This window comes from Phodopus roborovskii, unplaced genomic scaffold (genome assembly GCF_943737965.1).
Source record: "Phodopus roborovskii unplaced genomic scaffold, PHOROB, whole genome shotgun sequence".
Taxonomy (NCBI): Eukaryota; Metazoa; Chordata; class Mammalia; order Rodentia; family Cricetidae; genus Phodopus; species Phodopus roborovskii.
In genome coordinates this window covers 1,567,935-1,712,113 of record NW_026125680.1, presented here as the reverse complement: position 1 = coordinate 1,712,113, position 144,179 = coordinate 1,567,935, and the positions used below count along the sequence as shown (strand labels likewise).

The window sequence follows — 144,179 nt, the reverse complement described above, 5'->3', positions numbered from 1 at the left end:
ATACATTCTCCCTGGATGAACAACACATTACACGTATTTTGTGCAATTAGTGGTACATCGAGTGACAGAGGTTATGGTTCCCCAAGATATACTGAAGTATGAAGAGATTTGGAAAGAAATGACAATGAGACTGACTTTTCTCAGGAATATTCGGAGCTGTGCAAATGTTAAAATTTGGAGATTTGATATGTGTGTAGTGTTTCCTCCCAACACCAAAATCGTCAAGCTTTCATACAGGGTGCTTACGTATTTGTACATATTTAAGCAACTTGAAAGTGCCTGGAAAATTGCACCACTGTGCTTGGTTTGTACTTTTTTTTTTTTAGGTAAATCTATATGCTGAAAAGTTGAGCTCAAAACCATTCATTCAATTTGCTTAATTACTGCTTAATAATAACAAGACTATGTACAATTGTATAATGGAACCCAATAAAAGGTAAAACTTATTTGTAACTTGAAGTGAAGGAAGTAATGCTTTGAATTTAGCATTGTCCTTGATAAGAACTTGACATCATTATCATATGAATCAGTGGGCAAGAAAACATTTTTTTTTAAACACCTGGATCATGGAATTGGGGAGAGAATTTGATTCATTGCCTGTTAGTAATTAAGGCCAGGGTGAAAAAGAAGCAAAACCATGCTTTAACAGGAAAACTTGGGAAAGAAAGGGTATCCTGGAAACACAAGGCTTACTGCTTGTCATTGGATATGAAGGTGCTTAGCATCAGAGTAGGGTTCTCTCCCTCATTCAGAACAAGGAATTTCTAGGGATGTCAGTGAAGCTAAATAAAATATCCTTGGGACTCTGTTGTCTCTAGATCCTATGTAGTTTCAAAGCCTTTGAGGGATCCCTGGGGGTGGCTTTTCGGGTGACTATTTTCTCCAGTTTCAAGCTTAGCTTGTGCTGTGACATGAGCATGACTTGGGTCATGTAGAACACAGATTTAACCATGGCAAGTTTGGAACTACATTTCCATCTACAAAGGATTCTCAGATCCCTTCAGTAATTCCAAATAACTGGGGACATAAAGAATGTTTTTTAGCAATGGGAAAAACATAGATAAAATAGTTCATTTCATTTGAGATTTCGTAGTAGTACATCCCAAATGGCATCATGCCCATATATGGAATTGTTATTGTTACATTATTTATATGATTTGGCTCCCTCTACAAGTAGCATAAACATCTTTTTGAAAAAAAAAATAAGATAGAAAGCAGTGTTAGCAACAGCCTTTGAATCGTGACCAACACATCATAGAACTCAGGATGAGTCACTAGCTGATAAACTACACAAGTCATCATAGTAAGAACTCAGGTTTTTTAGTATAAATACTGGTTTACCTGAGATGAATGACCAGAGTGATCAATTTAATATCTCTCACTCGATCCCCTTCCCTGTCTCCTTCTCTATGTGTCTGTGTCTGTGTCTGTGTATGCCCTGAACCTTGAGCATGAGTTATCCAGACCATCTTGGTCTAACAGCCTAATACTTCAGCTATGGACAGACAAGGAAAGGGAAATGTGGGGAATAAGTTTGTGCATAGGCTATGCTCCTGCCCTGGGAGTTGATCAGTAAGAGTACACTTTGTTTATCTAGTTGGTTTTTCTAATCCCTAAACACATAAAGGTCACACTGAATAAGGGGCGTGTCTGTTTATCCAAATCCTAATGGAAATTGAAGCTAAATTCTGTGACTCTGTGGGTGTCATTTGAAAACTTCTTCAGCATGCTGTTTTTCCCCTGTCTGAGTCTTCCCACTTTATTAAGATATAAGTCACATAACATATACATTCATCCATTTAAAGTACACAGTTCAGTTGACGTTTGAGTACATTTCCAGGCTTGTACAAGCATCATCTCATAGAACCTTCTCTCACCACAAGAGACCCATATGCATTAGCAATCGCTCCCCAATCCCCACCATTCAGCCCTCAGTACCAAGCAACCTAATCTATATGTCTGCTTCTTGTAAACAGATAGTATGTATCTTTTTGTGCCTGATTTATTTCACATTGCACAACATGTCCATAACGTACGTGTGTGTGTGTGTGTGTGTGTGTGTGTGTGTGTGTGTGTGTGTGTGTGTGTGTGATTGATCCATTCCCTTCCATCCCTGGATAATTTTTTTTCATACAAATATACTGTCTTTTATCCATTCTTGGACATTTGAACTATATTACAGAATGAATGTAATAGCATTGTTAATCTGAACATGAGTTTACTGCTGCTTGTACAGGTGCATTTTCAGTCTTCTTGGGCATAGATGTGTGAATGGAATTATTATTACTGGATCACACACAGTAGCTCTAACCATTGAAGGACTGACTGTCCAAACTTCCCCTACAGCACTTTGCCTTCCCATCAGCAATACACACAAGTTCCAAGTTCTCTCAACTTCCCCAACACTATTATCTGCCTCTTTGATTATGGTCATCCCAGTAGGAGTGGAGTGGTATCTAATTGGGGCTTGCATTTGAATTCCCCTGATGGCTGACAAAGTTGAGGATTCTTTCATGTGCATATTAACCGCTTTTCTATCTTCTCTGAAAAGGTATCTATTTAGCTAAAAGGTATCTATTTAGCTCATCAGTAGGATAAAATCAGCATTGTTAAGTCACAAAGTTGTTTTTTTTTTATACATATTCTAGTAGAACATTCTGTCTCACATGTTATTTGAATATGTATCTCCTGTTGCTAGTCCACTTGGGCTGGCCCTAAATGCCTGAGTTTAAGCAATCTTCCTGTCTCAGCCTGTCAGTGGCAGTTGGGGAGACAGCTGAATAAGACAACTATAGAATGCTCCACTCAGGTGTGGCCCGTATCTTGATTTACCCTGCAAGACAGAATGAGTCAGTGTAAAGCTAAGTTGGTATTTTTTTTCTTTTTAAAGAAGATAGTGTTCTGGTTTTCTCTTCCTCTCTTCCCCTCCCCTCTCTCTGTGTGTCTCTCTCTCCCTTCTCATCTCTATCTCTCTGTGTGTGTATCTAAATTCCTTTCTCTTTGTTGTAAGTTTTGAAAATGGGAAATATGAGCTCTTTGCCTTTACTCATTTTCAAGATGTCAAAGACTATTCTGGTCCTGCTGTATGAACATTGAATATTAGTATAAGCTTATTGATTTCTGTAAAAAGAAAAACAGTAGCTGGAATTTGTGGAGCAATTGCTCTATATAACAATATTGTCACCTTAAAATATTAAGGGAACATGTACATTTCTTAAAGTTTTGATGTGTTTATTTTTTATGTATGAGTGTTTTGCCCATATGTATGTCTCTGTACCGTGTCCTGGTGGTGTCCTGAGGGTCAGAAGGTGGCATTAGATCTCCTGGATCTGGAGTTACACATAGTTATCTTCTACTGTGTGGGTAATAAGAGCTGAACCTAGGTCCTCTGCAAGAAGAATAATGTCCTGTTAATTCTTGGGTAGTTTTGAATTCAAAGTCTTATATTTATGTTTTTATTTCATTCCATAATTTTTTAAAAAATTTTTGATGCTGTGGAAAAGGAAATTCTTTTCTTAATTTCATTTTTAGATTGTTCATTACTAGTTTATAGAAACAATGACATTTTTGTATGTGTGGTATATGTGTGAAGGTAGATGGTATATATGTTCATTACTAGTTTATAGAAACAATTGAATTGTCGTATGTGTGGTATATATGTGAAAGTATATAGTATATGTTTTCATTACTAGTTTATAGAAACAATTCCATTTTTGTATACGTGGTATATGTGTGAAGGGCAGAGGTCAATGTTGGGGGAGGTCTTCCTCAATTGCTTCTCCACCCTATTTTTTAATTTTATTTATTTATACATTTTTTTAGGTACAAGTGCTCTGTCTGAACAGATACCTGTACACCAGAAGATGATGTCAGATCCTATTATAGATGCCTGTGAGCCAACATGTGGTTGCTGGGAATTGAACTCAGGACCCTAACCACTGAGCCATCTCTCCAGCTCTCTCCAGAGACAAGGTCTTTCCAAACCTAGAGCTGGTCAATTCAGCTAGACTGGCTGGGGCTGGCCAGCAAGTCCCAAGGAATTCTCCTGTCTCTGTCTCCCCAGTGCTAGGATTACAGGCATGTTCCACCATGCCTAACTTTTTAAAAATCCTGGAGATCCTAAAGTCCTTGTGCATTCACAATAGACACTTTACCAATTGAGTCATCTACTCATGCATGATTTCTTTATATTAAGCTTATATCTTACTGAGTTAAATCTTATATTCAGCTGAAACCTTGGTGGGTTCTTTTATGACCTTTAATGGGGTTCTGCGGATACTTTGGGGTTTTCTCCATTTAATATCCTATCAGATTTCCTTCCTCCTCTCTAATCCTGATGCCTTTTATTTTATATTCTTACCTACCGCCTCACTAGATCTTCTTGTATAATTTAAGTGACAACAGTTAGAGCAGGTATTTTATGCAGTGTGTTAGTCATTTACTTTTCAGTATGGTGTTAGCTGTGAGGTTTTCCTAGGTCTCTTAAAATGTAGTTCATGAAGTTTCCTCCAAAATGATTTACAACTATTTCCAAATCTGTTTTAATTATTCTTAGGATCACTATATATCACATAGAAATATCACACAAATGACCAGGAAATGCGCTCTGATTATACATAAAATCAGATATGACACCAGGGTATCTGCTTCCATGTTTTTAGATGTTCTGTATGCCTTCCTGTGATGTCCTGCTTCGACGTTCTGTAACTTTCCAGGAAAACTCAGAACAAGCCCATCTTCTCCTTTTTCACAAGTATGAAATTTATGCCTCAAGGTTCCATCTGTTTACCCAAAACCTGGCACAGAACAGGCACTTGAATAGTCTCAAGAGAAGGCTCGTTTATGGAAACTGATCTCTCTGGAGCCCTTTGTAATGAGCAAAATTATGTGGACAGACAACCTAGCCCTCAAAGAGGCTGGAGTTCAAGGAGATAGGGAATATTTGCATAAAACAGATAACATATTGCAGTCTGGTGAATCAGCAAGTCAGTGGCATGGTAAGTACTTGACAAGGCAGAGCCAGTCTAGATGGAAAACAAAGGCTTCACAGCGGACGGTACACTGCTCCATGCACTGGGGAAAAAACTAGCTTGTAGGTGCTGAATAAACCTTAGGCAGAACTTTACACGGGAAATGGAAAAGTTTTAGCTTCATTTTAATTGCTATGTGAAGTCTGGTCATTAAATCCAATCACACAGGATATGCCGACTCTCTCTCTCTCTCTCTCTCTCTCTCTCTCTCTCTCTCTGTGTGTGTGTGTGTGTGTGTGTGTGTGTGTGTGTGTAACATTCTCTATGGAGTTTTAACCCTGGAAACAAACAAAAAAAATGTTCCACCTCTCCCAGTAGGTTGAACCATCTTGTGATTCTTCTCATTCTTCTTCTTTTTTTTTTTTTTGGGGGGGGGAGCTCTTTTTCTTTAATTATTATTGTTTTTTATTATTATTTTATTTTTATTTTACATATCGATCCCAGTTCCCTCCCTCCCTCCCTTTCTCCTCACTCCCTCTTTCCCTCTCTCCACTCTCACATGCACCCTGACCACCCTCCCCTCCCATCCTCCCCCACTCCACATGTAGGGTGATGCCCTCCAGGAGGGGTCATCTAAATCTGTCAAGTCATTTGGAGTAGGGACTAGGCCCTCCCTCCTGTCTCTAGGTTAAGGGAGTATCCCTCCATGGGGAATGTGCTCCCAAAGTCCTTTGGTGCACCAGGAATATATTCTGGTTCCACTGTATGAGGTCCCGTAGACTGCTCAGGCCTTCTAACTGAGACACATGTTCTGGGGAGTAGGGGGGGGAAGTGAGTGGAGAGGGAACTAGGAGAAAGAAAAAGGGAGGAGAGGAAAGCACAAGGGACTAGGAAGATTGAGTCAGGGTAGGAATAGAAGACAGGGAGAGGAAGAGAGAGAGAGAGGAGAGAGAGAGAGAACATAAAAGAGGTTTGAAAAGAAAACTGAACCTAAAGAAAGGTCTAGAGACCTACAAGACTGACTCCAACTAACAATTTGAGCAACCGTGGAAAGGTTACCATAAATGCCCTTCCCTGATAATGAGATCAACAACTAACTTATCCACCATCATGGAGCCCTCATCTAGTACCTGTTGGAAACAGAAGCGAAAACCCACAACTAAACAATGAGCCGAACTAGAATCCAGATGCAGAGTGGGAGGACCAGACCTTGCTGCAGATTCTTCTCATTTCTAATTAGAGCTGCCACTCGCCACAGTAGCTTTTCGATGGGTTTCATTAAAACCCTGTGATTCTAGATGACACAGTTTGGCTGGTGTGCAGCACTTAAGGATCCCCCCTCCCCCCATCTCCACCATGCCCTTCAGTGGGGGCTACAGCTGGCTGCTTTCACTTGAGGGGTTTGGCCTTCTTCTGTGTAGCATAGCTAGTAAGAGCACTGACTGAAGCCAGGCTGTATCAGAATTCCCAACTCTCCAGTGGGTATTTATTTGCTCCGTCTATGTCTACACGTATTCACCTGTAAAATGAACATATTAATTTTACCTATACCCCTAAAAGTTCAATATATTAACATGTATCATACATAGAAAATAATGTCTAAAGGTGCTAGGCCAAAGGCTCAGTCACTAAAGCCCTTGCCTTGCAAGCATGACAATCTGAGTTTGGAACCCCAGGAGCCATATAAAAATACAGGCATGGTAGTATGTGCTTGAAATTCCAGGGATTCTGAGATAAAGTGGTAGAGCCCCATCCCTAGAGCTTACTGGTCACCCAAAATACCATTCTTGGAGAAGGGTATTTTGATCTTGTCCCCAAAGCTTAATAGAGTTTTGCTATCCATCACACCCTCTCTCCTCTGGTTCTAACCATTGCATTATAGGTGGAATGATCAATGATTAGGTCAAAGTTAAGCTGTTTTGACTTTTGATATTCCATAGATCACCTGTGGCTTCCCTCCCTCTCTCCAGATGAAGCAAGGTTTTGCCACCATTTTAAGCACGTAATTTCGTGTGTGTATGGGCCCCTGCAAATTCATACAAATGTGGGCTGTTACTAAGCAGCTCTGCCACAGAGCACATCCTAGCCGAATAGTAGTCCTGTGCCTCTGGCTTCTGAACAGAAGCCACGTGTCTTTCATTTGCTTGCACACGCTTCTACCTGCCGCACTGCTTCCTGGAACCTACTTTGGCTTCCTTCCACTGGGAGAAAGATATAGCAGCAGTTTGGGATAGAACACTCTCATGAGCAGCCTGAAGTTGAATGTATGCCTCCCATTTAGATTTCCCTGCCAATACCCACAGCTAGTGCACAGCTCCCTTGAATTGATTCCGAGGTTGGTCAGACTTCCCCTTTTCCCCTGCCTACCCATTCCTCTTTGTGTTCCTTTGTTTTGTTTTGTTGTTTTGAGGGTTTTTTGTTGTAGTTCTTTGTTTGTTTGATTTGAGAAAAAGTTTCACAGTGTAGCCAATGCTGGTCTCACATTCATAGCAATCCTCCTGCCTCAGGTTCCAAAGAACGCAGTCATGAGTTAACACCCTGTTAATTTTTTTTTTTTGTATAACAAGCGCTTCTGAAGCAACTCAGCCTAAACAATTTTGATGCTGATGTGTAGTAGCAACCTTAGGTATTGTGCATAGGGTTGGGGGATACCTTCCTCTTCCCTTTCTTGTGAAGCACTAGCTCCTGCCTCCCCCTGAACATTGCTGAGCAACATTTTCCCCATCACTTAGTTCTTTCTTCTCTCCAGGAGCACTCCCACAATTCCATGCTGTGTGTTCTTCTCAACTTCCACTGTCCAGCTGAACCCAGACCCGCAACTATGCTCCCTAACTCCAAGCCAAGTACACCTAATGGCATTTGAGCAAGTCCCCAAAGCTGCTGCAACTGGGACAAACAGACAGGATTTAGGTATAGGTCTTGAGGTGGTTTCAACAACAACAACAAAGATTTACAATTTCTCTAAGAGTAATCAATGCCTATAGACCCTAGATTCCCCCTACTCTGCAGGAAACATTTTTACTTGGCTGTGAGGAAATTAGGCGCCTAGTCTATTTCTTTCCCCTCCTGTTGTGATCATGACACAGCCCTGGGACATCAGTTATGTCACCACCCACTGGGCTACCAGGATGTGGCCTAGTGGGGGAGGATACCTTGCACTTCCTCTTTCCAGCAAGCCAACTGACTCTAAATTGCTTCATCCTTCCCACTGACATCCTACTAGCTGATCTGGAGTGCTCACTGTCATGTCCCACCACCCAGGAGTGATTGTTACTTTAGAACAGCTTTTCTCAACCACCCCTTTGAGGGTCAAGTGACCCTTTCACAGGGGTCACCTAAGACCATTGAAAAACATAGATATTTACATTACGATTCATAAAAGTAGCAAAATTACAGTTATGAAGTATCAATGAAAGTAATTTTATGGTTTGGGGGTCACCCTAACATGAGAAACTTTATTTAAGTCCACAGCATTAAGAAGGTTGAGAGCCCCTGCTTTAGATCTTTACTAGAGGTGATTTTACCAGTCACAGGACATATGTGAAAACAGGTAGTACCTCTCAACACACAAACACTGACTTAGGCTTGGAGAGATGACACAGTGGTTTAGAGCACTGGATGCTCTTCTGGGGGACATGAGTTCAATTCTCAGCATCCCCAACAGGCAGCTCACAGCTGTCTAACTCTAACTCTGCAAGCACCTGTATTCAACATGAACATAGCCTATGCAGATAAACACATCTACCCATAAAATAAATCTTAAAAATAATTGATGGTGTGAAGAGCACAGAAGAGGAGAAACCCTGGAGGAAGGGCTGCCTACCTCATGGACTTCCACATGCCTGGATTTTTCTTTAAGGACCCTTCTGCTCGACATTCACCAGTAACTCAATGCAAGACCCTACTTGCCTATTAATTCTACCTTTAATTCCAACTATCTATCCCATGTGTATCACAAGCAGTAATGGTCTGCCTGACCTTTGTTCCTAACTCATCACTTCACTTTTAAATTAGCCACACTTGGGGACCAGAGGCTGCTGGATTGGCATCATGATGTCTGTGGCTGTCCCTTGCACCCTCTAGACAAGTGAAGTCATTCTCACTACTACCAACCATCGTTGCACTAACTAGGCTAACCAACTCTAATTCTACTCCTTGTTGCTACCTGGTAGTTAAGTTCTTTAGTAATAATAAAACAGAACTGGGCCTCTAAGATTATTAATATTAAACTAGGCATGGTGGCACTCATCTTTAATCCCAGCACTCAGAAGGCAAAGGCAGGTGGATCTCTGTGAGGCCAGCTTAGTCTACAGAGTGAGTTCCAGGACAACCAGGGCTACAAATAGAAACCCTGTCCAAAAAAAGGAACAAAGAAACTCAAATAATTAATCCTCAACAAAAAGCAGTAGGTAGGGGCAGGGCTAAAAGGCTGTGTGTTGAAAGCTAAAACAAAACAAAAATACCCAATAATAATCATCATAAAGTCTAGCGGGGCATGGGTGGCACATGCCTATAGTTGCAGCACTTGGGAGACAGAGGCAGGCAGCTAATTGATTTTGAGGTCTGCCTGGTCCATAGCCACACAGAGAAACCCTGTCTAAAAAAAAAAAAAAACAGAAAGAAGAAAACAATAAAAAGCATAACATCTGGAATCAAGGGATATGTCTGTCGTTAAGATGAGACTTCACTCCCAAATGTCTCATCATTTCAAGATCATCCCAATAAAAAGTCCAGAGTAAAAATTTAAACTTGACAAAGTGATTTCAAGTTCATTAGAAAAAATAAAAATTTGAAATTGATGGCATGTATGGTGGTGCACAACTTTATTCCACTCAAAAGGCTGAGGAGGAAAGGGGGAGGAGCCAAGTTCTGGGCCAGTCTGTGCTTCATAGCAAGACCCCATTCAAAACAAGGTTTATGTTAATAAATTATTGCATATGTTGTGTAAATAACATTGGAGCCACTGACTACGCATTTGCAAAATATTTGAGGATTTAATTGACCACACATGTTAACATAAAAAAAAAAAACATAGAGGAACTATAACAACAAGAGTCTTTACAAATCATGAAGATGACCTTTCTCCATAAGAAAATAGGTAAAGCATATCTGGATATACAGGGGTAGGGTACTTGTCTAGCATATGTGAGACCCTGGTTTTAATCCACAGGAAAGAAAATAAGCTAGGACTAGGGATGTGGCCCAGTTGCTAGAGTGTTTACCTAGTGTCAGGGAGCCCTGACTTTGTCCCCAGTACCACACAAAGCTAGTTGCAGTGCTAAAGAGCTGTAATCTCAGCACTTGGAAATTAGAGTCAGTAGGATCCAAAATGCAAGGTCATCCTGAACTACAATGTGAGTTTGCGGCTACATAAGTCACTATCTCAAAAAAAAAAAAAAAAAAAAAAAAAAAAAAAAAAGAATATGACTAGGTAATTCACAGGAGGACTGTACAAATGGCCACTAAACTTATGAACAGATGTTCAGCTTTATTATTAAAGAAATACAGGGCTTGAGAGAGAGCTCAGCCATTAAAGGCTAAGACTCACAGGCGAACTTTCAGAAATGAGGAGATGTAAATATAATAGTGATCAGAGCATGAGACATCTTTATTACACTCTAAGCAAAACCAAAATGGGAATAAACATTGAACCACCTAGTCTTTTTGTTTTGTTTTTGTTTTTTGTTGTTTTGAGACAGGATTTCTCTGTGGCTTTGGAGGCCATCTTAGAACTCACTCTTGTAAACCAGGCTGGTCTTGAACTCACAGAGATCCACCTGCTTCTGCCTCCCTAGTACTGGAACTAAAGGCATGCACCACCAATGCTCAACGTGAGCCACCTAGTCTTTAAAAAGATGGGCACAACTTTCATCACCTCCCCCTTAATTTCTTGCTTTTTTTTTATTTGCTTATTACCACCTGCAAGTACTTTTCCCCACAGCAGGCCCCTCCTAGACTTCTTGCCATCTTGATAAAGATGGAGCAGGTCAGTCTCGATAGACATGCCAAGAAAGGTTGTCACTCCCATTACAAATCTGTTTAACTTGTTGTTATTGTCATTTCTTAGGTTGGTATTTTGCTGTTTTGGGGGTTGTTTATTGTTTTGCTTTGTTTTTGTTTTTGTTTTGTTTTGTTTTGGTTGGTTGGTTGGTTTCCTGTTCTGGTTTGAGAGACCTTTTACCAAGATGACTAAGATGACTAATGCCAAGAATGAACTGTCACAAAGGTTCCATATTTCTGTTGGGCCAAACAGAATAATATCTAAACAAAACACAAGTATGGTGATTGTAAGGCAGAATTCAAGCTGAAGCAGCAATACACACGGAGTGCCTCAGATGGGTAAGTAAGGAGGAGAGAAGAAAGGGGCATGGAAAGAAAGGGGGTCACTAGAAGCACACATAGTACCTGACCCTGTCCTGGGTTTGAACAAAGTACCTGACTTAATATTCAATACAACTTTGTAAGGTAATTTATTAATCATCCCTTTGTTATTAGTGGGGAACCTAAGACACAGTGGAACGAGCTAACTTGTTTGAGATTAATTAATAAGTGGCAGAGCTGGGATCTGAATCCAGACAAGCTGATGAGACAATTTCTACTCAGGTTCCATCTGAGAGGAATCAGAGAGAAAAGAGAGCTAGAACAAACAGAAGGAATGTGGAGGAAAGGCTTACATTCTGAAACACTGGGAAGCAGTTGTTGGCAGGTGCCTAGTCTCCTGGCAGTTGTGAGCCCTTGAAGTGCTGTACCTTGGTCTCTGCTACCAAAGCTTCCTGAAATGATCTGGGCACAGGGCTTCAGTCTAGGGAAATAGTTGTTTGATACAGAAATAAACACTGTCTTCATACCATGAAAGGCAATTGTTTTCCAAAGGAATCCACTTGAGTTCAGTAACATGAAAGTGCTGGCTTTGGGTCTTTTTGCCTCCCGTTTTCCTAAGCAGAACCTAGACAACAGTCAATCAAAAGGTCTCACATACCCCCCCCCATCCCCACCCTGATATTTAGCTGACATTTAAACAGGAAAGGATGAAATTGCAGCTTTGTTGTGCAATTGGCTCTTTGAGACAGAATCTCTTTGTAGCCCAGAATGGTCTAGAGTACTCTGTGTAATCCAGTCTGGTCTCTACCTTCTGAGTACTGGGATTACATGTGGCAACCCACATGGAAAAACTGCAGATTTTGAGCTGTAAGAAACTACTACATCTTAATAAACTGAAGATATGTTCAGTTTCCTCAGTCCATTCTGTTTGTTTATCCCCATGATGCTGACAAGGGAACTCGGTCTACACATGCTAGGTATATACTCTGCCGCTGAAGCTACATTCCTAGACCCATCCACAAAAATTTCCATAATAATAGAGTTATTACCTGTAATGCCTATTCTAATTTTCTTTCTGTTGCTGTGACAAAACACTCACCACAAACACTTTAGGAGAGGAAAGGGATATTTGACAACATTTACAGATCACAGTACATCATTGAGAGAAGTCAGGGCAAGAACTCAACAGGGCCTTGAAACAGAAACCATGGAGAAATGATGCTTGCTGGACCACACATAGGATAATGCTTCTCTAGGTTTTTATACAGTCCAGGATCAGCTGCCCAAGAATGGTGTGGCCCACAATGGGTTGGGTTTTCTTTATTAACAATCAAGTAAATCCCCCCCCACACCTACAGGTCAGTCTTATTTATACAGTTTTTTCTTTGCTCTCTGTTTCTGTTTTATTTTTGTTGTTTTTCAAGACAGGGTTTTCCTGTGTAGCCCTGGCTATCCTGGAACTCTCTTTGTAGACAAGGATTACCTAGAACTCACAGAGATCCACCTGCCTCTGCCTCCTGAGTGCTGGGATCAAAGGCATGTGCTACAACTACCTGGTTCATAGTTTTTCCGTTGAGATTTTTTTTTCTCTTTTCAAATAATCTGGAATATGTCAAGATGACATTTAAAAGCTAACTTGGACAATGGCTGATTTAATTCTTCTGAATGTATATGATTTTCTTTTTTTCATTTCCAACTGACTCAAGTTACTTATACTTTGTGGTACAATGTGATGTTTTGATATATATTGTAGCAGATTAAAAATCAAGTAAATTAGCATATCTACCATCCCACATTCTAACATTTCTTTGTGCTATGATAGTCTAATGCCCACTCCTTCAGTAATTTTGACCTATGTAATGAATTAATCTATGGTCACTGTCAGGAATATTAGCAGACTCCATTCTTCCTGTCTAGCTGCAACTTTGTACCATGTGATTAATACTCCCCTTTTCCCAACAGGACTTACATAACTTTTACACTCCCAGAGCTGACTCCTAGGTAATTCCATATTCAATTAAGATGACCACCAAGATTAATCATCATGGAATTCTGTAGATAGTAAACCTTTTATTACTAGACACTCCATGCAGTTAGTAGGAAGAAACTCTGGACATTTATAAACTTAGTTTTGGAGAAGGGGAAGAGTGTCAATATCCACTTCCTCAGTCTCCAGCTAGGGCCACTCTCATGAGCCACATACTCAACTATCCAGGTGGCCTACAGAAACTTGCTAATAACATGCCCTCACAATCTCCCTCCTCTTCCCTTTTTAAAATGATGTTTTATTTATTCTTTGAAATGTCCATATATTTGTAGAATGTATTTTGATCATAGCTATCATTACCTCCCTCCAACTCTCCTTCATGGCCCTCTCCCCATCTTCTACCCAACTTCATGTCCTCCATTTTTTGTTGTTATTCCTAACTCCCAAGTCAAATTACACTGCCCATATGTAAGGAGTATGTTTTCCCCTGCCACCGGTCCCACAGCCATGCCTGCTGTATTAAATATAATGCTGTTGTTTTTAAAACCCTTTTTAAAGCTTTTGTTAAATTTTAAGTGGAAGTTCTTATTAGCCATGTTGCAGGGCCATTGGGCGCCATATGTTAGAAGTAGTTTTCCCACCGCCGGTCCCACCGCCATTGGGCGGTATATTGTTACGAGTAAATTTTTCCTGTCGCAGGTCCCACCGCTGCGCCAGCCCCAAATAACACACAGAGACTCTGTATTAAATATAATGCTGTTGGCCAGGTACTAGTTTCTTATCGGCTAGCTCTGTCTTAATTATTAATCCATTTCTATTAACTAAGTATTTCCACATGGTCTCATCTTACCGGAGAGTGGGCCCGGACCTCTGTTCTCCAATATCTATATGCTGATCCCTCCCTACTACTTCCTCTTTCCTCCTTGTCTCCTAGTCCCACCTATCTTTCCCATTGGCCAACAGTGCTTTATTCATTAACCAGTATGAGAAACATATTTACAGAATGACATCTCCCATTACCCAAATGTGCATGAGGGAAGAGCCATCCATTGAGGTATGAACAACCTACTAGCAGCCATATCCCCAAAGGAGAGTGACTCAACAGCATCTCTACTGAAGGTTCGACATTGCCTCCCCACTCCTGTTGGAATCTTCACTGGCTTTATATTGTGCAGGTATTCTTAATAATTGCTGTGAGTTGAGGTATGTAATAGTCACGCCCAGTCTAGAAATCAGCATTTCACAGTACTCCCACTCATCTGCCAGCTCTTACATTCTTTCTGCCCACTCTTCCAAGATATTCCCTGAGCCTTGGATTGGGATAGTATAGATGATTGGTTGGCAGCTTAATACTCAAAATTCTTCACATTTTGCACTTTGATCAGTTATCAGTCTCTGCATTGTTACACATTTTAAAAAGAGGCTTCTCTCACTAAAATTAGGAGCAAAATACTTTACAGCTATAATCATAAATAATTAGAAAGTAGTTTGACAGAAATGACCATTTAGCAAAACAACAGTTGGAGAGTATTAGTTTATGATCCATTACATTTGTTTATTCTGTGAAACATTTGTTTAATGATGTAAAAAAAAAGTGTTGCATTTTTATGCTGCATTTGTTTAACTCTGTAAAGCTGTGTTATTCTGCTTGTCTAAAACACCTGATTGGTCTAAAAAGAGCTGAGCTGTTGATAGCTAGGCAGGAGATAGAAATAAATGGGGGCTGCCAGGCGGAGAAAATAAATAGGAGGAGAAATCTATGTTAAAAAGAAGAAGGGGGAGCAAGAAAAGAAGGAGATGAAGACGCCAGGGGCCAACCATACAGCCACACAGCCAGCCATGGAGTAAGAAGGAAAGAAGGATATATAGAATAGAGAAAGGTAAAAGGCCACAGGCAAAAGATAGGCCAGAATTTAAGAAAACCTGGCTGGGGAGCCTGCATGGGTCGGAATTAGGCCCTCTACATGTGGGCAACAGTTGTGTAGCTTGTTCTGTTTCAGGGGCACCTGGCTGTGGGACAATGATCTATCCCTGGTACATGAGCTGGCTTTTTGGAGCCCATTCCCTATGGTTGGATGTCTTGCTCAGCCTCGATACAGTGGGGATGGGCTTGGTCCTGCCTCAGCTGAATGAATGTACTAGGCTTTGTTGACTCCTCATAGGAGCCCTTACCATTTCTGAGGAGTGGATGGAGGGTGGGTTGTTGGAGAGGTGGGAGAGTGAGAAGAGAGGAGCATGGGGAACAGTAGTTGGATTGTAAAATGAATTAAAAATAATAAATATGGGATATGAACATATAAAAAAACAATTGTACCATGCATATTTTCTTGGTTTTCTGACATGCATGGTTTGTGGAGAAAAAGAAGAAACTATATAATATATAAATTAATACATAGATTATATAATAAAACATATAAAATTGAAAAAAAGAAAAACTGACTAGAAATGAGCCAAGCCAAGGCTGGGCGTTCATAAGTAATAACAAGTCTCCATTTATTTAGGAGCTGGGTGGTGGGCCCTCAAAGAGTAAAACAAAAACCAACTACAAACAACATTAGGCTCCTCCTAAGGCCTATAATCTCCCAAGCCATGAACTTTTGACCAGGTTTGCAATGCTAAGCATGAAATACCTCCTATGGAGCAGGTCTCATATTCAATCAGAAAACATTTGGCTGTCCCAGTAAGTGTAATACCACTATTGCACCAGTGGGTACATCTTACCAGGCAGGTCATTCAGGACAGTATCATTCAAAGTCTAGGACTGGTTGAAATCATTGCTGTCTCTTCTCCTTCAGCAACCTAAGTAACACCTTTTGGCACCATCTAAGCTAGCCAGCATGGAACTTCCTAGTAAAATGAGGTTGATTTCTGTTTCCTGTGTCCAAAATGACTTCAATAAAATTTTTATTTTAAATTAACTTCTTATGAATAACATTAATAACAACAATAATAATGTCTTTCTTAGCATGTCTAGTAAGACTCTGACCTACTCCATCTTTATCAAGCTGTCAAGAAGTCTAAGAGGGACCTGCTGTAGAAAGAATAGTTATGGATAGTAAGAAAAAAAGAAAGATGATGCAAGTTGTACCAATCTTTTATTAGACAAGGTGGATCAGTGTTTATCTGCCTTTTGCAATACACATGTATTTATTGAATAATGTTAGTCATTAATAATAAATTGTTAAAATACGTATTTATAATTTACATATTAGATATTGGGGCAGGGTACACCCAAGAGCAATGGCAATACCTTTTATTGTTTGGGTGCCTCTGCAGCCTCCCTGATGACTAACTTGTAAGAATGCATCCCATTCCTGGCACTGATGTTTTCATTTAATGACCAGTGACCTCAGGGAGCCTTGTTGACAACCCATACAGGTATTTCCATTCAAAATCATTTTTCATAGATAGGTATAGGTATAGTATAGTTATAGACGTGGATAGATAGAACACATGCACACACACACACACACACACACACACACACACACACACACATATATATATATATATATAAGCTTATAAGCTAATGGATTTCTATAAGGCTTGTTCATACATTCTTAGTTTTGGGTATCCCCCACTTCTCTATTCTCTCTTCCTATCCCCATCCTAACATATGGCTTTTAATCCTCTTCCTTAATGCTCTTTCTCCTGTGCTCTCCATCTCAGTGGTTCCACTGCTTCCCATCCAGCACTGCAGGCTATAAACTAGTACTTTCTTCCTACAGGGTCTGCTATGATTTGAACATTGTTTGTGTTCTTGCGTAAGCTTATGTATGGAAATTAGTCACCAAAGTGATTGATAGTATTGGTAATATGGGCTTACAAGAGATGGAGTCCAGAGGGAGGTCATTAGGTCATTGGGGGCATGAAGTAGCTCTCCTAGTATTTTTCAGAATAGGGACATTAGAAAATAAACAAGTCTAGTCCTCCTGTCTGATTGACTTTCTGACTAAAGGTAAATCTGGCTCTTTCCCAAATGGGCTTCCAACATTGCTATCTGTGCCATGAAGTGATCAGCTGAGGGATAGCCCTACTACAGATCTGGCTAGGTGCTGTTTAGACTTTGGACCTGTAGACTTGTGCACCAAGTAAACCTCTTCTTCATAAGTAGGCCATGTTAATTATTGCATTTATAGTAGCAAAAATCTAACACACAGGCAAGTATTTAAGTATAGCAGACCCTCGGGATCCACACAAAACGGGCTCCAGAACATCCTACAGATATCAGCGGAAGCTCATTGTCCTTGTATAAAATGATGTACTATTTGCAAACAACCTACATATGCCCTAATATTTTTCTTCATTTATTTATTTATTTATTTATTTCTGTTAGTAGTTTTTCTTCATATATGTCTGTGTACCATTTGTGTGCCTGGTGCCCACAAACATTTTAAGAGGGTATCAGATCTCCTAGAGCTGGAGTTACATATGGTTGTTAGCTACCATTTGAGTGCTAGAAATCAAACTCCAGGTGTTCTACAAGAATAACAAGTGCTTTTAGCTACCGAGCAATGTCATGAGCCCCATATATATTTGAAAATGTCTCTATTACTTATAATGAAAATCTATGTAAATAGTTGCTTTATTGAATTGTTTAGAGAATAATGAGAAAAATCTGTCACAACTATTCAGTTCTGCTATGGCAGGCTGAGAGTGTCATACATAGCAAACGGCTGGGCAGTGGTGGCACACACCTCCTCCTTCTCTCTTCATCTTCCTCATTCTCCTTTCCTCCTCCTTCTTGTGTTTTATTTCTGAGACAAAGTTTTACTAAGTTGCCCAGGATGGCCTTAAAGTCACTTTAGTCCACGGTACCCTGAGGATTTTGATGCCTTCCAAGTAGCTAGGATTGCAGGCCTGTGCAAACTTCAATTTCTGTCTCCCAAGCAGCTCCTTTCCAAGACCGTCAATGTTCATTAATGTTCATTAAGTGGTACCAATACTCCAACATGTCCTTCTCCCAGAAATGTCATTGCCCCATGTGTGACCTCCCCCTTTTTTAACCTTCTGAACCTTCAGCAAATATTTTAGGCTACACCTTTAAAATATATGCAACTAACCTGCCCACTGTCATACTGCTATCCTGGATGCAACCACTCTCATCTCATGCCTGCCAAACCACAATGACTTGAACTTCCCTCCCTGCTTCTACCCTTCACCACCTTGGGTCAACTCAGCAGTCAAATAATCTGTTGATTTTATTTTAAACTTGTGTGCATATGTATATGTGAATGTGAATTACTCATAAATGACTGTGTATGTACACGCATGTGGAGACCACAAGTAAGCCTCAGATATTGTTCCTGGGGAACTGTCCATTGTATTTTTTTTACCTTATTTGATTTTATATGTGTCTGAGTATTTTGCCTGCACACCCAGGGGAATCAGAAGAAGGTGTGAAATCCCTGGAACTGGAGTTGCAGGCAGTTGTTAGCTGCCATGTGGATTCACTGAGCCATGTAGCCATCTCTCCAGTCCCTTGCTCCCTTGCTGTTTAGCTTTCTTTCTTCCTTTTTTTTTTTTTTTTTTTTTTTTTTTTTTTTGGAGAAAGTGTTTCTCATTGAGACCTGGGGCTCATTGATTAGGCTAGGCTGGCTGCTCATTGAGCCCCAGGGTTCTGTCTATCTCCACCTCCCCAGTTCTGGGGTTACGGGTGTGCATTATTTTTATGTCTGCTTCTTATGTGAAGCTGCAGATCAAACTCAGGTCCTCATGCCTGTACAGCAAGCCCTTTACTCACTGAGTCATCTCTCTAGTACACCCAAATAATCCTTTAAAACTGAAGGCACTCAGTGGTAGAGCAATTGCCTCACATACACCGGCTTTGGTTTTGAACTGTAGCCACACACACACACACACACACACACACACACACACACACACACACACACACACACACACAAACCAATGATGTCAGTCATTCTATATTCTGTCTAAAGTCTCCAATGGGTTCTTTTTCTGTGAAATGTGGGCTTCTCTGGCACCTTGCTGTTGCTAGAGAACATTTGCTAACCCTATCCCAGATTTCCACACTTCTCCAGATCTCCTTGGTATGCCTTGCATACACCATACCAACTCACACCTAAGGGCACCTGCATTTACTCTTACCTCTGCCTACAATGCTCTTACCCAACAGATATCATTAGCTTTCTTCCTCATTTTAGGTTTTTACTGACTTTTGTTTGGTTGATTGAATTTTATTCTTCTTTCCTTGTTTTTGGTGTTTTGAGACAGGATTTCCCTGCATAGCTGGAACTCACTCTGTAGACCAGATTGACCTTGAACTCATAAAGATCCACCTGCCTCCACCTCCGGAGTGCTGGGATTAAAGGCATGGGCCACCACTGCTCAGAAGATTGAACTGTTTAAAATTTACTTTTGAAAAAGGGTCTTATGTAAGCCAGGATGTTTTCAAACATGTTAGATAGCTGAAGAGGATATTCTCAAACACTTATCTTCCTGCCTCCACATGCTGCATGTTAGGATTATAGCAATGTACCAACCCAGCCAGCTCACATATCATTTTGGTAAAGAAGTCTCCCCAGACTCACCATCCCTTTAATCCTCTTCATCTTTTTCTATAGCATGCCACACCCTCTAATATTATAGCATTGGATATTTTGATGTCTGTTCTGTCTCCCTCAAATCAACATAAAATGTGAGGGCAAGACCTTTTTCTTGTTCATTGCTGAATTTTCTCCCCTTAAAGCAATTTGTAGCACATACATAGTATATGCTCAATAAATATTTGCAGAATAAATAGATGCCTAAAAGGCACAGGTGAGACCAAAGAGAATTAAAGTATCAGAAATGAAGAGGAAACCTTTCAAACCTTGGGATATTATGTAAGTGGCTTACAGTTCAATGATGGGAGACTAAAATTCAATGCAAAAATTTGGTTATCTTTCAATAGCTATTCTCCTGTCTGCCCCAGTAATGGATTACCTCATTGCTGACTGGACATAAGACTACCTAGAGCAACAACTACCATGACTAATTTCCAACCAAAGGGCTATAAAAACCACTGACATATGAAAGCTTCTTGGGCTCTTCTTTAAGAGACAGCTGCCAGGTGGGCATGGTGGTTCATTCTTGCAATCCCAACACCCAGGGGGCCAAATTAGGAACACTACCATGAGATGGTGACCAGTAGCTGGACCTTGAAGATGAAACCTAGAGCTCCAGAAGTTGTCTTAGATCATGAGGTTACTTGACAAATACAAGCTACAAAAATAAAAGGAATAATAAAATGGAAGTACAAACGTTGGTGTCTGAGATCACTAGGGGCTTAAACACTTTATACTAGCCCCAGGCTGGTTTTGTCTGAACTGTTGTGGAAAGATGGGTTTTCTTGTTGTGTATGCCACTATTATTTTGGAGTACTGTTGCTCTCAGATGAACCTAATACTAACCAATACAATGCACATATGGAGAATGGACCATCAGCTTTGGAACCAAAAATGCTATAAAATGGCCTGCAATTGAAAAAAAAAACATACATTTATTATTTATTTATTTAGTGTGTGTGTGTTTATGTGTGTGCATACACTCACAAGTATGTGCATGAGGAGGTCAGAGGACAACCTGTAGGAGTCATTTTTTGCTTCCACTATGTGGGTCCTAAGCACCAAACTCAGATCATCAAGCTTGGTGGCAAGTCCCTTTACCCACTGAGAAAAATGTCCCTGCTCCTTTTGTTCAGATATGGTGTGTGTGTGTGTGTGTGTGTGTGTGTGTGTGTTTGTGTAGACTAAAAAGCCCTTTAGAGTGCACAAATAAGTTTTTAAAAGAAAATTCCATTTAGTCTGCCATGGTAGTGCATCCCAGTAATCCTAGCATTTGGGAGGTGCAGTCAGTATGAGAAATCCAAGGACATCTTCAACTAGAAGAGGGAGTATAATGTCAACTTGAGCTATATGAGACTGTCTTAAAAAATAAAAAAAGAACAATAGGAGGAGGAAAGCAAATGAAACATATACATTTTTTTTCTTTTTCATTTTTTTGACACAGTGTTTCTCTATGTAGTCTTGGCTGTCCTGGAACTCTGTGTAAACCAGACTGGGCTGAGAGTCAGAGATCCTCCTGTCTCTACATCCCAAGTGATGTGATTTAAGGGGAGCATCATCATGCCCATTTGAAAAATGTCATTTTCAATACCTTTAAAAATACTCCATGCACCAATAATACTGCAAAGATCCCGAATGACACCTTAACATATGTGCTACAGTCAAAAGTCCCACACTCTGTTACCTTTAAAATGTATGTTTAAGGTTTTACAATGGACTGGAAATCAATATTTGTCAAAGAGATTGCCCACCATATTCTGCAAAGAACGGTAGCTAAAACTTTTATTGGTGTTTGCTAGGTGCCGGGCCTTGTTCTGAAAACTTCACATGTTTGAACACATTTGATCCAGTAACATTTGAACTAAGGGCCATAGTCATCATAACATCCCAATTTTCTTCTCCTCCTCCTCCTTCTTCTTTTCTTTCTTTTTTTTGACACAGTTTCCTCTGTGTAACAGTTCTGGCTGTCCTGGAACTCACTCTGTAGACCAGACTGGCCTTGAACTCACAGAGATCCACCTGCCTCTATCTCCCAAGAGCTGGGATCAAAGGCTTGTGCCACCACTGCTGGGTTACCTTCCTCATTTTCTGAAGGAGAAAGCAGAAGCACTGCTAATTCCAGGAACTCGAACACAGCCACACTAAGAACAAGTGTTTTATAGCTGGGATTTCCACCAGACAGTCCAACTACAGAACCCTTGCTCATAACTATATGAAATTTTATTTTCAGTATCAGTAATTTTACAGCAATGGTATGTTGGGTTGTTGCTGTGCAGCAAATAGGATTGTTAGCATGAGTTAATAGCCAAAGCAGATAGACCCAACTTTTAGTAGATCATTAACATAACTTTAGTAGAGCTGTCTATCCATAGCTTTTCATTATTACTAATCTTCCACACAGAGGCATAAAAAAGTTACTTTCTGAGACAAATCAGAAAAGACAGTCTGTAATATGAGTTCTAATAGGTCTTAATAATAAAAGATATTGGGGGGGTGAAAGCTGAAAGATCAGAGAGGCAGAACAGCCAGCCACTAGAGCTCTTACCTCTTCAAAATCTTCAGACTGAAAAGAGACTGAGTTCCTGTATCCTCCTGCCTATATTTCTCTCTCTGCCCAGCCATCTTATCTCCTGTCTGTCTGTACAGACCTCCAGACCTGTATGGTTATAGTGGCTACCTCTGCCTTCTGATCTTCAGGTAAGCTGTCTTTGTTAGAGGACAAAAAAGATATCAACCAAATTTCCCCTATTTGTCTAAAAATAAAAAAAAATGTTATAACTAATATAAGAAAAACTATATACAATAAGTAAAATAACAATATATACAGGCAGTAAATACATCAACAATGCCTAGTCCAGTAACAATTGACAAATTCAGAGAAAATATTCCATAGCTATCCTATCTTGGTGAGTCCAAAAGGTTGTACCTAATTCACATTCTATTTTAAACTTGCTTTACCAAAGCTACCTTTTTCTATGTCTCTCAATTGTATACACTTTACATTTCTTTAGTGAATTTCTTTTCTGAATCTGGTAACAAGGAAACCTATAACTATAAAGTATTCAACTCCGTCAGAGACCCAAGAAGAAAATAATATTACTTGAATAAGCAGGAAGTACAAGCAAGCAACTTCCAAAACCTTGAGAAATGGCAGAAGCAGTTGGCTGCCTGGACAGTCACTCAGGGTTCCTCTGCAATGTTGGGGCATCCATCTTTGGCCTACAGGCCTAGAATATCTGACATACATTTCTGTGAAGCAGGATATGCTGAAGTGCTTACCTTGTCTTGGCAAAGTTTGGTATTCACTTTCTTTTGTGTTCTGTTTGTCCAATTTGGAGAGCATACTGTCAGCAGTCAAGTCAGGGGCAGTTTTTTACCCAGTGGCTAACTTTTGCCACAAAGAAAGTAAACTCTATGTTGAGTTTCTTCGATGCCCATCATCTTCTCTGAAGTAGATTGATGCTGCCAGGAGCAAACATGTCTCATTGTTGCAAAAAAAGGAATCTTTGTTATTAAAACATCTTAAAGGTCATTTTCTACAGATCTCTGAAGTGTTTGAAGATGACCTGTCTATCTAAAATATATCTCTGCTTGACCTTGAATGCATACCTAATATGACTACAAATTTAATTGTAGTAGGTGTCTAATTACTAACCTGTATTTCCTTATTATCCTAAATAATTGATACTAATAACTTTCAAGGGTTAAAAATTTGCATTACTTTGTTAAATGTGTTGCATGTACCATACCTTGAACAAGATTAGAAATGTATGTAAAGTATGTTCTAACAAAAATAATCTCAAATAATCTCAACTTTGTATAAGTATACAAAAATCCATCAATATAAAGTAGTTAAAAGTAGTAGTTGCTTTTTTGGTTTAAAAGCAAATTCAATAATTTACATTTTTATCCTATTTCTATATTTTTCCTTTTTTTCTTTTCAGAATAGATTCAATAATCTACCCTTATGTCTATCATATATATATATATATATATATATATATCCTTTTTTCCTTTTCAAAACAAGAACTTTGAAACTAATCTCCTTTGTTCAACTGTTTTCCTGACCATTACCAATAACAACTTGTAACCAACCACCTTAAAAAAATGACAAATATCCATAACCCATTGAATGACTAAAAACCACCCACCCTACCTCTTGGGAACATGGGTGTCATAGTCTTAAATTGACTTCCTGCTGTCTGGGGGTGATAACACCTTTAGGGGATCCTGAAAAGGAAAAAAAAATGTGTTTATTGTCAAGTCCCGGGAGAGGTAGATATATAATTTGTTGTCCAGTCTCTATATAATGGGAAAGTGCAGGGCTTGTCTCAAGTCCTGGCTAGAGTAGTCTGTGAGGCTGGATCATCTCAGCTAGCCTCCTCGAAATTGTTATGAAGGTTCACTTTCTGCCCATAATTTGTTAATTTCAACATTACTAAAAAGCTACTACAATTTCTGTGGGGTCTATTCCTGCTATTTGATGAAGTCTCAATTTCCTTTTAGACTCAACTCAGAAAACTTTTCTGATATCAGAGATCTTTTAAAAATTAAACAGTTTAACTTTTTTACTCTGCTTATGTGGTAGAAAGATCCATTCTAAGATATCATCTCTCTGCATTAAAATTCCTGTAGGAGAATACTTAGAGGGTAAAATAACTAAAATGCAAGCAGGCTTTGGATCCAAACAATCTACGTGTGCATCCTATAATTTCTTTTCCACCAAAGCCAATTCTTTCTCAGCTTCAGCTGATAATTATTTTGGACTATTTAAGTCCTTGTCACCACCTAAGTTTAAAAAAAATGACTTATTTCATTTTTTCTATTCCAATAGTGGGCCTTAGATATGAAATGTCTCCTAGCAATCTTTGACAGACAGTAAGAGCATTAAGAGTCAGCAATTGATCGTTCCTAATTTGCACTTTTTGGGGTCTAATTTTCTGTAGACCTATTTTATATCCTAAATAATTAATAGAATCTCTTCGTATTTTTTTTTTCAGGAGCAATTTGTAATCCACAACAGAGCAAAATTTTCTTTACTTCCTCAAACATTCTTTCTAAAGTATCTACATTTGAGTCAGCTAGTAAAATATCTTCCACAAAATGATAAACTATAGACTGAGGAAACTGCTTACATATTATTTCCAATGGATGAGTTACAAAATATTGGCACAGGGTGAAGCTATTTAACATTACCTGTGGGAGAACCTTCTGTTGATATCTGGTTTATAAGTAGGCACCGTGAAGGCAATTTTTTCTCTGTCATTTTCTTGTAAAGGTATAGTGGAAAAAAAGGTCTTTTAAATCAACCACTATAAGAGGCCATCCTTTAGGTAATAGATAAAGCAAAGAACTTCTAGACTCGTAGAGAGCCTATTGGTTGAATCACCTTATTAAAATGGATCTGTTACCATTTTCTATTTTCCAGATTTCTTTTTAATAACAAATACAGCAGAATTCCAAAGGTTGGTTGATTATTCAGTATGCTGAGCGTATAACTGTTCCTGTACTAGATGTTTTAAGGCCTGAAGTGTCTCTGCAGTTAAAGGCCATTTCTTAACCCATACAGGTTTGTCCATCACCCGTTTTTAAGGTCAGGCTGTTGGTGGCTCTAAAAGATCAGTAGCTGCTATGCTCTTGTACAACCTGAATGGCTCTTGACTGTTCTTTATAATACCTTTCAATATTTAAACCAGAAACAACAGTCCTCACGGAAGTCTTGTCTATTATCTTCATTTTCATTAACCTTTTTGTTAATAGCAGCTTTGGGGAGTGGGATAGGTGTAAAGGTTGAAGTTGGAATTCAAGTAGCACAGGCTGTCTTCAAGTTGACTGTGTAGCAGAGACTGGCTTTGAACTCCTGTTCTTCCTGACTGCATCTTCTGTGTGTTGACATTATAGGCATTGTACCATCATGCTCAGCAATAGCAGATTTATTTTACTATAATTTACTCATTCATAGTGAATTCAGAGCTGGAGATTTAGCTTAGTTTGGTATAACACTTGCTTAACATGGCTGATGCACTGGATTGTATTCTCAGACCAACCCTATGAAATATGGCTACAATAAATTCAAGTGGTTGTATGTTAGTATGCTCTTATTCTCACTGGTAGACACTTCCCACCATCCTCACACAACTTTAAGTCACTATTAAATTACTTTCTCCTTATTAGCTTTTCTAAATCTCTGTCCTTATTGAATAGCTTCTTTCACTTAACATGTTTTCATGATAAAACAATAAAAACAAATGATCAGTTAACCCTTTTTATGGTACTGGGGATGGAACCCGAGGCCTTAGGCATGTTGGGTAAGTAAGTGTTCAACTTGTGAGCTAAAACTAAAGTCATCATTAATATTTACTTATATGTCACACAAATTCAGACATATTGGACTGTAGAAATGTCTTAGCAGTTAAAAGCATTGGCTGGTCTTCCAGAGCACCTGGTTTCAATTCCTAGCATTCACACAGTGGTTCACAACCATCTAAAACTTCACTTTCAGGGTATATGATATACTTTTCTGCCCTCCATGGGCATCAGGCAAGCAAGTGGTATGCAGGCATGCATACAGGCAAACACCCATACACACAAGACATTTTTAAAAAATAGTTCTAATAGATATATTCTTTGAAGGTTTTTATTTTTAGTCTGGAACTCACTATGTAGACCGGGCTAGCCTTAAACCACAGAGATCCACCTGTCTCTGCCTTCTTCATAGTATTGAGATTATGAACCTGTACCACTAAGTCCAGATTTTTTTTATATTAATCAAGCATTGTTCTTGAAAGAACAATCACCCCAGTCCCTAAATATATTTTGTTATACTTTTTTTTTGAGACAGGGTCTCATGTAATCCAGGCTGACCTCCAACTATATACAGCTGAGGACAGTATAGAACTTCTGCTCCTCATGCCTCCTACTCCCAAGTGCTAAGTGCTAAGTACCATGCCCAGTTTATGCAATGCTGAGGGAATCAACCTAGAGGTTTGTACATGCTAGGCAAGGCATAGCCTGAGCTGTCTCTACCAACTGAGCTGTGTCTCCAATCTCTAGATCTTCATGGCAATAAAAACAAATAAGACAAATTTTACCAGGTTAACATTTTTTTTTTATTTTATTGTGAACAGGTCTTACTATGTATCACAATGGCTTCAACATCCCTCCATGGTGTAGCATGTGTTGGGATGCTCTTCCTCTGTATGCACAAGCCATGTTTGCTTTTTTTTTTTTCAGCCACTCAACCACTACTGAACATTTGGGTTGTTCCTACTATTGAATAGTGCCACTGAGAACATAGGTGCAAATACCTTTTTGATCAACTGCTTCTCAGTTTTCAGGTACATAACTGGGAGTATACTTGTTGGGTAACTGGACAGTAATATATCTAGTTTATTTCCAGTGCAGGGATTGAACTCAACACTTTACACATGTCAAACAGGTGCACTACAATTAAATCACATCCCTAGCATTGCACCTAATATTTCAAGTAATCTCCATACTGTTACACTGTTTACATCTCTGCCAGTAGTGAATGATAGGCTCCCATACCTTATTATCTTTTCCAACATGTTTTTTGAGGAAAGATTCATTTGGGGTCAGACATTTTAGGCAAGGTCTCACTATGTAACTAACCCTCAATGTCTTAGAACTCACTATGTAGAAAAGGCTGGCCTTTAACTTTCTGAGATCATCCTGGCTCTGCCTTCTAAGTCCTGGAATTATATGTGTGTACTCTTAAGTCCAGTTAACACTTATTATTTCTGGTTTGTTATTGTTGAGACAGAGCCTCATGCAGCCCAGACTTGCCTTCAATTCACTGTTCAAATAGAGTACTATCGTATTATAGTTTTTATTTTCACTGCCTAAGGTTTATTCCTTATAGTTTGTTTGCATTTTTGTTTGGTTGGTTTTTTGTTTTCAAGACAAGGTTTCTCTTTGTAACAGCTCTGACTGTCCTGGAACTCATTTTGTAGACCGGACTGGCCTCAAACTCAAAAAGATCTGCCTGTCTCTGCCTCCCAAGTGCCGGAATTAAAGGTGTGCACCAGTCCTGCCTGGCTTGTCTGTGTTTTCTTATTTTAAGTAATCTATAAATGCCTTACAAGAATGAAAGACTCTGTTTATGTAACAAATACTCTCCAAGTATCTACAAGTTTCTAAATTTGGCTTGTGCACCTGTGGCTGAAGAAACTAATTGCTTCAAAAATTAAACATTACCATGGCAGACACTGCCAAACACTTGTCCTGGGTTAGGTTAACCAGAAGTCAACTTCCTGGCAAGTTGTTAAGGAGTGACTAGAGGATGAAGTGCTATGAGAGGGGAAGAAGAGAAGGCAGTATTTGAGTGTGCAACATTGTGTGTGTGTGTGTGTGTGTGTGTTGTGACATATTTTATTCATGAGAGTATGTGGGTACACACCCCTGTGTTCTGCATATGCAGAGTCCAAAGGAGGACATTCAGTATCTTCCTCTATCATGTATCTCCCTATTTCCTTGAGGGCCCCTCATTGCACCAGAAGCTTCTCTCATCTGTCTGTTCCCACCTGCCCGTACTGGAGTTATAGGGACAAGCAGACATGGCCAGCAAAGTTTGTGTTGATTCTGGGGATTCAAACTCAGGTCCTTATGCTTATACAGCAAGTGCTTTTGCCCACTGAGCCATCTCCCCAGCTCTCAACATTCTTTTAGGCATTTAAAGAGTCCTGGGATCAGAACACTTAAGAACCACTAGTAGGGTATACTGGAAGTGGTAAAACTCCAAATCACTTTCAAATCAAATATTTATCTAGATATCAAAGCCAAAAAAAACCCTACTCTGTCATATCTCATCTCCTTCTTTCATATCCTTTCTCTCCCTTTTCTCCATTTATCTCCCCTACATTCTTTCTCTTACAAGATGTGTCTCTTTCTGTACCACTTCCAGGATTTGTATATTTTGAGTTATCCTTGTATGTTTTCTATGGATTGTTCCCAGAATTGCCATAAATATGGAGGCAATATGATGAAGACAGATAGGAGAGTTTAGATTGAGTTTGGTTTCTTGAACTCCTGAACATGGACAGGCTTTGTGTTGCTGATTGTGCTGACAATCATCCACATAATCCATAAGGTGAAATTGCACTTTGTAACCAGAAACAGCATCTATTTAAAACTTATCCTGAAGAATAAAATAATAGCCATCAGACGGTTAGACTGTCCAATCTGACTGAGAACCATTGGAAATATGGAAGTTCGGTGCCTCTGTTTATTTCAGTCTGGTTGTGGAAACCACCAGAGACCAGAAAAACACCCAAAACTTCACCACAGCACCAGTGTTCCTGCAGTGGCCAGTAGGCCTTAGAAGAATGTCATGCTACAAGGGACACAGAAAAAGCCAAGACCTGAAGCAACTAGTAAGGGATCTATCTCTACAACAATCAATGTCAAATAGATGAGAATGTTTTTCAGTTTGAAAACTGTATGCTTTTTAGCAAAGAAAATACAAAGTTTCTCTAATGACATGAACACACACACACATTCATATTTATACAGCTTGTTAAATTTAGTTGTAGCATTATTACAACAGTGATGATGAAATTTTCCTATGACCACAACATGTTTGAGTACAAATGGTTCCTCTTTCCAGGCCCAGGTTGGAGCATAAATAAATTGGTAGTGGGGTAACACCTACTCTCCCACAGCAGGACTCCTTGGCAATGGAGAGTAAGGACGGAGCTGCAAGTAGAGAACATACTAGGGAATTAAACTGCATCCTTGTGGGGAAGCTCTACTGCCTTTATAGTTCTTCACAGAAACGGATGATCCCTGCTAAGCCAGCTTTATCATGGCCAACATGGCCATCCTCTACAGCTGGATGTGTGCTGGCCAGTATCTTGGCCACCCTGTGGCATGAAATGTGGATTAGGGCCTGCCTACTCCTGTGCAGGAAGGACCACAGGAACCCCATTCTCCAGATGGCTTCATCACTGTGGCTTGAACACATAGCTGGCCTGGAGATAGAAGGGTAAGAAGAAACAGGAAACTGAGTGGCACAAAGGAGAAATGAAAGAAAAAGGACCGAGAACCAATAAGACAATGCCAGCAGAAAAGAGAACACCGGATGAGGAACCATAAGCAATGAGGGAACTATAAAGTGAAATATGAAAGAGTGCTAAGAATTCTAATAATAGTTCCCATTTTTAGTATGTTTGTGTACTAGGTAAACATTTGAGTTTTTTTTTTTTTCCTTCCAAACCTTATTTAATACAATAAACCGTTTGGAAGCTAAACTTGTACACTTATTTTAAAACAACGAAAGATATCTTGTAGTAAAAATTAACAAAATTCCCCACAACATTTAAAAGAAGTCAAAAGAGGAAAGGATGAAAATAAATAGAAAAATGAGTCAACTCGCATAAAATCAGATGACAGAAATAAAAATGTTAGAATAATTATAAATACACTAAATGCTACAGTTATATGTCAGTTGTGTTGGAAACAGAAAGGAAAGAGTAGTAGTAGTGTAAAGAAGTATACACGGCCCATACCAGCCAAAGTCAAAACCAACTTTAAGGTAAAAAACGCTACTTAACTAAATGATGTAGATGTTTCAGGAACAAGCAATAGCAATTCTAAAGATTTGCATGTATCTCATGACATAGTCCAAAAATACACATTTGAAAGAAAACAAACAGTAACTGTAATATCACAGCAGGATATTTGAACACTTGCCTCCCCATAATTAGTAAGTTCAGCAGACAAAATTAAACAAATTAAAAAACAATAAAAATCACAAGTAACCAGATGCACTGGCAGAACTCTGTAGTAGCAGCACTCAGGGGAAGCCAAGGCAGGAGGACTTGGGTTTAAGGGCAGTCTGGGCTACTTGATGTACTTGAGGTGACCTTTAGCTACATATATTAAGACTCTGTCATAAGGAAACAAAAACAGAGGCAGGTGGAACTGGAAGTTTGAAGCCAGCTTGGTCTACGTGTCCTGAGTTCCAGGACAGCCAGAGCTACTTAGAGAGTCCCTGTCTCAGAAGACTCCCACCCCCACACACACACTGAGAGAGAGAGAGAGAGAGAGAGAGAGAGAGAGAGAGAGAGAGAGAGAGAGAGAGAGAGAGAGAGAGAAGAAAACACAAGCAACAAAATCAGCAAGTAGATTGTGGCTATACAATCGAGGAACTTGGTGAAGAACACTGGGCTCAATGAGTGTAGAACAGATATTTCCCTCAAACACTCACAGAATTTATAGTAAAAAATTGCACATTGTGCCATGAAGCAGATTTCATTAAATCACAAGGACTGGTACCATCATGGATGTTGCAAATGCAACATCCTTTCTTCTGAGTGAGAACTGGCAAGTTCTTTTAGCTAAGTGGGTGCCGCCAAAGCACCACACAAAGGGCTCTGTTGAAGAACTCAATTTATGCTATTGCCCAGGATCCAAAAGGCTAGTGAAGGGGCATGGCAAAGATTGGATTGTAAGGTAAGGGCTACATTGGAATGTGCTCTCTCTCTCTCTCTCTCTCTCTCTCTCTCTCTCTCTCTCTTTCTCTCTCTCTCTTTATCCCTCTCTCCCTCTTCCTCTCCCTTGGTCTCCCCATGCCTGTTGTTTTCCAAGTGAAAAGTGAAGCCTCAATTCCATGTTTGCATAGGGATTCATCCAAAAGTCAGATATGCAAAGTGGCCCATAGGGATACAGTTAAGATGACATACAAATCAGAGCCCTGTGTCTTGGGGAAAATTTACTGGTATACAAAGAGCCTCCAACTCAGAGGACCTTTGTGGACTGAGGTCTGAAACTGGACTTTTATTTGATTAAATGTAAATACTACTATCCTTCCCTTTCAAAGCAAACAATAGACAGCTTTCAAGGTGCAAGGGCTGGACACAAATGTGCAAATGGTATATTTGAATATTTAAACATAGAACCCTGAGGCTGGAATAATAGTACAATGCTAAAGAGATCAAAGAGGATACACTTACTACCCTAACTTGGCTGTTAAAAGCTGCTCTTCAACTAAGTATGGTAGTTCAGGGCTGGAATTTACCACCACCTGAGAAGCCGAGGCAGGAGGATTGCCTGGAATTCAAGGCTAACCCCCGGCTCTAAATAAAAAGCTTTATGGACTAAAGAAAAACAAGTTTTATTGGTAGACATAAGATTGGGCCAGCCCTGCCTGGGCCAGGAAGCAGTGTGGGACCTGGAGAAAGTATTAGATGCATAGTGGAGGGGGAACTATGTAGGTCCCGGCTGAGATGCTTAACTCATGTCAGTGATGCTGGCACCTAATGAGGTTCTTTATATGCTAACACTCAGAGGTCCTTCCTCTTCCAGTGACTTAAGGACTGGGAAGTAGAATAGGGCCAGCTGTGGGGAAGAAGGGTTCACAACCCAAGAAATTGAGGCCAGGAAGCTGGGAATGTTGTTTTCTTGTGGGGCGAGGAATTCCTGGCCCTGGAGCATATTCTTCTATAAAATAGCACTGCTTGGTTCACTGGAGATCACTGTGTTGACTTTGACATTAGTCTTGCATCCCCTGGGCTGTCACTGGAGGGAGGGACACAACTTGCTAGGAGGCTACCCTTGTGCCTGTTTGCCAATACCTCAATTATTCCCAGACCCTCAGACCTCTAGACAGGAATCTTAGCAACTTGTCTTAGAAAGTTAGCTTTTCCAAACACCAATTTATTACATCACCACTTTGTTTGGGAAGCCTTGCTTATCAGATCAAGCCACACAAGCTGACCTCCTCCTCTCCTCTCCTCTCCTCTCCTCTCCTGTCCTCTCCTCTCCTCTCCGCCTCACCCATCCCCTCCCCTCTTCTTTTCCCCCCACTCACATCTCTCTTCCACTTTGAATTAAAAAAAGAAATAAAAATGGAAGGACATGGGCAGGGGTATGCATGCCTTTAATTCCAGCACTTGAGGACAGAAGCAGGGGGGGGGATCTCTGTGAACTTGAGGGCAACCTGGTCTACAAAGTGAGTTCTAGGACAGCAGGATAACTAGAGCTACACAGAGAAACCCTATCTAGAACCCTCCCCCAAAAAAGTGCTAGGTGGCAGTGGAGGAGAAAGTTCGTTGTACATAAAAGGGAGAGCATAGCCAGAGGTGCGGACATTTGGGGGAGTGCAGAGTGGATATGACTGTACTGAGCTGGGTCATGTGAGTAGATGGGTGAAAAGAGAGGGGAGAGGAGTTGCTGACCAAGACAGGTAGCCTGGGCCAAGAGACTGGCATAGCCAAAATGGTTGAATTATATAGGGGTCACAGGAACTGGAGGAGGGAAACCCAGTCCAATAATTTGGCTGGAGAGTTCAGGTTAGGGCATGGGGTATACCAACCAGGAGGGCCCTGTGACAGGCAGAGACTGAGGGCTGCTGGGAGAACCTAGAAACCAGTGTCTGCTTTGATTATGTTAATGGAAACTCAGCCATCTGTCCTAGGTTTGAGACCTAACAAACTCTTACCTAATTCATGAGGTCTTCAAATGCAGGCTGACTACATTTGTCAGTCCCACCTTATTCCTGAACTTGACCCACAGACAAACGACTTTCGCTACTTGCTTATTATTATTACTAATTACTTTAATACGATTTTATCTTATAATTCTGAATTTCCTCTAACCATTTTGTGTAACTTTCCGAAGCCTAGGCTAGAAGTACAGAAACTGTTGCCTTTCATTTGTTGGTTAGTGTTCTTCACAGCAAATAAAAGAAGTGTGATTTATTCATAAATTAAAATACGACCTCAAGTTGGAGGCTTGGGAGTCTCTGGGCTTCAGGACACTGACCCAGGAGCACCTGCTGTGGCATTCCTTCTATGCCTCAGGTTTCACTCAAAGGGTCCTGTCAGGCTTCATTCACAAAGAGCAACCCCTCCTGTGAACTTCACCAAACCTGTAGAAGAAAAAACACTTGCTAAAGAGCAAGGCTTTTCAATTCAATTAAACATGAGCGATGAGGGCATGGCATGTGCTACCAACCACATTACAGTCATCTGTGTATTTTCTGTGGTACCAGGGGATGTCTTCTGTAAGCCACCTCAGAGAAACTCCGAATCTAAGTAAGAACATGCCACTTGCTCTATATGCACAACTTAAGGACAAGCCCCCTGATGTTGTCCCTTCTCAGTCAAACTTCTAGGCTATCTAGAGTCACTTGGTCGACCTAAATGTTGTAGCAGAAATCATACTCCCTTCCTCTCCCTGTCCACATCCCTCTAATACTATGGGAGTAAAGTAGTTATGAAAAATATGACATCTGACAGAAAGGGAAAAGACTCTGAGCAAAGAGAAAAAAATCTTTGTATGGAGAAAATATTAGGGACTCCTACTAGGAGTCAGGCAAGTAGCAGAAGCTGGCTTGGCTCAGAGAGCAACAGTGTGTACATCTCTGTAGACAGACTGTAGTTCATGATCTGAGGCAAGATACAACTTATGCTTGGTATTCTGAGTCTTGCTATATTTGGCTGTAGGTCTAAGAAAATGACAGGCTTTTGCTTTCTTTAAAGAAGCTATCAGGCTGGGGGGCTGCTATTCAGTTGGTAGAGTGCTTGCCTAACATGAGAGAAACCCTGGGTTCACCAGGCATAGTGGCATATACTAGTACTCAGGAAGCAGAGGCAGGCATATCTCTGTGAGTTCAAGGCCAACCTGATTTACATAATGAATTCCAGGATAGCCAGGGCTATGTAGTGAGATGAAGGAGGATGCAGAAGATTCCCCAAGCAGAATAAATGGGGTATGATGACCTGCAATCCCAGCACTCAGGAGTGGCAGTAGAAGGATTAGAAGTTCAAGTTCATCCTTGTCTCCATAGCCTTTTGTGGGGCAGAGAGGCTTGGGCTTTTTGTTATTCATTCATTTATTTATTTATTTTTGGTGTTTTTGTTCTCTGTGTAGTCCTGGGTGTCCTGGAACTCACTCTTTATACTAGGCTGACATTAAACTCACAGAGATCTCCCTAGCCTCTTCGTCCTGAGTGCTGGAATAAAAGGTGTGTGCTACCATGCACAGCTTACATAGCCATTTTGAAGAGAACCTGGAATACATGAGCCAGCTTATTTTTTAAAGGGGGATCTACAGGGCTGTAGATCTGGAGCCTTAGGCAAAATAACACTTGAAAACTTATCTTTGTGTGTGTGTGTGTGTGTGTGTGTGTGTATGATGTGTGTCTTAGAGGGTGCGTTTGTGCGTGCACGTGGAGGCCGGTGGTCAAATTTGGATATTGTTCCACTGATACCATCTATTTCTTTTGTTTTTTCTCTTAGATTATTTTATTTAATTTTATATTATGAATGTTTTATATACATGTATGTATGTGTACTACACACACACATCTTGTGTCCCTGAAGGTCACAAGAGGATACTGAATCCCCCGGAACTGCTGTTAACCAAACCCAGGTCCTCTCCAAGACTACCCAGTACTCCTGATGACTGAGATCTCTCTCTAAAATCTATCCCCTTTTGTGAAATAAGATTTTATTACTTGACCTGGAACTCCCTGATTGGCCTGCAAACCCCAAGTATCACTTAAATCATAAGCCCCCCCCCCCACACACACAGAAGGGGAAAAGATTCTGAACAAAGAGGAAAATATTTATTTTTTATGCGGCTTTGGCTGGCTTGGTACTCATTATGTGCTTACCACCCACATGTCAGGAGTATTTCCTCCCATTTACCTGACAGTCAAGACAACCAGAAACATTCCCCAGGCATTGACAAATACCCTGTGGGAACACTTGGCTAGCAGAGATAAGGCAATGTGTCCATCCCCTGAACAGGAAAATAAAAGAGGCCAAGTTTCTTCAGGGGATATTCAGTTTAGGGAGCTAGCTAGCTGGCAGTGTTAGGAATCTCAGTGGGCTAGGAGGAGTAGGCCTGGTGATAAAGCTGGATGAAAGTCTGGAGCATCAACCTGTGCCAATGGGGCAAACCTATAGGCAAAGAAAGCGGGGGCTTGTGCGACACTTTGAATAAAGGGTGTCACTTAGGAAGCTTGTGTGGAAGAGTAAAGTGGTCAGATTTGCACATTGAGAAGTTCCGTGTTGGTTTTCAAGGCCAACTGATAAGGACGGGAAACAGGACCCTGGTGTGTCTGGGTGAGATTAGATCTGAGAAATGGTTTTCTAATGTAGTAAGTGACTGCATGGCTACACAGTATGATGGAGGAGTTGGGCATGATGTAGGAAAGGAGTCTTCCAGCTGATTCCAACTGTTTTAGCATTTGCCTCTGATACAGGATAATGGGCATGTGAAAGCCTAGTATAAAAGACAATGAAGAATGTCCTAGTCTGGGATTTATCAGTTTTGGCACAAATCTGTCATTCTGAACAAGCTAAATCTTAGTTGTGGGCCTGTCCTGTGCATTGGAGGATGAGCAGTAGCATCCCTGGCCTTATTTACTATATGTCAAGAATCTTCTCTCCTCAACCATCCCTGACAGGCAAAACAACTAGAAATATCCTGAAAAACAGTCACCTGGGAAGCTGAATGGTTTTGGTTAGGAGTCATTGCTCTAGAGTCATTAGAGGGAAATTCCCTGTGACTTCCCCTCTTTTCTTGTACTTCATGCTGTATCTGTTTGGATCTTCCTTAAATAAAATGTAGAAGACTTAAAAGCTACCAAGCTCTGCTGTCTGTGTCCTTTTTTGAATTTGAGGTTCTTTCTCACTGGCTAGAGGGAGACCTGATTTAGGGAAAGGAGGAACATCATCCTTCCTCTGAGGTGTCTTCTCTCTGCTCCTTCTAGCTCCAGAAAGAAGGACAGCATTGGCGAGAAAGTGAAAATGAAAAGAGCTAGGCATAGAGGCTCATGCCTGCCCTTCCAGAACGTTCCTCTGGAGGTTGAAGCAGAAGAACTGAAGTGAAGGTGGACCACATGGGTAATTTCTGTATTAGGGAGGCTGAGATGGGAGAATAGCTTTGTAGAGGTGAGTGCTGATTCTACAGTAAGACCATGTCCAAAAGTAGAAGGGGGAGGATGAAGAATAGAATGAAACAAACGACAGGACTCACCCCCATATCCACAGTAGACGAGGTTCATAGGTCAGCTCAGAACTTCAGCCACCCTGGGCCAAAGTGCAAAAGAGGTAGATGGCAGTCTCAGGCCCAAGTCACATGGGCTGGAAGGGTCAAAACGAAACTTGGTGTTGCCTCATCATGATTTGTATTATTCAAAGCCCAACTCTGAGTTTCTTGTTTACTGCAGTTCCTGGAAAGCTTTCCATCTGTCTCTATTCTCCTTGCCCACCAGAGGAGTGGTTTCATTCCATCTAACGTGCCCTTTGAATAAAAGCACATAGAACTTATAAATAAGACTTTGATTTTGAAGAATCCGCATCCCTAGACCTTCTCTTGCTCCACCCCTCGGGTTGAAAGAATGCTGATGGATGTTTAAGGTCAGAAAGAAACTGGTTTCATAGTCTCACTCATGGAGAATAAACCACCCTCTGTCTTTTCTCTCACGGTGTTCAAACTAGCAAAGCCATTTCTGGAGGTTAATGATAAGTCACTTTTTGTAATCATTTCTTGCCATAACTGTGCAAGTTGTAAAGCACTCATTCAATCTAGTCCAGGCAGTGCCTACAATGGCACGCAGCCAGTCCCCAAGGGCTCTTTTTCCAACTGCAGACTCCTTAAAAGGCAGACGGCATAATCATTTTGGAAATGTTATCATAAACTTACTGTATAATGTTTATGGAACATGTCAACAAGTGTGTATGTTTGAGCTGATGAGGGAAGGGGGTCCTTGGGCTAGAGAGTGCCAACCTACTTCCAGAGGGATTTTAAAAGGGCAGTGCTAGCTACCAGTTCCATGGGCATTGATGGCATTGTTTTCCTAGCCATTATTTTGCTTGATAATACATGTATTAAATATGGCTTTATACTGAACCTTCAACAGTAAGAATCAGTGTCTTAAGACTCATTGCAGGCAGCACCCCCTCCCAGAAACCTCTCTTGCCCCTTCTCTATCATAAAGCATGCTCCTTTCCATAGCTCCGTGTTCATGTTTCTGATGATGGCCCCAGAAACTGTTTGCAGGTCTTTGTTGGTAATTTCTACCTTTTCCGCTTAATTGGTTTTTTTTTTCTTTGCTTGATGATGAGGACAGAGCTCAGAGTGTTGTTCGTGCTAAACATGCATTTAACCACAGAGCCAGACACCTCCAGCCAAGGTCTGCCTTTAATGATTCTCTTCCACAGTTCTTGGACTTCACAAATATTTACTGAACTCAAGAGCCTTCATTCCAGAGTGGAGTCTTTGTTTAGCTAGACCAAACATTCTGATGGCCTCTGGGCGAGGTTGAGACTAGGTATAGTGTAACTAGGTATAGGTTACTGATAATTTTTTATACCAACTTTCAAGTATATATATGGACTTAATCTGACCAAAATGCATCTCAGTGGGTCTCACCATCCACTCAGACATGGCTCTTTATCAGGACAAAAATACAATGAATTTTTTCCACACATATGCTAATGCTTAACACTTGTGAGTATACTGCCTTACAAAGTATAAATGACTTTTCAGGCATGATTGTATCAGGGTTTAAACAATAGATTGGTGTGTGTGTGTGTGTGTGTGTGTGTGTGTGTGTGTGTGCGTGCGTGCGTGCGCGTGCGCACGTGCACACACGTGGAAGTCAGAAATCAATTATTATTGTCTTTCCAAATTGCTCTCCACCTTACTTTTGAGGCAGAGTATCTCACTAAACCTGGAGCTCACCTATTTAGCTAGACTGGCAGATTAGCCAGTGTGAAAATCCAAGGACTATTCCTGTCTCTGATTCCCCAGGGCTGGGATTACAGGTTCATTCTTCTGTACCTGGCTTTTTATGTGGCTGCTGAGGTTCAGAACTCAGGTCCTCATGCTTGTGTGGCAAGCACTTTATCCACTGAGCCATCTCCCTAGTCCCCAAGTCAAGTCCTTTGAAATGTGTGGATTATTGTGGACTGTTGCTCTAATCACAAGGGTCTTTATATGAAGAAAATGGAAATGGCTTGGCCAAAGTGAGAGAAAGATGTATTTTGACCACGGGAACAGAGGGTTGAGTGTTACAGCAACAAACTAAGTGACGTGGGCAGTGTCTCATAGCTGTCTCACAGCTGGAAAAGTCAAGGAAACAGTTCATGTGCTAGAATCTCCAAGAGAAAAGTAGCTCTGTTCCCACTTAGGTTCGCGGCTCAGTGAGACTTCTGATTTCCAGAACTGTACTAGAAGAAAATGTGTTAAGTCACCAAATCTGTGTGATCTTCACAGAAGCACCACAAACCTTAAAAAGCTAATTTCTCTCCCGTTTTAGTCTCAGGGACCCTCAATAGCAGCCACGATCACATATCCAAAGGGCAGCCTCTGAACTATGTGAGGTCTCCTTAAAGTGTATTCTTTACATTTTTAAACATTTGTGTAGGTGTGTGTGCACATGCCATGATGTCCATGTGGAAGTCAGAGGTTAACTTGCAGGAGTCAGTTTTCTTCTTCCATGTGGGTTTTGGGTATTGTTGGACTCAGGTTGTCTGGCTTGGGAGTAATCATCTTTACTCTCTGTCTCTGTCCTTTCCCCACTTCCTCTCTCTTTCTCCTGCTCTCTTTCCCTGTTCATTGTGTTCATCATTTGAGACATGGTGTTACACTGAAGCCAGAGCTGGTGTGGAATTGGTGACAGTACTACTTCAGTCCCAGAATTGTTAAGCACTTGTCCCATCTAGGCCGCTGTGCTCAGCTATGAAACACCATACCTGTCTACAATATGTATCTCGAAAACTAAAATCTATAGTAGATTGTTTTAACAATACAGGTACATAGGATGGCGGCACTGCACTGTCCATTGTTTGGGGGAATGTCCCTTTAACAATCCCATTCAGTGTATTATCAGCTTTCAAATATAGCGTCGTTGAAATAAATAAGGTATTGCTAATCTAGGAGTCAGAGCTTAGGAAACAACGGCTCAGAGACCTAAGGCTGGAAGCCAGGTTTCCAAACTCCCAGGCCAAGGTTCTTTCCCTACATGACCCTGCCCTAGTGTCTAGCAGGGCGCAGCCTTTGGCACCTGGGACAACCATGCATCCTAATAGAAGTGGGAGTGGGGAGAGGCCAGCAGCTGGATCCTTGCCACAAAGCTCCAGAGGAAGTCGCCTTGGGTCCTACTCAGGACTCCCCTGTACCTGTGACAGGTGGTGGCACAGAGGGAGGCCAGGTGTCCTTCGGTGGGATCCAGGAGCAGCGTGCCCCGCCCCGTCCACCGCCCGCGCCCTGGCGCCCCCGCGCGCTCGGGTTACCTGCGGCCGTGGGCGGGGCGGCCCTTCCCGTCTACGCCGGCTCTGGCCTCCAGCGCGCCACGGCCGGGAAGTGGGAGCGAGAAGCAAGGAGGCGGAGACTGTGGCGGCTCCAGCCCGGCCGCGCTCCGAGCCGAGGGGCTGCATGGCGCGGCCAGCGCGGCTGTGTGGGCTGTGGGCACTGCTGCTGTACGTCGCCTTCAGCCCAGGAGCTTTGGCCGCAGGTGAGTGTGGCCCCGGGTTGGTGACAGCCACCCGAGGGGACGTGGTTGGCAGGGACATGGACCGGCGGGCAGGGTGCCTAGGGATTGGGTGGGGGGGGGGCAGATCGTCGCAGCCCGGGTGAGCGCCGAGGTGGTTGCCACTTGGACGCCTCCCGTATTGGGTCTCCTGGATCCTGCTGAATTTGGGGACTTGGGTTCTGGGGATTTCCCAGGCGCGGTGGCTGGGGAGCTGGACTGGCCATCTCACTTCCCTTGTGCACTAGGGAAGAGCCAAGGAGGTTGATGTCTGAAGGAAGGGGACTGAGGGGGGACCTAATTTTGCTGAGAAATGATCTGTACAAGTGGCATTGCCCATGGGGATGAAAGACTGGTGCGGAGGGGGGGCGGGCAACCAAGTTCTGGTGAGCTGGGAACTTCCCAGGCAGGGCTCCTTGCCTGGAGCCTCACAGATGCTCTGTTTGGAAGTGTAGCTTTGGCGGTGGAAGTTAAAGGGAGCCTCTGAAGATAGATCTTATTCCTAGTAGCAAAAAGACAAAAGAGTCAAGACCTCCTCTTGTGTAAAGAAATCCATAGAGAAGGCATGACCGGCATCGGATGCCTCCCACCTTTAATAAACTGTACATGGTGGAGAAAATCTTAAATTTATGGAAAAGTTTTACGTTGTTGGGGAAGTTGCTCCATTGCCCTTGTGAGCAACTTTTAACTAATGAACTGTGCAGAGGTCCTGTGAAAAATTGAAGGTGAATGGTTTCCTCCAGGACCGGACCTGGCAACCATGGAGGTCTGGGCTTTTTAAAATAGGTTTTATTATCACAGCCACACACACAAAAACCAATTTGCTTAATGAATGTTTACCAAGTGTACTGTGCTCTGAAATGAACGCTGAAATGATAATTAGGAAACTCCCATGCTCCTTCGACAAAATATATGTAGTATCTGTGGCAGGCAGTATTGATAGGGGCTGTGGATGTCTCAGTGAGCAATACAGATCAAGTCCCCAGCCACGAAGCTAGTTACATCATTGGCAGAGAGTGTGTGTTTCTGTGTGTTAAGTAAAATGTGGTATATCAGATGCTAATAAAGTACTATGGAGAGAAATAAGACAGGGTAGGAAGTCATAGTTGTAAATGGTACAGAGCAGAAGGACTTTCCTGAAAAACTGGCATTTGAGTGATAGCTGAGGTACCCTTCAGTTTGTCAGACAATAATTGTCCTTTTCCCCCTGAGTTCCTGGAGAGGATACCTAGGGCTTCATGGAAGCTAGGTTAAGTGCTCTAGGTAAGGCTGAGTCACATCTCCAGCCTTTATAATTATTAAAGTGTTGGCCTTGTTTGTTTTATGCTGGACCAGGCCCTGAAGGTTGACTTAGAATCTTAGAGTATACAGAACAATCTTTGTCTGTGAAATCTCTCTACTTCAGTTGAGGACACCAGGTTTCTGTAGGTATATAGGAAAACTGAAGTTCACATGTTTACCTAAGGTCACCATCTCATTAGTGTCTTGATTTTCACAGTGTCATCCCAACACACTCCATCCTACAGGTTCCTTCCCACACACACCTGAAACAACAGCTGGCCCTCTAGACCAAACTATCAGCTCTTGACTTAGTGACTTATCTTTGTCCCAATAGTTTGCTGGTACCTTAGACCATAGAAACTTTTCTCCCTTTTAGAAATAGCAAAAGAATTGCATCTGTGGTCTGGTGTAAAAAGACTCCAAGGGTGAAGTTTTTATGACCCTAACATTGACTGGTTGGGAGATTCAGGGTTAGTCCTTACCCCATCCCCATGTGACAGTTTTCTCATGTATGAAATAAAGAGATTAGGCTGTATATGTTTTAAACAACTGTTTTAATTGTACTTTCTATGTTTAGATGTTGAGAACGCCATACATCTTAAGAGCTTCTCTCGTTTTGATCCTGCTGAATATTTTTTTTTTTTTTAAATTGGGTTACTAGTTTCGTTCAGTCTGTTTAGCACAGCAGCTAAACTATGGCTTTGGATAATAACAGCTAGCTTTTCCATGTCTTCTGTCTGCAGTTTCTAAGAGCTTTACTTCTTTTTTATTTAAGGTGGTATTTTTGAGAAGTCTCTAGTTTATACTATTGGCAGAAGGTGTGTGTTTCTTTGTGCTAAGTAAAACATAGTATGTCCAATACGACTAAAGTACTATGGAGAGAAACAAGGCAGGGTAGGGGCTGACAAGTTTAGTTAATACTTTAGTTCACTCTGTTTAGCTTGGCAACCCGCATTGCGACATGGCTTAATAACAACTATCCGCAGGGTGGTGGTGGCAAAGGCCTTTAATCCCAGCACTCAGGAGGCAGAGGCACTCCGATCTCTGTGAGTTAGAGACCAGCCTGGCCTACAATAGCTAGTTCTAGGACAGCCTCCATAATTACAGAGAAATTCTGTCTCTAAAAAGAAAAAAACAAAAACAAACAAACGAAAAACCCAAAACCTATCCCTGAACTCCAGGCATGCAGAAGAACTAGGTAGGTACTTTCCTCCTAGGGTACCTGTAAAGGACTAGTTGGGATCCATGAAGAATATACACACTAGTCATTATAGAGAGAATAGTAAATTGGAGACTGGCTTGTAGTTTGACACACAATTGGAGTTTTGCTCTGTAGCTCAGGCTAGCCTTGAGTGAACTCCTTAAAATCCTCCTATGTCAGCCTCCTCCTTGTTCATACTGTAGGTGTGTGCCCTCACCCCCAATTTTAAGTGTTTCACTTCTATTTCATTTAACCTTTACAAGCAGCCTAAACTTCAGATGTTATTATTGTGTCCTTTTTGTATACAAGGAAGCTGAGGCTCAATGAGGCTGAGATTCTAACCTAAGTAAAGCAGAGGAGTTAGGCTTCCAACACTAGCAACCCAATTCCAGACGCTATGCCATTAACCACTGTTACTGTGCTCAGTACCTCTTTCTAAAGAAGCAAGAGGGAGCCCTTGCCATGTAGAAGAGCTAGTTAGGTACATCCCAGGATACCCATATAGGAACTAGTTGGGATCAGTGAAAGTATATGTTGACTAGTCATATATTGGAGACCAACTTCATAATGGCTGGACCATGTGGTTCAAAAAATAGGCATTCAGAAGAGAGGAAACTGGAGGCTTCCAATTTCAGAGAATAGGAAAAACTTGAGCTAGACCTTTAGAAAGGGTAGACTTTGAATGGAGAAAGTGTGTAATGGAGGTTAAGCAGGAACAGCGATGAGGAAGTGGTCAGTTAAGAGCCTAGCTTGGTCAGAAGAGAAACTGGCAAAATCAATCTGTGAAAACAAAAACGCTTTATTTGCTCTTAAACATCCTGATTAGGGCACAGTCTTATGGAAAGCAAGCAAGGAGACTTGTCTGAGTAGAGGGAGCTATTGGAGTGCGAAGCTCAGTAGACTGAAAGGTGGCAGATGTGAGTCTCTATTAGAAAGATGCCCAGTATGTATATGCCTCCTATGTAGGAGCATGACATACTGGTGTCTTCTCCCCTTGTTTGGTTTGGGAGAACATCGTAGTGTGTCTGGGGATGATTATGAAATCTGTAGCAAAGAAAAAAATGGCAGGAGTTGATGACTGCATGTGAAGAACAAAGACAGATGACTCACGTATGACTCTTACGATTTCCTTCACTTTTCCCGAAATCTACATGCCTCTGCCAACTCCTGAGATAGAACAAGAGAAAGCAAAAGCAATCATTCAAATGAAACACCTTATAGTAAAATGATTACTGATGGTGACACCTCCCAGTTCACATAGACTGTGGGGATAGACGATAAACAGGCACACTAAAAGAGCTACTTGGGTCGTGTCCTCTTCTACACTCTCCCCATCTAAAGGCAGTGATCATCTCAAACTAAATGTGGAAAGAAGGCAGACACAGTGTGTATTACACATCAGAGCCCACAGGTACACATTTTCACAGAAAACTAATGCTCGTAAGAAACCAGCTAGTTAAGAGTTTTATTAACACTTGCTCTGTGCAGGAACTGTTGTAGCACTTTACGTGTTTTTTTGAGACAAAGTTTTATTACATAGCCCCCGTTGACTTCGTATTAGTTACTTGGTCCAACTTGGCCCTAAATTCTTGGCAGCCTTCTTTTCTCAGCCTTTTGAGTGCTGGGATTGCAGGTGTGACACATTACTTATCTTAACTTGTTTAATACTTATAATCACCCTTTGCAATAGGGGATGATTCTCATTCCTACGTTATAGATAAGCAAGCTGAGGAGGACCAAGGAAGTTAAGTCACTTGTCACATAGTAGTTGCAGAACTGGCATGTAAGTTAGGCTCTGCGACTGGTTTTCTTAATCACTGCACTGTAGTGAAATCAGTCACCCAGAGCCCCTGGAGACTATTCAAGTATAGTCACCGCTTATTTATGTATATGCCTTATAATGTAGATTACAAAATTCACATGTATTAGTATGTGCTTACAATCCAGAGATTATATTTTATCTTTTAGAGAGCATATGCACTTGGCTGTGTTTGGGGTTGAATCCAGGGCCTCTGGAACCCCGGGAATCCGGAAAACAGGCTTTGTGTTAGACTGTGTGCTAATGTCGGTTCTCTGAACATGCTTCAGCTTTGGTGTCCAGTCAGTTAGGTTATGAAATGCATCTTTCCCTGTCATAAAGAGCATGCTTTCTCAGCAGTGTCTTCTTTCAAAAGCTAGGGATTGTACCCAGAGCCTCATATGTGTGAGGTGAATCTTTTTTTTTGTGGGGGGGAGGTAAGGGTTGAGTTTTATTCTTTTTTGAATTTATTATTATGATTATTATTTCTTATTTTACATATCAATCCCAGTTCCCTCTCCCTCCCTCCCATGTCCCCAACTCGCCCCCCCACTTCCATCCCATACCCCTCCCCCCCAATCCACAGGGAGGGTGGTGCCTTCCAGGAGGGATCATCAAAGTCTGTCAGGTCATTTGGGATAGGGACTAGGCCCTCCCTCCTGCCTCTAGGCTAAGGCAGTATCCCTCCATGGGGAATGTGCTCCCAAAGTCCTTTCGTGCCCCAGGGATACATTCTGGTTCCACTGTCAGAGGACCCTTAGACTGCCCAGGCCTTCTAACTGAGACCCATGTTCAGGGGGTCTGAGTTGTTGTTCTAATGCTGGATTCCCAGCTATCAGTCTGGGGGGGCATGAGCTCCCCCTTATTCAGGTCAGCTGTTTCTGTGGGTTTTTCCAGTCTGGTCTTGACCCCTTTGCTCATCACTCCTCCCTCTCTGCATTTGGATTCCAGGAGATCGGCTCAAGGTCTAGCTGTGGGTGTCTGTTTCTGTTTCCATAAGCTACTGAAGGCTCTAGTATGGCATATAAGGTAGCCATCAATCTCATTATACAGGAAGAGCATTTAAAGTAGCCTCTCCACGGTTGCTCAGCTTGTTAGTTGGGGTCATCATTGTAGGTGTCCGGACATTTCTCTAGAGTCAGTTTTTTCTTCAAACCTATAATGGCTCCCTCTATTATCTTCTATCACTGTATTTCCAACCGATTTATTTATTTACTTTTTAAATTTGAGACAGCATCTTGCTTAGTTTCCCAGGCTAGCCGGAAATTTGCCATGTAACCCAGTCTGGCCTCTGACATTCAGTCCTCCTGCCTCAGTCTCCTGAGTAGGTAAGATTGGAGGCATGTGCCACCATGCCCAAATTTGAATGCCTTTATTATGAAAAGGCATTTATTTGGATGGCAGTGCCTGTTCATTATAGAATATAGAACCCAGTGTTTTGTACGTGCTAGACCCCTAGTTCTAGTTGCTGAGTTGGTCAGGTGTTTTGTTTTTTTTTTTTTTGTTTTTTGGTTTTTTTTTTTTTTTTTTTTTTTTGCATCACTTGAGAGAGATAATGTCACGGTTTCTTCCTCTTTTCATTGTGTTAATGTGGTATATTACATCCATGTTGAGTCATCCTTCCAGGAATAAATCCCACTCGGTCATGGTGCACAACCCTTTTGCTATGTTCCCAAAGTCACTGCGTCAGCATTTTATTGATTATTACTTGTCTGTTAGGATTTAGGAACAGGTATTGAAGGCCTCATAGAACAAATCAGGAAGTATTCTTTCTGCTTAAGGGCTTTGAAAATGTTTGGAAATGTACCGTATTGGCTTTTTAAATACTTGATACAATTTTCTCACAAAGCCATCAAAATTTTTTTTTGTTTGTTTGTTTGGTTAGTTTTGTTTTTTTGGTTTTTTCCTTTTTTTCTTTTTTTTGGTTTTTGTTTTCTTTTTTTTTTTTTTGGTCAGGAGATAAATTTGATTACTGATTCACTATCCTTATTGCTTATAGCTATATTCAGATTATATATTTCTTTATGGTTTAGCTTCAGTAATTTTGTGTTTCCAGGAATTTGTGCATTTCATCTAAAGCATCAAATTTGTTAGTATTAAGTTGTTCATACTTCTTATAATCTTTTTTATGTCTTGCAATCAGTAATAATATACCCATTTCATTTTTAATCTACATACAGATTTAGAAATTGTTACCCTTAAAAAGCCCTTTGTTTTTTATTGATACTTCTTTACTTTTCTGCTTCTTATTTCATTTGCTTCTATACTAATCTTCTTCATGGTCTTCTTGATTTTTCTAACTTTGGATCTGTCCTGTTCTTTTTATAGTCCTGCAAGTTGAAAAGTTTGGTTGTATTTGGATGTTTGTAATCCCATCTTTCATAAATTTGGGGTGTTTTCAGTTATGACTTCCTCGTTTGTTTGAGTTTGGTTTTCAGACAGGGTGTTGTGCAGCTCAGGTTGTTTTCAAGCTTGTTATGTAACGTGGCTGAGGAACTTGAACTGCGGAACATAGCTGAAGATCCTTGAACTCCTAATCTAACTGTTTCTACTTCCCAGGTGCTGGGATTACAGCCTGGTGCCCTCCTTGTCTCTCCTCTTTCCCTTCCCCTTCCCCCCCACATTTACTCAGCTTTAGAGAGTTGGTCCTCAAGTACTGCCCATTTGTTTTTGTGGGTCTCTAACTTGCCCATAGCTTACTAAATAGGCTAGATTGGCTGGCTAGTGAGCCCCAGGGATCTGCTTATCTCCACTTCGTTGGTGCCAGGATTACAATCGTGTTTGCCCTGCCATCTGAGCCATTTCCCTAGCCCTTCATCATTTCTTAAATTTCTTTTTCTTCTCTTTTCTGTCCTTCTTTAACCCCTCCCCCAGTGCAGCGACTAGTCCAGTGATGGCGTCTCACAGGTTCCTGATGGTCTGTTTATTCGTCTTTAGTCTTAAAAAAAATAAAATACCCTCTAAGTCTTATTAGTGTTGCCTGCAGGAATATGAGCAACCTACCAGAAGTCATACCACTAAAGAAAAATAGCTCTCCCTCCACTAGCAGCCACAAATGGCCAAGGGTGGAGCCCCAGGAGCCCCTCCACCACCTATGTTGCAAATATTGACTGGCTTGGTATTGTGCAGGTAACTTCTGTGTGCAGCCCCAGGGACAAACCTGACGGTGGTTTCTAGGAATCAGTGGTCTGGGCTCTCTAATGGAGAAGCCAAAGTATCCCTGAAGCTGTTTATTATAGAGAGTTGAATAGGAAGGTGGATTTATTGAATACAGTTGAAGAAGGAGGCAGAGATTAAACAAGAAGGTGAGGTTATTATATATAGATAACCAAGGAGGCAATACTTACATTGTACAACTGGAGGAAGGAGACAGGTTTAGCTGATCTCAGTTGGATCAGTCTCTGTAGGGGAGCAGTCTTCAGGCTGTAAATATCTGGCGGGAGAAAGCTATGGTGAACATTTCTGCACACTGTCACCATCTACACATGGACAAGAAAGGAAGGCTTTGCCATTTCTCTCTGGGTCTGAGATTAGGGTCCTTGACATAACTGTACCCATGCCAACAACACACATTCCACTCAGGATGTTACATACTCATGGCTTTCTCTGCTCCCTGCTGGTAACCATAGCTACAGTAAGTTCATGAGGGTAATGCCTGTGTTATGTCTAGACATGTTTCGCAGCTCTCCTCCCCATCCTCCATCTTTTACATTCTTTCCATCCCCTTGCTCCTTATTCCCTGAGACTTGACAGGGTTGATACAGATGTCTCATTTAGGGATTAACAGTCATTCTAAGCACTTAGACCAGTTATGAGTTTTGTGTGTTGACTGTGGAGTGCTGCAAAAAGAAGCATCTATGAAAAAGATTGAGAGTAGGACTAATATATAGGTATAAACATGAATATTTAGAAGGCAGTTCTATAAGCAAAACAACAGGAGTACATTATTCTGAGGGCATATGACTTCCTAGCTGTGAGCTTTTGACCAGTTTTATTGTATTGGATATAAATTCCATCCCATGGAGCAGGCCTCAAATCCCATGAGAGAAGAGTTGGTTTCCCCAATAATGGTAATGCTATTATTGCACCAGTGGGAGCATTTTATCTGACAGGGCGGTACTACAGCATGCATAGTTCAGTGCTGTGTTAAGTTAGTTAATGAATTTTCTCCCCAAGAAGCCTTCACAACACCTTTCAGCTCTTTGAAAGCTGGCCATCATCACAGAGGAAGTATCTAAATCAGTTGCTGATTTCTCTATGTGCTGTAACCGAAATATGTTGTGTCTTACAGTGGACAAGGAAAAGCAATGGTGATATCCTGAGTTATTTGGTGGTTGGGGTCTCCGAGGCTTCCTTGACCAATACCTCACAGGGAGGTACCCCATAAATGGCACTGAGATTTCATTTCATAATTCATGTCTTCTGGGGCTGAGCACCATCCAGGGTACCTCTGTTCAGACTCCTTTTATACTGTTATCATTACATTTATGTGGTGGCAAGCATGCCATCCAGCAAGTGTGGGAGGTCAAAGGAAAACTTGCAAGAGTCAGTTCTCTCCTTCCACAGCGTGGGTTCTGGAACTTAAACTTAAGTTGCCAGGCTTGACAGCAAGTACCTTAACCTGGTGAGCCATCATGCTATCCCTCTTCCTTTAAAACACACCACACACACACACACACACACACACACACACACACACACACACACACACACACACGAACATCCTGAGTTTTGTTCATTCTTCCCTCTCCACTCACATGCCTGCCTAAGCCTTTTACCCCCACTATTCCCCTGTCCAAGTTCCTTTCATATCCAAATATTTTCTGCAATCTCCTCCCACCTTAAGAACTCTTCTTTCCTTTCTGGATTCCTGTTCTCTGTAGACACTCCAAATCAAATACACAGATCTACAAGTTCTAAGCTAAGATCCATATTTCTTTAGCCTTATCTTTCTCTTAGTCAGACTCAGTAATTGTGATTGAGTTATATTCGAGTTTGCTGATTATTCCATTTGCTAGATCCAATCTATTTTTAAATACCTCATTTCAGTTGTTTACTTGTGCTTTGTGTTTTGGTTTTTGGACATGAGCTCTCACTCATGTAGCTCTGACTGCACTAGAATCCACTCTGTAACCCAGGCTTCCTCAAATTCCTCATGATTATATTGCCTCTGCCTTCTGCACAACAGGATTTAGGGTGAGAACCAGCATGTCTGGCTGCTGTTTCACTTTACATCACTAGAATTTGGTTTTAGTTTCTTTTTTAGGTTGTTGCTGTTTCTATTTTGTTTATCTGCTTTTATATATGTTTATAGTTCATTAAGCATCTTTAAGACATTTTATAATCTTTGCCTATCATACTTACCCTTTTCAGGAACAGTTTATCTTGATTGTTTTTTCTCTGACTGGCTCATAGTCGCTGGGATGTTGCTTAGTGATAGAGCACTTGCCTAGCATACAAGACTCTGGGTTCTGTCCTCAGCACTGCCAAGACCAAAAAAAAAAAAAAAAAAAAAAAAAGAAATACCAAAAGGAATACCCATACTTTACAGTTTCTTTTTATGAATTGTGGTTAGCTTTCATTTAAAAGATGAAGTATTTGAATAAAGTAATGTAGTAATTTCAGAAGGATTATTTCCTGGCTACGGGATTTTTCTGTCTGCCCACATTTTATTAGTTCTTTGAGAATTTCATATAATGAGTTTTGATCATATTCACTACTCCCCCCAACTCCTTCAGGATCCATACCTCCTTCCCTAACCATCTAACTTTGTGTCTTTTTTTTCACCCATCAAGTCCAATTTCTGCTGCCCATGTGTTCATGGATTTGTGGACTTCCACTGGGATGTGATCAACAAACATACCAAGGCAACACTCTTAAAGACAACTGACTATTCCCTGTGCCAGAAATTATCATCAACCGACAAAAGCTCCCCAGCTCGGGGTGGGACTTCATGTCCACCTACATTCTTCATGCTTTGTTTTGGTCTAGTTTGAGCTTGCATGGGGCTTGGGCATGTTGTCCAACCACTTCGACTTCATATGTGCAGCTGCCTTTTTTCTTGTGTCCTGTCCCGAGAACACTCTTTCCTTGTATTCGCTCAGGGATTTCTGTTTTGTTCATCTGTGTCTGTTTATTTTTATTTTTGAGACTGTCTCTAACTCGAGGTTTTCTTAGGTCTTTTTGGAAGCTTTCTCTTTAATAGTCCTCATGTATGCAAGTATTTTTAAATGTCCTGAGTCTTTCATGTGTAGCTTCCACAAAGGGGTAAAAAAGGGGGGAAGGAAAATGAGGAAGAAAAGAAGGGTGCCAGTAATTTAAATTTCCTGAAAGCCACTTCTGCAAGAAGAGGAAGGACTCACAATGAGAGAATCAATGCAACAACTTGGCCACAGCCTTTGTGTCTTTGCCTCTTTCATCCAAAGAAGCAGCCGGTGAACTGAATACAGGTCCTGGGTATTTGGAGGGCAGGGTTCTCTTTGCCTACTCTGACAAGCTTTATGTCAGCTGCCCCAGGAATACATTCACGCTTGCATGCCCAGGGGCAGCTTTCAGTAACCATTGTGTGAAAAGTAAAAAGTGATCAAAACTGAATTGAAATGAACTGTAGCTTTTCTGGTCCATTTCTTTATCTGGGAATTGCAAAAGCTTTCAGCTTCCTCTAGGTTCTCTTAAAGAGTCATACCAATCAGATTCTTTTCCTTTTCCTCTCCTTCCTTCCCTCCATACTCCCCCTTCCCACTCCTTTCTTCCTTTCAGAAAAAGATTCACTCCATAATGCCATACCTCAGCTTCTCAAGTGCTTATATTTGACATCATGGCTGGTTAGGCTATGTCTTCATGTTGCCTGGGATCTGCCATTCAGCATGTTGGGAACATGCCGTGTGCGTGTGTGTCTCTGTGTGTGTGTCTGTGTGTGTGTGTGTGTCTGTGTCTCTGTGTAACATATGTGTTAGACAGGATCTAGCTCTTAGTGCAGGCTGGCCTCATTATGTAACCCAGGCTGGCCTTAAAACCATGGCAGTTTTCTTTATTTTTTTATTTTTTACTTCCACAATTTATTGATTGATTGATTTATCTATCTTTTTATTTTGTTTCTTATTAATTTCATATACCAACACAGTTGCCTCTCCCTCTCTTCCTCCTGCTCCCCCCACTTTCCCCCAATCCTCTATCCACTCCTCAGAGAGGGTAAAGCCTCTCATGCAAAGTCTGGCACATTAAATTGAGGGAGAACCAAGGCCCTCCCCAGTGCATCAAGGCTGAGCAAGGCATCTTACTGTAGGGAATGGGCTCCACAAAGCCAGTTCATGCACCAGGGATAAATCCTGGTCCCACTTCCAGGGGTCTCATGAACAGACCAAGTGATACAACTGTCATTCACTTTCAGAGGGCTGAGTTAGATCCCATGCTGGCTCCCCAGCTGTCAGTCCAGAATCCATAAGCTCCCAGTAGCTCAGGTAACTGTCTCTGTGGCTTTCTCCATCATGCTCTTTACCCGTTGCTCATACAATCTCTCCATCTCTCCTCCCTCTCTTGGGCTGGACTCCCATAGCTTGGCCCTGTGCTTAACTGTGGTTCTCTGCATCTGCTTTCATCAGTTACTGGATGAAGATTCTATGATAGGTTAGTCACCAATCTGATTACAGGAGGCCAGTTCAGGCACCCTCTCCATTATTGTTGCTAGGAGTCTTAGCTGGGGTCATCCTTGTGGATTCCTGGGAATTTCTCTAGCCCCAGGTTTCTCCCTAACCCCACAATGGCTCCTTCTATCGAGATATATCTTTGATCATTTTCCCTCTTTGCCCTCCCCCAACTGGACCATCATGGCAATTTTCTTGCCTTAGCTGAGTGCTGGGATTATATAGTTCACCAAATTCAGTACAGTTTTTTTTCTATCTAGGTGGGATGTTTCCTATATTGCACCACCCCACCCAGCCAGCATCCAGGTATAGTTTTTAAAGTATAGGAAGTAGGAAAATTTTAACAGTTAGGAAGCAGCCACTAGGGAAAAAAGGAAAAAACAAAACAAAACAAAACAAATGCAAGAGGAAAAATGCTGAGCCCCACGCAGTTTACAATGCAAAGCGGTTAGATCTGGCTACATAGCATTTACAAACAGATGGGAAAATTGAATCTTATGTGGGAGTTCAGAACTAGGGAAGAATTTGATTGATTGAGTTGGAGAGGGCAAAGAGGGAACATGATGAAATATTTCAAGTATAAATAAGAGGCTAAGGTGGAAGGGTTGGTGTGAGTTTTAGGTCAGCCTGGGCTATATAATGAGTTCAGGCACCTGAGTTGGGGCGAGACACTATCTCAAAAAACAAACAGAAAACCCAGCAAGACAGGGTGGGATTTAAATGTCTTAAATTATCTTAAATGTAAGAATCCAACAGAAGGAACAATAATTAATAATTTTGTTGTTTTTATTATCAGAGCTCTAACTTTCCTGTGGGAGGTAACTGAATAGCTAGAGTGTCAGGAACTAAGTTAGGAACCCATGATTTCTGCTAATCTTTTTCCTAGAAACTTCAGAATAAGGGAGATAGTCCTAAAATAGATAGTCCTAAAATCCTAAGTGATGGAACTTAAAGTGCAGCTCGGACAGAGTTCAAATTCACCAGCAATCCTTGCGAGTGCTGTAATTCCATCTATAATCTGCCATAGCCAGCTACCAGCTTAGTTTAAGACATTGGGCTAGGAATTCCCCATTCCTAAAGGACTTGGCATTCTCAGGCTACACCCTTCCCAAACTGGGCCATGGGAAAAGCTTATCAGTAGCTGTGTCAGGAGACTGAGGGCATATTAATATTAAAGGGCTTTTATAGGCTGCTGCCCAATTAATGGCTATGTATTAAATAGACTGTTAGGAAACCCTCAACTACAGAATGCCCATGGCACAGATGTTTGGGACTGATGGAGTTTTGCGATAGCATGATAACACACTATATAGTGCTTAAACCATTTTAATAACATCAGTTATTATTATTTACAGTGCTAAATTAGAATCTAGAGCCTTGCAAGTTATATTCAAGTGTTCTACCACAGAGCTATACCCTTAGCTCCTAGAGGGTTATTTTTGCTTTTGTTTGTGATTTTTGTTGTTGTTGGCCTTAGTCCTGTTTTTGACATGGAGGTCTCTATATACGGTGCAAGCTAATGTCAAGTCAAGATCCTTCTGCCTCCACCTCCCCAGCACTAGGATTGCATCTAGGTCTACCATGCCTGCCTGGAATTTTATCTATCTATCTGCCAATTTGTCTGTCTATCTGTCTGTCTATCTATCTGTTGTTTTTTCAAGACAGGGTTTCTCTGTGTAACCCTCACTGTGCTGGAACTCGCTTTGTAGAGCAGGCAGGTCTCGAACTCCCTGAGATCCATTTGCCTCTTCCTCCCAAGTGCTGGGATTAAAGGCCTGTGCCACCACCACCCAGCTTCTGGCTGCATTTTTTTTTTATAAAAAATATGGCTTTAATAAATTTTGTTTTGAAATGTTTTCAGCATTATAAAGAAGGGCAAAAATTCCTCTATACTCCCACTCGACTTTTGGTGTTGGACTTTGATAATCCTGGGCTTCCCAGTTCTCAAGAAAGTTTGAGACACTGTTTCAGTTTATCTATGTTCCCTTCACTCCCCAGCTCCAGCTGCTTAGCTGCAGATCCCAGGGGGAATCAGGGGTGCTAAATCTCTCTCTCTCTCTCTCTGTACTTCTTTGGAAAAGCTATAAAAACAAACAAACAAAGTAACACCAAGGACTAGAACATGTTATGGAGCACAACTGAATAGAGAGCACAATTGCAAACTCATAAAACTGCTGAGTTGAGTACACTGTCTGTATTGGTTGTGTGGAACCCCAATATCTAGGAGCCAGAATCTTGGGCATACTAGTATTTAAGAGTCCATAGTTCTGACATGGTGATGCCTGCTTTTAACTTCAGCAATGGGAGCAGAGGCAAGTGGGTCTCTGTGAGTTCAAACCAGCCTGGTCCACATAGCCATAGCAAGTTCCAGACCAGCCAAGGGTACATAGTGAGTTTCTATCTCAAAAATAAAAGTTCACAGGTTTCTCATTCATGGGCTCTGTATTTGCAGGCCACTTTCCTGTAGATAAGGAAGGAAGGAAGGGAGGGAGGGAGGGAGGGAGGGAGGGAGGGAGGGAGGGAGGGAGGGAGGAAAAATCTAAAAACATTACATCTGTGCTGAGCATATTATAATTCAGTTTTTCTTGTCATTATTTTTTCAAACAAGGCAGTATAACATTGACCTATGTACCATTAAAGTATATGGAAGCATGTACATGGATTATATGCTAGTCCTACAAGGAGCCTTTGCAAATTTTGTTATTCATATGAGATTCTTAAATAGACTTCCCATAGATATTAAGAAAAGAATATGTTATAATAGTAATTATGCTTAATTAAGTATGAGACCTTTGAGCAGGAAATGTAGATCAGAGATAGATACTTCCTACAAGCCCCCATGTTCTATCCCTGGAAAGAAAAAAGAAAAAAGATACGGGTTCTACTGGTACATACCTGTAATTACCGGCTGAGAGGTGTGGGGAGAGATCAACATTGGAAGGGCCAGGTTAGGTCGTCAGTTTGTGGCCAATCTTAGCTGAAACAATCTCAGAAAAGAATATGACTTTGAAGCCACATTATCCACTTTGCAATCCCAGCTTTGTCACGGGTCATGGGGTATGAGGTAAAGTGACTGACTTCCTTGTGCCTCAGTTACTTGTGCTGTTGTTATTCTTTTTAATTTAAAAAAATTAGGTGTATGTGGTTGCTTGCACATGCATGCCAGTGCACATATGTGGGAGTCAGAAGACACCTTCAAGGATATGTTCTCTCCTTCCACCATGTAGACCCTGGGGATTGAACATAAGGTTACCAGGGTTGTGTGCAGGTGACTTTACCCACTGGGTTGCCTTGACAGCCTCCTTCCTTCCTTCCTTCCTTCCTTCCTTCCTTCCTTCCTTCCTTTATTTCCTTTTCTTTTCCTTTCTTCTCCTTCTTCTTCTTTTCTTCTTTATTGTCATGACTTCAGTCTGTAGCTCATGTTAGCCGTGAATTTACTATGCTGGCCTTAAACTCAGGGCAATCTTCTTGCCTCAGGCTCCCAATTTCTGGGGTTGCAAACATGAGCAACCACACCCAACTAGTCACTGCATCTTTAAAATGAAGCCAACAGTAGTCCCTATTTCAAAAGCATCTGTGAAGATTTTCATTACTATGTGTAAAGTGTAACCATGTCTGTCCCAGAAAATGTTGGATGTTGTTAATTGAGCTTGTTATTTGTCTTGGCCTTTAGAATGTAAGATAATGGATGAAATGAACCTTTAAAAATTTTGCCTGGCATTGATAAATCTTTATCATATGTTTGATTCGAACAGAAGTTCAGCCACCTGTGACGAATTTGAGTGTCTCCGTTGAAAACCTCTGCACAATAATATGGACATGGAGTCCTCCTGAGGGAGTCAACCCAAATTGTAGTCTCAGATATCTGAGTCATTTTGATGACAAACAGGATAAGGTAAGTTTGCTAGAACACGTGCCATTGCTGGGGTAAAGTGAACAAACGCTATGATCAAAGCAAAGTATGAGTCTAATTCTGATCTTCAAAGTGGGAATTTTATTTTAGACCATTCCCAGATTTCCACTGAGGAGAACTCTAGAAACAGCTATCAACAAAATTAAACATTTGAAAATATTTGATAATTATTGATGTTTGAATATAATTGATTGTTCTGGTAGAAATCGCTAGATATCTTTATGTATTTAGCACCCAATAAGTAATCAGTTCTGTTACTACTATTCTTATGTTCTTGTCTGTGGGTTTATCTTCTTGTATTTATGTGACTCCTGTTTCATAGCATCTCACCGCTCATGTATACAGATAGGTATGCAAGAACTTTGGGTCTAAAGGTAAATGCCATGGGGAAATAGAAAGCTGAGATGTTAGTAGTGGGTAGGTTTACATTTCCAGGTGCCTGAAGAAAATAATAGAGCAAAAATTTAAATCTTGCCTGTTAGAAGTAGTCAGTTGACTTAAACAATTTTTTTTGATGGCAGGATTGGATAATTAGGTTCTTCATGATACATCTATTCAAGTCTATAATTTCTTTCATTGTGTATGGTGAGTGAGGAGTTTGGGGTCTGAACTTGTCCAGAATATTGAGGAGGCAGTACTGGCTAGACCTTCTGGAATTTACCACTGTGATGCTGTAAATTGAGTGGCAAGAGCAGTGCTCCTCTTCCTGTCCTTTGGATGCAACCGCAGTATTATATATAGGGTTGGTTGTTCCTAGCTCTTACACCTGTTGAAAAGGGGGTAGCTTAGTGCTTCCAAGTTGCTAAATGAGATCAAGTCTTCAGATTGTTAACAGCCTCCACAGAGAGGCTTTTCAAGGTATAAGTGTTCTGTGGCATGGTTTTTTAACAAGAAAAGATTGCTATCACTGGTATCCCTCTACCATTGTTTTATCCACGTCCACTAATTCTCTAATCTGGCAAGTAGAAGGAGCTCTGGCAATGCATTATAGGTTATCTTTCATCACCAAGAGATAGGGAAGTCCCGCTGGGTGAATAAATCAAAGGCCCTTCAGCCCAGGAATGCACAGAGGCATAAGCTGAGGTTGGCTCCCTTTCCTGTTGGGAAAGAACATTTTAGTTTGGAAAGGTGTGATGAAGCCAAGTGGGCGTTCATTGTCAGGGAGATGGAAAAATTCCGGACTACAGCGTTTGGCTTGGATAAATTTTACAGAGTCCCAGAGGGGTGGCTAACACTGTCATTATAGCAGCTACCAGTGTAACGATTCACCGAAGCTGAAACTCACACATACCTCATCAGAATCTGCTGGGAGGAATTTAGTTTCTTGTCTGATAGAGGGAGGCGTGTTTGACTCGGTGGTCATTAATATTTAGGCTTCCTATATTACTCATACCGATTTAATATTACAAACCTTGAAATTGGAAATTTTCTATTTGAAGTAGGGTATCTTGTATCTCAGGCTAGTTTCTGTCTCATTATGTAGCTGAGCCCCTGATTCCTCTGCCTTCACGTCCCAAGTGCTGGGATTATAGGCATGCACCACCATGGAAAGAGACCTGAAAACGATTGTCTTTAAATATTTGTTTTAGTATTCAAATCTATGTTTGGAAGCATTTTTTTTTAATTTAAACACACCAGTATAATGAAGCTCTTTAATGCTCTTGCTGGATCCGTATCTAATATAGTGAGAGAACTTAGAGCCCCCCTACCATGATCCTAATTTCTGATATCTAAAAATTATTTTTAAAATAAAAAAGTTTTTTTTTTTTAATAAAATGTATCGAATGCTGTGACACTGAGGACTGAACCCAGGTACCACACTCTTTTTTTTTCTTCAAGTGTTTTCTTTTATTTATTTATTTATTTTTTAATTTATTTTATATAACCAAGTCCATTTAAATGAAAACAAACATTTATAGACAATATTTGGGAATTTGGGCGTTGTTCTTTCCAAACTACTTCCTGCTGGTAAGGGGCGCTGTCATGGGGGAATTCTAAGAAGATGCAGAAATCCTGGCTGTAGTCTGTAAGGCTGGTTTGTCCAGCTGTTTTGAATGTAGGATCCAGGTACCACACTCTTGACTTAAATACTGTACCACTGAGCCACACTCACAGCCCTAATTTATGATGTTTGCCAATGCATTTTCCCTTGGTGTCTTCAGAGAGTGACTGACTGCACCTCCCAGCTTGTAACTGCTGAAGTCATGAAGCTGGTGAGATTTACACTGGAAGCCTTCCTGCCACCAGGATCACCCTCTCAGGGATGCTCTTGAGCCTCGTGGGCTCAGTCAGAGACCTGGCTTCCTCAGCTTGCATTCATTTCTAAGGGGATAATGCTAAAATGATGAGGCATTCCAGGAAGACTTCTCTCAGCGTTGCAATTTTCATCCTGGTAGGGCGAGCCTATATGGGAAGCCAAATGATAAGGAGATTTCTTGGCAAAGAATCAAGAATTCCTTGTGAAAATGTCCCTAGCTATGAATAGCTGGAGGCCCCACTGAGGATAACCATAATTTTGCTAGATTCTCCATGTCCATGTTATTAAGTCACTACGTTCTTTCTCTGAGCCAGGATTTTACTTGAAGAGATCCATTTGGTTTCTGATTCCCCGGTCTTTCACAGCACTCTCTTAATTGTGCTTAAGAGCTATTCTGCCTCTTTATGCATATCTTTGCTCTGGTATATTCATCATTGGTTTGTTGGCAACTTCCTGAGAGCACCCTCATGTCCTTGACTGGAGTTTCCGTCATATCCTGACAGCAGCAGGCACGCAAAATGCCACACTAGCGCTTGAGGTGGTAGATTAGGGGACGTGACCATTTCCCCACTCTTCATGGCTACCAGGAAATTATGAAAGGAAATACTATGGGAAGCTTGAGTCAGAAAATATTGCAAAACAGGAAGTGCTGTCTTTGGAATGCTGATTAAAGTTAGCTTCATTCTTAATTATTCCTCTCGCCTCTGAAAATGTTCATTTCCTAGAGAGCCCTTTAATAATATTGTTCTAAGTCATAATAATTAGATTTCTGATTTAGTCTTAGATTTTTGCAGTGTCTGTGGTCCCACATAGCTTATTTATCCTTATCTGTGTTCAGTCGAAGCATGTAAGTGCATATAGCAATACTCTAAACTTGCTCAGATTCCACAGAAAAAGTGTTTAATAGAAAGTGTCTTTTTGGCCCTCAGTCCCCAGAGATCACCACATTGACTAGAGTTTGGATGTAGCAGTTTTTAACATTAATCTTGATGGAATTTTGATACTTGCTTCCTTTCAGTTTGCTTGTAGAGAGTTGATGCTAGCTGGCATGGTAGACTTCTAAGTGAATTTTATGATAATTACATATGTAAACGTGGGGACCTGTCTTTATCTACACTAGAGTTTTTCAGTGGCAGGTGGTAATACTAGTACCTGATGCAGGTTTATTATTTATTGGAGGAGAAGGGTGGGCTAACTTGTTTGTTATAGGATGTGAGGTACCATTCCTGGCCTCTGTCTATTAAATGTCAGTACTGTCTTGCTTCTCTGCTTCAAAGTTATAACAACTGAAACCAGAACAGAGCCACCACTGAATGTCTACAGGCATGGCAGAAGGGCAGAATAACTCCTCCATAATCACTTCCCACACCATTTAAGAACTTACCGTTTTTCTTATACACTTTACTCTGCTAAGACTTTGTTATGCGTCTTTTTACGTGTTTACTGGAGAAGTTACTTTTTTAAAACTTTCTAATCTTAGGTAATCGCTCCAGAAACCCGTCGTTCAAAGGAAGTACCTCTAAATGAAGAAGTCTGTCTGCAAGTGGCATCCCAGTGTAGTGCCAATGAAAGCGAGAAACCCAGTGTTTTGAGGAGAAAGTGCATCTCACCCCCTAAAGGTAACAGAGAAGAATGTTCTTCAATTGCTCAGTGTGCTCACAGTCTTTGGTGATGGGTTCATTTCAGTCTCAAAGTTTTTCTGGGTCAAAGAAGTGTCAGGCCCTGTACTAGATGCTGATAAATTTGAGTATGTCACTGCTTCGAGGAGCTCAGTTTTAATAATGTCTACACAGTTAGAATGTTTTTTTTTTTTAAATTGGAAAAAAATGAGCACACACACTCACACACACTACCTCTCCCCTCCCTTCCTCCTTAAGATGTGCTTTACAAACTCATCTGAAGCAAGTAAGGCATGCATTGTTATCCTAGTGTGTTTCACAGTGGAGAAGACTTGCTCTAGGTCTTCGGGTTCAGCGTTTTCAGGGAACCTATAGTACTGTCTTCTTCATGGCATATGGAAATTTGTTTGCTATGCAATATATATATATATGGGAAAGTGCTAAAGTAGAGTAAGTATGCTGACCTAGCTTCAGTACATGACTAGTCAAAGGAAAAGCTCTTGGGTGGTGAGGGTCATTGTCCCCTAGTCACACTTCACCCATAATCCTTCTGCCTCTTATAGTATGTACAGGAGGAGCCTACATTAATTAAAAGAAAGGCTACCAGATGCCAGCTACTGATGTCTAAATCCCAGCTCTGCCAGTTACTAATTGTGTGACCTTGGTTAGTTTATTGCCCCCATGTATAGTCCTCACGTAAAAGATGGAACAAGTACCACATATAATCATTGAGATGATTACAATTAATACTTTGTACATTTTGCGTTTTCATTTTATCCTGGTCCGTTGTTAGGAATAGGGCTAGGCCTCATCTCCAACTTCTAAACCTTAGTACTGCATGGCTTGTTGTTTAAGAGCTCTTTGATTTGCATTGATCAAAAACATATGAGGCACTGTTTTTAAAGGTATAAAATTTAGAACTGCCAGGTTATTGAGATCACAATTTAAACCAGCTTGGCCATGCTAGGCAGTGGTGGCCCATGCCTTTAATACCAGCACTTGGGAGGCAGAGACAGATAGATCTCTGAGTTCTAGGACAGCCTAGTCTACAGACTGAGTTCCAGGACAGCCAGGGCTGCACAGAGAAACCCTGTCTCAGAAAACAAAAACAAAACCAGCTTGGCCTACTATATTAGGAGTTTAATAATTTGAAAAGCAATTATTTTGTGACACAGAATGGTTCATGATGGCTCATCAAGGAGCACGAGGGATAAAGACATTTTAAACATAGGCATTGACTTAAAGTAGAGACATGATAAGTGAAATCTCTTTATCAAGAGAGAAGTCACATCAGGGTAATTTCAGGCCAGGTGTGGTGACATGTGCCTGTTGTCTCATTACTTGTGAGGCTGAGACAGGAAGAGCTGTTTGGAACCAGGAGATTGAGCAAGTTTCTTAAAAAACCAGCCAGAGTAACAAAGAATAACAAAAGATAAAAACAGCCATCTTGCTGATACACATCTGTAATCCATGTACTCAGGGGATGGGGCAGGAAGATTACAAGTTCAGAGGCAGTCTGTGCTCCATGACTAGGCTACTTAGAAACCCGAAGAGAACACCTAAAACCACACCACACAATGAGAAACTATTAAAAATTAGATTATGCTCATATTTTCCTAGAACTTTCCTAGATGTGAGTACTGATGAGAAGAAATTTAGGTAAATTGTGTCTCTATAAAAGGCTTTGCCTCTTCCAGAGGACCCTAGTTAGGTTCCGAGCATCCAGGTCAGGTTGCTTGCAGCCATCTCTAACTCCAGTTCCAGAGTATTGAATGCTTCTGACTTCTGCAGGCTCTCACATGCACATACCCATATACAGACACACTGTACCAACTGGTCAGCCCTGAAATCATACACACACAAGCAACAAAAGCAGATTCAGCTGGTTGTATTTACATATTTATGCACACATATGCCAGTTTATTATAATAAAAAAAAGAGGTCATCAATTTGAGGTGGAGCAAGGGGGATAGGAGTGTGTTGGAGGAAGGAAAGGGAAGGGGGAAGTGACAAATCATATTTTAATTAAAAACAAATATTAAAGTGGTTTTAATATTTTGTATTTTTATATTCATTTAGTTATTCTGGAGTCACTGCATTATGGTTGAAATATCATTTGCCTTTTAAATCAATTTCTTTAGTTAGAGGAAGAGTACAGTTCCTTTAGAGATACAAAGATGTTTGTGTGTGTGTAAAGAGGTGAGAAAGAAAGCTGTGAATGAATTACATTTGTATTTTTGCTTCCCTGAGTGACTTCTGCTAAAATGGGTGTGAGATTAGGGATTAGGCAGATAATGACTTTCCATGACAAGGACTCTTGCCTGGATATTTTAGGTGACCCTGAGTCTGCTGTGACAGAGCTCCAGTGCATTTGGCACAACCTGAGCTATATGAAGTGTTCTTGGCTCCCTGGAAGGAATACAAGCCCTGACACAAACTACACTCTTTACTACTGGTGAGTATGTGTTGCAGGTGCAGCAGATTAACCTGAACACTGATTGCAGCTGTGTTGGGAGCCTTTGGAGTAAGCCTCATTTTAAAAAAGAATAGCCTATTGTTTATGTGTGCTGGTAGGGATAAAACTCAGGGCCTTGGCTAGGCAGTGGTTGTGAGTTCAGGACAGCCAGGGTCACACACAGAAACCCTGTCTTAAAAACAACCAAACAAAACCAACCAACCAACCAAACAAACAAACAAACAAACCATCAGGGTCTTGCAAATGTCATGGCCTGCTGGTCCTATTCTTTTATATGAAGGCAGTAAGTGGGTAATGCATAATGAAACCCATTACATGGTATGGTAACTTAAAAACTAATCTGAAAAAAGGAAAGGGCCATTGAGATGGTCTAGCAGGTAAAAGGCACTTGCTGCCAAGCCTGGGGACCTGAATTTGTTCTCTGAAACCCACATGCTGAGTCCTGTAAGTTGTTCTTTGACCTCCTCACATAATCTCTGGCATGTGTACCTCTGGCATGTGTAAATAAATAAGAAATTAAAAAAAAAACAAGTAACAAAAAAAACCCTACCAAAACCCTCCAGAATAAACAGTTGAATAGAAAATACATCTACTTAAAAAGACTTCCTGTTTTAAAATGCCCATTCACACACTACTGCAACATGTATCTGGGAAGATCCCAGTATTCATTTCATTCCTTTTTTCTCAGTGGTAAACTCTAAAACATTATCAAAATGAGAAAATTGTTATTAGCACAATCTACAGTCTTGTCACACAACACCAGTTTCATGTGTACTTGTGTGTAGTGTTCTATCTTTATCTCATGGTTCCACCACTACAAAGTTCCCTTTTTCATAGCCAGAGTCATCTCCTGCATCTCATCTTCCTTTTCATTCCCTTCTCCCAAGTCTCTAACCTCTGGCAACCACTCACTACTCTGTCCTCCATCGAAATAATTTTGTTATTTCAGGAATTTCACTGGAATGAAATTCTACAGCACATATCATATAAAATGGATTTTTAATAAAATAGTACAGTTCCCCTAAGAGCCATATAGTACATATGTACACATACATACACATACTTATATACATACATGCATACATACATAATGTATATTACATTCCTTTGTTTTGGAAATAAGATCTCACATTGTAGCTTAGGCTGTCCTGGAACTTGCTGCATATCCCAGGCTGGCCCCAAACTGTGGCAATACTCCTGTATCATCATGCCTGGCTGAAAGTGGGGGATGCTTTAAAGCAGGTTTATTTACTTTTTATAAAGGCCTAGAAGACTTCATTGATTTGATATTTGTATGTATTTGTGGAATATTGTATTATAATATGGCTCATCTATATCTATATTATATGCAGTGATCAAGTCATGCTAATTACCATGTATCTTCTCAAATATTGTTATTTCTGTATGCTGGAAGCCTTAAAATTCATTTTCTATATTTGAAATGTATAATTAGCTGTTATGGGCTCTAATAGCCCTGCTAACTGTAGAACACTGGATCTACTCCTTACTCCCTTACTGTGTCTACTACCCACCCTCTTCTCTTTATCATTTGTGAGGATTGCATTAGTTTGGTTTCTATTTTTGTATAAAACTGATGAAAAGGAGCTAGGGGATGAACATTTTTTTAGCCTACAGTTTATATTCCACCACTGAAGGAAGTCAGGGATGGAACTCAAGCAGGAACCTGGAGACAGGAACTGAAGTAGAGAGCATGGAGGAGTGCTGCTTACTTGCTTGCTCCCCTGGCTTACTCAGTTTGTTTCCTTATACAGGCTAGGACCACCTGCCCAGGGGTGGTGCCACTCACAAGGGGCTGGGCTCTCCCACACCAGTCATTAATGAAGAAAATGCTTCCCAGCCTTGCCCACAGATTAATCTATTGGAAGAATTCTTCAGTTGAGGTTCCTTCTTTTCAGACATGTCTAGGTTTATGTCAAGTTGAAAAAAAAAATCTAACCAGGGAAAAGATACTGAGACACTGTGACAGCTGGATGAAAAAAGGAGTCTAGCTTTGGTAATCTGTCTTTACATGACCTTGCTCTCATTACTTGTTTGCTTAAACAGCTTTGGGGGAAATGCATGAGTAGGACCCTGTCTAGGACTTCTACAGATATATGTCCTGGAATATCAGATTGTATGGTGATATATTGTTTATGATCTAATAAAGCCACTAAAGATCAGAATGCAAAGCTAGCTACAGCCATAGAGCTGGGCAGTGGTGAAATACACCTTTAATCCCAGGACTCAGGAGACAGAGACAGATGGATCTCTGTGAGTTCAAGGCCACCTAGGGCTACATGAGAGTGGATCAGTCTAAAAGAGTAACAGAGCTCACCAGTGATACCAGCACTAGAAAGAATATAAGGAGCTCAATGCAGTTTCAAATAGTAGTCTGAGACTTGGTGAGGAGCAGTGCAGTCTGGAGAGGCAATCTGAGGTTTGATATATCCCCTTTCTGTCTGAGCACTGGTAGAGGTGAGCACTCTCAAGTGGCTAGCCATGTTGCTTCACTTATCTTCAGCTTGAACCCTAATATTTGTCTCTGGGTTTTTTATTATTTTTACTACAAGATTGTGGCTGTGTCTGAGAGCATTTTTCCAACATGCATGTGACCTTAGGGAAAAAAAAAAAAACAAAATCATCTTGTAGTGATCATTTGTTTGATTACATCAAGGAAAAATTTGTACTGTATTAAAACACTCATGGATGGATCATGAAACAATGCAAAAGCCCCATATGGTATTTTCATTTAGATTTATTTTTAAAAGATAAATAAAATTATGCATATTTATGGGCTACCATGTATCTATAAAAACCAGACTCAGTATGTCGGCCTCCTCAAATCACATGAACTGTTGAATGAATCCCCTAAATGCCCTGGTGAGTTGCAGTCATTCTCCTCCTCATTGAGTGGGAGGGTCAGCAGGGTAAGGTTGAGACACACCACAGGTAAAGTCAAGTGGTACAAAGATCATGTGGTCCATTCCATAGGTTTGTTTTCCCTAAACCCCCATCTCCATGTAAAGGTTCTCATTAGGGTTTTGCAGTTTCACTTGCTTGTTTTTGCTACTTATTGAATCAGCTTTTCTTAAGACTCATGTGGCTGTCTTGTACCTGTCTGGAAAAGTCCATACTCTTCAACATGACAGACAAAGCCCCTGGCTACTGTCAGCCTGTCTAGTCTGTCTCATCCCCCTCCTTAGACCTCTGTCCCTCTTACAGCCTACATTGAATTCATTTCCAGTCTTTACACTGAGTCTTCAATACACAGAATAGTGGAGTATTTGCACCAAATAGTGGGAACTTTCTACCTTCTCTAACAGTCTACACCTTCCCCTTTGACCTAATGCCTCCTGTTTGTCCTCAGCTCAGCTAAGATGCAATTTCCTCTTTAGAAAATCTTCCTTGACCTCTCAAGTCTGGAGACATGTCCCCAATAGTACTTTTGCATGTCATAGGGCTCTGCACAGTGTATCGTCATTTCCTGTTTACTTAGTGGTAGTTCCTTTCTCCAGGCGGCAGACTCCTTTGAGAGCAGAGGCTGTGTGGTGTTTTCCACAGTACATGACACATTGGGTAGGTGTTCCATAAATCAGTTGTGAAATTCTTGGTAGGATCCAATGCTAGAGAACATTCAGAAATAGGGTGAGGACTTAGAAGCATAAGCAATGCAAGATCTCTATAGTCCAGGAGCAAAAAAGAAGGATTGAGTACATCTGGCTCCCCAAAGCTTGCTAGAAGGGAAACAAACAGAATTAAACCTTTAGGAGGCTCTTGGCTCTGTGCTGCAGTGAAATCCATAGAGAGCTGTTACTGCAGGATTTAAAGATACCTTAGAAACTTGTAGATCCCTGTGTTTGTTATGCTATTAACCCCAGAGTTATAGTGATTGAAACCGCAGGCAAATCCTTTAGAAATATGTCTATAGGAGGGGACTAGAAAGAAGGTTGAGGGGAGACTTAAAATGACCCCAATTCATGACAGACTGAAGGAAAGAAATCCAGCTATTACAATAGGGGTGAACTAGTCCTCGAGGATCTACTAAGAGAAAAATAGGGAGGTGCCCATGCCCTGGAGATATACTAGCAAAAACCAATACTCAATGCAAGTTATGTAATGTCCCTGTGGCTGTTTGAAAGAATATGCCCACTAAATAGGGTGTGGCACCATTAGGAGGTGTGGCTTTGTTGGATTAGGTGTGGCCTTCTTGAGGGAAGTATGTCACTATGGAGGTAGGCTTTGAGGTCTCCTTTGCTCAAGCTACACTCATTGTCTCTGCTGTCTGCTGATCACGATGTAGAACTCCCAGCTCCTTTTCCAGCATCATGTCTGCCTGCACTCCACCATGCCCTGCCATAATGATAACTGACTAAACCTCTGAACTGTAAGGTAGCCTGGGTTAAATGTTCTCCTTTATTTATTTATCTATCTATTTATTTATTTATTATTATTATTATTATTATTATTATTTTCTTATTTTACATATCAGTTGCTGTGGTCATGGTGTCTCTTCACAGCAATAGAACTAACTAAGACAGTCTCCTTGTGATTAATTTGGAAAAGGGTTCTTCTTCTCTGGGATGAGGCCAGCTCTTGTCAAGGTTGACAGCAGATACTATTTCTGTTGGCATTCAACCCCAAGTTGATGCCTTTTGACAGGACACAGCCTATAACTGGCCATGGCTCAAGAAGTGATTCAGAAAGTGGTGGTTCACTGGTACCCCAATGGTAAGGTATAAAAGATACTACTTCTTGTCAATTTATTTCTAGAGCTAGTAATTTGGTAGAGGCTCTTTCCATAGTACATGTAGTATGTACTTGGGCTGTTCAATAGAGGAGATGCTAGCTATATATGACTGTGTCTTAGTTACTTTCCTATTGCTGTACTAAGACTCCATAACCAAGACAGCTTATAAAATAAAGTGTTTCATTTGGGGGCTAACAGTTCCAGAGGTTAGAGTCCATGACTATCATGGTGGGACAGTAGCCAGCCAGACATTGTGTTGGAACAGTAACTGAGAGCTTACATTTTAATCCTCAACTACAAGACAGAAAGAAAGCCAACTTGGAATGGCATGGGTGTTCAAAACTTCAAAATCCACTCCCAATGATACACCTCTTCCAACAAGGCCACACCTCCTAATCCTTCCCAAACTTTTCCACCAACTGGGGACATAGCATTCAAATATATGATCATATGGGGGCCATTCTCATTCAAACCACCCCAGGCTGCTTACAATTTAATTCAAATGAAATGAAAACCTCACTGACTCAATCTCACTAGCCAGTTCCCGAGGTCACATGTGACTTCTGTATTGAATGATGCACTTCTGTTGTACAGTGTTGTCCCATGTCTTTTGCCCTCACCATCCCACAACGTCTTCATTCTAGAATGTGGCAGACTATGTGTGTGTTCAAATCCTTACTTGCAACGAGCCTTTCTTATCTCTGAGCCTTGGTTTTATCATCTGTAAAATGGGGATAGTGATAATAACCACTTCCAAAGATTGTTGAGGGCTGTTATATGAAAAATGCTTGAAACAGTGACTGATGGTCAGCATGGCAGTTTGTGAGCGCTGTAGATATTGCTATTTGTTGGTGATTTGCATTCCCTTGCAGGTGCAGTCAACACTCAATGCTTCTCTCTTCTTCTAATAATGGAATTGACGTCACACCCATGCCTCTTCCTCCCCTTCATTCCCTCAGATTGATTGTTTTCAATCAAAATCCCTGAGGCAAGGGAGTCCAGATGTGTTATTGATCAGCAAACACAAGCTGACCTGAACAACTGCAGTGTAGCCATTTTGATGAATTTCAGGGATATTTTCCCCCACATTACTTATCATCAGAGTACACTAGTATCAATGAACTGTTGTACGGGGGGGGGGATGACAAAATGAGAGATGAACCTAAAAAACTGTGCATTGCAGGAGTTTCATTATATTTTAAAAGTCACATTTATCACTAGCTTTTGTTATGTAAGAAAAATGTCATTAGTAGCTTTAGTTTCTGTTTCAGTTGGAAAACATTCTAGGACTGTCTAATCCCAAAACTACTCATGACCACAACTTAATTTTTGCAAGTTTTCCTTTATGATCCGTAGAGACTTACAACTAAGTGGAAAGGTTTTGTGCTTTTAGATGATTGTGGTGACACATACTTATAATCTCAGCACTTTGAAGATGGAGGCTGAAAGATCCTAGTAGTTCAAGTTTATCTTTGACTACATAGTGAGTTTGAGGCGAGTCTGGCCTTCATAACCTTGTGGCTCAACAACAACAGCAACATGAAGAGATGAACTATCTCTTGAAAGACATATTCTGTAACAAAACATTTCTTTGTAGTATTTATAGGAGTAAATATATTACATTTTCATAAAAACCCTGGTTTGCAGTAGGATTTGCATTTCTGTCAGCGTTTTGTTTCCTTAAGTCAGGAAAAACTGCAGGTAATTTTGAGGTAGCAAGTCAAGAATTTAAGACTCTCTGTTCTTTGCTCATTTTTAAAATATGATCTTCCTTTCCTATAAAACCTTTGTACAACTCCAATTGTAAGACTTGACCCTGTCTTGTACGGTTTCTGAAAACACAGAGTTCTCTGATAGCTGATTCAAGAGAAATGGGGCAGGGAGAGTGTGTAATGAGGACATTCTATCCATGGTTACTTGGGAAGGCATGTGTAGAGAGGAAATGGGATTTAGGATGCCAGCAGTATCACTTATGAAAGACAGATGGGAGAGTGGACATTTAGAAAGTCATTGTGTGCTCGAATGCTGATCTGGCAGTAATGGGAGAGCACTAATAATGAAGGTCATGGAGACCAAATATGAAGTCTGAACAGTGAGATCATGAATTAGGGGGTGGCCAGTGGGAATATCAGAGAAGATGAGACTCCGAGAAAATTGGCAAACATAATTTGTTGATAGGCTGTAGAGAATCAGGAAAAAACAGGTCATTTCAAAGTATCTAAGAAATATAGAGAACATGAACTCGGAATGGTAGAAATGTAAAGATGGCAGTCTGGTGGAGGAGAGGGTACACATAGTGTCTTCAGACAATGACTCTGAGGCAAGAGGGAAGAATGAAACACTCAGGTGGAATGATCAAAGTCTGGGATGAGCAGAGTTGGTGGCGCAGGTCTTTAATCCCAGCACTCAGGAGACAGAGGCAAGTTGATCTCTTCGATTGCCAGGCAACCCTGGTGAATTCTAGGTCACCCTGACCTACACAACAAGACCTTGTCTGGAATAAACAACAAACAAACAACAATAACAACCCCCCCACTGAATCTTAGAAGAATTCTGAGGTGAATGGTCAGGTTTAGGGTTTCCCCAGAAAATACATTAAGGTAGAAAGATGGGGGTGACAAACACAATAAGTGGATAAGGAAATTGGAAGTGGAGAAGCAGAAGGGCGGAGGAGATGTTTTTTTCTTTATACTGCTTACCTTGTAAGCACTAGGGTCTGCATTCACATCCTTAGAACCAACATTTAAAAAAAAAGGCTGGGTGCAGTGGTGTATGCTTTTAATCCTAGTACTGAGGTAGAGAAGATGGAAGGATCCCCGGGCCTTGCTGATCAGTAAATGTAACCAATACTCCTGGTTCGGGAGGATCAATGGAGGAAAACAGCTAACACTACCCTCTTGCCTCCATGTCCATTTGTATACACACACGTGGGTACATATATACACACATAAAACAGAAGTAGAGAAGAATATCATTATGACTTCCCACCTCTGTGAGCAGGGAAGAAAGAGGGGTACAATCTAAGAAAGCAAGGAAAGGAGAGGCAAAGTTTACCAGAAGGGAACCACTGGGGTTCAGGATACATGCATTTTCAGAACAGGTAAAATTTCTCATTCTGGCTTCAGAACTTCTTCTCTCGTATGGAAGAGGAAGGTCGGGATGACAGTGCCCATGACTATTGTGAATACCAGTGCCCATCATCTAAGGACAATCTTTTCTTCTAGAATATGAAATGAGCCACATCAGAAATCAGGCTTTTTAAAATCTATCATGACTATTGCATATACTGCTTTCCATGGACATTTCTTTGTTTTTAAAAATGACTACTTTTGTCTCTTGACCTTGTTCAAAATAACACAGAACATTGTCTCATTTTATTTTGTAGGTACAGCAGCCTGGGGAAAATTCTTCAATGTGAAAACATCTATAGAGAAGGTCAACGCATTGGCTGTTCTTTTAAACTGACTAAAGAAGATTCTAGTTTTGAACAGCACAGCATTCAAATAATGGTCAAGGATAATGCTGGGAAAATTAAGCCATCCTTCAAAATAGTGTCTTTAACTTCCTGTGGTAAGTTTTTGAAGCCCTCTTGGAAAGCATGGATAAGGTTGTGCCATATAGTTAAAACATATAATTGAAGATGGTAAGTTTCAGTCTGAAGATCTTCCTCAAACAAGAGACTGCATTTGCCTACACTTTTCTTTGATAGATGCTTTCAGAAGCAAATTGGAAATGGTACTTCCGGAACACGAGTACCACATGCCTTCTTCGTGTTGACTTAAAAGCAGGCAAAGACTTAGGGAAATCAGTCGTACAGCCAAGATTAGAATCTGGGATATCTGACTCAAAGATCTTGTTTCACTTTGATACCCTGGAAGAGATGCTCATCTGATCATATAGTAGTCTTCTTTTGGCTAGAAAAGTTTGATGGGATACAATATCCTTGGGGGTTGAGTTCAGGAATTTGTGAATTCTAAATAATGCTCTACCACTGCCCTTTACACTCACCACCATATTCACAATATTTAACTCCATATGGCACTTGTATTGATCAGTCACAACATTTAGGACAACCATACTGGCTAAGTGTTGGCTTGTTAGAGGCCAGTAGTATTTTGCTTCTCTTTTAAACTAACTTGAGGAGGAAAAGGTTTATTTGTCTTACATTTCCATGTCACAGACCACCATTGAAGGAGGCTGAGGCAGGAGCTCAAGGCAGGACACTGGAGGAGGAAACTGAAGCAGAGACCATGGATGGAGGCTGATTACTGGCTTGCTTTCTTTGGCTTGCTCAGCCTACTCAGAGTGGGCTGCCTCTCTGAGTGAGGTCCTGCCACATCAATCACCAATCAACAAAGTGCCCTAGAGACGTGCCTGCAGGTCTGTCTGGTACAGACAGTTCCTCAGTTGAGGGTCCTTCTTTCTGTGTGACTTCAGTTTGTTTCAGCTTGACAAAAAAATTAACTAGTACAAGACTTGAACCACAAATATTTGGTTGAGTGCCTAGCATCTACTCTTGTAAAGGCATATAGACCCCCCTTTTTTGAGTGTTTCCTTATTTGATATATATATATATATATATATATATATATATATATATATATATATATATCCTTTGACCTTAAAGAATTATCATAAGAGTCAAAGGACATGAGGCATCTAAATGCATTTTGTAAATCTCCAAAGTAAAATCATGGCAGTATATTGCTTTGCTTATTGCAGTAACCTATGGGGGGGCTCAGATTCTGGCTAAATGACAAGTGGATGATTAATAGAACAAAGAGGCATCATTTGAGAAAAGGCTTATCTAAATCTGTAAGCAGAACACTACCACTCCTCCAGATATTCTTGGAAGTCAATTGTAGCAGGGGACCAAAGGCAACTTAGTTTGTAGGCCAAGAGAGTGAGGTCACAATCATTTATCACTTGGGGTTGGCTGAAGTGAAGCCCTCCCTTTTCCTCTTACTTGTTTGGCAGACTGTTTTAGGTAGGGTTTTAAGGTTTATTTTACTGTTCTTTCTGGAATTAATGGTGACATAAAGAATAATTATTCTTGACAAGAAGTTAGCCTCTGTGTTTTCTGTTAATTACCCATTATTTTCAGTTCCTTGTTCTTAAGTATAGCTCACTCCTGAGAAAGTAATCTGACCTGGCTAATGCTTTCAAACTATTTTATTCTTAATTGGGATTGTAATCATACAATTCTTAGTTTGCCATCATTGTCTTACACACACAGTAGTGTTAAGTATATTCATGTTGTTGTACAACAGACCACTACAAGAGATTTCTCTCTCTCTCTCTCTCTCTCTCTCTCTCTCTCTCTCTCTCTCTCTCTCTCTCTCTCTCTTCCTTTTTCATTTTGCGGCAGGATTTTTCTGTGTAGCCCTGGCTATACTGGAAGTCACTCTGTAGACCAGGCTGGCCTCCAAATCATTCGCCTGTCCCTGCCTCCCAAGTGCTGGGATTAAAGGTGTGTGCCACCACTGCCCAGCATCTATAAGTTTTTCATTATGTAAAAGTGAAATTATATCTGTTAGACATTAATTCTGCTTCCCCACAGCTCTTGGCAGCACCATTCTGCATCTGTTTCATTGACTATGGCTACTTTAGCATTTCACATAGAGTCACAACACTTGTCATTTTTAGATTGGCTTGTTTCACTTAACAAAATGTTCTCAATGTGCAGCCATGTGACAGCCTGTAATGGAAAGCAGGCTATTTTTTAACTTGTGCTCTTGGATTGGTATCAGTGAGGGAGAGCTAGAGAAGTCTCTTGTACCCAGTATTTTCCTGCCCATGTGGTAGAAGCACATCTATATCTAAGAACTCCTTTTCTTTATTCTGTGTGTCCTGACTCTACCTTGACCATTTTCTGACTAGACTCAGATCAGAGTTCATGTCAATTACCAGATAACCCCAAAGGCTCTCCTTAAATCCATTTTACTGGGCAGTTTGAAATACACTTCCTCTGCTAATTGTGGCTAATCAGAAATTCTCAAACTCTATATCAGATCATGTGAAGTCATTAAAAGCCATCAGACCTATTTTGATTTCACTTTGTGAACCTTCATTATCCAGTTTACATATATAATCACATCTTATATACATATAATTAAATAAACTTGTAGAAACTAATTTTCTTTCTTCTATCTTTCAGTGAAACCTGGTCCTCCACATATTAAACATCTTTTCTTCAAAAATGATGCCTTATTTGTGCTGTGGAAGAATCCACAGAATTTTAGTAGCAGATGCTTAACTTCTGAAGTAGAAGTCAATAGCAGTCCAACTGAACTACATGGTCCTTTCTCCGTAAGTGTTCTTAGATGGTAGTTTTTTCATGAAATGTTTTCTTTTCTTAAAATAATAATGAAATGTATCTCTTAACATTAACCTGCAGATAGTGCTGATAATAAAAATTTAAAAATAAGGCATGTGGCAAGTTTTGAAGGTTTATAGTAATCTTGGCTACAGGGTTTAGGGTGCTTAAAACATTGCTATTGGCTGCCATGTAGCAGACATTTTTGCTTGCTACAGTTATTAGACAGTGAAAGTGACAGCTGACAAACATCTCTCTCTCTTTCTTCTTCACGGAGATTGCTGATTGGAAAATAAGTATATGAATTAGTAAACTTATTTCACAATGTGAGTGTTATGAAGAAAATCAAATGGGCTAGTAGTTAGAATGACTAAAAGTACCTGAGGAAATATTAGGTGGAGAAGTCCCATAAAATAGTGACATTTGAGATGAGAGTAGAATGTTTAGCAAGAACTAGCTATATGAGCAATTGGGGTTAGAAGGGACAGCAGATTTTTTTTTTAAAAAAAAAGGAGTCAGGAATGAGCTTGATGTATTTGAAAACAGAGGGAGCAGGTGGACAAAATAGGAAAGGAAAGATGTCTAAGTAATGGGCAGATTTGAAATCATGCAGGTGGGAAGAGGCTTTGTAAGAGACATTATTTTTTTTTTGGATTTATGGCAATAATATAATCCAATTGGAATAGTCAATGTTTGTTGGATTACACATATGTCTGCTGTCCAAAAACCAATGTAAGGCATGCAAATTAGAAGTCTCTGTGGGGCCTTCACCAGAATATGGTGTAACCTTAGGGCATCAGTCCCATTGTTTGATTTAAAGTTTTATAGATTCTTGTGGATTTTGTTTCTTTGCTTATTAAATTTTAGTTGGAGGGGGGAGGTTGATAACTTAGTGGTTTGCCTCTAAGCCTGATGACCTGTGTTCAGTCTTTGGGACCCACATAGGTGGGACCCAACTCCTGCAAAGTTTTCCTCTGACTGCCACATGTGTGCCATAACAATCATATACCTACATGCACATGTGCACACATGCACTAAATATGATATCTGCAAAACATTTTTTGTTGGGGGGGTTCAGATTTAAAATCACACCATTCTAGGTGTGTATTTCCATAAGGTGGCACCTCAGGACCACAAAGAGTGTATCATTCACTCTCTTGTTTGCTACCTGCCTGGGTCATTTATGCATTTGTATTTTAGAAGTTCTATATTAAAATGAGTTCCATTGGCTTTTAAAGGAGCCTGGTATCTTGCACATGGGTTCAGTCATTTTAGCTCATTATGGAACTCTCTAAATGCTTACTAAAATAAGTCAGGGTTGACATTCTCTAACTTGACAAAAGGCTGTTTGCAGATGCAACTGTGTAGTGATATTATAGTCATTGGTCGTGTTGGAAAGCATAGTCTCCCCATGCAAAAAGAAATCATTTCTGTTGGGGTGGCATTTAAATTGATAGCAAAGTGAGCGTTTTGATCACTCAGCCTTTACTCTCTCCTGGTGCTTCTGTGAAATGCTGAGACATGTTCTGCTTCTCCTAACTCATTTAGCTTCTCAGTTTTGCCCTGATCACTCTGTGCCTCTGCTCTCCTTTGACATCAAGTAGTGTGGACTTAGTTCTGTTCTTGGTACTAACAATAACTTATATGCACCAAATGGCGACTATTTAGCAGGTCCCGTAATTTCATCCCTGTTTTACACCGGGAAAGTTTAGTTACTCTTAAGACCATATTTCTAGTAAAAGATAGTATCATGATTTAAGCAGAAGGGGCTAGAGAGATGATGGTCCAGTGGCTAGGAACACTGGCTGCTTTTCTAGAAGGTGTGGGTTTGATTCTCAGTACCCACATGGTGGCTCAAGACTGGCTGTAACTCCAGTTCCAGAGATTCAATGCCATCTCCTGGCCTCTGCGGGCACCGTGTAGCATACACGCAGGCAAAATGCTCATTTGTAAAATAAAAACGGAAAAAGCTTGAAGCCAGTCTTAACCCCAAGTTTGTGTCTTTAACTACTGTAGACCACCTCAATACTTGCCAGTAATAACTACCATTTATCAACTGTCTGGAATATGCTACAAAGATACTAACCTAAGGGCTCATAATAACCCATGAAAATAGTGTTACTGGAACCCACTGTTTCGAGAAACTAAGGCTGAGGAAAGATTAAGTAACTTTCACACAGATTATAAGTCAGTGTGACCTCAGAGGCCAGTCTCTGTGTCTTCAACTCAGATCAAGATTACTTGACACAATACTGTGTACAAATCATTATTAAATAAGGGCTAAGTCTGTAGCTCAATATAGCTCAATATCCTTGCCTGGCATGCTTGAGGCCCTAGGTTCAATCATTAGTCCTTAACAGTCACTAATTAAAGTATTGTTGAGTTAATATATATGTATTTTGGTTCTGAACTAAAGAAAACATGTACACCATGGATCTTATATACATTCGGACTACAGTCTATTTGCAATTACTCTGTTTATGTGCTTGAGTTTAATGCTTTCTTCAAGCAGATGTTCACCAGCTGCTTCCTCCCTAAAATGTCATCAGCTCTTTGTGTGCTAATTTGAGCCTTGCTGATTAGACCGTTCTTTTCCTTTCTGAAAGACTATTTGAGGAGTTGTTTGTTGGATTTGCTGGTCAGGGGAATGGGTAAACTGGACCATGAACTCCTACCATCATATGGGGGGGTTATTTTCAGAGATAAGATATTAATTATATTTTTATACCTACCCCTTCCCTGAAAACTGTCTACTTAGTGCTCTGTGCCCTCATTTTCCTGCTCTCAGAGGTATCAGCAGCTGCTCAACCATACATGAAGATTTACAGTGGAACAAGAGCCTAGACTTAATCTACACAGTGATTTGCTAACTTTGGCATTCGTATGTTTGGAAAATGGTCCAGGAAAAAGAAGTGACATCAGTCTACAGCTTGATTTCTCAAGTGGCACTTGACACTTGTGATTTCCCAGAAGGCCAGTGGTTCCAGAAATAGGATACTAGGCCACCTGCTTTTTATCTGCCTATGTATGAACTACTGAAATGATTGTCTTGTCCCATTCAGTTGGCCTTTTAGCTCTTCACAAAGGCTGCTGTGAACTATGGAGTAAATGGCATCAAGTGTTAAAATTAATAGTGGTATGTTGTGGTCATTGCTTCATGTTTAAAAGTTTGGGTTTTTTTTTTTTTTTTTGACAAAAACTTAAGAGATGGCTCAGTGGTTAAGAGTACTGGACACTCTTCCACAGGTCCGAGGTTCCATTCCAAGAACCCACATCTTATAATTATCTCTAACTCCAGTTCCAGGAGAGCCAATATCCTTACATAGACACACATGTAAGCAAAAACACCAACACACACAAAATAAAACGAAATCATTAAAAATTTTTAGTTTTGATAGAAGCTTGACTATTAAGACCAAGCAACAGATTTTTATGCTTGATTTTTTTTTGACTTTTTGAAAATTCAAGTTTATATCTTAGGTTAACAACAAGAGAGACTAGTCTCTCTTTAAAAATTGGAATGGAGGGCTAAAGAAATGGGTCAGTGATTAAGCCCACCGACTTGTGTTCAATTCCCAGCACCCACGTGATAGGAGTCAGAACTGTCAAAACTTCTAGAGAATCCAACACGCTCTTCCGACTTCTGCTGGCACTTGCCCATGCATGGTGCACATATATACACATTTAAAAAAATTAAAACATTTGCACACCTGTCTCCTGGTGCACAAGTGCATAATTCTCTGTGGGCATGCCTGATGGGAGATGTCATTTGGCGGCTCGGCAGCAGGACAAGACCAGGCAGCAGGCCGAAAAACTGTACTCGTTACACATGCCTCTGTTTTTTTTTGGGGGGGGCAGATGCCAAAGGGTTACATATAATTGTCTCTACTAGAAAATAACAATTTTTCTAAATGTTTGTGCCAATTTACACATTTAACATCAATTGAGAGTTGCAGGCACCTCATGATGCATCAGCACTTGATATTATTATCTGGTAGGTGTGTATATTGTTATTTCTATTTCCTTTACTCTTCCGTGATGACCAGTGAAGTCAAGAACTTTTCATATTTATTGTCCATGTGTATATCTTCTTATGAATTGCCTCTTCAGGTCATACTCCAATTCTATTGAGCTGTCTTTCATTAATATGTAGAGGACAAATGTATTCACAGCCTTTGTTAGAGATTACATAATATGTTTTCTTCTCTACATTGTCAGTTTTTTCTCTTTAATAGGTTGTGGTTTTCAATTTTAACACTTTAGAATATGTTTATTCATGGTACATGGGTGCTGCTTAACATGTTTTTCCTCTTTCAGAGTTATGTCGATGCTTCATCTGATGATTTGCTATATTTTTATGTGTTTATATCTGTGCATTTTTTCCATTCATTTTTGTGTGGTGTGGGTGTGTGTTTGCATGTGTGGAGGCCCGAGGTTGACTTTGGGAATCACCCTTTACCATGCATCCACTTTATTAATTGAAAAATATATGATCTCTCAGTCAAACTTAGATCTCACTGATAAAGCTAGTCTCCAGATTGCTATGGGCAATCCTCTTGTCTCCATCTTTCTAGAGCAGGAAATATAGGTGGATGCCACACTCACCCACCCAGGGTTACATTTGCTTTACTGATCTGAACTCGAGTGTCTATGTTTGCATGGTGAACACAAGCATAGATCCATCTATTCAGTCCCTTTGTTCATTTATTTTCCTTTCCATATTTACATGTGCAGCACACTTGAAGCTGGTCTTATGAATAGTGTGAGGTAGGGGGAAAGAATTTTTTATTCCCAGGGACATGTAATATACACAGTTCCACTTAATAAAAAGAGGGAAATTTTCCTCCTGTACACATTTCTCTTTTTATTTCTTTAAGTTTTTTGTTTTTTGAGACAAGATTTCTGTCCATAGTGTTGGAGCCTGTCCTGGCACTTGCTCTGTAGACCAGGCTGTCCTCCAACCCAGAAAGACCTGACGGCTTTTGCTTCTGCCTCTGCCTCCCACGTGCTGGGATTAAAGGTGTGCACCATCACCATCAGGCTTGATTTTTAAGTTTCATATCATTTATTGTATTATTTGTGTGTGGTACGTGTGTCTCTGTACGGTATGTGCATATAACTGAAGGTACCAGAGGAAGCCAGGGGTGTTAAATTTCCTGGAACTGGAGTTATAGGCTGTTGTGACCTGTCTAACATGGTTGCTGGGAATCAAACTTTGGTCCTCTGGAAGAGCAGCAAGTGCTCTTAGCTGCTGAGCCATCTCTCCAGCCCACATGTTCTTCTAATAGGATGCAAGGAAAACGTGTTAGAAGTGGCTAAAATACATAAAACATTTAAATAATTCTTTTGAAACTCATTTTTTTCAAGGTTGAAGAGGAAAAGTGCCAGATTCCAGAATCTGATAGAAACATGGAGGTCAGTAAATTCAGCTTTTGTTATTTGGGCTCAGACACAAAGTGTAAATTTGAAATGCTTAATGAAAAGCAAACTGTTTTGTTCTGTGAGTTGTTGCCAATGTTTTCCAGGATTCAAAGTCAGATAATCTGAATTGTAATCCAAGCCTTAATCACATATAGAGTTTGGCAAATAATTGTAGTGTACTTCAATAGCCGAGCTTAAAGGGAATAAACTGATAATATTTTTGTGCATTTCTACTTTATATCAAAGGGTATAAGTTGTTTCATGCTCCCTGGTGTTCTGCCTGACACTGCTGTCTACACAGTCAGAGTAAGAGTCAAAACAAACAAGTTATGCTTTGATGACAATCACCTGTGGAGTAATTGGAGCGAAGCACTGAGTATAGGTAAGAGAGAGAACATGTTGTCATTTCAATATGAAACACTGATGGCTGGAAACTAAGTTGAAACAAAATCAATTGGGAAAGGGGCTTCCGTTCTTTCTGGATGCCAGAGAGCATTTAAAATACACATTTCTTTTCCATTTAATGGCTATAAAATCACCCAGGGTTAATGGACAACAAACCGTCCTCACTTCTGCCCCATCCCCATCTTTATGAGCAAGCCGAACAAAAACACAGATTGTACCATGCCAGAGGACTGTACTGTATGCTACTTGATAGACTCAGGAAGGTAACAATGAGCTTGTTGGTATTTAATAGAGATGAAGATAAACCTTGTTAGTGGTTATGCTGAGCAGGCTTGTTCAGATAAAGGATGAGAAAGACATGTTTGAATTGTGGAGTTGGGTGCCAGAGAAAATGTATGCACAGTCTTGGATAGCAGACTGGTACAGCTCACTGGTCAAGATAGTGCTGCAGGGTGAAGCATCAGTGGTCCATCCCCATCAGAAGTATAAAGTAGGGCTGAGGACATATCTCATTTGGTAAAGTACTTGCCATGTAAGCATGAGGACCTAAGTTCAGACCCTAGCACCCACTTATGAAAAGCTTAGTATGGGGGCACACGCGTGTAATCCCAGTACTCAGAGGAGGTAGGGACAGGAGGATATCTTGGTCTTACTGGCTAGCTAATCTAGCTGAATTGGCCAGCTCCAGGTTTAGTGAGGGACTCAGACTTTAAACATAATGTAGAAAGAAATAGAAGGAAACATGTGCCATTAACTCTGATTCCTACTTACTCAAACGTTTGCACCTGACATGCAAACACACACACACGCACACACACACACACAGAGAGAGAGAGACAAAGACAGAGATAGAGACACAGAGAGAGAGAGTATGTAGAAGCATATTTCCCAAACTGTGTGTGGAAGATCACATTGTAGGAGATGCAATGACTGACTGGAATCTGTCATTCAAATGGTAATGAGGATGTTGGAGAACTCCACAATTGATAAGGAGCTGTACAAGAAGTAACCTTGAGAAGACATAACTGTTGAATTCTTATATGTAAAGCACAGCTAAATAGAGGAGGCAATTGGCTTTTCTTTTGGTAGCCACTAGGGGCAATATAGAACAAACATGAGCCTTTTTAATTTATTTTGTTTTTAAATTTTACTACTTACCCCAGTTCCTCCTCCCTAGACATTTTAAGCAGCAGTTAAGAGTCAGAGAAATGGGTTTTTGAAAAATGTAATTAGATGTTATCTGTTGTTGCAAAAGAAAGTACACCAACATTGATAAGGATTCGTGGCTAATACTTGTAATTCCAGTACTCAGGAGGTTGAGGCAAGAAGATTGGCAAAGTTTGAGGCCAGACATGGCCAAAAGGTGAATCATAAATCAGCCTGAGCAACAGTGTGACACTCTCTCAATAATAAAACAAACAAACAGGAAAACAAAACAAGTAATGCGGAAATTTAATAGCTTATAATAGAAAACACCTGTCACATCCCAGTTTCTACAGGTTAGGAGATTAGTGTAGTTTAGCTAGAGGCATCACAAGGTTGCATTAGAACTGCAAGCAGGACTGTAATCTCATCCAAAGGCTTGACAGAGGCGGGAGTGTTCATGTCTAGACACTCTGAAGGCGAAAAGAAAAGAAGAGATAGCACCGAGAGACACTGGTGGGGGGGCAGGAATCTCGTGAAGATGAGGGAAGATACTGGAGTAATGTAGCCACAACCAAGAAACTCCAAAGATTGTGGGAGCTACCAGAAGCTGGAAAAAAGTGGGAGCCTTCAGAAGAAGCATGGCCTTACCAGTATCTTGATTTTGAACTTTTTACCTCTAGGACTGTGAGAGAAAAGTTTTGCTTCTTTTTGTTGTAATCTGTTACAGTGGGAAACTAATAGAAATGTATTTTTAAGTTCCCTGTCCCCTTAGGCCTCTCTGCTGGGCTCTCTTCTGGCACAGAAATCAGCTTCCCCAAGTGAGCAATCCTAGCAAGAAAGGATATGTAAGAGAACAGGCTTGTGAAAACAGTGGTCCACCATCACTGATCTTGGAAAGAAGAGATCAGCACTAGTGCTGTTCTGTTATTTAGAAGCAAGTCAATTAGTGCAGCCCATGTCAAGAAGGGGAATTATACAAAGGTATGATCATTGGGAGGCAGGGATTTTTTTGGGATCATTTTAGAAGTTCCCTAAAACAAGGACGTTAGGTCCTCATGATGCTTTCTACATCGCCATGCCCATGTGAAAGATGAATGTAGACATAGATAAATAGCCGTCCATATGTTAGGTGTAGAAAAACAGAGTTTGGAATTGGATAGATCTGTATTTGAAGCCTGCCTGGACCTTATCTCCTACATGGATCTGACAGAATATCATCCAACAGATGGAACAACTCAGAGATAAGCATGTCAGAGCACCCAATAAGGTACCAGACTTATAGGGGAGGCACTCTTTAAGAATCACAATGGTGGCCATTGTTAGGATTTAAGTATTCTGTAGTGGACAGTAAGAAAGTATGATAGTAAGTCTTTAAGTAAACAGTTAAGAAAGGTGGGCAGTCCAGCTGGTGGGTGGTGGCACACACCTTTAATCCCAGCACTGGGAGGCAGAGGCAGGCAGATCTCTGTGAGTTCCAGGCTAGCCTGGTCTACAGAGTGAGTTCCAGGACAGCGAGAACTGTTACACAGAGAAACACTGTCTCAAAAAACAAACAAAAAATTATGGTTGAGGGTCATCACAACATGATGAACTTTATTAAAGAGTTGCAGCATTAGAAAGGTTAAGAACCGCCAGGTGGTGCATGCCTCTAACCCCAGCACTTGGGAGTCAGATGCTGGTGGATCTCATTGATTTCGAGGCCAGCCTGATCTAAAGACTGAATTCCAGTACAGGCTCCCACGCTATACAGAGAAAGCCTGTCTTGAAAAACCAAAAGAAAAGAAAGAATAGCCATTGTTAACAGATACAGAATTTTTTATTGAATACTGTCTAAAACAAGTTAAGATTCCCTTGTTGCAAAAAATCCTTAAGGTATTTACTCATCTAGAAAGCTCAGGCACCAGAGCAGGATAATGTTTCAAACTATTATACAATAATTGAAGAGTTTGGGGGAAATGGTTGAGGCATAGGGAAGAAATACCTGCGATCTCACTAGCAAATAGAATTGTCACCTGGTTCATTACAATAACGAATTGGTAGTTCTCATGTCTTCATGCTTGCTTTCTATTCTGTAGGTAAGGAGCCGAACACCACATTCTACATAACCATGTTACTCATCATTCCAGTCATTGTTGCAGGTGCAGTCATTGTCCTTCTTCTTTACCTGAAAAGGTAAGCCACCTGTCCATGCAGATTTACAGTTCCTACTGGATACTATGCTTATCACCCTTCATGCTGGGGTAATGACAGGCAAATCATGGTACCTGTTTTGTAGTAAAAGAAGCAACAAGTGCATTTCCCACTGCACTGCTCTGGCATGGCTCCTTGTGTAGATGTTTAACATTGCTAAATAGACCCTGTGCTGTGATCACTGACTCTTTCCATGCCTGATTTATCCGCAGTTAGTTGGCAACTTTTGGAATGAGCTTTTAGAAATAGGGGAGTAAGAGGGCTAGCAAGACATTTCATTGGGTGAAGGCATTTACCAAATAATGTTGGTGATGTAAGTGTAACCCCCTAGAATATATGTAAATATTTAAGGAAAGAACCATTTCCAAGGTGGTGTCTTCTGACCTTTATATGTGCACAGTGGCATGCTCACCCATGTGTGAACATGTGTGCTCCTCCTAAGCCTCATGCACAATTAACAAAAAGAAATTGGGTCTGGAAGTAGAGCTCAGTGATGTGGACACGTAGTTAGCATGCTTGAATCTGGTTTAATTTCCAGCACCAACAAAGAAAATACATGAAGTCTCTTGCTAATAAAATGACTTTGTTAGTGTTAATGTGACTTGATGCCACAGGAAAGAGAACTCTGGCAGATTATCTCTAATACATGATAATAATTCCTTAAGAGTGCTTTTATTGCTGAGCGTGGGGAGAAGCAGGAATTTAACTATTTTCAGCTACACATTGAACTCAAGACTGGAATGAAAGTATTGATCTGGGCGCAGAACCAATGCTTTAGCATTATTTCACCATTATATGTTACATATCTATTTGTATGCTATTCAAAGTGACATGCCAATGGCTTATGGCAGTGAATAGAACACAGACCCTATCTATATTTTTAGAGGGGGTAGTACACATATGTAGTAGGAAGTCAGGTTGGCAGAGGTCGAAATACGCAATGATAGGACACTGATTTCACATAAGGTTGTCAGGGAAGTCCTTTCAAGAAGATGATTATTGATGAGAGACTCACAAAATAAAGGCATGGGCCATTCCAATACTTGTCCAGACCAAGGGAAAAGCAAGTACCAAGGCTCAGGGGCTGAAATGAGCCTGCCCTGTGTGGCTGGGAGAGACAGGGTGAGGCAGAGTGGCCAGATATGAAGCTGGCAGATGGAATCATGATAAGAGACCTTGGAATACCCTAAGCAGATGGTTTGGGTGGTCTGCTATGCTGTTACATGTAGGATCATGTCACTATTAAACACCTTCTTTTGAGCAAGAATAGACAGCAGGTTTGTTACATAGAAGGCATTAAGGTTCAGAAGGAATCATGAAAGAGCAGTCTGTATTTTTTGCTTGTTTTCCTAAATTTGTTTATTTAGAGACAGGGTCTCAGTATGTTGCCTAGCTTGGCCTGGAATTCTTTATGTAGATCAGGCCAGCCTCGGACTTAAAGAGATCCATTTGTCTCTCCTCCTGTGTGCTGGAATTAAAGACATTTAACACCACACCTATTGAAAGCAAACTGTGCTAGAGGGTTAGGCACAGAGGAAGGAAGAAGTGGTTAGATAAATGTGGGGTATATTTTGACAGCCCACGTTAACAAGGCTTGCTGATGGCTAATAACTTAGGAAGGCATGAGGGAAATTGAACATTCCAGAGTTTGACCTTGAACAGCTGACTGTCAGTGGCATTTCCTGAGATGGGAAAAACTATGAGGACAGCTATCTTTGAGAGAAAGGAGAGGGTTTCATTTGTTATCCTTTGTTAGAGATGCCTAGTAAGTATCCACGTAGATTTGTACAGTAGGCAATTGTATACATGGACCTTGAGTTTAAGGAGGTGCTGTAAGATAGAGATAACATTTGGGGAGCCATGCTGCGGAATAGGTTTAAAATGATTAAAGCACGTGCTTAGATAGAGACATGGGTGGACATAAGACTGAATCATGGGGTACACCTGGAGACACACCCTGAGAGGTGGGGCAGGCCCACAAGAAAGAGAGGAGAGGAGGGGGCTGAAGATGTGGCTAGGCAGCAGGTAATTTGTCTGGCATGTATGTCATTAGGATTGAAAATTGTGAGAGCAGCAATAAAAAATGAAAACATGATCAGATTTTGGCTGTGTGACATGGTGCATGCTTGTATTCCTAGGACTTGAGGTACAAGGCAAAAGAAGCAGGCATTCAAAGCCATCCTTAGCTGTATATCAAGTTTGTGGACAGCTTGAGCAACATGTGATGCTGTTTAAACACAAAATCTGACCAACCAAATAAAAACAATACCAACAAAAATGAGATTGGGCGGGGGGGGGGGCAGTGCTGAGCATTGAAACTGAGCTCTTGCTCATGCTATAGGCAAGCACTATAACCACTAAACTATATCCCCCAACCTACTTCTTACTGTTTAAGACAGGCTCTAAGGGACTTAGGCTGGCCTTAAACTTATTCTATAGCTCAGGCAGCTTTGAACTTGCAACTCTCCTGCCTCAAGCTCCTGAGTAGCTGAGATTATACTTCTGTGCGTGTGTGTGTGTTCTCAAAATTATAAAAAGCAAGCTTTCTTTTCTGCTAAAATTATGCCCCCCTTTTTTTGAGACAGGGACTCACAGTGTAGCCATGGCTGGCCTGGAATTTGCTGTGTAGACCAGGCTGGCCTTGAACTCAAAGAGATCCACTCACTTTTGCCTCCTGAGTGCTGGGGTTAAAGATATGTACCCCCATGCCCAGCCCCCATTATTCTTCAAGTGATATGAGTAATTTAACTTGGTACCCTATATTTTTTTTAATCCAGAGTTGGCACTCTGAGGACACTGATTTTCCATAGCCACTTAAACCTGTTTTTCACAATTCCCTCATTACCAAAGGCTACTTACTAAAAGTGACTTGTGTACTGTGACTTTTGCATGCCTATTTTTAATATAGCTGTCTTTATGTGATAGACTCCTCTGCACTGGAAGGTTTCATCAAAAATTTTTTCTGTCCTCTTAAAGGCTCAAGATCATTATATTTCCTCCAATTCCTGATCCTGGCAAGATTTTTAAAGAAATGTTTGGAGACCAGAATGATGATACCCTGGTAAGCACTGTGTCCATGGGGATTGGAATAGGTTACGAGGTTTGGAAAACTTATGGCAAAATACACATAACATGAAATTGACTGTTCCAGCCAATACAGTTTCTGTTTTAAGAGCACTATCAGTATCTACTTCTACAACTTGTTCATCATCCTCAGTGGAAACTGTACCTCACCAAACTCTGTCTTGATCTCTTATCCCTTCCCCCTGCCATCCACTATTCTTTGTTCTGCTCTGTATATTTGTCTGTTCTAGGTTATCTCATATAATGGAATCATGCAATGTTGTCTCATTGAGTTTGGCTTATTTTATTTAGCATCATGTTTTCAAGGTTTATAATATTGTTACGTGTATCAAAATTCTTCAGATTGGTTATAGTGTGTATGTATGCATGTGCTGGGAGGTTACAGGATGAAGTTGGGGGAGGTTTACTCTGTCAAATCTCTGCCTTATTCCTTTGCAAAGTGTCACCACTGAACCTGAAGTGAGGCTGGTGGGAAGCAGGTGACCCCACTGTCCCTGCTGATGTGTGGGGTTACACATACCAGCAGCTATGCCCAATGTTTAAAATGGATGCTGCTATTTCCAACTCAGATCCTCATGTTTACACAGCAAATGAGCCACCTCCCCAGGCCAAAATTGGTTATTTTAGACTACACTTGATCTAAAAGATGAAAGAGTTGATTTTTAAAGTTGGATATCTGGCCAGGCATAACAGCTAAGAAATTCTGTCTGTCTCGGGTCACTGAACTCCATCCTCTTTCTGGGGAATTAGATATTTTGTCTAAACATACAGGAGGAAGAGGCTCCTTTGGAAAACTAACCTAATGGATGGGCCTTCAACTTTTAGATACTTTTTAAATGTTATTGAGGTAAATATAGATAGGATTTATGGTTAAGATGTACTTTGTTCATACAGTTTGATTAGAAAGCTGAACCCTAAGCACAAAGAAAGAGAATAGACCCTTCTCCCAATTGTTGGTTTCCTGCAGGCTTTCATGCTAGACCCTGTGGCTGGAGATTTAAGACATGGGAGCACAAGTGTTTCCGTGATAAATGCATTCACTCTAATGAGATAATAAAGACCATATATGAAATAAATATTAATAGCACTGTAGATAGCTTAAATTAGTAGTAATAGGCATAGGGCAGTCATTTAGTGAACCACTGTAGTGTACTAGATAATAGCCGGGGTTCTGGAGTCACAGTGTCTGGATTCTGATATTCACTGTGTCATTTACTGTCTTTTTGACCTTAGGTCACTGGCTTAGTCTTTCTGTAACTTGCTTTTCCCATTTACAAAGGGGTAGTAGGAGTTTAGCACCTGCCTCATATGGATTAAAGTCCATACAGAACACAATAACAATAAAAATTAGTTATGCCTCATACTTTAGATATGATTACTGCATGTTAGCAATGAGTAGTGCTTTTGAAAATTATAGTCATTTATTGTTGACTCTCATAACAGATTGCTCATATTGGCAATGATACTATTTGGCTAGGGACAGGAAGCAGGAAGTCTGCCAGAGAAGGATTCGTCTGGGGCACTTTAATTTTTAAAAGTAGATTGCTTTTGTAGAGAGTGGTAATGTCCAGGCCAAAGTACCACTAGGCAGGTAGGTCCATCAGTCTACAACAGAGATTGCATAACACAGGTAAGATTAGTTTGGTAACTAATGGTCCTTTAACTCCAGTTGAGTCATAGTCTGCTAGAATTCTTACAAGAAGCACAGGTTCCTAGACTCTGTCTCCAGAAATTCTGGCAGCAAGTTAGGAGTGAATTCTAAAAATCTGCATATTTAAAAAGAGGTCATAGGTAATTCCTGTCCTGGTAAAACAACCTGTGTACCATATCGTTCTTACTTCAATAACTACTTTAACAGGTGCTGGAAGCGATTATTGAGCATCTAGTGTATGTCGGGGAGAGCAGTGAGTGCTTGACCTACGTTACCTTATTGAATCCTCAGAACCACCCTGTAGTGTTGATGTTTGTGAGGTTTGGTGCTAATGACCTCACAGACTGTAGGATTGCCTGGGGGATAGGCCTTGGCACATGCCTGTGGGGAATTATCTTGACTATGTTAATTGATTTGAGAAGGCTCATTTTAACTGCATATGAGACCAGTTCCTGGGCAGTGGATCCTGAACTGTATAAGGCAGAGAAAACAAGGTGAGCGATGTATGCATTCATCTGTTTTCTCTTTGCGGATGTGAAGCGATCAGCTGCTCCAATCTTTATTGCCATGATTTCTCTGCTATGAGCTGGGAGCAAAAACAAAACAAAACAAAACAAAACACATGTCTCCATTAAGTTGCTTTTGTCTGGAGCATTTTATCACAGCAGCGAGAAAGCAATTAAGACAGTTCTGTTAGTATCATTTTTTCCAGGTGAGGAAACAGAGACTCGGTGAGGTCTAGGACCCTGACCATAGTCACACAGCTGGTTGTGAGATTCTAGAGTTCCCTTGCTTTCCCCCCTGTGCTTCATTTCTTCTTATTTGACAGGATGCTTGTCCTTAAGTGCCTCATTGTCTTCTACAAGGTTGGCTTGACAAGAGAGGGTTAGGATAGAGGAGTTAGGAGAAAAAGACTTGGGATTGTATTAGGGATAGCATGCAGTGGGAAGTTATCGGGTATGAGGAATAGCATTCTCACTGTAGCTGTATGGATTAGAGAAAGGAAGTACATCAGGGGCTTCAAACTGGAAGTAGAACTAGTTTACAACAGTGTATGTTTTTGTTTGTGCATTGTGACTTACTTAAAATCGTTCTATTTGCAATAGTAGCAGAGCATGCACTCTGCCATTCATCCCCACTCTGCCATTTCCAGTTTCACTGTGCTGTCATTTTGGCCTCAATGTCAGGCCATGGAAAGACATTTGAGTTTGCACCTCTGCTCAGCAGGATGGAGACTAACTAAAATGCCCCAATGCAAATGTGCAGTGTCTGTGGGGCAAACTCCAAATTCACAGCACATGCCAACCAAAGCACTGATGGGTCATGTGGTGCTTTGAATGAATGCTCCTTTATAGACTGGTATGTTTGAATACTCAGTCTTCAGATGTCGGAAATATTTGGGAAGGACTATGAGGTGTGGCCTTGTAGGAGTAGGTTGTGTTGGGTTTCCTAAGCAACACCAGGCTCAGTTAACTCTCTGCCTCATGATTTTGGAGGATATATGAGCTCTTAGCTGCTACTCTAGTGCCATGTCTGCCTACATCTCTGCTGCTCTGCTCCCCCACATGATGATCAATGACTCGAACCCTCTAGAAATGTAAGCTTCCTTGAAGCTCTTCTGTAAGTTGCCTTGGTCATGGTGTCTCTTTGTAGCAATAGAATACTAAGACAAGGTCTAAACTGCCAGCCTAATGCATTTCTAAAAGGTAGCAGTATCTAATAGGCAAGAAAGTGGCACTTGTCCTGCAGTGCTAGTGGCCCTACATACAGGTTGAGTGTCCCTTGTCTAAAACTTGTCTAAAATGCTTGAGAACAAAAGGATTTTTTTCAGATTTTGTAACATTACAGAGACTTTACTCTGTTGTTCTGAAAATTGGAAATCCAAAATTCAGAATTTTCTTTTACGGGATCTCACTATGTAGCCTTGACTAGCCTGGAACTCATTAGGTACACTAGGCTGGCCTTGAACTCAGGGTGATCCATCTGCCCTGCCTCCATTTTGTAGGATTAAAGGCATATAGTACCATGTCTAGACAAAATCAGAACTTTTAACGCATCACATCACTGTACAAATAGTTTCAGATTTTGGTGCATTTCAGAACTCGGGTTTTTTTTGTGTGTGTTTGTTTGTTTTGTTTTTTAATCGGGTGTTAAGCCTGTATGTCCTTTCTTGACAACAACAACGTAATAAGCATCTTTGCTCATGTAAATTATACTCTTAGAAATACATATTCAGGGAATAACCAAATAATGACATAAGAATGACCCATGCATCATTTTGTTCTAATATGAAAATCTAGAAACCAAGGAGTTGCAAACAAATCAAAATTGATTTTCTTTTCTAGAACAAAAATATACTGAGGAAAAGAGTAAGAGAATCCGTAGATAAATCACGTGAACTTAACATAAGTAATGACATTAAAAATTAACAGATAAATGAGAACCAAAATGAATTGAATAATAGAATTTTCCATGAGCAGATGAAAGATTTGAATTTCATATATTGCTGTCAAGAACAAAGAAAAGTTTGATAAAGCATCTAATGTGAACTGGGGGTGCATCATATCTAAGGATAGTGAAAAGTTAACAGCTTCCAGACAGAAAACAGTGTACTTATAAAATAAGATGGCTGCAGTGAGACTTTCTATCCACAGCACTTAGATAGGGAATAACATCTTCAATTGATTTTTTTAAAAAAGTTAGGTTTCAAAGTATCTCCAAAAAGAAGAAGAAGAAGAAAGAAAACCCCACTTATAAGAGCACAAACAAATTACAAATATCTAGTAAATCACAATCCCAATTTTTAGAGGACTGTATTAGATACACATAGAACAATGAATAGAAAGAACTGGGTCAGAGGGATTATGGGTAGCCTATACTCTCTATCTCCCTGAAATTTCCAAATTGCCTATAATAAGCATGTATTACTTTTACAATGAAAGAAACCATGTACAAATCATTAATGAGGAGGAAGACCATTGTAGCCATCTAGGTCTGGGAGATAATGGAGATTTGGGCTTATTTGGTGGCAAAGGAGACTGATAATAATACACATTATTAGAGGAATGCACTCTGACTTGGTGACTCTGTGTGGGTGATGAAAGGTAGGGAGAATAGAAAATAATTGTAAGTTTTCAGCTCTGGGTGATAGAGTGAATGATGGCAACACCGATGGCAAAAATCAAATCAATTATCTTTCTCAGAGACAGGAAAATTGCGGGGGATTTTTCAATTTGCTGTCTAGAAGATAATATGTTGTTTTTGTCCCAATGAGTCAGATAATTCTATAATTTCGTGAGCTGGATATATTGACAAGATGGACCACTGAAAGCATGGGACATTTTCGCCCATGATGGCTGAAGACCATTAAACAAAATCAGGTCTTTCTAACTAAAAGTATAATAAAATAATGCCACATATGGGCAAGGGTCAGGGAACAATTTTCTGTCTGCTTTTAAGCAAATGAGTAATCTGCTTTTCTTTAAAAAGAAAAAAGTTCTGTGTGTGTGTTGGAGGAGGATGTGTATGTGGCAGTTGGACAACTTTGGGAAGTGAGTTCTCTCCTTTTAGTACTATGTGGGTTCTAGGGGGTTGAACTCAGGTCTCTGGTTTGAGTAGCAAAAGCCAGCACCCCCTGAGCCCATGTCATAGGCCCAGTAATCTCTCTTTACACAGAAGTAGTCTTCACAAAGTAGTGTACATGCAATAGAGAGACAGCTATTCCTTCTAGAATCATTTAGTCACAGAACAAACATGATCTTAGATAATGCTGTCTGATGAGACACATGTTTATGTGCCTAATTCTTGCCTTCAATTACAAATTTGAAAAATCCTAGATTCTGTTCTAGCATCCTCACTTTAGAGTTTGGAACTCTCAGGGCCACCAAAAAGTCTCCAAAGGTAGAGAAGTGACTACAAAACCTGCACTAGAACCAACTATCCCAAAATCTCAACTTCTTATCTGAATAAAGAAGCCGTGTGATTTTTAAATACCCTTTACTTCCACACCAATGCCATGATAATGCTGCTTTAAAAACGTATTTTCAGTGTAGTTTTCCTTAAGGTTTCTAATGTTTTGATGTTGTTTTGTTCATCACCATAGTAACAATTTGGCCGGCAGCATTTCTTCCTGTTGCTTTGCTATTTGCCTTTCCCATGTGACTAATTGGACTGCTGGCCATATTCAGGGTGGGGGAGGGGATTGCAGCGGGAATTGCTTCTCTTCTGTATCTGCTTTTCTTGCATCCATTAAAATAGAAAGATCACACTATTCTTCCCACACTTCCAAGCAGGTAACTGTGCTCTGCCAGTTTTACATGCTTAATCACAAAGTAGCTTATAAACTTCCAAATATTTAATTGTTTTTTTAACTTCAGTACATACCTTTTTAAAAGCAAAGGATGCTTTCCTCTGCAACCAAGACAGCATCACAGCGCTTTAAAGATTAAGAATCCCTAATATGATCTAAGGCTCAGGCCCTGCTCGAATTTTTCCAGTTGTCACAGTTGTTTAGAGATAGATACCATCCAATTACCCCACTGTTAGTGAGGCTAAGAATGACCACTGTATTTAAGCTGATAGCAGCATATTCCCTCTGGTTACCTGCATCCTCTTAATCACTCCTGACCCATGCCATTGGGGATACTCTATTGGGTAGCCTGCCAAAACTTAGCTGATATTTTTTACAGCAGTGGATACTGTTGCCTTATTCAGCCTTCAGGTGTTGATAAAGGATGGTTTTCTTGTTTTGGCCTTTCAGCTATATGTATAAATGTGCACCTTTCTCTAAAGCATTGCTTTTTGGTTGTCAGCTAGTTTTTTTTTTTTTTTTTTTTTTTTTTTTTTTTTTTTTGGCTGTTGGGAAATTAATTCCTGCTAAAAGGGTGGAATGCATGCTCATTGTTTTTTTCCTTTATTGGTTTATAAAATGAGGAGTTGGGTTAATAGCTACCACACATGTTTTCAAACCAGTCCCTTTCATGCCACATTCAACAGTGCTCTTAGATGTGGGGCTCTCCAATTGGTACTGGTCAGCATTTTGTTTTTTTACCATGTTCTGAAGTTGACTGGGGCACGAAATAGGTTCATTTGTGGCCAAAAGACCAGAGTTTTTGCCTAGATGCATGAAACTCACTTCACTTCAGTAGACACTGTGGGAAATACTATAAGCAAACCGAAAATAATGTTAAATTGATGTCTCAATTCCCATAATGCTCCTGAATTTATTGCTTTACAATAGAAAAACCCATGATGTTTTTCCTCTTTGGCCACTATTTTATTGCTGATGGGCTGTTTCTTTTATTTTAAATGACAGATTAAAAATTGTATTGTGGACTGCTAATTTCATGGATTTTAAAATTAAGAATAAAATTCATAAAGTTGAACACCAGGTCAAATCCTTTGTGTTCATTATTTCTCCTTTTTTGCGGGTCTATTCCAGGCTGTGCTGAGAGAAAGGCCATGGTGCTGATAAAGGGTTAAAAAAGAGAGTATATAATGTATTCTGTATTACAGTTAACTTATGTATTCTGTATTAGGATTGGCCCCCTACATCCTCCCATATTAATTCCCATCTCAATCAACTTCACTCTCTCCTTTCCCTACAATCCCCTATCCTGGATTGGTGAGTATTAGGTTTGTTTTGTGACCCATTTGTGACAGGGCCATCTGTGTAACCACGGGATTGGTACTATTCATTGGAGCATGACAGAGTCACTGGTGGGTGTCCAGTTAAAGGCAATGCCTCTCCCCTCTCCATGAATCTATCAGTTGGAAATAGGAAGCAGTGGGGGATAAGGAACCCCTGTGTCCTTCCTTCACATATACATGTGTGAAATTTTCAAAGAATAAAATTAGTCAATAAAAATTTTTAAGAGTTTTGGGGCTGGAGATATAGCACAAAAGTTAAGAACACTTTTTGCTCTTGCAGAGGACCTGGATTTGGTTCCCAGCACTCACATGGCCTCCTGTCCCAAGTGATCCAATGGGCTTCCACAGGCACCAGACACACATATGGTGCATGCAACATTATGCAAGCAAAGCAGACCATAAAATGAATCTAATTTTTTTTAAAAAGAGCAATCCAAGGTTTTTTGGGGAATGAAAAAAAAAAGTCAATTGAAAAGATTGCTGTTACAGATTGTTTATGATCCAGTATCATTTTATTGAAATAGTTTTAAAATTGTGTGTGTGTGTGTGTGTGTGTGTGTGTGCGCGCGCGCGCGTGCAAGCGCGTGCATTCATATCTTATTCTCAGCCCAGGCTGCCCTTCAACTCCCTTTATAGACCAAGGTGGCCTAGAATTCCTAGCAATCCTCCTGCCTCAGTCCTCTGAGCACTGGGATTATAGGCATGAGCCATCACTAGTGGCTTCCAAATTGCCTTTTTCTTATTCAACACAGCATTGTGTATGTATGTATTTTAGAAAACTTCTACAGTAGTAGGTAGGTTATGCACCTTTATAAATGTCTTTAGTGTTAATTTTCTTTATGTACTCCTTCATTTAGCCTGTGCTCCCATCCCCTACCCAAATTAACCCTTCTTGTCCCATTATTTTTGTTAAACCTTTTATGCTAGTACATTCTGTCTCCTTTACCTTTCTTGACCTTTATTGGTATTCCACATGAAATACACATATTTGAAGATTCAAAACTAACATCACAGATGAGAGAAAACATGTGATGTGATGCTCAGGTATCATTGTAGAAAAGGGGGCAGAAAGATTGTAAGAGCTGATGATGGCTGATTAAAAGGAAAATGTCTTCCAGATACAGCAAGGCAGCTACACACATGAAGTCACAGTGGTTGTGACAGCATATGTAAGAAATTCTTTAAAATCAAAACAGAAAACCCAAAGCAACACCAGACAGACAGACAGACAGACAGACAGACACACACACACACACACACACACACACACCATGCTTTGACTATTTTAAATGTGTTCATACCTTATCTGGTATAAAACATTAGTACAGATATCTGACAATATATTATTCCCATATTAAAATATTTGAGCTTCCCTCTCTGGATTTTCAAAATATTTTCCCCATAAAAATCTAATAATCTAACCAGAACCATTCTTGATGTTGGTCATTCTGGGTTGATTTTTCTCAGGTACAGGTTGAAAACCTCTAAACTAAAAATCAAAAATCCAGAATAATGGAATATATTAACTATTTTGAGGGCCAATATAATGCCACAAATGTAAAACTCTACTTCCTAGAACTTTGTTTTATGCACAAAAATTTAATGTGCTTGAGTTATAACTATTTAGTATACAGTATATTTGAAATATGAAAGAATTTTGAGTTAAGACTTGGGTCCCATCCACAAAACATCTTGAAAAGCTTTCCCAAACCACAAACCTCAAACACTTTTTAATCTCAAGCATTTTGTATGAGGAATCTCTAACCTATTCTACTTTTGTTGCTTTTCTTCTGTATTTGTCACACCCTCCTTGATAATTGTAAAAATCCCGTTTCACCCTCTATTCCTCTGAAAACCTTATCTAATAATTTGTTGTGTTTATTCACTCATGTTCCCTTTAGCTTAGTCTTCATTTCTGAAATGAAATTATTCTCTTTATTTCTAATTCTTTGCTGAGTTTTCTGTTCTGAATCCCCTCCTGTATTGAATTTTTATACATCCCTTCATGGGATCTATAATTTCCCACCCCATGTATATTTTTCTTCATATAAGTTTGAAGTATTAGGGTATTGTTTCCATGGGCATATATCTGGCAACTTTTAAGTCTGTGTTGTTCATTTTTATTTGACATTAGTTTCCTAAACTTTAAGAAAGAGGCTTCGCAGAGGTCCATTTTACTAATTTCATAACTATACAGCCCCTATTATATTATTTTGAGAAATTTTGAAAATTATTATGAATGACTTTTAAAAGTCTGGCCCCCTTCCCATCTCCTTCCTTCTATTTCCCTTCAGTGGTAAGAGTCAGTATTGAGACAGGGTCTCACTGTGCAGCCCCGACTGGCCTGCAACTGACTCTGTAGCTTGGCTTTCCTTGAGCTGGCAGTTCTCCTCCTTCTTCTGCCCCCCGTGGGCTGAGATCCCCTCCCCTGCCAATCACTTGGAGTCTATTTCCAGTAGTCTCTTCAGAGTGCAGCTTCACCCTGCACTGGGCAGACAGCTTTGAGAGCCTGTGTCTAGACCATGAACTTTTTGTGAGTTAGCAGACCCTTGTCATTCTCAGAATATGTTCCGAGATGAACTCAATGATGTTTGGGTTCCCACCGATGCCACAATTCTCTTCGATACTATGTTAATACTTTCTCTGTAAAATTCCACAAGTGCTTATCATTTTTATGTCATATCACTTGTTTGTCTCCATCAACCCTTTTTGGGGTTCATACGAAATCACTTTTTTTTTCATCTAGCTTAGATGTACAATCTATTAGTAATTTTATTTATTTTTTTCCTACTCACCCTGCTTGCCTTTCCTACTTTTTTTTTTTTATTTTTAATGATTGTGTTTGGAGAGAGACAAATACCGTATCATGCTGCCACAAACCACCTTCCTGCCATCATATCTCTATCTCTGCAAACTACAAACGATGAGTCAAATCTTGCCAGCTGCCACTTGTTTTTATATAGCCTTTGATCTAATAATAGATTTTGGATCTCTGTCTGTCTCTGTTTTTCTCTCAGTGCTGGACATGGAATCTTGCACATGCTAGATAAGGGCTATAGTAGTGAGCTGATTCCTGAGTAGCTTTCAGTTTGTAAATTTGCATATTTGAAATGACAAACCATTATCCAGGGAGATTGTATGGCTTGAATCAGTCATGGTGCATTCATGAGTAAAATTGTTTTCAGAGGTTAAAGAAAATGAAATATCTCTGTTTTGCCAGCTTATGAGAATTAATAACATCCCTATTACTTAAGAAAAACATGAGAGTTCAAACAATCATGTTCACATAATGTATACAAATTTCTAGATTTACCAGTAGCACGGTTTCAATACTTGTTTGGACACACTTTTCCAGTATGTTCTTAAGTAATATTTTAAAAATCAAAGGATGTTTTGATTGGTGAGGAAATTTTATGCTACAGATTATATCAGTATATTAGCTTAACCAGTTATTTTGTGAAGTTCTTACTCCTTGCCCTTCTATCCCCTATAGTATTACTCCTTTACTAGATGATTTACAAGGTTATTTATATATAAGGCTTTTTTTTTTTGCATTGTTGAGGATGGGACCCAGGGCCTGACTCATGCAGGGCACTGTACCAACTGAATAATTTCTCTAACCTCACATACTAAGTGTTACTCCTCTCTGTAGTGATATATTACTTATGATTTAATAAATATCGCCTAAAGTATCAGAAAGTGAAGCCAGCCACACTAATTAGCTGTAGAAGGCAATGGTGCCACACATCTTTAATTCCAGGACTCAGGAGATAGGCAGACACATTTCTCTGAGTTCAAGGCAACCCTGACCTACACAAGAGTGAAGAGTAACAGAGCTCATGCCTTTGATCCCAGCAATTGGGATCACATTCCTTTAATTCCAGCACTACAGAGGTGGACTCAAGAATTATATAGCTGGGCAGAGAAAGGAATATAAGGAGGAGACAGCAATTCAGAGCTTTTTGCCTCTGAGAATGTGTGGAGACAGGGTTTCCATTTCAGCTGGGTAGAGGTAAGATCTACTAGTTTGGCTTTATTCTGTAGAATCAGTAATAATAACAGCTAACTAGTGTGGCTGGCTTTGCTTTCTGATACTTCAGGCAATATTTATTAAATCATAAATAACATCACCACACCTTTGCCATTGTTGCCTTTTTATTGTATTTATGGTAATGAATTATATACAAATGATTTTTTCCTTTTTTTTGCTGTAAAATCACCTTCCAAAAAATTATTTTTTTATGTGCAGAAAGCCTATCTCATGGGAAACTTATATAGTTGTTCCCCTGTGTGATAGGAGATGCCATTATGTATATATGTTTCTCATACTGGTTAATGAATAAAGCACTGTTGGCCAATAGGAAAGGAAGATAGGAGGGATTAGGAGACAAGGAGGAAAGAGGAAGTAGGAAGGAGGGGTCAAGATGGAGAGACTGGAGAGAACAGAATGCTGGCTGGCTCCCCGGTAAGAGAAGGCCACGTGAAAATACATAGATCAGCAGAAATGGGTTAATACTTAAGACAGAGCTAGCTGATAAGAAACTAGTACCAGGCCAATAGCATTGTACCTAATACAGAGTCTCTGTGTGTTATTTGGGGCTGGCGCGGCGGCGGGACAAGACCAGCAGCGGGAGGAAAAACTCTACTCCTTACACCTGTGTATTTAGTTAACTTTGTGTTTTATATTAAGGGCTTTAGTCCATCAAGGTCTTATTGGTGGAGTCTATGAGGGAGGGTTTAACTTTGTTTTTCAAATGCTTAGTCAGTTGGCACAGTGCCCATTTACTGAGTAAAACATTATTTTAAGGTTATCTGGTTTTCAGATAGTTTTTTATTAGAACTCTGCACATTTCACATTTTTAAAAAATATATAATTTGAAGTACAATTTACAAATAACAAAATGTATTCTTTTTAAGTGTTCATGTAGAAGAAATTTAGCAAATAGATGCAATTTTGTAGTCACCACTCCTGTAGAAATATAAAATACTTCTGCCATTTCCTGATGTGTCCCTTTGAAGTCAGCACATATCTCACTCTAGAACAGTGGTTCTCAAACTGTGGGTCTTGACTACTTTGGGAATGGAACAACCCTTTCACATGGGTCACATATCAGATGTCCTGCATATTAGATATTTACATTATAATCTGTAACAGTAGCAGAATTAGTTATAATGTAGCAATGAAATAAGTTTATGGTTGAGGGTCACCACAACATGAGGAACTCTATTAAAGGGTTGCAGCATAAGGAAGGTTGAGAACCACTGCTCAAGACCTTTGCAACCACTGATCTGTTTTCTATCCCTAGAATGTTTCCTTTTCCATAGTGTCAGATAAATGCAATCCTAAGATACATCGATTTTCTGAGTCTGGCTTCATTCACTTAGTAATAATGCATTAGGAAAATATTCATATAGTTTTATATGCCAACAGTTTATTTCTCTCTTCATTGTTAGGATGTACTCCATAATTTACTTAAACATTCACTTGTGTGAGGACGTAAGGGCTATATCTAGTTGTGCTATTATGAGTTAAGGTGCTGCAAATGTTCACATAGAAGTCTCTGTATAATCATGTTTTCATTTCTTCTGGGTAAACATAAAGGAGTAGGACTTGTACTCATGTGCTAAGTGTATGTTTAGATTTATACAAAACTACAAGGCTGTTTCGTATAGTGACTACTATTTTACATTCCCACTAAAAATATGTGAAAGATCAAATTGCTATGCATCCTCACCAGTACTTGCACTTGTCAATATTTTTAACTTTAGCAATTCTGTTAGATACGTTAAATATTTTATTTAGAAAAAATTAACTGCTTTAAGCAGCATCTCCCAGATTTTAGCTCCATACACTAATGCTAGGTGGCCCAAATTTCCTCCATGCTCCAGCCTGCCACACTAAACAGGCTGTTCTTGTTTCTATTCCTCTGGCTTCCATTTTTTTCCCATAAGCAAGCTTAATGAACTATAGAACACCAAAGGAGAAAGGGAGCCCAGACATATTCCTTTGTAGGGAGTGGTGCAGTTTTTATTTCTGCAAAGGGTTGTTCTTGTTTTATAAGTCATTACTCTCTGTAACAATTTAAGTCTTGCAGCATAAAAATAGTCGTAGGTAATAGGGAAACAAATGGTGATATTTCAATTAAACTTGTCTTCTTGAAACAGGCAGTTAGCTGGATTGGCCTGTGCCTCATAGTTTGCCCACCTTTAATTTTCTCTAGCACCTTTATTTTACAGATGATAGAACTGAGTTTAGATTTCACTTTTCCCTAGACTAACAAATAAGGAAGGCCCTAGGACCAGAATTTTTTTTTCTTCTATGAAAGACATGTTTGAATCCCATTCAGGAGAAGCTATCGATAATGAGTCCATTATCCATAATTTCTAACAAATAAGGCCTGTCTGGAAAATGATGCTAAATAAAGATGTTAATATAGAGCCTTTTACGGGTTTTAAGGCTAAGACTTTCAGGACATCCGGTGTCTTGTTCACTAGATGTTAATTGGCTTTTGTGAGCCCGTGATGTTTCTGGAGCAGTTGTCACATTTGAGTTGTAAGAAAATAAAATCCCAAGTGAAACAGTCAGAAAATTAAGCTGCCATTCTGTACATATCCAAAAGACTCTAGTTTTGAAAATATCTAAATTTGTTTATCTCTTCAGGCAGCCATGAACCATTATGTAATAATCCTGTACTTTTCCGCTCTTTAATGTGCATTCCTGATCATTTGGCTTCATTAATTGTCCAACTAGATGAGTATTCTTAGATCAAAAAACCTAAACCAGGCAAACGTTGCACTTACGGTTCTTTTTCATGTGAGCTTAAAAATAAGCACTGACTCACAGTACCCAGACTGTTGAGAAAAGTCACTGTGTGTGTTTTTGTCCTTCATTCATTGCAGCACTGGAAGAAGTATGACATCTATGAGAAGCAATCCAAAGAAGAAACGGATTCTGTAGTACTGATAGAAAACCTGAAGAAAGCGCCTCAATGATGGGGATAATTGATTTCTTTTTTCCTTCAATGTGACCCTGTGAAGATTCATTGCATTCTCCATTTGTTATCTGAGGACTTGTTAAATGGAAACTGAAACTACTGGACCTTTGAAAAACAGCTCCTAAGCTGTCAGTCATGCACTGCCAAATCCAAACTAATGGAGCTCTTCAAGAAGAAAGCAGTCCTTCTTGTACTTGTTGAATCTTAAAGGCAGGCATTCTTTGCCAAGTCTCCAAACTAGAGGACAAAGGAAAGGGGACAATAACCATGAATTCATCTTATCAGGAGTTGTGACGGCTTCCTAAGGAATCTTTGCTGGCTCTGTATTTGTATGTGTGTGTGTGGAATAACACCAAAATGAGGAAAATCACTTGGGGTGTGTACACTAATGCTGAACTTGATTCCCAGAGAACATCTAGCAAACATAAGTGATATAATCTGCTGCCTATTGTTTTGGAAGCCACTGAGTAATGTTTGTGGCTATTAAAACATGGTATCATTATCCACTTCAATAGCATTTTCCTCTGCTTTGAAATTCCCAGAAATCATCTTGGCCATGGTGATGACACATACAGAAAAAGCAGAGGCATCTTCTCCACAAAGGCTCTTTTATGTCATGGCAGGATTGTTTTTTTAGGATAATGGAGGCAGAATGACCTAGTATTAGAGTTGGAATCAAGAACTCTCTAAAGATATATGCTTCCCTGAATTTCTGCTACTCAAATCAAGTATTGACTATGTATCTAGCTATGCTAAGCCTTCAAGTGTGAGGGATGGGACTCTACTCCTGGGTTTACATAAATTGGGACTCCTTATTTCTTAGCACTTTATCTCCAGATAACCATTTCCCAGACTTTTGAACTTCCCATCTCCTATGTTTATTCCCTGCTCTGCCTACTCCTCCATCCTCGTCTGTATAGCCTTTTGACTTTCAGTAAAATTGAGGATATAAATTTGCTTAGACTTTTTAGTAGAGCAGGGAATAATTTGCATCTCAGGTAAAAAGAAATGAGTATTCTGAACAACAATGACTAATTCATACATTTTGCCACTTCCCCTGTGAGCCTGAGGTTTTCGAGTAATTGATGTTTCTTTGTGTATTTTCTAAATAGAGATGATGTCTTTTCTTCGCTTAGAATTTAACCCTATTTGCTTGAGGAGGAAAAAAAAGATTTATGTCTGTTTTACTTTATTTGCAAGATAGCCCTTAGGATGGCTGTTTTCCATGCTGTAAACGGTTCTGTCCATTCTGTGTTTTATTGAGAGGGAACCAAGTGGGCCTCCAACATGTACTCAATTTTTGCATATGTTAGGCTTCTATTCTGTGCCATTTCCACAGTATATGCATATGTGTATTTCCCCTATTCTGACTACTTCCTGCAAATTTAAAACAGCGAGAAGGAACTCACTTCTCGTTCTCATACCTACAGATCACTAGCAAGGACTGAAGAATTTAATATAACAAATTCTTCAAGCATTTACCAATTCATATCAATAAAATGATGCTATTTGCATCTCTTGTTCTTAAGCAGGAAAGATAAGAGACCCCTACTCTCCATAGGTTAGGACAAAGGGGAACCTTGCTTCCATGGTAGTAGGGGTAATAGAGGAGCACTGTGCCCTGGCATTTTAGGAAATGGGGATGTATGATGTGATTGACACATGGGTGTGTCCTCTGGGTATTTTTATTTTGGGTGTCAGATCGCAGCTGGGCTAGAGGCATTGTACGTGTTCCAGTTTCTCCTACTATTCACTAGGAAGAAAAATTGGCCTTTTATAGAAGAGTGAAGTTTCTCCTTAACCAGGTATTCATAGTTCTGAGAAAGAAAGCACCTAAATGCCCTTGCACTGGGCCACTTTTACTGCTGGCTTATTTTGATGGTGATGAAGAGGATGCTTTGAAATGCCCTGGAGATCACCCATTGCAGCATTGGAACAAGGACACCATATTTTGCTTCTATCCTCCTCTTTCAGCCATAGAGTAGCAGAGGGGGGGAAGGGAATAAATTATAGGAATACCTTTGTTTTAATGGACAAAAGTAATCTCCAGGATTTAGAAACTCTGAAAGACATCAGTATATTGCTTCTCGGAAACTTTTATGTTTGTATATTGACTGAGGTATATGGTTAGTTTTCCCCTACATATGTAAGTAAACCAGTATAAGGAGAACCAGTCCTTTTCTTTCATTCAGATAACCTTTTTCTGAATCTGAAGGAATACATGAAATAATGTTAACGTTTTTAGTAATGTCTTCAACTAGGAGTCTTTCTGTTTTACTTCTTATAAGAGAGTAAAATAAATATTGTCTTTTTGTATGTCACCAAAATGCTTTCTTTTGACCTTGTTTTTGAGAAAGTTTTGTGGGGAGCATATGGTAGAAAAAAATTACATTTGAAACAATAAACATTATAAAAAATAATTCCAAGGCAGCTACTTTATCTTAACAAACATTTATTGCAAGTTTCCCTGTTGTTTGGTTGTTTCGGTTTTCTGAAGAGGATGTACATATAAAATTAATTTCATGTTAGGGTAGCCTTTCCAGGCATCATCTAAAGAAACTGAAGTATTTGATAAACTGCGTTACTAAAATAAATGGTGGTCCACTAAGTTGACCCATCAGGTAAAGATACTTGCTGCCAAGCCTGATGACCTGCATTTGATCCCAAGACCCACATAGTAGAAGTCAAGAGAACCAACTCCCTTGAGTTATACTTTTACTTCCATATATACACTGCATCACACATACAGCTACATTCATGCACTCATACACAAATAAAAAGCTATTTAAAAATTAATGATCTGATCTTTTGCAATATCAAGCATCATAGACATGATGTGCACATGATATTATACACAGTATCATTGCCCTTGTCATGGGACCTCTTGTTATGTTACTAATATCAGCTTACATTTGAGACTAAAAAAAAAAAAGTACTTTTTCAATAGCTGTCCTCTTAAGATCTATCTAGCTACCTATAGCTTTATAGTTTCTTTTTTAAACTTTATGTGTTATACATGTGTGTGTGCATGCTCATGTATGTCTGAATGCTTGGGGTGCATTTGTATGCACCTGTATGTATATGGAAGCCAGAGGTTAGCATTGGGAGTCTTCTACTACTCTCATCCTTAGTGTTGAGACGAGGTCTCTCATTGAATCTGGAACTCACCAACTGGGCAAGACTAAGTAGTCAATGAATTGCAGAGATCCTCCTGTCTCTGCCTCCACATGGCTGGGTTAGAGGTGTGTGACACCACTCTTCCTAGCTTTTTATCATAAGGGCTGGTGACTTGAAGTTGAGAATGTAAATCTATATGAGATCTGTGGAAGACAAATTACTGTAGCGACAAACACACTCACTTCTTCTTGGGAAGAGAGAAGCCAGAATGATGTATGTACGTTTGCTTTTTGGGTTCTTTGCCATTTCATCACCACCATTTACTACTCTTTGAAAAGTGCCGTTCTAGTTCATCATGCTTACATCAATTGGGTTACCAGGTTTGGGTTTCACCTTGCTTTGTTTGCTGCTTTTAATTTTTTATGGTTTAGGTTGTTTTTTATGAGATGGGGTCCTGTTATGTAACCCAAGGTGGCTTGAACTTACTACATAGACCAGCCTTGTCTATCACTCACAAATCCTGCCTCAGCCACCCAAGTTCTGGGATTACTGATATGCACCACCATCAAAGATTCACTAATAAAGTATCAGCACTTTGAGAAGAAAATAAGCAAACAAACTTTTTATTTGGCCTGGAGAGACAGCTTAGCATGCAAAATAAAGGTGTTTACAGGCCTGAAGACCTGAGTTCTGTCCTCAGAACCCAGTCAAAGGTACAAGGAGAAAAATGGCTCCAAAAAATTGTTCTATGACTGCCACACACATGTTGTAGTATGCATATACATATACATATCACACATACGCCAATAATAACAAGTTTTCTTTTAAAAATACCTTTTTATTTCTGTGGCTAGGTAAAACAATAATCCATATATATAGTTGAGGTATATATATCAACTAAAATCTTGTAATGCCTTTAGTTTCATTAAGAGAGGTATTTCATTGATGTTGATATGGTAGATTTTTTTTTTTTTTACATCAACCCTTAACATTTTTTTTTCCTGAAGCTTCTCCTGCCTGTAACCGTGTTTCCCAGAGGTTGCATCTTCAGCAACAGGAAAACTATGTCACTGCTAATTTTCAACATTTGGTAGGTAGACTAGTAAATGCAAAGAGAATATTAATAATTTCTACTGTGTTTCAAGTGACTAACACATGTGCTAGTTTCCCGATTCCCTATACCAGTCGCACGAGATTGGCTGCATCACATGCATTTTTACAAATGCAGAAATTTGAGATACTGGCTGACTGAATTCTGTAAAACCATACAGCTGTGGAGTAAGCTGTGGAAAGCAAGTCCACATGATTTTTACGCTTCTATGGCACAGCCAGTGGTGCACTTATTTGTCCCTAAAAAGTAGTCCACTAAAAGAAGAGATGCTTTATTGTCAGATTGCTTATTAACGATAAGACTTTGAGAATTGAAACCATTCCATTGTAAAGTGATCATTTGCAACATCTTGAGATTCATTGTGCAATCATTCATCAGTGTGCCAGGTAGGGTGTGCTAAATAAGAGGAATTTGGAAGTGAATAATGTTTGGTTCTGTAGTCCATAGTTGATTAGTCAAGGGGAGGCTACTTTTTATAAAATAAGATAAAATAAACTGAATTAATGTTTTGGAGTTTCAAAGGATGCTGGGAAGGTACCTCTCTCTGTCTGGATCTGTTTCTTCTCTGAAGGGCCAATGTTTTCATCTTTAAACTTAAAGAGTTTGGACTACATTTACTATATTAACTCTGACAAACCATAGGGTCTAATATAACTTTTTCCTTAATAAATCAAGAAAACATGTTTATCATCATTTACTCTAGCTTGCTGTAAGTGGTAAATTCCAAAAGTAGCCAGAGGAACAGGCCCTTTAATGACATGCAATACCTTGGAGGTGTCTGTTGTTCACCCAAGTCAAGATTTTTCCACTGGACCCAGTCAAGGTTGTGACTAAGAAATACTTCTTAAAGCATTCAGAAAATTTTAGAATATTTAGCATATTTTAGAAGGTTTGGTATATTTCTTTGAAACACAAAAATGGACTATGTATAATACATAATGCTTGCATAATGGCTTGATTTGACATATTATTTAAAACAGAGTTCATTTGAATTCAGTAATAGAAAATTTGGTAGTTGAGCTGAAGTTTTTGATTTCTTTGGACAATGCCGAGAATTGAAGCCATGACTTCATACATGCTATGCAAGTGTTCTACCACTAGGCTACATCTCCAGTCACAAATTAAGGCATGCACGCACAGAACTTCTCAACTCAACAAGTTAATAGAGCTTGTTGTGGTCTGCATTGTTTGTGTTCCTCAAAGGTACATGTGGCTTGATCACCATCATGGTATCATCAGGATGTGTTGGAAACCTTTCAATAGCTGGGACCTACTTGGTAGCCATTGGGTTATTGAGGGCTACTTTAGAGTATCTCAAAGGGAGCAATAAATAGGACCCCAAACCCTTCGTCCTTTTCTCTTCTCGGCTGTGTACTTCTACCATGATGTGTCAGTAGAAGCCCAAAGTAACAGGGCCAGCTGTTCATGAACTGAAATTTTCTATGAGCCCAAATAAGCTTTTCTCGTTATAAGTTATCTTAGACATGTGTTATAATAACAGAAAGCTGGCTAACACAAGGCCTAATACAGGCTCACGATGTAGAAAGAGCCATTCCTCTGCCCCACCCCTTTATTCTGACCGATAGAAGTGCTTATCTTGTATACATGAGTTCTGGGTTCAATCCCCAGTAGTAGAAAAATATATAGGGCTCCAATCTTGAGCCCTCAAAATTGAGAATTCACTTTCCTGGAAAGAGGAGAGCAAGAGTTGATTCAAAGTAAAATAGGCTCAAAGAACTGTGGCCACCTTGAGTATTTAAGGGTCCACGTGGGGAGGGTGGGATGAAACGAGTTACTGCCAACGACATAAGTAAGCCGGCAAGCAGCTTCTTCCCACATGGAGGACAAAGCCTGGCAGATACCATGATTTCTGTCTTATTGGATCTCTGACTAAAAGGAGTGTGATCTCATAAACGTATGTTGTTTTAAATAGCTTTAAAAACAGTTTTAGTTCCTTCTTATGGTATATGGTATAAGTGCCATGGAATAACACAGTGATCAATGCTGTTATGTGAGATAAGGGATTTGCATTTTTTTCTTTAATCCTAGACATGGCACTCATGGCTAAATGCTAACCCACTCTCTCTCTCTCTCTCTCTCTCTCTCTCTCTCTCTCTCTCTCTCTCTCTCTCTCTCAGACTGTCTCTCTATTTCTCACATTCATGCATAACACACACTTCCACAATTTCAAACTTTTTAATAGCAGTACTCAGTATTTACATTATATCATGTAAGTATTGGTTTATTTCGTTTTTAAGTTGTTTCAAGACAGGGTTTCTCTCTGTAGCTCTAGGTGTCCTGGAACTCACTCTGCAGACTAGGCTGGCTTCATAAAGTGCAATTCATTATATTTCTGTTTTGTTCCTCCCAAACCACATCTCTTAAAAATTTATTTTTCTCTGTACCATCAATTTTCTGAAAAACCCATAAAATTTTACATAGTCAAACATGTTAAGTAATCCATGAGTTCCATTTATTTTTCTTGGAGAATGCTCTCTTGGAGTTTGCTCCCTTCTGAATCATTCTGGAATGGCTATTTTCTAGGCTTGCCACCAAGCTGTCATCCTGGGAACTCCCCTCCTGCATTAGCATCTGTTTCAGATACCCCAGTTTCTTTTGGTTTACCCTCTAGCCTTGCCAGACCACACCTTTTGCTGACTTTCTTAGAAAGATGTCCTTATCAGAGGTGATTTTTATTTGATTAGTTTTCTAACCATGTACACTCCCTAGGTGATTTTAATAAAACCTTTCTGTGTCTGAATAAATCCTCACAATGATTAAGTTTCTGCTAGGTGAGTACGTCTCCACTGGAAACAATCTCCTCTAGGGATGTGGAAAGCATTCTTCAAATTGCACATATTCTTCCAATGTGTTCTTGCTTCTAAAATAGAATCAGTCCTCCATGATTTTCAACTCCGTTTTGTAATTGTTTTTTCTTCAAGACTGTCTCTTGGTCCATAGTGTCTTATAATCTAATGCTATGGCTCAGTGCATATCTCTCATCTAGTAAGCTGGGATTTTGTAAGCAGCATTCAGTGTAAGAACTAGCTCTTCATTTGTTGCACATCATGATATTTCTCACCTGTATCTCCTCTTCCATTGTCTGTGTTTCTAGAACTCCTATTAGTTAACTATTGGATGTCCTGGACTGTTTTCCTAATTTCCAAAGTTTTCCACATTTTCCATTTGTTTTTGGTTTTTGATTTTAGTTTCTGAGAAATTACCTTACTGTATTTTGAGTCTCAATTCTAATTGGTAGAATTTGGCAAAGGGTCCTACATCCTAGGGTTTTTGTAGGCTTTGAAATGACACATACGGAGTGCTTAGTAGGTGAACTGCCATCAGCACTTGTCTCTCATCACGTGCACATGACAATCTGAGTGGAAACTGTATCTCGCTCTCACATCCTCATACTATAGTATTTTCTCCCTTTATGGTACTGAATTTCTAATGACCATTTTCAATTGCACTGCTTTCAGGAAAAAAAAGAAGAGCATAAATCAAATTACCATTATTAACTCTGTTTGTAAAAACTCTTGAAATCAAAAGTTTTTTTTTCCCATTCTTTTCTTGTCTTTCCACTTTTCCTCACCCCTGATATATAGATGTGAACTGGAAAATGGATGCTGAGTAGCTGATTTTTGATTAAAAGAAAAAAAAAGATTGGAGTGCAAATGCACCAGTTTCTCAGGATGAGAAGACAGTGGAAACCTTTAATATGTGAAAGTTTCCATATAATCTGTCATATAGCCAGCCCCTGGGGTGCCAAAGAGGCTGACAAGCAGCTCACAAACCTCAAGACTCAGAGGAGACATAGGTTTGGTACAAACATAAACCTGCCTGTGTTTAGGGGCCCATAGAGACAAGAATTAAAATCAGAGTAAAAGAAGGTGCAAAATTTAATCTTGCTACTTACTACATTATTCATTTGAATAACATGGGCACCAACCAATCAGATTGCATTTCAGTTCCAATTCATTGGTATGCATATTTCAGTCTTGGATGTAGCAGCAGTTTATTGAAGTGTGGATATAGCCCAGTGATCAAGCACCTGCCTCATGCTTATACATTCCTGGGTTAAATCCCTAGCACCACTCAGAAGCAGATTTGTTGCCTATTGTGTACAGAATCTCTGCTAGGCGCTGGATGATGCTGGACAAATTTTTATGTATATTATTGTGTTTTCTTTAATTAAAAATTTTATTTTAATTTCATTTTACATTCCAATCACAGTTCTCGTTCTCATCCCTCCTCCCATCCCTTTGCCTCCCCGCTCAGGCCATCCCCCATCCACTCCTCCCCAAAATAGCCTGGCATATTAAGTTGAGGGAGGACCAGGCTCCTCTCTCCTTAGGCTGAGCATGGCATGGCTTCATAGGGCATGGGCTCCAACAAGGTAGCTCATATATCAGGGATAGACCCTGGTCTTCCTTCCAGGGGCCCCTCAGATAGCCCAAGCTACACAACTATCTCCCACATGCAGAGGGCCTAGGCCAGTGAGAGACTGTGTTAAGAAAATAACCAACTGCCAAAGACTCAATGTTCAAGGTTGCTCTTTGGACACCATATGAACATGTAACTCCCATGTTTCCCATCACTCATGAGCATACACAGATAAGGTAAAATAAGGGACACATTCAAGCTGCACTCCAGTGATGCTCCCACCAGTGTCCATAAACACACACCTCCCCTTTGGTGTGCACTACTTTCTTTTAGCATCCTCTCTCCAGCTGCTGCCATACCAAAGCCTCTTGTTGATTGGCTGACAGTGGGTTGATAACTCTTGTTAGAGTATCTATAATATATATATATATATATATATATATATATATATATATATATACACACACACACACTTTCCCTAACTGCCTCATTTCCTGTTCTTTCAGTCCATGGCTCCCCATAATGTAAAAACTCAGTTAATTATTGTATAAAAAAAAACCCAGAAAATTGTGGGTTGCCATTCCTGGATAAGCTTCATCTTATAAGCAGCCTCCCCCAAATCCTGCTGCCACTTCCATGGGCGATGTTTAAGCATCTTTTCTTTGGGAAAATGGATATATATATATATATATATATATATATATATATATATATAATAGTACATGAGTATGTACTCATCACCCAGTGTCAATAATTAATACATTTTATCTTGTATCATGTTTACCTTCATATACTGTCATTTGCATATACTTCAATGCATATCTTTACAAAGTAACATTTTTATTAAAGAAAGATACATAAACTTGGAACAGTTTATTCCACCTGTAGCCTCAGATACTTAGTAGGCTGAAGTGGGATGATTGTTTGAGCCTAGGGGTTAGGGACCAGCCTGGGCAACATAGTTTTTCTATGAATACTAAAATAAATAACCAGATTAAAAATATGTATGTATACCTTCAGTGGCACAATAACAGGCTTTTAAAATAAAAAGTCATAACATTGACAAATATCATGCTAATGTTCACATTTCTCATGAATGTTTTTCCTACAATTTTCTTAAATCACAATCCAACGAAGCTGATGCTGGCTTAAAAAAATACTAATACTTAATGATTTACAAAGGCAAGAATTTGAGGAAAATAATTATTTGGCTTTAAAAATCATACTATGTCAGCATCTAGTAATGAATATGACCCTCTCACCAAGAAGTCACTCCCTTTTGCCCTTCCAAATTGTTTAATTTCAGGAATTCTTCACAAGCACAGTAAGACATCTGTGGATGTGGGAAAGAAGTGAAAACTCTGTTTGGCTTTGAAATTTTTACACAGTAAAGATACGGTCTTAAAACAAACAAACTTGGCTGTGGGTATATCTCTAGAGCATGTGTTTTAGTGTGTGAGACCCTGAGTTCTTTCCCTAGCATCAAAACTAAAACCAAGACAAAATGACTCATCCACACAAATGTCCACCCATACACACAAATGCCAACTTTAGTATGTCCAGGGAGTGTTTTGGCAAATGGGATAAGAGAAGACATCTGTTTTTTATCATTGCCCCCCCATAGGGTAAGGACCAACATGAGTATGCTGGACATGTGACAGTGGAAGGCAGCACATCTGTATGAATTAAGACCAAAGAGTTGCAACCTTTTAACAAATATTTTCAAGTGCATGGCAAACTTGAAATGAAGTGAAAAAAGAGATCTCTGAAATGAACTATTAGGTCTAGTTCTGTGAGCACATCTTAAATCTGTTGCATTTACACTTGCCAATGAAGTTTGCAGTAAGTTGTTGCCTTGAATGCAGCTGAGAAATACTAATCAAAACTCCGTGACTATAATCAGCAAGGCATGCAGATATGCCAGTGAGAAAACATCCAGTCAGATTGAACATTGGAGTCTGGGGATCATATCCCTGCCACCCAAGTCTGCTCTATTCCACTTTGCGTTTTATCAATTCATTCAAGAAGCATTTAATTGGTTATAAACTGTACACAAAATATTCTGGTAGAGCCCAAGTTGTACTGCATACTTTCTGCACTATAGTTGTTTCAAGTCCAAGGTAGGATGACATCTATTTTAAGTAACGGACTAGCTCTTCCTGGAATAATTTTTTGAGAAGGATTTTGAGAGCATGCTGAGGCTCAGTAGGAACCCAGCTAAAATGTATGAGTGATGCATTTCTCTGTGGCTACTGGAAAGAGGAGGAAGTGAAGTGTTGTGCCACGTCATTGATACCTAGGGCTGGATATGTCTGTCTGTCTTCATGTGTATATGTGTCTGTGTAAAACTACGGAGATAATATATGAATTAAAACTATGAAAAGAGGGCCAAGGTAAGGTCTGTTTACAAGTAGTACAAAGAATGCTGGGCTGTTCAGACCAGAAAAAAAAAAAAAAAAGACCTAGAAAGTAGTCTTCAGGGAGGAGCTAGTTAATACTCACCATGATGTACTAGAATCATTTGAACAGATAAATGAAAGAAGGTCATTGCTGGTTTTGAAAGGAGGAGTCTGTGCAAAAGCCCTGTGGGCAGTATGTACTGTGAGGGGAAGACAATACGCAGATAAAATAGGACATTAGGAAAGACGTGGCACGAATCTACTGTGAGCCCGGCATAGAGGAGGAGGCACAGTCTAAGAGAGACTTTCTAAACTATCTTTGACTTCTGGGGCTATGATAGAACATTCTGACCAAAAGCAACTTGGAAGAAGAGGGGTTATTTTAGCATATATATATATATATATATATATATATATATCCCCATCGCAGTCCATCATGAAAGGAGGTCAGGGCAGGAACATGAATGCAGGAGCTGATGCAGAGGCCATGAAGGGTTGCTGCTTTTTCACTTGCTACTCATTATCAGCCTGCTTTCCCATAGAAACCAGGACCACCAGCCCAGGGATGGCACCACCCACAGTAGACTGGGGACTCCTACACCAATCATTAAGTAAGAAGATGTACCACAGGCTTATCCAGAGGCCAGTCTGGTGGGGGAATTTTCTCAACTGAGGTTCCCTCTTCAAAAATAACTCTCAATGTGTGTCAAGTTGACATTAAAACTACCCAGTAAGATGGGTTCTTCATAAATCACAGGAGGTAGGTGTGCAAAATGATGGAACAAGAGCTGGAGATACACACCTGGGATCCCAGCTCTCTGGAGGATGAGGCAGGAGGAATAAATAAATATTAGAAGTCAATCTGGGCTACATACTGAGAATCTGACTAAAAAAAAATAAAAGTACAGACATAAAAACCACAGGCTTGAGTTGGGGAGTGGAAGAGAAATATGAGTCCTACTTTGGACATGTGAGTTGTGGGGTCCTAGAGAGAACCATCAGGCCATTATTCCCAGCACTGTCCAGGCCCTCAAGGACGGCTGTAAACCTTTAAAAGTCAGAGTCAAATACCCCGTGTTTTCTCTGGCATATGGAATCTAGACTCAAGTGTGGATGTGTGGAAGGTAGAATGTCATAAGAGAGGTGGGGCTAAGGATGCTGAACACTTTCTTAAGTGTCTTTCAGCCATTTTAGATTCCTCTATTGAGAATTCTCTAGTTCTGTACCCCACTTTTTAATTGGATTGTTTTGTCTTTTGTTAACTAGTTTCTTGAGATCTTTGTATATTTTGGGCATCAGCCCTCTGTCAGATGTGAGGTTGGTGAAGATCTTTTCCCAGTCCGTGGGCTGCTATTTGGTCTTGTCATCTGTCTCCTTTGCCGTACAAAAGCTTCTCAGTTTGAGGAGGTCCCTTTTATTAATTGTCAGTCTCAGGGTTTGTGCTACTGGAGTTATGATCAGGAAGATGTCTCCTGTACCAATTCCTGATTGGGTACCTCCCACTTTCTCTTCTAAGACATTCAGTTTGGTTAGATTTATGTTGAGGTCTTTGATCCATTTGGACTTAAGTTTTGTGCATGGCGATAGATATGGATCTATCTGCAGTCTTCTACACAGCAGCATTAAGTTATGCCAGCACCATTTGTTGAAGATGTTTTCTTTTCTATGTTCACAGCAGCATTATTAGTAATAGCCACAACCTGGAAGTAACCTAGATGCCCCTCAACTGAAGAACGGATAGAGAAAATGTAGTACATTTACATAATGGAATACTACTCAGCAGAAAAACAAAATGGAATCCTGTAAGTTGAAGGGAAATGGATAGAAGAAACCATCCTGAGTGAGGTAACCCAGTCACAAACAGACAAATACGGTATGTACTCACTCATATATGAATTTTAGACATAGAGCAAAGGATTACCAGCCTACAATTCACACCGCCAGAAAAGCTAGGAAACAAGGAGGTCCCTCATAGAAGGGGAAAGGGACAAGATCTCCTGAGCATATTGGGAGCATAGAGGAAGGGGAGAGGGAGTTAGTAGAAAGAAAAGGGGAGAAGAGGAGGGGAGAGGTGGGCATGGGGGAACAGGAAGTTTGAGACAGGGAAAGGATAGATGAGAACAAGAAAAGAGATATAATAGAGGGAGCCATTATAGATTTAAGGAGAAATCTGGCACTAGGGAAATGTCCAGAGATCTACAAGGATGAACCCAACTAATAATCTAAGCAATAGTGGAGAGGCTACCTTTAATGTCCTTCCCCGATAATGAGATTGAAGACTACCTAATATGCCATTCTAGAGCCTTCATTCAGTAGCTGATGGAAGCAGAAGCAGACACCTACAGGTAAACACTAGCCAAACTCTTGGAATCCAGTTGCAGAGAGGGAGGAGTGATGAGCAAAAACGTCAAGACCAGGCTGAAGAAACCCATAGAAACAGCTGACCTGAACAAGGGGGATCTCATGCACCCCACATTGATAGCTGGGAAACCAGCATAGGACCAACCCAAACCCCCTGAATATGGGTTCTTCTTAGTTAGGAGGACTGGGCAGTCTATGGGGCCTCTAGTAATGGATCAGTATTTATCCCTAGTATACGAATGGACTTTGGAAGCCCATCCCACATAGAAGGACACTCTCTCAGCCTAGACACATGGGGGAGGGCCTGGGCCTGGCCTCAAATGATATGTCAGACTTTGCAGATTCCCCATGGAAGGCCTCACCCTCTCTGGGGAGCAGAAAGGGGATGGGATAGGGGTTGGTGGGGGGACAGGGGATGACAGAAGGAGGGAACTGGGATTGACATGTAAAACAAGTTTGTTTCTAATTTAAATTTTAAAAGGAGAAGAAAAAAGAGAGGTGGGGAAGAGGTCTAAAGAGAGAGAGAGAAGAAAACAAGAGTGATAGAATGTATGTGATATGAAATCAGAAAGGGAGATTGTTTGAGAGGAATAGGAGTAACTGCAAGGAGTAGAGAGAAGTATGAGAACGAATGTAACTATTTTATATAATTCAATATACCCATATGTGAAATGTCAATGTCATAATGTACTCTATTCCTATGCATGCAGATAAAAGTGTGTGTGTGTGTGTGTGTGTGTGTGTGTGTGTGTGTGTGTGTGTGGCTGTTGAGTAAAGATACTTGCTACTTGCTGCCAAGCTGGACAACTTGAGTTCAATCTCCAGGGTCCATTGACACCCAGAGGCAAGCCATGGCACCCATGTACCCCTCCCCAGGATAAATAAATATAACATTGAAAGAAGACAGGGTCATGTGAGCTATTCCCCAGAGAAATTCCAGGGAGGTCTGCCAGAATTCACTTTGCATGTCTTCTAGCTCAGGGCCAGGAAACCCCAAACCCAAGCTTGCTGTGGAGTCTGGGGTTGGAATTGGAATAGTGAGGCGCTTAGCAGGTACTTGCTGCTCAAGAGTAACACACTACTGCCACCTGGGGGCTGTGCCTATAAACTGTAATGGCCACTTTATGAAAAACCATTTGGAAAGGACATAATTTGAGAGGACATGACCCCTCTTGTCAAGAGCCTTTTCTAGTACTCTTGACTTTTACTTTTGGCTCTTCAGATACTAGAATGATTTTGTGTCTCAGTTATGCTTCCTTTGCTAACATCCTGTTGTGAAGTGGAACTAGGTCTTTGTTCACTCATTCATTTATTCATTCAACAAACATTCATTCAGTAGCTATAGTGTGCTGAGTACCAGAGATACATTAATGAGCAGAACCAAAAGCATCCCTCTAATAAACTGTATTTCAGGGTAACTGGAAAGGCGTGTGCTAGACGAAGGACTTGAACCGAGAGCCTTGTACCTGGCAGACAAAAGCTCTACCACTGAGCAGTCATTTCAGTGCAGAAACTGACATTAGGGTAAGTTGGATGATGCAGTGAGAACAGGTAATGGGGAGCCTCACTGTCTTTGGAGGAGAGCAGAAGGGTCTCTGAGATGCAATTCTTAAACTAAAGTGGGAAGTATTGGTGGGAATTAGGCAGAGGCTAACTGTTCTGAAAAATACAAAGACCACAAGTCCAGGAAAAGAAGGACCCCTCTTTCTTAGTCTTCTGCCTTCTGAGATACAAGGCACTGGAGAAATTAACTCCCTTGGTGTGGGGCAGTTCCATGGAGGCTCTTTACTTCTGAATTGACCTGTAAACTAAAGTGAAAAGCACACCTCTCAAATAAAGATAGCAAAAATAAATCAAATAAAGATAACAATTACAACACCTACAGAAATCAGGAAACTAGGAGACCTAGAGATAAGAGACTCCCATCTCCTAGAAAGACATATCTACAAATTAGACTTCCTGTTTAGAAAGGAATAAATGCAAACAAACAAATAAAGATGTTATACACAAAAGACTATGCTTTAGTTTATTTATTATTTTAAAGAATCAAAAACAGTTTTGCTTTTTTTTATTTTTCAAAAAGGCCTAGGCTGTCCTCAAACTCATGATCCCTCTGCCTTAGCTTCCCAAGCAGTGGGATTACAAGCTTGCACAACTATGTTTGTTCTGAAGTGAACTAACTGATTGTTGTCCTATACATTCATTTGAACATTGCAAAACTGTATGCACAGGACCCCAGGTCCCATCCCCAGTACCAAAAGAAAAAATAAAAGCTACATCTTTAGAGAGTATTTTCGAGTTACCACTTGAAAAGCACTTCAGTTGGAGTCTAGTGCACAGAAAGCATGTAATACAAGACGCTCTTCTTACCTGCTTAGAGAAGGAGCTGGGAAAATTGGTGTCAGGCTGATAGAACACCAAGGTTGCTTCTATACAGTGTCATTGCAAAGGTGGTACTTCAGATGCTGAAGGGCCACCCTGGCATTAGAAATGGTTAGCTAAACAAGGAATAAAAGAATTGTGTTCCACAGATGCCTTACAAAGCACCTGGTTTGTAGAACACACACACCGAATGAAACCGTCTCTATAGCCCATACATATAAGAGATCCCTTCATCTCTAGGGTCTTGCTATCTAGCTAAGGCTGACCTCAAAGTCCCAATCCTTTTACCCAAGCCTCCTCAATGCTGGGATTTCAGGTTTGTGCACCACACTCAGGAAATCATTCAGCCCCTGCCTCTGTAGAAAGGCATCCCCTATTTTTAAATAAAACCTAATGTATGCAGTACAAGACAGCGCTAATGTTTTTGAGCAATCTATCATATTCCTCATACGTTTACCCATTAATCTTCCTCCTGCCCTGGAGAAGCAAACAGAGCACCTTCTGCCCATGACAGCTGAAACTGGAGGAAGGACTGAAGATAGCAATATCTTACCACTACTCAATTTCCTGGATTTGATCACAGTAGCTGGGTCACCTACAAACCTGGGAAACATACAGACACACTGAGGACTAAAGTGGCACAATATATGAAACTTGCCTACAACCTGCTCTGAATAAAACCTTGATATGTAAGGGGGGAGGTGGAATGATAAATCTTCCAGCTTGCTCAAAATTGGCAAGGTCTGCACAGACACATGGAGATTTCCTTATACTCATCCTGAAGCTCGTCAGTAATTTTGAAATTAATTTTAAATCATAAGTTACAAAGACTCCCCCCTCTGTAGGTTGCCAATACGTTGCCACATTTACTTTGTTCTACTTCTCTCATTAACTCTTTCACTTCTTAACCAATATTGGCTGAGAGTGTCAGACCCAGAGCTGAGCCCCCTGGATATGGCCTGGAAGAGAGAAGATCCTGTGAGCAATTCAAAGATAGTTCATTCTCATGAATGAGATGACGATGGAGGAAGAATGCATGTGAGGGGAGGTGGCTTGAGAGTGCATAGCTGACATGTCTGGACCTGGCAAATGGCTCCATAACTACAGTTAAAAGCACACAAAGGGCAGTGAGCCAAAGAGAAGAGCACTCCTTTATGAAAAACCTGTCAGCCGACAGGACGTGTAAGTCTGCACACGCATTTGACAAGTTTCTCTATCTGCTCCCTTAAATGTCACAGAGCATTGGAAAGAGATTGCCTGGCTTTGAATGACAGCTGCTGTGTCCCAGGGAAATAATCGTGAAAGAAGAATGAATAAACTTGGTGCCGCGGGGGAGGCAGGGATCAAATCATCGCAAGTCCAGCCAATGCCTCAGAGCCAGGGCCCCAGCTCCTGCCCTGCTGCAACACTTACCCTTCATCTGCCCTAGATAAATGCGCTGATATAGTCATGGCAACGCTGTGCTGCTGCACAATCATGTCAGCTTGTACAGGAGGATTTGCCTTACAGTCTAGATTAGAAAAGTGGAGGAGCCGAATCACTAACATCCATCCCCCTCAAAATAGCCACTCAAAATGAAGATGGATTTAAAGGCCAAGTTAAGGATGAACTTGTAAACCCTAGTACCTAAAATGTGATGAGCCTTCAATATACTGGTTATTGTTCTTGTCATCATATTCAAGTGGACTAGGTAAGGAAAACATGTAGCATGCATGAAGACATTGGATAAATTTTCTTTAGGACATTATCATGGTATCAGGGCTTAAAATGGAAGGCTATAAGTCCTTTTTTCTTATCTCAGATGTTTGCTAATTTCAGTCACCTAGTATTTTAAATCATCAATATTAAAATGTAATACATGCATTTTATTTATAGCCTCATAGTTCTGATTGCTATGAGATTTTCCATACTGTTTTCATCTCCATGGTCTCATTGGACCCTTATGATAATCCAATGAAATATCTGCTGTTGTTAACGTCCATTTTATAGATGAGGGCATTGGTATATCCAGATCTATGGATGGACTTGTTTGTGTGTTTACATGTGAATTATATTCACATGTGTGTGATTTCACATTTGAGAGGTTGTGTGAACATGGAGGTCAAAGCTGACATTGTGTGTCTTCTTCCATCACTTTCCACTATATTTTGTTTTAGGCAGAGTCTCTTGCTGAACCCAGCTTTTGCTGGTTCTGCTAATTTAGTTAACCAGTTTAACCAGAGATACCACCTCTGTCTCTTTAGTGCTGGCATTAGACGTTGCTGCCACCACTGTCTGGCTTTCTGATGGGGTCTGACTTTCTGATGGGGTCTGGCTTTCTGAAGGGGTCTGGCTTTCTGAACACCTCCTCCTGGCACATTTTTGAAGTGTCTGGCTCTGTGATTTCATAGAAAATAAATCCTAAAGGGTTACGTAGGCTTCTGTCATCCCAGTCTACGCAGGTCAACCAGGAAAGATTGCCTAGTCTGTTTTTCGGAAGTGTTAACCATGCAGATTTAGTTGGATTTTATCTGGTCTCCCTGTACTGTGAACTCTGGTGTTCAAAGACCTGGGTCACACGGAACTGGAGAAGTAACAATTGTAGTAAGTATGCTCCTAATGAGATATGGCTGTCTGTCTTCTCCTCTGAGCCATACACTTCCTCTGACCTGAAAATTCTTTTGTAAATTTTTAAAAACATTTTTCTGATGATCTGTTTTTTTCTGTGTGGGTTTGTGCACATGGGTGCAGTGCCCATGTCGGCCAGAAGAGGGCATTCGATTCACTGAAGTTGGAGTTAGGGACAGCTCTAAGACACCCAATGTGGTTCCTGGGATCCAAATTGAGGTCCTCTGAGGTACACACGTTTAACCACTGAGCCATCTCTCAAACCCCCACCTGGATATTGTACCATTGCATTCCCAGAGTTTGGCCAGGTTTTTAAAATCTGCTAAAAGACTGCAACCTAAGTAACTTCCAGGGACACAAGAGATTTAGGTTTGCTCTTCAATGACACATTCTCACTAGACAAATCTCCCTGTATACAAAGTGCATGAGTTTGGGGAGGTAGTTCATCACAGTAAGTCACAAACGGTTATACGTTGGGTTTGAATGCCCGCCAAAGCCCGTAAATTAAAAGCTGGTCCTTGACCTACAGCATTATTAAGAGGTGGTTAAACATTTAGTAGATGAGGTCTAGTGAACAGAAATTAGGCTTTTGGAGCCATGCTCCTTCCCTCTTTTTTTTCTGGTTGCCAGGAGATTTTCCTTTATTATATACTTGCATGCTTAGCTTGTGTATGTGTGAGGCTTTATGTTCAATCACCAGCAGTAAAATTAAAAAAAAAAAAAAAAAAACCTGAATGGCCTAAGGATTGGCAGAATTTTCCAAAAATTTCCCCTCTCTGCATGTTTGGAAACTTGCATCCTTTTGCTGTTATGTTAATAGTCAGATTCCATTCATTGTTACCTTGTCCGACTATAATGCCTATGAATACCAAAGTCACTTCTTATACAAGGTTCTTAGAAAACTTGAATTCTCTTTCTGCTCTTCCTGATGATTTCCTTGTTGTATAATAGTTTACTTTAAAAAAAAAAAAAAAGCAGATTAGAGAGGGCCAAGAGCCAAAGCTCAGTGGTTAAGGGGTGCTTCCTGCTGTTCCAGAGAACCTCAGTTCAATTTCCAGCAACCACAACAGTCTGTACCTCCAGCTCCAGGGGTTTCCAACACCTCTGGCTTTTGAGGACACCTACACTTATGTGCATGTACCCCCACATAGATACACACATGTAATAATGTTTTCAACATCTCCAAATGAATCAGAATAGAGGTTTTATCTATGTGCTTAGATGCCACATTTACTTTTATCAGTGCTTGCTTATGTTGCCCTGATACTATCACTTTCCTTGCTTTTCATTCCTTTGCACATCTTGTTATCCTGAGGTCATATCCTCCTGAGAACATTTTCAGAATTTCCACCAATGTGACATACTGGTGAAAACCTCTCTGCTTTTATTTTCTAAAAATATATTGATTTTCTGAGTATCATTATGACTGACATTGCCCTAAGGTCATCAGATTACCAAGGGTGGAGCTCCTATAAGTATGCCTACGCTAGCTTTGACATCAGATGGGAAGTCTCCAGCAGCATTCAGTTTGTTTGGTGGGCTCATGATGCATATCTCAGTAGAGTTGCTGAAATCTTGTTTTTTTTTTTTTTTTTTGTTTTGTTTTTGTTTTTGTTTTTTTGAGACAGGGTTTCTCTTTGTAACAGCTTTGGCTGTCCTGGAACTTGCTTTGTAGATCAGGCTGGCCTCAAACTCGCAGAGATCCACCTGCCTCTGCCCCCCTCCTCCCCGAGGGCTGGGATTAAAGACATGTTCCACTACTACCTGACAATTAAGGTTTAATTTCTACAGATGGAAACTAAGTGTAGCCTTTTTAGAGTCCTTGGAGCTCTTCAAACTGGAAAGCCCCTCCTTTAGCCCCTTGTTTGCAACCCGGGGCCAGGGACAAGCTACACTAAAGTTTAGGGCACTTTAGCAAGTGTCCCTCCTAGCCTCACAAGAAGAGGCCCTGGTTCTTCTGGTGATCTAACCTGGAAATCTGTTTATGACCAGCATTTTTTTTTAAAGTCAACGTCTCATATCTCATGTTTACTTAGTTTGATGCCATCAGGACCCACCGCACAGCACCTCATCGGGTAAGAAAGCTATCTCAAAGGCAGAAGAAGATTCTGCTTAGGGGCCAGATTCAGGTGTCATAGTCCTGGGGCACAGAAACAAAAGCCTGAAAAAGCCTGCAAGCTGCAGCTAGCCTCGCCCAACTATGTGAAGTAAACAACTTGTCTTACTTACTGTACTATTGCTGGGAAGAGGCACATGACTGTCTTGATCACTGTTCTGATTGCTCTGAGAGACAACCTGACCAAGGAGACCCTTTTTCTTTTTTTCCTTTATTTTTTTAAAGGTTAGCTAGCTTAACAAACAAACTAACTAACTAACAAACAAGCAAACAACTAACTAATTACTTATTGTGTAACCCCTGAAGCAGTGTCCCAGGTGATCCAACATTCAAAATAGCTGGGACCAGGCTGGTGGGGGGGGGGTGCTCAGAACACAGTATTCTGCCTCCATTTTTGCCTTCAGGCCAGAAGAGGGCGCCAGAGTTCATTACAGATGGTTGTGAATCACCTTGTGGTTGCTGGAAATTGAACTCAGGACCTCTGGAAGAACAGCCAGCACTCTTAACTCTGAGCCATCTCTCCAGCCCCTAAGGCAACCCTTATAAAAGAAAGTATTTAAGTGGGGCTAGCTTACAGTTTCATAAGTTTAGTTCCTTATCCCCATGGTGAGGATCATGACAGCATGAAGGCAGACATGGTGCTAGAGAAGTAGTTAAGAGCTACATTCTGAGTTGTAGGAATGTGTGTGTGTGTGTGTGTGAGAGAGAGAGAGAGAGAGAGAGAGAGAGAGAGAGAGAGAGAGAGAAAGAGAGAGAGAGAGAGAGAGAGAGAGAGAGAGAGAGGAAGAGAGGGAGAGGGAGAAAGGAAGAGAGGGAGAGGGAGAGAGGGAGAGAGGCTGAGATTAGGTCTGGCATGGGCTTTTGAAACCTCAAAGCCCACAGCAAATGACACACTTCCTTGAACAAGATCACACCTCCTAATCCTTCTCAGATAAAACCACTCCCTGATGACCAACTCTTCAAATATATGAATCCATGGAAGCATTCTTATTGAAACCACCACAATGATCAAGGCAACATATAAAAGAAACCATTTAATTAGGGGTTTGTTTACCATTTCAGACAGTGCATCCACGACCAGCATGAAAGTGAGCAAGGCAGAAGGTGAGCAAGCATGGCGCGTGCTGGGGCAGTGGCTAAGAGCTTACATCTGTTCCATAAGCAGCAGGCAGAGAAAGCAACACTTAGGATGGAGGGGGCTTTTGAAACCTCAAAGCCTGGCCCCAGTGGCCAATCTCCTCCGACAAGATGATACCTCCTAATCCTTCCCAAAACTGTTCTAACAGGGCCAAACATTCAAATGTACGAGCCTATGGTGGCCATTCTCATTCCAACCACCACACAACCATCTTCTCTATGCCCACGACATGGAGCTGCTCCTCCCTGGGGCCAGTGAAGTCAATCAGAAGAAAAGTCATCTTAGAGGCCAGAGAAGGACAACACAGCAACTGAAGTGAAACCCCAGAGTTCCATGAGTGGCAGAGTTCTAGCACTGTCATTGGGTAGTCTAGTCCCATTATGATCTGTTCCATTTTTTTTAAGACAGACTCTCACACAGTCCAGGCTGTCCTTGAAGTGACTGTGATGATGAAGATGATCTTCAACTTCTGATATTCTTGACTATACCTCTCAAGTGGAATTGCAGCCATGTCTTGTCCCGCCTGACCTAGACTGGGTTTTATTTCACATCCATGAAGGAGGAAGATAATTCAGGAAGATATAGTACAGGAATATTTTATAAGCACTAGTGACTGAGGCCAACTTAAAAATTTATATCTCAGAAAACTATGCAGCCTATAGTAATGTTTTTATAGTCCTTCATAGTCTCTGCAGTCTCTGGCTCTTGGCCATTCTCTGGAGCTCTTCAGTCACCTCTTGGCTACTGAGTGAGACAAGGGCTCATTAGCTCCAGGATTCTGGGCTTATAGCATCAGGAATCACTCTCCGGCTGCTATAGCTCCAGTAGCAGCCGGATGTCTGGGCCTAGAAGCCCATGTTTTGTCAGCTGTTGGTGTTACCAGCTCAGCCTGCTGTATCAGTGATAACGGCCACTTGTAGGCAATGAAAGACCATCTGGGGGAAGCATATGCTCGGGTTGATGCCCTAAACCAGGGAAAGTACACCAGAGACACATCTGGGGTTAAGCTGACAAAAGTGCGAAAATGCCTGGCGACATCGGTAGAAAAGGCACATAACACAATCATGCTGGGATTATAATCCACCAGCCACAGTCTTGCATATGTAAAGCTCTCAGTTCTGCCAGGCATGAGCTTTACACATGCAGTGACAGGTGATCCCCTGCGCTGAGCTAAACAAATGCTGGGAGAAGTATTCTTGCACTGAGGACGAATGGAGTCTTCCAAATCCCGGCAAGTGCCTGGAGAAGTTGTAATCAGAGGGCAAAGCCCCCTGAAGGAGGAGGAGTACCTTTCCCCCAAAGTACCTATGCTTGCAGGGTCTCTTGCAGCAGGAGTGGGGTTTCCTTGGAGGGATATGGCTGTTCAAAGTAGATGGGCTGCCTTGCGTGTAGTCTGGCTGTTGTCAAAGGGACCACTTCAAGGCAGACAGGTAGAAGGGAAAGATCTGACAACTGTCATCCCAGGAAACTGATGGTCCCCTCCCAGCAGTTTGCTCATCCCCAGAAACAACAACAAGCATACTTTAAAGGATGTTTATAACAAAGATCAAAGAAATTACATTCTTTGTAGTAACGTTCAGCAATGTTTAAGCTGGACATGGTGGCTCATGTCTGTAATAACAATAGTTGAGAGGCTGAGACAGGAGGATTGTCACTAGCTCCAGGTCAGCCTGGGCTTCATTGGGAGTTCCCTGCCAGCCTGGGATATAGTGTGAGACTCTGTTTCCCTATGTAGCTAAAGCTGGTTCTAAATTCCTGATCCTCCTAGCCACCCCTCCCAAGTGCAGTGAATACAGCCACAGGCCATCACAGGTATCTTCAAAATACCTCTTTCAACAGGGTCATTAGCTCAGACTGGCATGGAATTTCTGAGCCACTTGCCTCTCCCTTCCTAGAGAGCTGGACTACAGATGTACTTCACCCTGACCAATTCCCCAAACAATTCTGAGGCAGCCATCGAAGGAGCCCGATGCCGACCCTGTTTCTGTTTTACCTGATTTGGGTTCCACGGTTGATGTAATACATGTCTAGCTTCAAAACACAAAAGGGACAAAGGGAGAGGCAGAAGGGAATCGGGGAGGGAGTCACAAACCCTGGGAGCATAATGCAAATGAGCTCTCTGAAGTAGCCCAAAAGCATTGGCTACCAGGGCCTGTTGCGTCTTTCCCCCTTCTTCCCTCCCTGCTCCCCCCCCCGCCCCCCTCCCTCCCACCGCTTGGGCTGGGAACCGCCCCCACACTCCACTGATTGGCTCTGCTGGCGTGCTTGTCACGCTCTTTTGTGTGGGTGGGCAGCTGATAAAAGCACTGCAGCTGCCCTGGGAACTGCGCTACTCGAATCCTGTTACCTCTGGGTAGGTGGCTGGGTGAAGCAGCTCTTTTTGGCAGCTTCGGGTCGCCTAGCGGCCCCGGAGGTGCCAACCCCTTTCTCCTGCAGGGTGACCGGACTGAAAGGTGGAATGTGTAGCTGAAGACGTCGCTACAGCTGCTGGATATCAGAGGATTGCAGGTTAAAAAAGCGGGGGGGGGGCGCGATTCCTTGGTGCGGAGAGGGGGAAGGGGGGAGGGGAAAGCCCGCGGGTACCAGGCAGCTCCTGCCTGGGAGAATCAGCAGTTGCGAAGCTGGAGAAGAACCATTGACATGGCGTGACTGATTTGGGATTCACCTGGAAGATGACACTTGGTAGGATTTGCCTGTCCAGGGAAGGGGTTGGGGAAGAGGCTACCTGGAGGATGAGGGAGAAGGAATTATTTTTGTCTCAAATTCCCTATCCATCTCCTCTAATGTCCCTGGGCACTGTGGGGGTGGGTGTGTCCAATTCATATTCCCTTTCTCAGTAGCAGCCCATCAAAGCGGAAATCTGAACTTGAATTCGGTGCAGCTGATTGTTAGAGCTGGGTAGGCTGATGGTCTCGGGGTGCAGTACGTGATTGGGGGGAGATTTCGTTTGGATTGTATTCAGAAGGTGGGAGAGGGAATTTTCTGCCTGGTGACAGCAGAAGGGGGCGGGAGAAGAGAGGGAGTGGGGAGGGAGTGTCGGGAAGACGATGACGATGGAGTCTGTTTCTGACCCTTCCCTTCCCTCTGATGTGGCGCAGTCTCGAAGTCCTGAGCACCAGGATCTGCGACCCCTGTGGACAGAGATCTACTGTACCCTGGAGGAGAGCTTTCTCACGGGAGGACACAGGTTGCAGAGGCTGGAATAAAGACTCCAGCTTCCTAGCTAGTGTAAGAATCCGAGAAATCTCAGGGTGGAGGGCTAGGGTGGTGGTCTGGGAGCTTTGAGAGGGGCAGTGGGGTTGAAACCAGAGATCGTGAGATCACTTTTTAACCCCTGCTTTATCTTGAGAGTCCGACCTCAGTTCCACACATGGTTAAGTCTAGAACGAAGCAACAGTTGCCCTCCCTCTCACAGGACTGGCGGGAGGGCATGGATGACGTGGTTGTATAAAGCACTGTTAGTACAGATATCAGCTAGCTCCAGGAGGCTGAAATTGGTCTCCTTCCCAGTATTTTTAGGACAGTGGACAGATATATGGGCTATCAAGCTAAGATAATTACAATTGTAGCCTGTTAATTCCTCCCTCCCATTTTATTTATTTATTTATTTATTTATTTATTTATTTATTTATTTATTTATTGCAGAGATTGGAGACTGCTGCGTGACTGAAGAGAACGCATTTTTTCCTGAACCGTCCTGAGCACCTTGTATTAATATATCCTATCGCCATTGTTAGACATGGCTAGCATCCTTGCACGCATGGGTAACAGCCGGGGGCAGAACTCGCCCTTGCCACCTTGGGCTCATTCCATGCTGAGGTCCCTGGGGAGGAGTCTTGGTCCTTTAATGGCCAACATGGCAGACAGAAACATGAGGATGTTCTCTGGGAGGGCAGAGCCAGCACCAGGTGAAGAAACCTTTGATAACTGGCTGAGCCAGGTCACTGGGGTCCTGCCTGAATGGCATATGCCTGAGGAAGAAAAGGTCAGACGCCTAATGAAAACCCTTAGGGGCCCTGCCCGGGAGGTCATGCGTTTGCTCCATGCTGCCAATCCTACTCTAAATGTGGCAGATTTTTTGCGGGCCATGAAACTGGTCTTTGGGGAGTCTGAGAGCAGTGTGACAGCCCATGGTAAATTTTTCAACACTGTGCAGTCACATGGAGAGAAACCATCCCTGTATGTGATCCGTTTAGAGGTGCAGCTGCAGAATGCTATCCAGGCAGGGGTCTTTGCTGAGAGAGAGGCAAACAAGGCTCGCCTGCACCAGCTCCTTGTAGGGGCTGAGCTAAGTAGAGAGCTTCGATTCAGGCTTAAGGGGCTTCTCAGGATGTATGCAAATGAGCCAGAGCACCTTCCCGATTTCCTGGAGTTAATCAGGATGATAAGGGAGGAGGAGGATTGGGATGACACTTTTATTAGACGGAAGCGGCCCAGATCTGAGTCAATGATGGAGCGGGCACTCAGTCCTGTGGCATTTCAGGGCTCCCCACCAATTTTGATCAGCAGTGCTGACTGCAACGTGATAGAGATAGATGATTCTCCGGATGATTCAGATGAGGACGTGATCTTGGTGGAGTCTGGGGACCCACCATTGCCATCCTCAAGTGCCTCTCCCTTCCTAGGCAGGGCTATATCTGAGGATCAAGTGCTGGTTATTGAGTCCCCCAACATTCCTGAGATTCAGGTTCCTTCCACCAGCAGTGGCTCTGGGCGTAAGAACAATAGTTTTGTGGAGGTGCGTAGAACCAGGAAGCGAAAACACTCAGTCCACTGTGTCCATTGTGGTGAGGAGGGTCACTCCAAAGAAACCTGTGACAATGAGAATGACAAAGCTCAGGTTTTTGAGAATCTGATCATCACCCTGCAGGAGCTGACACATACAGAGGAGGAGAGGGCAAGAGAGGCCTTTGGAGAACCCCTTGGCTATGCTGAGCCACAGTAAGATGCTATCCCAGAGCCTCGAATTAACCCTTCCCTGTATTCAGAGTTCAATGATGGAAACGTTGTGTGGGAGGGAAAGACTTCTAATCGCATGAACGAATCCAAAATGATTTTCATTTGGGGTGGAGAAAGGGCCTTGAACATCAGTACAGCAGAGAGAAATGGCCTGACCTATGCTCGTGTTCCCTGTCCCCACTGGCTGCTTCTATCCGTGTGCACCTGTCCCCTTGGTGGCTTTATCCTCTCTGTGAAAGTGCTATTGTTCACTGTTCAACCTTCAAGTCAGAAGGAAAATGATTTCAAAAAGTAAAACTTACCCAGAACTCTCTACCCCCTGTAACAATTGTCGACCCTTTGCTGACTATCCCTCTACATATTTCTCTGTCCCCTATGTTCCTAGATAGATATGTGGATAGACAAAAGTGATCAAATAGAAGTGTTGTTCTATATGCTGTATTTTTTCACCAAAAAGTACATTGTGGTCTCCTTTGTCAATAAATAAATACATATGTGTCAGCATCTACTTTTATGTCTCTGTGCTATTATTTTAGAAAGGAAACGGAAAGGAAAACATATGATAAGGTATAAAGGGTTTTTTTTTTAATAAACTTTGGATTTGAAGGTGAAAAAGAAGACAGATGTGGTGGCCTACTTCTATAATCCCAGATACCTGGGACACTGAGGCAGGAGGATCTTGAGTTCAAGGTCTGCTTGAGCAACAGAGTGAGCTCAAAGCCAGACTGGGAAAGTTACTTAGATCCGGCTTACAATTAAAATAAAAGAATTGGGGCTGTAGCTCAATGACAGAGCATTTGTTGAACATGTGTACAGCTCCAGGCTCAGTCCCCAACACACACATACACACACACACACACACACACACACACACACACACACACAGAGAGAGAGAGAGAGAGAGAGAGAGAGAGAGAGAGAGAGAGAGAGAGCACACCCCAGACACACGGAAAGAAAAATAAATTCAGGGTATATTTGTTTAGCACACATAAAGCTCTAGGCTTAATCCCCACCACACATACACACACATTCACACACACACACACACACACACACACACATAAAGAAAAATAAATAAATAGAGAGTACTGGTTTAGCACACATAAAGCTCTAGACTTAATCCTCACCACACATACACACACACACACACACACACACAGAGAGAGAGAGAGAGAGAGAGAGAGAGAGAGAGGGCACACACCCCAGACACACGGAAAGAAAAATAAATTCAGAGTGTATTTGTTTAGCACACATAAAGCTCTAGGCTTAATCCCCACCACACACACACACACACACACACACACACACACACACACACACACACACACACAAAGAAAAATAAATAAATATAGAGTACTGGTTTAGCACACATAAAGCTCTAGACTTAATCCTCACCACATACACACACACACACACACACACAAAGAAAAATAAATAGAGAGTACTGGTTTAGCACACATAAAGCTCTAGACTTAATCCTGACCCCCCCCACACACACACAGAAAAAGAAATAGAAATAGGCTGAATAAATCTCCCAAAGCAAAGAATCCCTTTGCCACAACTGACTGCTTTCCTGCCCTGAAGAGCCAAATTATGGCCCAGAATGACTGACAGATCTCCATTGCTGTCTTCTCTAATACTCGAGCAGTCTGCCAGAGAAGTCCAGTGCTGAGGTGGGAGCCTAACATGGGAATTGCAGTGATTCAATTCCTGCTCCTTTGGGTAGCGTCTTTATATTTCTGCTGCTGCTGCTGGGCGTCCTGCTCTCTTCTCTGGTCTGATGCTACCCTCTGCTGTCTCCCTGATTAAGGAAATAAGAGAGCACTTGCTCTTAGCTTAGTATCAGCAGGCTCTGCTTCTGACAGTGGCCCGATCCTCATCCTGTAAACCTTAGGGCATAGGAGCCCAAGGACCCCAAACCCCAATTCAACATAAGATCCCTTCCAATCCAGTCCATTCATACAGTGGCAAAGGACCACAATCTGCTTGTCAGGGCAAAGCAGTGTGTGGAGAGAGTAAAGTGGAGTCAGACAGTTGAGACCCTGAGAAGTTTGTCATGTAGGAAATAAGGACCCCACAGACTTGAGAGAGTAAGAGCATGTGGCAGAGGGGGCTGGTGTGTCATCAGTATTAGGGGTGTCATTTTGTTAGTATTCGATGATCCACTTAGAACTGGCAAGAGGTCACAGGCTGAGACCTGGAGGAGACAAGCAGCAGGCACCAACACTACCTATAAGAGGTTTTGTCTAGAACCTGACCTCAAGTATTTCCTTTTTTCTAGAACAGCCACCCCAGCTCCTTCTAGTTTCTTACTCTTGCTCCATCCCATGACCCCACAATCTGTCCTTATGTTAGCCACCACCCCTGTCCCCTGTCCCCTGTCTTGGAGCCACATCCCCCAGCATTCCCATTCCCCCCCCCCTTTTTTTTAATTCAGCATCCAGACACTCATGGCCAGAGGGAAACTGGGAGGGATCCCTGCTTCTTATCCTTAAGTTTAGAATTCAGTCCTGAACAAAAGACACAGGATGGCTAGGCTAGCCTTTGCATCCCTCCAAAGCTCCCGTGAGTCCCTGCCAGTCACTGTATTCCCCAGAGCAAGAGAGGTGACTTCCTGTGCTTCTAGGAGGAAGTTGCTCCACTGTGGCTTCTCAGGGTCCTTAAGCCACTGGAGCTTCCAATGACATCCAGTCTACACAAGTTGTAACTTATGTTCCACCTGCCCCTTTGGACCATTGATATTTACATTACAATTCATAACAGTAGCAAAATTACAGTTATGAAGTAGCATTAGAAATGATTGTATTGGTGGAGGAACTGTAATAAACAGTCACAGATTAGGAAGGCTGAGAACTGTACTGGCTAGTTTTGCAAGTCATCTTGACACAAGCTAGAGTCATCAGAGAAGAAGGAGTTTCAGTTGAGGAAAATGCCTTCATGAGATCCAGCTGTAGAGCAATTAGTTCACTAATTCTCAATTAGTGATCAACAAGGGAGGGCCCAGCCCACAGTGGGTGGTGCCATCCCTGGGCTGGTGGTGCTGGATTCCATAAGAAAGCAGGCTTGAGTAAGTGAGGGGAAGCAAGCCAGTAAGCAACACCCCTCCCTGGCCTCTGCATCAACTCCTGCCTCCAGGTTCCTGTCCTGTGGGAGTCCCTGTCCTAACTTCCTTCAGTGATGGACAGCAATGCTAAAGTGTAAGCCTAATAAGCCCTTTCCTCCACAACTTGCCTTTTGGTCATAGTGTTTGTCACACCATTAGAAACCCTAACTAAGACAAGAACCACTGCTGTAGGATGACTGACTCCAAAGCCTGAACCCCTTCCTTGACTCATGGGTTCATAGCACCCTGGCACATGGTGTATCTTTTCACATACAAGGAAATGAAGGCTCATAAGGCCATAAGGCCTGCTGTTAGATGTGCTTTGGATATGAACTTAACACGGGGCTAGGCTAACCCACTGTAGGCTCTTGAGAAAGTACAACTGCTGGGTTAAAATGTATTGCTTAATCTGCTATAAAAAGAAGGGACAGAAGAAATGAAATATCCCTGCAATCCGTGCTTACTTAGTGTTCATTTGAGGATGTAACAGTCAAGCTCCTTGGGCTACACTGAACTTGGCCCCTGGCAGGCATAATAGTCTTCAGCAATACCTCAGGTTTGTTTACAATGGTAGGAGGATAAGATTGTATTTATGGAATACTACAGCAGTTGGCCAAACCAACACTACCCCCACTCCATGCATGGCAGGGGATATGGTTTTTGCATCTCAGTTGGGAGAGGGACATCTCTCTCTCTCTCTCTCTCTCCCTCTCTCTCTCTCCCTCCCTCTCTCTCTCTCTCTCTCTCCCTCCCTCTCTCTCTCTCTCTCTCTCTCTCTCTCTCTCTCTCTCACACACACACACACACACACACACACACATATTAAAGGCTTCGGCTTCCCGTGACGTTTTAGACTGATCAGGGCCATGGAAGTGAACTGTCATATGGGTACTGGGAACTGAACCCTGGTCCTCTGTAAGTGTAGACAGTGCTGTTTACCACTGAGACAGCTCGCCAGCACTAATCTCCATTTTTCACATGCACTGATGTTTAGATTGGTTGGCTCCATTGAATACAATCACAATTACTGATAAAATTCTCTGTCACAATGCAGTCTACCTTCTGGCAGTTGAAATGAGCCCTACACAGCAGCTATGTAGCAAATACCTGAAGTAAGACACTGGGTATTTTAAAGGATATGCTGAAGGACTATTTTTCACAGGTACTGTGGTACCATGTAGCTTTAGGAAGTCAAAATGTGATGTTCATTAAGAAGAATGTGATTTTCACCCAAACTTTTAGAGTGGAAGCAGAATCACAAAGATAGTGTGGTATAGTACAGGAATTAATAGGCTGTAAAGTGAGAGCAAAGAGTGCTTTTTTCTTTTCTTTTTATTTATTTATTTATTTTTTTATTTAATTTTATATAACAAAGTCCAATTAAATGAAAAACATTTATACACAATATTTGGGAATTTGGGCGTCGTTCTTTCCAAACTACTTCCTGCTGGTAAGGGGTGCTGTCTTGGGGGATTCGAAGAAGATTCAGATATCCTAGCTGTAGTCTGTAGGGCTGTTTTGTCCAGCTGTTTGGAATGTAGGATCAGCTTGTAAGAGTGCTTTTTTCTAAGGCTTGTTTTACTGTCATTTTGCTAATAGGGAACAACAGCTTTCACTTGCAGTGTAATAATATGTTGACCAGATTGCATGGATTTCTATAGTAGACCTCCTGAAAGGGGGGAGGGGGAGTATCTGGGAGGACTTGGAGAAGGGGAAGGAATATGATCAAAATACATTGTAAGGAAACATTTTACTAAAAAAAATTAATTAAGAAGGAGTCCAAATGCAAGTAAGAAGAAATAAGATGTAGCCTGAGATTGGATCTGGGCTTGAATAAGCCCACCTGATTGGATGTTTTGGGGAAAACTAGGCATCATTTATTTTGGGTGTGTATTAGACAAAGTGGAAATTTACAGGGAATGGCAAAAGTAACTAAGAAGCAACTACAAAATCTCATTTTGCTAAACAGTGCTGGGGAAAAGATCTGGAAGTATATATATAAGCTGCTTGGGGATGCTTTGTGAGTAGTAGGAGCATGATGGGTCTATTGACTTTAATTTTCCTTCATCTCTCTTCCATCCTTCTTTCCCTTCCCCTCTTACTCTTCCTTGTCCTCTTTCTCCTCCTATCCCTTTTTCTTCCCCCTTCTGATGGGAGATGTCATTCTGTAAATATGTTTCTCATGCTGGTTAATGAATAAAGCACTGTTGGCCAATAGAAAAGCAAGATAGGTGGGGCTAGGAGACAAGGAGGATTCCAGGGAATAGTAAGGAGGTGTCAGTATGGAGAGACTGGAGAGAACAAAGGTCCTGGCCCACTCTCTGTTAAGATGAGACCACGTGGAAGTACTTAGATTAATAGAAATGGGTTACTACTTAAGACAGACCTAGCCAATAAGGAACAAGTACCTGGCCAACAGCATTATATCAAATACAGAATCTCTGTGTGTTATTTGGGGCTGGCACCATGGTGCCGGCAGGAAAAACCTTACTCCTTACTGGGTCTCATATAACCCAGGCTGGCCTGAAAACATGACCTTGCCTCTACCTCCCAATTGCTAAAATTACTGGCATGTGTCATTGTGTCTGTCTTATTTTCAAATTTTCTAAAATAAACCTTGTGGTAGTTTGAAAGAAAATGTCCCCCAAAGGGAGTGGCACTATTTGGAGAGGTGGTCTTGTTGGAATGGGAGTGGTCTTGTTGGAGGAAGTGTGTCACTGTGGAGGCGGGTTTTGAGATCTTATGTATGCTCAAGCCATGCTTTCAGGATCAACGTGGAAGAACCCTCAGCTCCTTCTCCAACACCATGTCTACCTGCCTGCATTCTGCCTTGCTTCCTGCCATGGCCAATAATAGAAAACTCTGAACTGTAAGTGAGCCACCACAATTACAATATTTTCCTTATAAAAGTTGCCCTGGTCATGGTGTCTCCTCACAACACTAGAAACCCTAACTATTACAAACCTATAGTAGTTTTGTAAATGAGTAAGTAAACAAATAAGTAGTTATTTACAATTAAAAAGCAGCCTGCCTTCATGAACTTAAATGCCAGTGGCTTTTCTAACTCTTTTTTTTATTCAAAATATAATTACATCATTTCCCCTCCCCCTCCCCTCTCCCCCCACCCCCAGGTTTTACCTCTTATCAACTCCTCAATACAGATAATGAAGGGTCAACGAGTTTACTTGTTGCTGTTTACTCATAGACTGTTTACTCTGCTGCTGTTGCTGGTGCTGCTGCTGCAGCTGGTGCTGGTACTGATGCTGCTGGTGCTGATGCTGGTGCTGATGCTGCAGGTCGTGGTGCTGTTGCTGGTACTGTTGTTGGTGCTGCTGCTGCTGGTGCTGGTGCTGGCGCTGGTGCTGGTGCAGCTGCTGCTGCTACTGCTGCTGCAGTATTGTTGGTGAGCAGAACTTTAATTCAGGTGTGGTTTTGAAGGGGGCAAGAAGTCCCAGAGGAGAACCTTAGAAGCAGAATCACTGGTGTCAGTTTAAAGCAGTGCTGAGGAAAGAGGCTCCCCTGCTTAAGAGTGACCTGATCTGCTACTCCAGTGACATATCTCTGTGTTGCCTTGATGACACAGTGGGCTTCCAGCACGTGATGCAGTTAACCATGTGAATCGTGTAACCACTCACTCCTTTGTTTTTTCTGTGTTGTGAGTGTGTAGCTGTCAGTATGACAGTGGACATGTAGGCATGTGGGTATACATGCTTGTTTATATATGTGTTACGTTGTATGTAAGTGTGGGGTATGTGCTGATTAATGGGGGTCTAGATATGGAAGTATCAATGCCCACAAGCATTTGTGCTTTCGTGCGTGCATGTGTGTGTGTAGGCCAGAGTATTTAGGATCTTGCTCAGGTGCTCTCCACCTTTATTTTTTTGAGGTAAGGCCTCTCACTGAATCTCAATCACAGTGAGTTTTGTAGGCTGGCTGAGCAGTGAGTTCTGGACATGTACCTGTCTTTGCATCCCCAGTACTGGGCTTGGAGGTATGTGGCACCATGCTTGGCCTTTTACGTGTTTCTAAGGACCCAGGTCAGGTGCGCTTGACTGTCTAGCAGGCATTGACTGAGCTGTCTCCCTCTACTCTTCTCATTCTTTTTGTGTACCTTTTTCTTTTTCAAAAGTTGCATTCAAGCCAGGGTTTCCCTATGTATCTTTGGAGCCTGTCCTGGAACTCCTTCTGTAGACCAGGCTGGCGTCAAACTTACAGAGATCTGCCTGTCTCTGTCTCCTGAGTGCTGCCTCAGATTAACGGTGTGTGCTACCACCATCCAGCTTACTTTTCTCATTCCTATTCTAGGTGTGGGATCAATAAACTACAGCATGAACGAGAGAGCCAGCTACTCAAGCAGCTGGGAAAAGAAGATTTTAGGCAGAATGATGAGGTGTAAAAGCCTTGGAGTCAGAAAGGATTTGGCATGCTTTGAGGATGAAAGGACTCAAAGAAACCTCAAAGATTAAAGTGGCTGGATTTGTTCAAGATTTAGTGGGGATCCATTTATGAGTTTTAAGCAGGAAGAGTGATAGGGGTGTCGCTGTGGAATTTTTGGTATTGTTGTTTAGTTATTTTCAGCCATGGTGTCAGTATGTATCCATGCCTTGCCTAGAACTGGCTATGTAAACCAGACTGCCTCCAAACTTGTTGTCTGTGCTCCTAGGTATTGGTTTATGTGCCTGTGCCACTATGTCTGGCTACACTCTGTTTATAGAATAATAGAAACATACAGCTATGCTTGCAGTACTATAAACACTGAGGCCTGAGTACTGTGTGCTCAAGGTCAGCCCGAACTACAAAGGAAGTGGTGGATAGACCAAAGGGCCACAAAAGATGTCCATGTCCTCATCTCCGAGAACAAATGGATATGTTACCTTTCGAAATTTCAAGCCCTTTCTAGATCTTACTAAGGATCATGAGATAGGAAGACTCTGGATTGTTTGGTTGGACATACGAGGATGGCAAAGGAGGCCAGAGTCAGAGAATCTAATGGGAAAATGGAAGCAAGGGTGAGAACTAGAGACATTTGGAGGTGCTATGCTGTGGCCTGGAAGGTGGATACATTGGGGAGTATACTTCATCCCTGAGGAATGGAAAAGGCAAGGAGTGACATTCTCCCCTGCAGCCCTCAGAAGTCACGCATCCCTGCTGACATCTTGGTGTGAGTACTGTGAATTCCATTTAGACATCTGACCCTCTGGGCTCTAATATAATAGATTTTTCTCTTTTGAGTCACTAAACCTTCTGGCAATTTCTTACAGAAGCTCAATGTGGAAAGATAAATCAAAACCTGATGTGATTCGCAACCTAAGGGCAAATAAGGAAAGTGGGAAGGCGAGGGGCAAGGTAGAAGTGGGATAGAAGGGATAGAAAACAAGTACAAATATATTCATCTGTATTAATTTTGTGTGCATATGTATGTACTCACATGATCATGGTGACGTGTGTGTGTGTGTGTGTGTGTGTGTGTGTGTGTGTGTGTGTTAGCATGCTCATGGAGGCTAGGTGGATTACTCTTATTAATTTTAGTGTGTGTGTGTGAGAACAGGATCATGGATGCTATGTGCATTGGATTCCCTGGAGCTAAAGCTACGGGCAGTTGTGAGCTGCCTGATATGGTTACTGGGAAGCAAGCTAGGCTTCTCTGAAAGGACAATATGTGCTCGTAACTGCTTAGCTACCTCTCTATCACCCACCAGTGACAGTTTAGAAAAACTATTTATTTGAAAGATTTATCCATTTTATCCATTATGCATACAGTGTTCTGCCTGCATGTATGTCTGCAGGCTGAAAGAAAACTGACTCTAGAGAAATGTCCAGAGACCTACAAGACTGACCCCAACTAACAATCTGAGCAACAGTGAAAAGGCTACCAAAATGCCCTTCCCTGATAATGAGATTGATGACTACCTTATATGCCATTGTAGAGCCCTCTTCTAGTAATTGATGGAAACAGAAGCAGACACCTACAGCCAAACACTGAGCCGAACTGGAATCCAGATGCAGAGAGGGAAGACAAGACCACAATACAGAAACCCACAGAGACAGCTGACCTGAACAAGGGGGAGCTCATGGACCTCCAAACTAATATCTGGGAAACCAGCATTGGACCGGCTCAGACCCCCTGAACGTGGGTCTCAGTTAGAAGACCTGGGCAGTCTAAGGGACCTCTGACAGTGGAACCAGGATGTATCCCTGGTGCACAAAAGGACTTTGGGAGCACATTCCCCATGGAGGGATACTCCCTTAACCCAGAGGCAGGAGAGAAGCCCTAGTCCCTACTCCAAATGACTTGACAGATTTTGTTGACCCCTCCTGGAAGGCATCACTGTCCCTGTGGAGTGGGTAGGGGATGGGATGGGATGGGAGGATGGGTTGGGGGGGCATGGGAGGAAAGGAGGGAGAGGGAACTGGGATTGATATGTAAAATTATATATATATATACATACATATATATATATATATATATATATATATATATATATAGAGAGAGAGAGAGAGAGAGAGAGAGAGAGAGCAGGCAGTGCTCTTTACCTCTGAGCCATCTTTCTAGTCACGCTGGGTGGTGGTGGTGCCTGCTTTTAATCCCAGTACTTGGGAGGCATAGGCACAGGCAGTCAGATCAAGAGTTCAAACCAGCCTTGTCTCAAGGAGATTTACAGGACACCCAGGGATAACACAGAGAAACCCTGTCTCCAAAAGCCAAAAGGGAGTGGGGTGCAGCTCCATGTCCAGGAGACAGAAACCAATGTTGCTGATAATTTGCTCATTGTTTTTCAGCCTCCAGAACTGTAAGTAATAAATTTCTGTTATGTGAGCCACCACTGGTGACATTATTATTATTATTATTATTATTATTATTATTATTATTATTATTTAAACACTTTTTTTACCTTATTTTGTGTGTACTATTCCTTTGGCTGCTTGTATATCTGTGCACTTCAAGCATGCTTGAACCCATACAGGCCAGAAGAAGGTGCCAGATTCCTTGGAATTGAATTTACAAATGGTTGTGAGCCATCATGTCAATCGAGGAACTGAACCTGGGTCCTCTGCAGGAGCAACCAGTGCCCCTAACTGCTGAGCCATCTCTCTAGCCTGTAGCATTACTTTATTTTGGCACTCCTAATGACCCAAAATTCTGTTACTTTGGAAAGTAGTTCTTGAACTGTATTGTAAAATAGTGGTTCTGAATAAAAGAGGGAGCCAATATTGGTTTGAAGAGAAAACTGAACCTAAAGAAAAGTCTAGAGACCTACAAGACTGCTGCCAAGTAACAATTTGAGCAACCATGGAAAGGCTACCATAAATGCCCTTCCTGGATAGTGAGATCAACAACTAACTTATCCACCATCATGGAGCCCTCATCTAGTACCTGTTGGAAACAGAAGCAAACACCCATACCTAAACACTGAGTCGAACTAGAATCCAGATGCAGGTTGCAGAAACAGATAGAGACAGCTGACCTGAACAAGGAGGAGCTAATGGCCCCCAGACTGATAGCTGGGAAGCCAACATGGGACTGACTCAGGCCCCCCTGAATATGGGTCTCAGCCAGAAGGACTGACCTCAGACAGTGGAACCAGGATGTATCCCTGGTGCACAAAAGGACTTTGCAAACACACCCCCCATGGAGGGATACTGCTTTAACCTAGAGACAGGAGAGAAGTCCTAGTACCTACTTCAAATGACCTGACAGATCTACATGACCCTGCCTGAATGGCATTGGCCTACATGTGGAATTAGGGTGGGGGGATGGGAGGGGAGGGTGGTCAGGGTGCATGTGAGGGGGCAGAGAGGGTAAAAGGGAGGGAGGGAGAGGGAACTGGGATTGACATGTAAAATAAAAAATTAAATAAAAAAAAATAGTGGTTCTGAAACTCCCATGTGCACCAGATCCATCTAGAGAGCCTGCTAGAATTTCTAATTTACTGGGTTTGGGCTGGGGGGGGGGCTGAGAACTTGCATTTCTAAGATTCCCAAGTGATGCTAATGCTGTTGGGACCACACCTTAGAATTAAGATGGATTACCTACTTTGCTTAGCATTGTTTTCCAAAGGAGTATGGGTTTGTAGTTTCTGAATCTGTGTATATTTCGATACGGAGCAAAGACATAATATACTGTGAATGAAAAAAGCTAGATTTTACTCTGCTGGTGGAAGGAGTTAAAAGCAACAGCTGTTTTAGAATGTACTTTATAATTATCAGGAGTACCAGTATTAATGCACTTCCAAGCAAAAGTGCAGTCAAAATTTTATGATGAAGATTTTTTTATGAGAAATTGAATATTTATATAGTCTCTGAGCATTCCCTCCATCAACTACTTATTACTTGGAAGAGGTAGAGGATTGAGTTCAGGAAGGGGAAACCTAGAAGGCATCACCTATAGTCTGACTAATGAAAGCAGGTGTTGACTGTAAAACAAACTGGCATATTGTGCCTCTTGATATGGTAGCCAAGGATACAGCTCATGTATCTGTAGTCCTTTTGCAGAGCACACAGTCTGAAGTTAATCAAGACAAGCTATCAGACAAATCCAAACTTCACAATAGTCAGCCATTTAAAAAATATTTTAATAATGAATACAATCTATTGGTGGGGCAATTGAGGAAGTTTGTATATCATCTATAGATCATATTATAATCTTGTTAGAATGTCCATGTCTTTCCTTTTGTCTTTGAGACAAGGCCTCATGGAGCCTAGTCAGTGTGGCTTTGAGCTCACTACATAACTGAGGATGACCTGGGCCATCTGATCCTCTTGCCTCTACTTCCCAACTGCTGAGATTATGGTCATGTACCAGTACATCTGTCTTGAATGTTAGCTTCTTATTTATTCCAGCTGTGTTGTGCTTTAAATTTTCTTGAGATTATAAGTATATCATTCATCTTTTCCCTTTCCTCCCTCCTACCTTCACATATATCTCTTCTTTCTTCTTTTTCAAAATCACAGCCACTTGTTTTTATTAGCTGTTATTATAGTTGTATACATATATGTATGTGGCTCCTGAGTCAGAAATGACCCCAAACCCTCCTCCCCAAGGACTAAGTTTCATAGTGCCAGAAGGCATTAGACAAGCTTTGAAAGGAAGAAAGCAACCAACCGTCCTACTGGAGTATTAGTGACTATCATGGCATGATAACCCTGAGGATGCAGCAATGGTAGGCATACATACCTTGGTAGTGACCAACAGCTTTCTCATTGGTTTTGTGGGATGCCAACATTCAGAGAATCCACGGATGATGCTGAGATTCTTTGTGCTGATTTTCACAATGTCTTTTCAACTGTTAGAAATGAACTGTTTCAAAATGAAAACTTGAAAACAAAACATCACTTGTTTACTTTTTACATAAAACCCCACCAAAACCCTGGATGATTTGCTTGCTTTGTGCAGTAGGGCTGAGATTGTGTCCCCAGAGTGACCAGGGGAACCCATAAGAAGGCATAGGCCCTGCACTTGGGGACCAAAGATGTTGGATTGCCCAAGAGCAACAATGATAGTAGAGATGTAGAGGAGTGGATGGATTCAAGAGGTGTTTGACCTCTGCTCTGGGCAGAATAGAAAGGAAGAATAAACCTTATTTGAAAAGATTGCTCTCTGGATATTTCCTTTTGATAAAATGTAGGACAGAATAGACCCCTATAACCTACATGTCTGAGGGGTGTTTTCAGTGTGGACACACAATCCTCTGTCTAGTAATCTAACTTGCCCGGTTTATTTGGGTATTTTTAATTTTCCGTGCCACCCCCACTGTTTTTACACATATTCCTCTGATATAAAAGAAAACAAAGTAAAATTCTTTCTTTCATTTCCTCCTGTGTTTGCCTCTGCCATGGACCTTTCTCTGGATAATCCCTCTGTGTTCTTTTCGCACACATTGTGTAGCCACTCAAACTGTGACCTTTATAAAGCCCCACATGACATTATACCCTTTCCTACATTTAAGACTTTCCATAGAATACTCTTCTGTTAAAATTTTTCTTCTGGAAAGTCATTCACAATTTACTCAGCCTAAAGTAATTTTTCCCTTTCCTGAGCAAGCTAGAGTTCTTTATTCCTCTTATCAGCCCATGTTCCCACGTTCAGTCATGCTCATTGCATTGCACTTGTTAGTAAAACTGGCTAGATTTTCATTTCTTTGACTAAGAGTTACTTACTTTAGATCAGTAAATTTCCCCATTATCATCCTGTCCCAAAGAAGTTTAACTGTACTAAATGTTGATATATCTAGCCCTGTGCTTTGTGCTCACTCTTTGCCTTGTTCCTATGAATATTTCCCGTGAAATGTAGTTATTTCTGCGTCCACCAGAGGGCGCTCTAGGACTTGACTTGGTCCCTACTAGCTAGCTATTATATTACACTGTGCCGTTAAACAGAGTTTTGGTAGGATTCTGGCTCTGGGTCAAAATTTCTCCTTTCCAGATCTACTTCATTTCGTCTGCAAATATACTTTAGTGCGTACTTTATGTCATGTGCTATAGTAGATGCTGAGGGTTCAACAGGTCAAGACTTTGACCTCATGGAGCAAGTTAATAAGCAAGGTTAATTGAACAAAGGACATGCTCTACTAGACATAGATAAACAGGACAAAGAAAACGCTGTGTGAGGGCTTTTAGGCCATTGTAACAACTTGAACTCTTATGAAGGGTGAGATGTTCCCTGAAGGGCATCACATTGCAATCTCAGCTTCCCACCCCACTCCCCCAACCCCCTCTATTTTTCTTTTTCAGACAATAAGCTAGATAGGTCTATCATCTCGCCACAGGTCCATGTGATCATGAACTGAGACCTCTGAAACCAGGTACTAGACATCTTCTTTGGTTTTTGTTTGTTTCTTTCTTTCTTGAACACTTACTTATTTATTCAATTAGTCATTCATTTTTATGTGTATGGGTGCTTTGTCTGCATGTACATCTGGGCAGCAGATGCATGCAATGTCTGTGGAGGCCAGAAGAGGGCATCAGATTCCCTGGGAGTGCAGTTTCAGACCTTTGTGAGTGAGCTACCACAGGAATGGAATCCGGGTCCTCAGCAACTCTGAGTCTTTTCTTCCTTGAAATAGATTGCCTCAAGTACTGTCAATGTGGAAATGGACAGGCAGATCCTAGGAGCTCGCTAGCCAGTCAGCCAAGCCAAAATGGCAAGCATCTGGTTCAGTGAGGGACCATATCTCATAAAATAAGGTGGGAGGCCAGAGTAGAAGACAGTCTGACACCCTTCTCTGGCTCCTGTACGCACATTCACGGGCATGCACACTACATGTACACATTCTCCCACCACAACACAGGAATGAAGGTTCTAGAGCTGGGTAGCCTAGTTGGCAGAGCTGTTATCCCTCTTACTTGGATGAGATTGGGGATGCTATGAAACCTCTCAGTGCCTCCAATTTGTCACTTGGAAAATGAGAAAAGATATAGGAAGTTAAACATAGAATTGCTGTGCACTCAAATGTTAGCCATAAACACTGATCTTGCCACTAGTTAATTGGTTTAATGTGCACCTTTGCTATTCCAGGTACTGCTCTAGCCTGTGGACACTTCAGGAAGAAGGAGGCCTGGTCTCTAATCTCGGAAAGCCTATAAACTAGCGATGAAGACCAGAGTGTGTATAGAGAGAGCCTGGCAGAGGAAAGGACCCAATTTGTGGGTGGGAACAGTGAGAGGAAGAGGAAGGGAAGTAAGGTTTTCAAAGAAATGGAAAGCTTGAGCTGCACATTTGTGCACTGACATTTCTAGGATAATGATATGTAGTAAATATCAAAACTCCCCTTGTGGTTCATCAGAAATGAGTTTTATATCAAATCTCCCATTAGATTTCTTTAACAAGACCAGTTAACTACAGCCCCCTGTTGCACAAAAAATAAAAGACCCAGAGACTGACATTGGGGTTCAACCTTCAAGCTGAAGATCAGAAAAGCAAAACAGCCAAGCCATATGCACTTACCTCTAGCTCAGGTGGAAAGGGTTTTCCTGTCTCCACCAAACCTCAGACTGAAATTCCAGACGGCTACATTTTCCTCAATGTGGCTGGAGAATCCTGAGAATCCAATGTCTTCCTATCCTCTGTGTGGCTGGAGAATGAATTCTTTCTCTGAGAGCCTGTTCCTCTCTTAAATACCTCTCATGAGTCCTGGGACTAAAGGTGTGTGATCCTAAGTGCTGAGATCATATTTGTGTGAGCTGTTTCTCTTTAGGACTGGATCAATTTCGGGTAGCTCAGTGTGGCCTTGAACTAACAGAGATCCATCTATCTCTACTTCCCAAGTGGTAGGATTAAAGGAATGTGACTGGTTTCTATGGCTTGTGGCTGACTTTGCTTTCTGAATCCTAAGGCAAGCTTTAATAAATCATAAAGAATATATCACCACAGCCCCCATTCTATATTTGGAAAGCCAGAATAGTTGCAGGCTAACATTTCACAGTTGGGCCCTCACAAGTGAAGTAAACATGATTTTGAACATTTTTCCTTAGGAAGTTCCACTTTCCCTTTGTGGTTAAACCAGAGGACCCCCCTCCCACCTACGCCAGGGAACTACATTTCACACATCTCTGCCTTGTCCTCTCCCTCCTTCCAAATACACATTTTTTGAAAAGCCTGGCATTTCCATTCTCCCTATGCAGCAGATGGGAAGTAGTGAGTGACTTTTTTTTTCCAGAAATGTCCAGGGCTGGAGATTTAGTTCATTGATAGGATGTTTGCCTAGCATGTACAAGGTCCTGGATTCAAACTCTAATAACACACACACACACACACACACACACACGCACGCACACAGAGAGATATGCACACACACAGACAGAGAGAGAGACACATATACTTGTACACACACACACACATACACACAGAAACACATGCAGACACACACACAGAGAAACACATGCAGACACGTGTACGCGTACTCGCACGCACGCGCACACACACACACATAGAGAGAGATACACACACGCACCCGCACACACAGCGAGACACAGAGAGAGACATACACGCGCACGCACACACACACGCACACACACACACACACACACACACACACACACATCACCACCACCACCACCACCACTAATTAAGGTTGGACCTTTTTTTCTAGCTCACACTTTAAGTAGGGGTTTCCCCCAAGATGGAAGGACTCAAGGCTGTATTTAAATTCTTGAGATCAAGGACAGGGTGTGGGTGAGGGAAGCCTTTAGTCCTCTGGCTCTCAGAAAACCAGTGAAACCATTGAAGCTTGTCTGCTTCCCCCAAGTAGTTAAAAAGAACAATAGACTGGAGAGTTCCTGGTGTTCTCTGGAGCTGATTTTGGCAGATGATAAGCAGCTTGTAAAAGGGCTTATTATTTGAGTAGAGCTTTGGCTGCCTGACTTTTAAGGTTGATTATTTATTTTTCATGTTGTATAACAGGAGCATTGGGCAATGCTCAGAAGAGGACTTCTGGGTCAGCGATGTAAGGGCTTCTGCCGTCTCCTCCCAGCAGAACTGGCTTCCAGCCACAGAGTAAGGGAACCAGGCTGTGGGCCTTGTCTAACCTCTGTATACCAGACAGCATTTCTCACTGGTTTCCTTAGATGTTGAAAACATCAACATTTCCCCGTCGTCCCTAACCCAAGAAAAACATTTCTCTGTGTGTATAATTTCACAGACCTTCACTGGTAGCATGGCCTGCTTTGGAAAGAGTTTTGGTCATTTGCAATAAACAGCTGTTATGGGGCCTCTGCATCTCCATCTCAGTGAGAAGAAGCTTTCAAACCGGGTAGAGTGAAAAATAGGCAAGAAGTCTTCTCTCTGCAGAGGGGACAAAGCCAGAGTTGTCACTGGCCTTTTTGTTTGGTGCTGTAAAGCATTGTGCCTCCTCTCCGTGGCTTGACTCCTTAGCTTACTAAGAGGTTCAGAGCTAACTTTAGACATTTCAGTGAAAGAAAGGTCTTTCCCCCCATGCTAAACTTTTAAAAAGGAGCTGGGCCTTGACCCACAAACAGCTGAAATGCGTGGGAAACTTACATTTCTCTCTTTCTCCTCTTTTTTTTCTTTTGTCAGGTTTTGTCCAGGAACCTGAATTTGGAGGTAGTTCTGTATATAGAGGCTGAAAATCAGCATTTCAATCAGGGCTGTTGCTGTTGGTGACAGGGTAAAGACCGGTAGGAAGCGCCAGGGTCCAGAAGGAGATTGGGAGTGCTACTCAATGAATTTTGGATGCTGTCTGATAATAGGAAGGTATGTGTCTTGGAGAAAGGTGGCCTTCCCCTTGGAGTATTAGCTTCAATTTCAGTAACTCTAAATCCAGTAATTTCCATTTCAGAGACAGTATTTTATTGAAGAGCGTCTTGGAGATGTCAAAGGCAATCATCCAGGTAGAATTTGCT

General features: G+C 41.0%; 3 protein-coding genes across 4 annotated transcripts in view; all 3 read left to right on the top strand.

The window, feature by feature from the left end:
* Window positions 1-459, top strand: part of Dock11 (dedicator of cytokinesis 11) — a 181,867-nt gene extending 181,408 nt beyond the window's left edge. For both annotated transcript variants that reach the window (XM_051178430.1, XM_051178429.1), the window contains one exon: window positions 1-459. This exon is cut by the window's left edge and continues 18 nt beyond it. In XM_051178430.1, coding sequence (XP_051034387.1) covers window positions 1-102 — 102 coding nt within the window. In that variant the 3' untranslated portion in view covers window positions 103-459.
* Window positions 460-39,872: 39,413 nt separating this feature from the next.
* Il13ra1 (interleukin 13 receptor subunit alpha 1) lies at window positions 39,873-102,472 on the top strand. Its single transcript, XM_051178428.1, has 11 exons — window positions 39,873-40,338; window positions 56,032-56,171; window positions 59,927-60,065; window positions 62,400-62,520; window positions 70,674-70,858; window positions 73,446-73,597; window positions 78,972-79,019; window positions 79,272-79,407; window positions 82,652-82,748; window positions 85,743-85,827; window positions 100,051-102,472. Exons 1-11 carry the CDS (start codon window positions 39,900-39,902, stop codon window positions 100,141-100,143), a joined length of 1,635 nt encoding a protein of 544 aa, XP_051034385.1. The 5' UTR covers window positions 39,873-39,899; the 3' UTR covers window positions 100,144-102,472.
* A 22,949-nt stretch (window positions 102,473-125,421) lies between these two features.
* Zcchc12 (zinc finger CCHC-type containing 12) lies at window positions 125,422-127,226 on the top strand. The gene has a single exon (XM_051178427.1). The coding sequence runs from the start codon at window positions 125,499-125,501 to the stop codon at window positions 126,702-126,704; it is 1,206 nt and encodes a 401-aa protein (XP_051034384.1). The 5' UTR covers window positions 125,422-125,498; the 3' UTR covers window positions 126,705-127,226.
* Window positions 127,227-144,179: the final 16,953 nt, after the last annotated feature.

What these genes read in the sequence shown, in the direction of transcription:
- Zcchc12 (XM_051178427.1), top strand. Translation starts at nt 125,499, where the DNA reads ATGGCTAGCATCCTTGCACGCATGGGTAACAGCCGGGGGCAGAACTCG.
- Il13ra1 (XM_051178428.1), top strand. Translation starts at nt 39,900, where the DNA reads ATGCATCCTAATAGAAGTGGGAGTGGGGAGAGGCCAGCAGCTGGATCC. An exon ending in GAGCGAAGCACTGAGTATAG is followed by an intron (nt 79,408 to 82,651) that starts GTAAGAGAGAGA and finishes TCTATTCTGTAG; the next exon opens with GTAAGGAGCCGAACACCACA. An exon ending in CTTCTTCTTTACCTGAAAAG is followed by an intron (nt 82,749 to 85,742) that starts GTAAGCCACCTG and finishes GTCCTCTTAAAG; the next exon opens with GCTCAAGATCATTATATTTC.